A 144,179-nucleotide genomic window follows, 5' to 3' on the forward strand; every position below is an offset into this window, starting at 1 on the left:
GCTGGAAAATGTCAGCAGGTCTGGCAGCATCTGTAAGGAGAGAAAAGAACTGACGCTTCGAGCCTAACTGACCCTTTGTCAAACCTGGTGATTTTCACATTGGAGAAACATGCTTGGAGTAATTTTTTTCCAGTTGTGGACTTGTAGAGCTCCATAGCAATTTCTTACTCAGTTTCCCAAGATCCCAACTCAAAACAGGAGTTTCTGTATTGTTTCCAATCTGACACAGTTTCACAAAGGTCAGAATTTCATAAAGCTCCTCATTCAACAACATCTTACTGTTAGCCTGAGGAGATCCTCCCAATGCTTCAGGTAATTCCATCTGTGATCAGCTGCGCCACATTGATGAAGAGGATCTGGACTGGATTCCATTTCCAGACTGGAATGAACTTGCGGATATTGGGGATCCACACAACAAATAACATGGACTTCAGGTGACTTAACACACCTGTACAGTTCCTCCCACCTCCAAAAGGTTCTGCCAAGGACCGTAAGCAACTCCACAAAGCTGTGTGCAGAGTCCAGGCCATCACGGAAGCCAACCTCCCATCCAGGGACTCCATCTACACTTCGCAAAGCCACGGAAAAGCTGCCAACATCATCAAAGACCCCTCCCACCCAGCTAAAGCTGCCTTCCAACATTTTCTTCAGGCAGAAGATACAGAAGCTTGATCACACACACCAACAGGTTGAACAACAGCCTCTTCCTTACTGTTAATAAACTGCTGAATGGACCTCACTAACTTCAAATAAAACAGACCCTTCAGTCCAACTCATCCATGCCAACCAGATATTCTAAATTAATCTAGTCCCATTTGCTAGCATTTGGCCCATATCCTTCTAAACCCTTCCTATCCATCTACCTATCCAGATGCCTTTTAAATGTTGTAATTGTACCAGCCTCCACCACTTCCTCTGGCTGCTCTTTACATACACACACAACTCTCTGCATGAAAAAGTTGCCCCTTAGGTCCATTTTATATCTTTTCCCCTCTCACCTTAAACCTATACCTTCCAGTTTTGGACTCCCCCACCTCGGGGAAAAGACTTTGTTTACTTACCCTATCCTTGCCCCTCATGATTTTATAAACCTCTATAAGGTCACCCCTCAGCCTCCGACACTCCAGGGAAAATAGCCCCAGCCTGTTCAGCCTCTCCCTATAGCTCAAATCCTCCAACCTCAGTAAAGTCCTCGTAACTGTTTCCTGAACCCTTTCAAGTTTCACAACACCCTTCCCATAGCTGGGAGACCAGAATTGCAAGCAGTATTCCAACTGTGGCCGAACCAATGTCCTGTACAGCTGCAACATGACTTCCCAACTCCTTTAGTCAATACTTTGGCCAATAAAGGCAAGCATACCAAACAACTTCTTTGTGACCCTGCATACCTGCGACTCCACTTTCAAGGCACTATGAAATGTACTCCATGTATTCTCTTTGTTCAGCAACACTCCCTAGGACCTTACCATTAAGTGTATAAGTCCTGATAAGATGCCTTTCCAAAATGCAGCACCTCACATTTATCTGAATTAAACTGCAGCTGTCACTCCTCGGCCCATCTAATCAAACCCCCATTGTACTCTGAGGTAACCTTCTTCATTGCCCATGACACCTTCAATTTTGGTGTCATCTGCAAACTTATTAACCACTTCTTATGTTCAAATCCAAATCATTTATAAAAATGATAAAAAGCAGTGGACCCAGCACCGATCCTTGTGGTGCACCACTGGTCACAGACATCCAGTATGCAAACCAACCCTCCATCACCACCCTCTGCCTTCTTCCTTTGAGCTAGTTCTGTATCCTAATGGCTAGGTCTCCCTGCATTCCATGTGATCTCACCTTGCTAACCAGTCTACCATGGGTAACCTTGTTGAATACTTTACTAAGGTCCCTATAGATCACGTCCACTGTTCTGCCATCATCAATCGTCCTTGTTAGTTCTTCAAAAAACTCAATCAAGTTTGTAAGACATGATTTCCCATGCACAAAACCATGCTGACTATCCCTAATCAGTCCTTCCTTTCCAAACACATGTACATCCTGTCCATCAGGATTCCCTCCAATAACTTGCCCACCACCGATGCCAGGCTCACTGGTCTATAGTTCCCTGGCTTTTCTTTACAACTTTTCTTAAATAGTGGCACCATGTTAGCCAACCTCCAGTCATCCGGTACCTCACCTGTGGCTAATTTTGATGTTGCTTTGTACACCTCCTGTGCAGCTATAATCTTGTATGCCTCGGTCTAAGGACCGTATGATTTCTATGTTCTTGTTTACTATGATCTGTATGTACTGCTCACAAAACAAAAGTTTTCACTGTACTTAGGTACATGCAACTACAATATATCAAATCAAATCAGAAGTCCCATTATGTGACATGGACCGAACACCCCACATTTGATTTGCATTTCAGTCTGACAGAACATTTAAATACTCTGGAAATTTCACTAAAATCTGAAGAATAAAGTTAGAATTGGGCTGCTTTTTCATTTGACATTTACACAGTTACCTGTACAGTCCCTCCCATCTCCAGTGTAACCAGCCTCACACACACATTGGAAAGAGCCGGGGCTGTTAAAACAGGAGGCCGAGCTGTGACAGTCGTGGCTTCCACTTTCACATTCATTCACATCTGGGGTTAGGAATAAAGGAAGAGTTTACTGGATGATTCTCAGCTTTGTGAATCTGAAACTTTCTTCATACTCCCTTGAACCATCTAAACATTGAAGAATAACAATAATACATTCTGGACTAGGAAGGACTAAAATGATAGAGTGCCCTCTTCTGACAGACACTGGGCCTGCCTTTTGTGGGTTGTACTTTCAAAACAGCAGGTGATTACTGCGACAGAGAACTGTGTGTAGAAATGGAATGACATACAGGCTGATTAACAGGCTGAAAGGGCTATGGTGGGAATGTATCCAGCAAGGTATTGACCATCTTGTATCTGTCACAGCGATAACATCCACCCCATTTTACATCTCATTTATTCTCCATTTCAATCACACTCATTTATGGGAACCCAGAATTCCTGGTTACCAGGAAACAGAGGTCAGTAAAGTCACCCCCTCCTTCTGAGTGCAGGCTGGGTACAGTCTAACAATGTGTTCACCCTATCCAACACCTGAGAGAGTCATGTTCCTTGTTGAATCCTCAACAATAATTATGAGTGGATTGTCTCATTATGACTGGAGTTATTGTTTGTTGCTGTATGTATTAATCATTGATCCTTTGCCAATGCAAACTCCAGACCACACTCCTCGATCTCATCATTCCAGAGAGGGTCGATTGTGAAAACTCTTCCCCATGGCAGGTGTAACTAAGACCAGGGGAATAAGTTTAAGATGAGGATTTAGCATTTTAAAGGAGATCTGAGGCAAAGTGTTTTTAACCAGAGGGTAGTAAATATATGTAAATATTTATGCCTGTGAGGGTGGTGGAGGCATATACTCCTACTGTATTTAAGAAGCATTTGGGTAAGCACTTCAAACACCAGGCCATAGTAGGTTACGGATCAAGTGCAGGCATATGGGATTAGAGTAACTTGGTGTTTGTTGGTTGGCACAGAGGTGTGGAGCCATTTCTGTTTCTATGATGTATGACTATGACACTCCCTGATTTCATCCATCTCTCAGTCTGGGTTGGAATGTGACACAGCCTCCGGTTTAATATGGAAGCAGTGTATTCAGTTCATTCCCCACTGGGTTCACTGATCCCCATCACACACCTGTACAGACAGATCCATTCCAGGTGTAGCCAGTCCCACAGGAGCATCTGAAGCTTCCATCCTGCTGGATACAGGAGGCATTGGCTCCACACGGATTGCTCAGGCACACATCAATAACTACAGATTGAAATGAATGTGGGAGGTTGAGGCATGTTCACAGACCATATGAAAAATATTCCAAACTACATAAGTTTTGCCATTTCCTACACTGGGATATTTCACCAATTTCTTTCCATGCTCTTTGGGATTTGCTGAGCACTGGAAGTCATCCTGTATTCTCCAGAGATTCTGGACTAGGAAGTGATAACATCTCAATATGTCCATTTCTCACCATGGACACATATTTCGTATCCACTGATGGTTGCATGAGAGCAGAATTAGACTCAATCCTCATGGTCCCATGTAATACCAGCCTGATGTCAAAGCTGCCCCATGAAGAATGAACAATTCGAGGAGGTATCAGGGCTGGATCCGTAACTGAATCAGGGTAAATAGCTACAAGAGGGACAGTGAGAGATTAAATAACACAGAGTGGATCCAGATGGGTTTACCTACTATGGGCCAGTTCTTTTTGTAATTTTCATACAAAATGAAGGCTTGAATTTCAGATGAATGTATTGCTCTGTTCCACCACAAGGGCATGAAGATGTATGTTATGATTTGAATCCAGAATCAGTTTTGACACATTCACATATATCTCAGGGATTTGACAAACATCTTGACTATCCAACATTCTTTAACGATCATGATAAAATATATCATCCATTCAATTCAGCTGGTTCAGAGTGTTAAAATCATGTTGCATAAACCAATTACTCTAATAACCTCCTTCCAGGCTGGAAAAAGACTCCAAGAAAATATGGTACAGCAACTATCTGAAGACTAACGATAAACATTCAATAACATTTACCTGTACAGTTCCTCCCATCCCCAGTGTAGCCAGCCTCACACACACATTGGAAAGAGCCAGGGCTGTTGAAACAGGAGGCCGAGCTGTGACAGTCATGGCTTCCACTTTCACATTCATTCACATCTGAGTGTGAGGAAGAAAGGAAGAATTAATCAGAGGAGCCCCAGCATTGTGAATCTGAACCTTTCTCAAACTTCTCTTATGGAACAGACCAGGTACACTCAAAACATAATAAGGAGGTAGCCTGGATTCTAATTTATTTTTATTTCAAAGTTAAATGTGAGATACTGTGTTCTAGATGCAATTTGATTGATCAAACTACTCAAAGTTATTGAGTCATAAAGTAATAGAGATGTACAGCACACAAAGAACCCATCCATGCCAACCAGATATCCCAACCTAATCTAGTCCCATTTGCCAGCACTTGGCCATATCCTTCTTAAACCCTTCCTGTTCATATACCCATCCAGATGCCTTTTCAATGTTGTAATTGTTCCAGCTTACACCCCATCCTCTGGCAGCTCATTTCATATACACACCACCCTGTGTGAAAAAGTTGCCCCTTAGGTCCCTTTTATATTTTTACCCTCTCACCCTAAATCTATACTCTCTAGCTGTGGACTCTCCCACCCCAGGGAAAAAAACTTCACCTATTTATCCTATCCATGCCCCTCATGAATTTATAAACCTCTATGGTGTCACCCCTCAGCCTTCAACACTCCAGGGAAAATAACCCCAGCCAATTCAACCTCTCCCTTTGGCTCAAATCCTCCAACCCTGGCAACATCCTTGTAAATCTTTTCTGAACTCTTTCAAGTTTCACAACATCCTTCCGACAGGAAGGAGACCAGAATTGCACTCAATATTCCAAAAGTAGCCTAACCAGCAACCTGAAACACAATTTATTCAAACACACAGGTTAAAAATACAACAGTAGAAAGAGGAACTTGGAATAACTTAACTCTATCAGAAAACTTAACAGAATAATGGATTATTTTACTTCTAAGTAATAACTGTTCCAATATAGCAACACCCTATAAATATACCCTTGTTAAAAATGCAAATTCAGAGAAACAACGGAATCCTATCAGCCAGAAAGAGATAAATGCAGCATCTCCCCAGAGAGACAGAGAGTGTAGCAGCCAGGAGAGATTCATTGCCTTCCAACCCTGCTGAGATCTCAGCAACAACCACCCAGAGCTACACGAATATCCAGGATCTGTGACAGGTTGACCATACCCACTAAAGCTGCTTCTATTGTTCCAACTTCTATAAACAACCCCAAGGCCTCACAAACTATCTTCTTATAGACTGGGGGACAGTTGTTGAGCAGTCTTTCTCTAAAAGAAACCAGGGCAAAACACACCTCTTAACCTACAGCATTCCTTGAACCATCTGACAATTGGAGAATAACATTAATACATTCTGGACTAGGTAGGAATAAAATGATAGAGTACACTCTTCTGACAGACACGGACCCTAATTTTTGTAGGTTGTCCTTTCACATTGGCAGGTGATTACTGTTACAGAGACTAGGTGCAGAAATGGAATGACATACAGGCTGATTAACGCTCTGAGAGGGCTTTGAAGGGAAAGTATCCAGCAAGGCATGGACCATCTTGTATCTATCACAGGGATAATGTCCATCCCATTTTACACCTCAGTTATTCTCCAATGAACTCTCACCCATTTATGGGAACCCAGAATTCCTGGGTACTAGGAAATGGAGGTGAGTAAATTCCCAAAACCCCTCTTCTGAGTCCATGCTGTGTACAGTCCAACAATGTATAGACCCCATTTAGCACCTCATGCAGACAATCTATAGCATAGTCATATCCTCAGCACTAATTATCAGTACATTTTCTCATTGTGCATGAAATTATTGTCTGTTACTAAATATATCAATCATTGATTTTTGCCAATGCATACTTGAGATCACATTTCCTGATCTCCTCCATTCTCAGTCTGGTTTGGAACATGACACAGTCTCCCTCTGATATGGAAGCAGTGTGTTCAGTTCACTCCCCACTGGGTTCACTGATCCCCATCACACACCTGTACAGACAGATCCATTCCAGGTGTAGCCAGTCCCACAGGAGCATCTGAAGCTTCCGTCCTGCTGGATACAGGAGGCATTGGCTCCACACGGATTGCTCAGGCACGCGCCAATAAATGAATGTGGGTGTTTCAGATTCATTCATATTCCAGTCAAAAAAAAACTTCAAATGACATTTTTGTCTTTTTCTGGCCTGCAATATTTCCTTCATTGCTTTCTGGAATTTGCTGATCCTCCAATTTTTGACAGAAATTCAGGTCTGTGGCGTGATAACATCACACAAAATCCATTTCTACCCATGGTAAAAACATTTCATTTACACATGATGGTTGAGAACAGAATTGGACTCAAACCTCATGGTCTTATGAAATATCAGCCCGATGTCACTCACTGTCAAAACTGCCCCATGAAGAAAGAATAATTCATTGAGGTACTGGCACTGGATTTGTAACTGAGTCAGGATAAGTAACAAGAGGAAAGGCAGTGAGAAACAACAGAACACAGAGAAGGCACAGTAGATTTATAGATTTGGGTCAGTTCCAACTTTGTTATAGCATAAAGGTTTGAATTTTACATGAATTTCTTGCTCTGTTTACCCACATCAGGATGCAGAAAAGGTTACAATTTTATCCAGAATCACTTTTGACATATTCACACCTACCTCGGGGATTCGATGAACACCCTAACAGTCCAACATTCTTTAGGGATCAGTTCAGACAGTTAAAAACTTGTCACATTATCTAAGAATCTCTGAAATGATCTCCACTCCAGGCTGGAACACATACTCAGAAGATATGGATAATAGAGGATCGAAATAATAATACGACATAGAATTGAGGTGGCTTAACACACCAAGTTGTTTCAATTACCTGTACAGTTCCTCCCATCTCCAGTGTAGCCAGCCTCACACACACATTGGAAAGAGCCGGGGCTGTTGAAACAGGAGGCCAAGCTGTGACAGTCGTGGCTTCCACTTTCACATTCATTCACATCTGGGATGTGGAAAAAAAGGAAGAGTTCACTGGAGGTTTCTAGCGTTGTGGATCTGAAACTTTCTACACAAATGTTCTACAAAGATTCCAGAATAGGGAATGAGAGTATCACAGAAAGCCCATTTCTAGCCATGGTCAACACCTTTAGCTTACACAGGAGGGTTATGTGAGGGCAGAATTGGACTCTGTCCTAATGGCTCCATGTAATACCAGCCCCATGTCATTCACTGTCATAGCAGTCCCATGATGGAAGAACAATTCGATGGGTAACCAGCATAGATTTGTAACTGAGTCCGGGGAATAGCAACAGGAGGAACAGTGTGAGACAACAGGACATAAAGAGGACACAGGGGATTTTCCAACATTGCACCATTTCGGATTTCTACCTTGATATCCCATAAAGTTGAGTGCTTACATGAATCTGTTCCACTGAATCAGGATGCAGGAAAGGGTTCTGTTTTGTATCTGAAGCAGTCTTGAAATATTCACACTTATCTCAAGGACTGACAAGCATTCTGACTATCCAACATCTTTACTGATCACTAGAAAGTAAATCGTCTCTGTAACCCAGCTGGTTCAGACAATTATGCCTGTCACGTAATGTGAGAGGCTCTAAAAAGATCATTCCATTCTGGGCTTGGACAGATTCCCATAGAGTGGGGATACAAATTACAAGGAATATGTGAAGAATAAAGATGTAAGAGAGAAGTTTCATTGCCAGTTACCTGTACAGTTCCTCCCATCTCCAGTGTAACCAGCCTCACACACACATTGGAAAGAGCCGGGGCTGTTGAAACAGGAGGCCGAGCTGTGACAGTCGTGGCTTCCACTTTCACATTCATTCACATCTGGAGATTCAAAGAAAGGAAGAGATCATTGGAGGATCACAGCTTAGTGAATCTGGAACTTTCTCCATACTCCCTTGGACTGTCTGAGAATAACATTTATACATCCCGGGATTGAGAAAAAATAAAATGACAGACACACTCCCTGCCTTTTATGGAATGCACTTTTAAAACAGCAGGTGATTACTGTGAAATAGAACGGTGTGTAGAAATGGAATGACATACAGGCTGATTAAGAGTCTGAAAGGGCTGTGATGGGAATGTATCCAGCAGGGCAGTGACCGTCTTTTACCTGTCACAGTGATAATGTCCATCCATTTTACACCTCATTTATTCTGTTTCACTCACTCCCATTTATGGGAACGCAGAGGTAAGTAAATTCAACCTCCCTTCTCCTTCGAGTGCATGCTGGGTCCTGTCCAACAAAGTGTGGACACCATCCAACACCTCACACAGTCCGTCTCTATCACGGTCATATCCTCAACAATAAATATCAGTGGATTGTCTCATTGTGCACATTATTATTGTGCGTTGCTAAACTTATTGGCAAACAAATTTCAGAACACACTCCCTTGCCTCTACTTCTCCCAATCTAAATCAAAACATGAAAACGTCTCCAGTCTGATATGGAAGCAGTGTGTTCAGTTCATTCCCCACTGGGTTCACTGATCCCCATCACATACCTGTACAGACAGATCCATTCCAGGTGTAGCCAGTCCCACAGGAGCATCTGAAGCTTCCGTCCTGCTGGATACAGGAGGCATTGGCTCCACACGGATTGTTCAGGCACACGTCAATCACTGCAGATGGAAATTATGTGGATGTTTCAGATACATTCACATTCCACCCGAAAAGAATTTCAAACTATGTCATGTTTGTCTTTATAAGGCATGGAATATTTCATCTATTTCCTTCACTTGTTTCTGGAATTTGCTAATTACTGGAAATTCACCAATATTCTACAGACACTCTACACTGGGGAGCAATAAAATCACAGAAGTTCCATTTCTAGCCATGATGAATGCATTTTGTTTCTATGAGGATGGTGTGAGAGCAGTATTGGAATCTGTCCAATGGCCCCATCTAATACCAGTCCGATGGTGATCACTGTCAATTTGCACCTTGATTATTCTATAAAGGTGTGAGTTTGCCATGAATCTGTTCCACCACATCAGCATGCAGGAAAGGGTTCTGATTTGTATCCAGAAGTAGTTTTCATACATACACTCTTATCTCAAGGATTGACAAACATCCTAACTCGGAAAGAGACCTCTCAGAATTGCAGTTGGCTCAGACAGTTCAAAGCCTGTCCCATAATCCAAGAGGCTCTGACATGACCTCCATTCCAGGCTGGGATAGATTCCCAGAGTGGGGATCCAAACTACAAGACAAACCTAAAGAGTAAAGCTTCAAGTGGGAAGTTTCATTAGCATTTACCTGTACAACTCCGCCCATCCCCAGTGTAGCCAGCCTCACACACACATTGGAAAGAGCCAGGGCTGTTGAAACAGGAGGCCGAGCTGTGACAGTCGTGGCTTCCACTTTCACATTCATTCACATCTGGGGGTTAGAAACAAAGGAAAAGATTATTGGAGGATCCCTAACTTTGTCAATCTTAAACTTTACATGGTCATACATCAAACTGGAAGCTTGTACACCTTGATATGAGAGAACAATCTCCTCCTGTGACCGTAGGACAGACTGGAATAAAGTGACCTCTTCTGACTGTCAGTGGCTCTTCCCTTGTGTATGTTGGTACATTCAAATCAGTAGCATATCATTGTGTGTGTTATTCATTGTGTGGAATGACTTACAGGCTGACTAACGGTTGACAGGATATGTCAGAAATGCTCCCTATAACCATCAGCTCCTTGTGATACCATTCATCCCACTTCCTGTTCCATTTGTGCTCAGTTTGAATCACAGCCAGACCTGGAATTCTAGGATTTCTGACACTGTAAAAAAGCAGTAATTAAGTTCCTACTGCCAGTCCCCAGACCATGCTGGTTATAGTTCAGCAATTTGTTGACACCTCACCTCTAACATCTCATACCAGTGAGTCTTAATCTCAACAATATCTCAGTTTTTAAGGCAATCATAATCTGTTGCTCACCTCACTAATAATTCCCTCATTACCAAAGCACACGTTGGCAAAATGGTGGAGGCTGGTACAATTACAGGTAAAAGGTCCTTTATCTGAACATCCAAAAACCAAAAAGTTCCAAAATCTGAAGGTTTTTTTGTGAAGTTTCTTTCTCATTAAGAAGTTTGTTTGGCAAGAAAGCAGTTAACCCAAGTCAACACCCACTCGATACGTGTCAATCAGATGTGGCGTTGGGGGAAGGGTGCATGGCCAAGTACGTTCTTACTTAGAGGTCTGCGTCTTTGGTAAGATTTTTAAAAATTTCACCATTAAACAGTCAATTATTCTGAAAACCGAAAAATTCCGAATTCCGAAAAACAGCTGGTCTCGAACATTTTGGATAAATATCATCTACCTGTACAACATTTAAAAGGCATCTGAATGGGTATATGAATAGCAATGGTTTAGAGGGATATGGGCCAAAAGCTGGCAAATGGGAGTAGGTCAGATTGGGATGTCTGGTCAGCATGGACAAGTTGGACTGAAGGGTTTGTTTCCATGCTGTATGACTCTATGATCTCACCCCTCCTCCAGTCTGAACTGGATAGAATCTCCAGCCAAATATGGAAGCTGTAAGCTCAGTTCATTCCCCCATGTACAGCTAAAAATGTGCACCACTTGTAAACCTCTCCTGATATGGGGTCACTCACAAAGCGATTCTTACTCTTAACTCAATTGCTGCTGGAGATGTCACCCAAACCAAGAGATTGAGAGGCTGGAACAGACTCTCAGAGACTGAGGATATAAATGTCATGGAATATATGAAGAATAAAAATGGAAATGTGATACTTCATGGCTGCGTAGGTTATTTGTCAATTACCTTTACACGTCCTTCCATTTCCAGTGTAGCCAGTCTTACACACACATAGGAAAGAGCCAGGAGTGTTGAAACAGATGGCCGAACTGTGACAGTCGTGGCTCCCTCTTTGACATTCATTCATATCTGAGGGTTAGAAGGAAGGAAGAGCTCACTGGAATCTCTTGAGACTTTGTGGATCTTTAGTTTTCTACTGGCACATACCATGAGTTAGGCTGGAATGACATGAACCTTGAAGAAAAATATTCTGAAGCGATCTTGGATCAAGAAGGAGTGAAGAGACAGAGACTACACTTTGGACAGCCACAGTCACAGTGGATTTACGTCATAACTTTGGACTTGTATAAAAGTTTGTTATATGGGATTGTCTTGCTCAGTTTCACAACTTCCTGTTTCAGCAGAAGTTAGTGCTTTGTCCCTGCAACTTCTTTTGAGGCACTTGCACATACATCAGATATTAGACGTTCCCTCTCTGACATTTTATAATTATCACTAATTAATTCCTTCCAATGACTCTGTCTGTGAACAGTTATGACACATGAAACAGTCACTGTGAATTTAATTGGAATTTCAGTCTGACTCAACTTCCAAATATCCTGGAAGTAAAAAGAAAATCCCAAGAATAAAGCGAGAATTGAGCGGATTTATCATTGGACATCTACACCACTAGTTACCTATACAATTTCTTCCGTCTCCAATAAGTCCAGTTTCACACACACATTGGAAAGAGCCGGGGCTGTTGAAACAGGAGGCCGAGCTGTGACAGTCGTGGCTTCCACTTTCACATTCATTCACATCTGAGGGTTGGGAAGAAAGGAAGAATTCACTGGAGGTTCCCCAGCTTTATGAATTTCAAATGTTCTACAGTTACACACCCAGATTAAGGCTCAACCCAAATAGTTTGGAGTGAAAAACCTTCTACAGACACATTGGACAGTGGAACATCCTCCTCAGACAGCTGCAGCTGTGGTCTGCAATTTACTTTCTAACATTGAATTAGCAACGATGTTTAAATTGTTTGTGAATTTATTTTACATCCTCATGCAGCAGCAAAATAAAAGTGCATTTTTTGCAGAAACTGCAGAAATTTAACAGTCAATTTTTTTGCCCTGATACACACTTCACAACTTCTCACTGCTCTTCATCCAATGATGTTTCCTACTAGTGTCATCTCAACTACTCAGTTAGTTCCATTGTGGGGGAGGTGTGTCACATGGAATGAGAAGAGTGAGATTTACCTTCTAGTCTGCAAGAAGCTTACAAGGACTGGTGATGTAACCTAGGTCACACCAATTCCTCCAAAAGAGAAGAGAGGGAATTAGCTGGAGGAGGTGAGTAAAAGCTGGTGAAGGTGAAAAACGAGATAATGCTGTTGGTAAAGGCACAATGGAGCTTATTGGATTGGCTGTCCCTTGGTTTTGCCAGTCATCATGTCAATGGATCTATTCTTCCATGGCCAGCTCCCCTCTCTGTTCGATTTTGGTTACCAGCCCATCTACCATGCCCATCCTGGACCTACAAGCCAGTTGTGGACCATTTTCTCCCGTAATGAGATGAAGAGAGGCGTCGAATTTAATGGAACTAGATGCAAGAGCAATTGGTGATGATGTAAGTGCAGGTGAGGTGGTGAACTGCCCCCAGTGGTAGAGTAGGACGTGTAGAGGACAGGAAGGGTGCGTAGTTTAGGAAGATGACCTTGGTGAGAGCCCTTGATTAGACATGATGCATGCAATGCTGAGGGTTGTAGCCTATCAGCCTGGGGAGATACAGTGACAGTTTCAGAGTGAGCACTGGCCCTCTGACTGGCAGGCAGCAGAGACGATTGTGGAGAGCAATAGCTCATTGACAATCTTGCAGCCCTCAGCATCCCATTTGGTTGCACTAAGCCATGCTGCTCTCCCTGCCAGGCTGTCTCTGTCTGATCACATCCTCCTCCTGCCATTGACTGGGAAACACACTGAAGTTTCTGTTCACCAGCATCTCGAGACGGGGAAGTTGGATGGGAATAGCCAGCTGCGAAACCAGGTTTTAAAACGTTTATTGTTGTGAATATTTTGTATACAATCAGTTTTGAGGCAGACACACATTTGTGAAGATCCAAAAGAACTCGCTCTTCTCCAACATTTTATAATTTTCACCAAAAGGATCCTCATAATGAATCAGTTGAAACAGACAGGAAGACGGCATGTTCCATAGGGCAAGATACATCTGGACATGATTCCCCTTTCCATGTTGGAGCAAACTATATTGGGAATAACATTAAAAATAAAAGACCACTTGAGGAATAAAGGTGGAAATATTCTGATTTAAAGAGTGAATGGTTTGTTGTCTTGTACCTGTACAGTTCCTCCCATCTCCAGTGTAGCCAGCCTCACACACACATTGGAAAGAGCCAGGGCTGTTGAAACAGGAGGCCGAGCTGTGACAGTCATGGCTTCCACTTTCACATTCATTCACATCTGAGGGTTAGAAAGGAAGAATTCACTGGAGGTTCCCAGCTTTGTGAATCTGAAACTTTGTATAGATACACCCCCAGATGTAAGGTGGACAACGTGACTCTTGGGAGAAAAATCCGGTACAGATACTCTGGACACATTCTTGCCCCTTCATTCCATCTGTCTATTCTTCTCTTATGTCTTCTTCAATTCTTCTTTCACAACAAACATCCACATCATCAGCAAATGTTAACATGTTAGTCCCAGTCCCCTCAGTAAAGTCATGAATATAGACTGTAAATGTATCCAAATAATAATCCTTGCGCTAAGCACACATTTAAAAAAAAATAGAAGCATGAGAGGAACCAGTGTCATAGTGTTAATGCAATATCAGTTACCTGCACAGCTCCTCCCATCTCCACTGTAACCAGCCTCACAGACACATTGAAAAGAGCCGGGGCTGTTGAAACAGGAGGCCAAACTGTGACAGTCATGGCGTCCACTTTCACATTCATTCACATCTGGGGATTAGGAAGGAAGGAAGAGTTCATTGTTGGATTCCCAGCTTTGTGAATCTGAAATATTCTACTGTCACACCAGTTAACAATTGAGCCAAATGGCTCTCAGCACAAAAGGCACAATGGTGCTTAATATATTGGCTATCCCTTGGTTTCTCCAGTCACCATGTCAATAGATCTATTATTCCTTATCCAGCTCCTTTCTATGCTTCCCATCAAGTGAGGAGCTCCATTTCAGCTATTAACTAGAACACCCCACCTTTGCCTCTCTTGGACCTGTTGGCCGTATGTGGACCAGTTTCCCCAGTAATGAGCTAGAGGAAGAAGTTGAATCTGATGGAATTGGATGCAAGAGCGATTAGTGATGATGCAAGAGCAGGAGAGGTGGTAAGCTGCTCCCAGTGACAGAGTGGGATGTGCAGAGGACAGGAAGTACATGCAGACAGGGAGGATGGCCCAGGAGATAGCTCATGATTAGACACGATACATGCAAGACCGAGGGTTGTAGTCTATCAGCCTTAGGTAGATACAGTGACAGGGGTAGAATGAGCACTGGCCCTCTGACTGCCAGGTAACAGAGAGATAGTGGCGTCACTTAGCATTATGGAGAGCAACAGCTCATTGACAATCTTGCAGCCCTCAGCATCCCATTTGATTGCACTAAGCCATGCTGCTCTCCCTGCCAGGCTATCTCTGTCTGATCACATCCTCCTCCTGCCATTGACTGGGAAATACACTGACGTTTCTGTTCACCAGCATCGCTAGACGGGAAGTTGGATGGTGGAATATCCAGCTGTAAAACCAGGTATCAAACTGCTTATTGTTGTGAATATTTTGTATACAATCAGTTTTGAGGCGGACACATATTTGTGAGGATCCAAAAGAACTTTGTTCTCCAGCATTTTATAATTATCACCAAATAATAATATTTCAGTCGAAACAAACAGTGAGAAATCCTGTCCCATTGCCCACCTGGATATGATTCACGTTTGAAGTCGGATCAAACTATCTTGGGAATACACACTAAGAAAAAAGGTGGTCTGAGGAGCAAAGGTGGCAATATTTTGATTTAAAGAGTGAATGGTTTGTGTCTGTTACCTGTACAGTTCCCCCCATCTCCAGTGTAACCAGCCTCACACACACATTGGAAAGAGCCAGGGCTGTTCAAACAGGAGGCTGAGCTGTGACAGTCGTGGCTTCCACTTTCACATTCATTCACATCTATGGGTTTTATAAAAAGGAAGAATTCATTAGAGGCTCCCAAAGTTGAGTATCTGAAACTTTCTACAGATACATCCTCTGATTTAAGGTTGATCACATGACACTTGGGAGAAAAATCCGGTACAGATATTCTGGACAGGTTCTCACTCATTCACTCTGTCTGTCTATCTATTCTCCTCTTCTGTTACTTAATGTCTTCTTCAATTCTTCTTTCACAACAAAGCTCCGTATCATCAGTTAACTTCATCAAGTACCTTCATTAGGTGTTTTGAAGTGTGCCTTCTTCATTGCCAGGAGCATCCGGAATAAGGTGCATGAACTTGCAGCATGGGTTGGTACCTGGGACTTTGATGTTGTGGCCATTTCGAAGACAAGAAGGGACAGAATGGTTGTTGCACGTTCTGGGGTTTAGGTGTTCCAGTAAGATCAGGGAAGTTGGTAAAAGAGGGGGAGGTGTTGCATTGTTAATCAGGGACAGTATTACGGTGGCAGAAAGGATGTCTGATGAGGACTCATCCTTTGAGTTAGTATGGGCTGAGGTTAGAAACGGGAAAGGAGAGGTCACCCTGTTGGGAGTTTTCTGTCAGTCTCCAAATAGTTCCAGAGATATAGAGGAAAGGACAGCAAAGATGATTCTGGATAGGAGTGAGAGTAACAGGGTTGTTGTTATGGGGGACTTGAACTTTCCTAATATTGACTGGGAATATTATAGTTCGAGTAATTTAGATGGGTCAGTTTTTGTTCAAAGTTTGTCAGAAGTTTGTAGACAGGCCAACAAGGGGTGAGGCCACATTAGATTTGGTACTGGGTAATGAACCTGGCCAAGTGTTAGCTTTGGAGGTAGGTGAGCACTTTGGTTATAGTAACCACAATTCGGTTATGTTGATTTTAGCGATGGAAAGGGATAGGTATACACTGCAGGGCAAGAGTTGGGGGAAAGGCAATTCCAATGCAATTAGGCAAGATTTACGATGCATAGAATAGGGAAGGGACTGCAGGAGATGGGCATAATTGAAATGTGGGGCTTATTCAAGGACCAGCTACTGCGTATCCTTGGTAAGTACGTACCTATCAGACAGGGTGGAAGTGGTCGAGTGAGGGAGCCTAAAGTGAGGTTTACTAAAGAAGTTGAATCTCTTGTCAAAAGGAAGAAGAAAGCTTATGTAAAGGTTATGGCTCAGTTAGGGTGCTTGAGAGCTACAAGTTAGCTAGGAAGGACCAAAAGAGAGAGCTAAGAAGAGCCAGGAGGGGACATGAGAAGTCTATGGCAGGTGGAATGAAGGAAAACTCTAAAGTTTTCAATAGGTATGTCAGGAATAAAAGAATGACTAGGGTAAGATTAGGGCCAGTCAAGGGCAATAGTGGGAAGTTGTGCATGGAGCCCGAAGAGATAAGAAAGGCATTAAATGAATATTCACACAGAGAAAAGGCAATGTTGTTAAGGAGAGTATTGAGATACAGGCTATTACACTAGATGAGATAGAATTTCATAAGGAGGAGGTGTTAGCAATTGTGGAAATTGTGAAAATAGATAGATCCCCTGGGCTGGAAGGGATTTATCCTCGGATTCTCTGGGAAGCCAGGGAGGAGATTGCTGAGCCTTTAGCTTTGATCTTTATGTTGTCATTGTCTACAGGAATAGTGGCAGAAGACTGGAGGATAGCAAATGTTGTTCCCTTGTTCAAGAAGGGGAGTAAAGACAATCCTGGTAATTATAGACCAGTGAGCCTTACTTCGGTTGTGGGCAAAGTGTTGGAAAGGATTATAAGAGATAGGATTTGTAATCATCTGGAAAGGAATAATTTGATTAAGGATAGTCAATACGGTTTTGTGAAGGGTAGATCGTGCCTCACAAACCTTATCAAGTTTACTGAGAAGGTGACCAAACAGGTGGATGAGGGTAACGCAGTTGATATGGTGTATATGGTTTTCAGTAAGGCATTTGAGAAGTTTCTCCATGGTAGGCGATTGCAGTAAATATGGAGGCATGGGATTGTGGGTGATTTAGTGGTTTGGATCAGAAATTGGTTAGCTATAAGAAGATGGTGGTGTTTGATGGGAAATGTTCATCTTGGAGTTCAGTTACTAGCAGTGTACGCAAGGATCTGTTTTGGGTGTACTGCTGTTTGCCAGTTTTATAGATGACCTGGATGAGAGTGTAGAAGGATGGGTTAGTTTTGCGGATGACACTGTCAAGTTGTGGACAGTGCCAAAGGAGGTTGTAGGTTACAGAGGGATATACATAGGCTGCAGAACTGGGCTGAGAGGTGACAAATGGAGTTTAATGCGGACAAGTGTGAGGTGATTCACTTTGGAAGGAATAACAGGATTGCAGAGTACTGGGCAAATGGTAAGATTCTTGGCAGTATGGGTGAGCAGAGGGATCTCAGTGTCCATGTACATCGATTCCTGATAACTGCCACCCAGGATGATAGGGTTGTTAAGAAGGCTTATGAAGTGTTAGCTTTTGTTGGTAGAGGGATCGGGTTTCGGAGCCATGAGGTCACGTTGCAGCTGTACAAAACTCTAGTGCGGCCACACTTGGAGTATCACTTACAGTTCTGGTCAGTGCATTATCGAAAGTATGCGGAAGCACTGGAAAGGGTGCAGAGGAGATTTACCACGATGTTGCCTGGTATGGAGGGAAGGTCTTATGAGGAAAGGCTGAGGGACAGGAGACTGTTTTTGTTAGAAAGTAGAAAGCTAAGAGGTGACTTAATAGATGATCAGAGGGTTAGATAGGGTGGCTAGTGAGAGTTTTTTTCCACGGATGGCTAGCACAATGGGACATAACTTTAAATTGAGGGGTGATCGATATCGGACAGATGTCAGAGATAGGTTCATTACTCAGGGCATGAAATGCCCTGCCTGTAACAGTAGTGGACTCATCAATATGAAGGGCATTTAAATGATCAGTGGATAAACATCGGGATGATAAAGGAATAGTGTAAGTTAGATGGGCTTTAGATTGATTTCACAGGTAGGCGCAACATCAAGGGCCGAAGGGCCTGTATTGTGCTGTAATGCTCTATGTTATTCTCACTTAAATCATGAATATAGATTGTAAACAGGTTCAAATAATAATCCCTGCACTAACCAGACATCGTAAAAATGTATAAGCAGGAGAGGAAGCGGTATTGTAGTGTTTATGTCAACACCAGGTACCTGTACAATTCCTCCCATCTCCAGTGTAACCAGCCTCACACACACATTGGAAAGAGCCGGGGCTGTTGAAACAGGAGGCCGAGCTATGACAGTCGTGGCTTCCACTTTCACATTCATTCACATCTGAGGGTTAGGAAGGAAGGAAAAATTCACTGTTGGTTCCCAGCTTTGTGATTAAGGCTTGAACTAAATGGCTCTGAGTGAGAAATCTTCTAAAGAGATGGTGGACTGTGTAGTGCCATCCTCAGAGGGCTACAGCCATTGTGGGCAATTTACTTTCTAACATTGAATTAGCAATGATGTTGAAGCTTTTTGTGAATTTCTTGCTCATTTCCTGTCTTCCTTTGGCACAAACTTCATAATTTTAGGAGTCAATTTTTTGCCCTGACGCACAATTCACAACTTCTCACCATACTTTATCCAAAAATGTTTCCTAAAAGGTTCATTTCAACTACTCACTTAGTTCCATTGCACCAAATAAAGCGTATGACTTACACTCCAGTCTGCAAGAAGCTCACATCGACATAAAACATCAATCTCACTAATTCTGCCATCAGGGAAGAGAGGGAATTAGCTGGAGGAGATGAGTAAACTTGGTGAAGATGAATCATGAGATAAAGCTGGCAGTAATGGGACAGCAGCAAGGCACAACGCTGCTATTTATAATGGTGTCCCCGTGGTTTCCCCAATCACCACCTCAGTGCATATATTCTTCCCCACAGCTCCTCCCTCTGCTCCTCATTAAGAGAGGAGCTTGATTTTAGTTACCACCCATAACACCTCATCCTACACAACCTCTACTCTTTGACCAGGTTTGGACCAGTTTACCCAGGAATGAGGAACTAGATGGTGATGATGGAAGAGCAGGCGAGGTGGTGAACTGCCCCAGTGATAGAGTAGAACGTGCAGAGGACAGGAAGGGTGCATAGTTTGGGAGGATGGACTGGGTGAGAGCTTTTGACTGGACATGAGGCCTGCAATATCTAGGGTTGTAACCTATCGGCCTTGGGGAGATATAGTGACAGAGTCAGAGTAAACACTGACCCTCTAACTGCCAGGTAGCAGAGGGACAATGATGGCACATAATGTTGTGGACAGCAGCAGATCATTAACAATCTTGCAGCATTTGGCATCCCTTTTGATTGTACTAACCCATGCTGCTATCTCTGTCAGCCTGTCTCCGCCTGATCACATGACCTCTTCTTGCAGTTGACTGGGAAACATATTGAGTTTCTGACCCCCAGGGTCTCCACGTGGGAAGTTGGATCATGAAACAACCAGCTGTTGAACAAGGTTTTAAACTGCTCATTCTGGCTAATATTTTGTGTCGGTTGGGTTTTGAGACAGTCACTCAAGTGTGATGGATCAAAGAAACTGCCTGGTCCCCAACATTTTATCATTAACATTAAAGAGACCATCACAAAGAACAAACTAAAAGGCAGTGGGAAGCTATGTCTCCAAGAACAAGAAATATCTGGATATGATTTCCCAGTCCAGTCTGAATCAGAAGCTTTTGTATTTGTTTTAGCAAAGTCTATCCGTAGGAAAAATATGGAATAAAGTTGATTTCATTAATTGAGCTTTAGTATCAGCTACCTGTACAGTTCCTCCCATCTCCAGTGTATCCAGCCTCACACACACATTGGAAAGAGCCGGGGCTGTTGAAACAGGAGGCTGAGCTGTGGCAGTCGTGGCTTCCACTTTCACATTCATTCACATCTGGGGATTAGAAAGGAAGAGTTCATTGGTAGATTCCCACTTTTATAAAACTGAAACATTTGACTTTTACATGACCGGATTAAGGGTTAAATCAAATGGCTCTCAGTGAAAAATCTTCTGAAGACATGCTGGACTGCACAGGAATAAAACAGACAGAATCCCCTCCTCAGGCAGCCACAGCCATATTGTGTTATTTATTTTCCAACATTGATCTAGCAAAGTTGTTTTATTTGTTTGCGTTTTTACTGCTCAATTTCCCCTTTCCACCAAAAAAAATTGCTTTCAGAGTTAATTTGTTGCCCTGACAAACTCTTCAAAACTTCTGACTGCTTTCATCCGATAATGTTTCCTGCAAGGTTCATCTCAACGACTCAGTTCGTTCCATTGTGGGCAGGTGTGTCACATGACCAAGAGGTGTGAGATTTACATTCCAGTCTGTAAGAAGCTCACAAAGTTTGGGGATGCAACGTAGGTAACGCTAATTCCTCCATAAGAGAAGAGAAGGCAATAATTGCAGGAGATGAGTAAAAGCTGGTGGTAATCGGACAACAGCAAGGCACAATGGAGCTTAACGGATTGGCTGTCTCTTGGTTTCGCCAGTCATCATGTCAATGGATCTATTCTTCCATGGCCGGCTCCCCTCTCTGCTCAATTTTGTTTACCAACTATCACATCCTACCCTGCCTACCCTGGACCTTTAAGCCAATGTGGACCAGTTTCTCCTGTAATGAGATAAAGAGAGGGGTCCAATCTGATGGAATTAGACACATGAGCAATTGGTGATGATGCAAGAGCAGGAGAGGTGGTGAACTGCTCTCAGTGATAGAGAAGGATGTGCAGAGGACAGGAAGGTTGTGCAGATATGGAGGATGGCCTGGGTGAGAGCCCTTGATTAGACACGATACATGCGATACCAAGGGTTGTAGTCAATTAGACTGGGGAGATACAGTGACAGGGGCAGAGTGAGCACTGGCCCTCTGACTGCCAGGTAACAGAGAGATAGTGGCGTCACTTAGCATTATGGAGAGCAACAGCTCATTGACAATCTTGCAGCCCTCAGCATCCCATTTGATTGCACTAAGCCATGCTGCTCTCCCTGCCAGGCTGTCTCTGTCTGATCACATCCTCCTCCTGCCATTGACTGGGAAATACACTGAAGTTTCTGTTCACCAGCATCGCTAGACGGGAAGTTGGATGGTGGAATATCCAGCTGTAAAACCAGGTATCAAACTGCTTATAGTTGTGAATATTTTGTATACAATCAGTTTTGAGGCGGACACATATTTGTGAGGATCCAAAAGAACTTTGTTCTCCAGCATTTTATAATTATCACCAAATAATAATATTTAAGTCGAAACAAACAGTGAGAAATCCTGTCCCATTGCCCACCTGGATATGATTCACGTTTGAAGTCGGATCAAACTATCTTGGGAATACACACTAAGAAAAAAGGTGGTCTGAGGAGCAAAGGTGGCAATATTTTGATTTAAAGAGTGAATGGTTTGTGTCTGTTACCTGTACAGTTCCCCCCATCTCCAGTGTAACCAGCCTCACACACACATTGGAAAGAGCCAGGGCTGTTCAAACAGGAGGCTGAGCTGTGACAGTCGTGGCTTCCACTTTCACATTCATTCACATCTATGGGTTTTATAAAAAAGAAGAATTCATTAGAGGCTCCCAAAGTTGAGTATCTGAAACTTTCTACAGATACATCCTCTGATTTAAGGTTGATCACATGACACTTGGGAGAAAAATCCGGTACAGATTTTCTGGACAGGTTCTCACTCATTCACTCTGTCTGTCTATCTATACTCCTCTTCTGTTACTTAATGTCTTCTTCAATTCTTCTTTCACAACAAAGCTCCGTATCATCAGTTAACTTCATCAAGTACCTTCATTAGGTGTTTTGAAGTGTGCCTACTTCATTGCCAGGAGCATCCGGAATAAGGTGCATGAACTTGCAGCATGGGTTGGTACCTGGGACTTTGATGTTGTGGCCATTTCGAAGACAAGAAGGGACAGAATGGTTGTTGCACGTTCTGGGGTTTAGGTGTTCCAGTAAGATCAGGGAAGTTGGTAAAAGAGGGGGAGGTGTTGCATTGTTAATCAGGGACAGTATTACGGTGGCAGAAAGGATGTCTGATGAGGACTCATCCTTTGAGTTAGTATGGGCTGAGGTTAGAAACGGGAAAGGAGAGGTCACCCTGTTGGGAGCTTTCTGTCAGTCTCCAAATAGTTCCAGAGATATAGAGGAAAGGACAGCAAAGATGATTCTGGATAGGAGTGAGAGTAACAGGGTTGTTGTTATGGGGGACTTGAACTTTCCTAATATTGACTGGGAATATTATAGTTCGAGTAATTTAGATGGGTCAGTTTTTGTTCAAAGTTTGTCAGAAGTTTGTAGACAGGCCAACAAGGGGTGAGGCCACATTAGATTTGGTACTGGGTAATGAACCTGGCCAAGTGTTAGCTTTGGAGGTAGGTGAGCACTTTGGTTATAGTAACCACAATTCGGTTATGTTGATTTTAGCGATGGAAAGGGATAGGTATACACTGCAGGGCAAGAGTTGGGGGAAAGGCAATTCCAATGCAATTAGGCAAGATTTATGATGCATAGAATAGGGAAGGGACTGCAGGAGATGGGCATAATTGAAATGTGGGGCTTATTCAAGGACCAGCTACTGCGTATCCTTGGTAAGTACGTACCTATCAGACAGGGTGGAAGTGGTCGAGTGAGGGAGCCTAAAGTGAGGTTTACTAAAGAAGTTGAATCTCTTGTCAAAAGGAAGAAGAAAGCTTATGTAAAGGTTATGGCTCCGTTAGGGTGCTTGAGAGTTACAAGTTAGCTAGGAAGGACCAAAAGAGAGAGCTAAGAAGAGCCAGGAGGGGACATGAGAAGTCTATGGCAGGTGGAATGAAGGAAAACTCTAAAGTTTTCAATAGGTATGTCAGGAATAAAAGAATGACTAGGGTAAGATTAGGGCCAGTCAAGGGCAATAGTGGGAAGTTGTGCATGGAGCCCGAAGAGATAAGAAAGGCATTAAATGAATATTCACACAGAGAAAAGACAATGTTGTTAAGGAGAGTATTGAGATACAGGCTATTACACTAGATGAGATAGAATTTCATAAGGAGGAGGTGTTAGCAATTGTGGAAATTGTGAAAATAGATAGGTCCCCTGGGCTGGAAGGGATTTATCTTCGGATTCTCTGGGAAGCCAGGGAGGAGATTGCTGAGCCTTTAGCTTTGATCTTTATGTTGTCATTGTCTACAGGAATAGTGGCAGAAGACTGGAGGATAGCAAATGTTGTTCCCTTGTTCAAGAAGGGGAGTAGAGACAATCCTGGTAATTATAGACCAGTGAGCCTTACTTCGGTTGTGGGCAAAGTGTTGGAAAGGATTATAAGAGATAGGATTTGTAATCATCTGGAAAGGAATAATTTGATTAAGGATAGTCAATACGGCTTTGTGAAGGGTAGATCGTGCCTCACAAACCTTATCACGTTTACTGAGAAGGTGACCAAACAGGTGGATGAGGGTAACGCAGTTGATATGGTGTATATGGTTTTCAGTAAGGCATTTGAGAAGTTTCTCCATGGTAGGCGATTGCAGTAAATATGGAGGCATGGGATTGTGGGTGATTTAGTGGTTTGGATCAGAAATTGGTTAGCTATAAGAAGATGGTGGTGTTTGATGGGAAATGTTCATCTTGGAGTTCAGTTACTAGCAGTGTACGCAAGGATCTGTTTTGGGTGTACTGCTGTTTGCCAGTTTTATAGATGACCTGGATGAGAGTGTAGAAGGATGGGTTAGTTTTGCGGATGACACTGTCAAGTTGTGGACAGTGCCAAAGGAGGTTGTAGGTTACAGAGGGATATACATAGGCTGCAGAACTGGGCTGAGAGGTGACAAATGGAGTTTAATGCGGACAAGTGTGAGGTGATTCACTTTGGAAGGAATAACAGGATTGCAGAGTACTGGGCAAATGGTAAGATTCTTGGCAGTATGGGTGAGCAGAGGGATCTCAGTGTCCATGTACATCGATTCCTGATAACTGCCACCCAGGATGATAGGGTTGTTAAGAAGGCTTATGAAGTGTTAGCTTTTGTTGGTAGAGGGATCGGGTTTCGGAGCCATGAGGTCACGTTGCAGCTGTACAAAACTCTAGTGCGGCCACACTTGGAGTATCACTTACAGTTCTGGTCAGTGCATTATCGAAAGTATGCGGAAGCACTGGAAAGGGTGCAGAGGAGATTTACCACGATGTTGCCTGGTATGGAGGGAAGGTCTGATGAGGAAACGCTGAGGGACAGGAGACTGTTTTTGTTAGAAAGTAGAAGGCTAAGAGGTGACTTAATAGATGATCAGAGGGTTAGATAGGGTGGCTAGTGAGAGTCTTTTTCCTTGGATGGCTAGCACAATGGGACATACCTTTAAATTGAGGGGTGATAGATATCGGACAGATGTCAGAGATAGGTTCATTAGTCAGGGCATGATTGATTTCACAGGTAGGCGCAACATCAAGGGCCGAAGGGCCTGTATTGTGCTGTAATGCTCTATGTTATTGTCACTTAAATCATGAATATAGATTGTAAACAGGTTCAAATAATAATCCCTGCACTAACCAGACATCGTAAAACTGTATAAGCAGGAGAGGAAGCGGTATTGTAGTGTTTATGTCAACACCAGGTACCTGTACAGTTCCTCCCATCTCCTGTGTAACCAGCCTCACACACACATTGGAAAGAGCCGGGGCTGTTGAAACAGGAGACCAAGCTGTGACAGTCGTGGCTTCCACTTTCACATTCATTCACATCTGAGGGTTAGGAAGGAAGGAAAAATTCACTGTTGGTTCCCAGCTTTGTGATTAAGGCTTGAACTAAATGGCTCTGAGTGAGAAATCTTCTAAAGAGATGGTGGACTGTGTAGTGCCATCCTCAGAGGGCTACAGCCATTGTGGGCAATTTACTTTCTAACATTGAATTAGCAATGATGTTGAAGCTTTTTGTGAATTTCTTGCTCATTTCCCGTCTTTCTTTGGCACAAACTTCATAATTTTAGGAGTCAATTTTCTGCCCTGACACACAATTCACAACTTCTCACCATACTTTATCCAAAAATGTTTCCTAAAAGGTTCATTTCAACTACTCACTTAGTTCCATTGCACCAAATAAAGCGTATGACTTACACTCCAGTCTGCAAGAAGCTCACATCGACATAAAACATCAATCTCACTAATTCTGCCATCAGGGAAGAGAGGGAATTAGCTGGAGGAGATGAGTAAACTTGGTGAAGATGAATCATGAGATAAAGCTGGCAGTAATGGGACAGCAGCAAGGCACAACGCTGCTATTTATAATGGTGTCCCCGTGGTTTCCCCAATCACCACCTCAGTGCATATATTCTTCCCCACAGCTCCTCCCTCTGCTCCTCATTAAGAGAGGAGCTTGATTTTAGTTACCACTCATAACACCTCATCCTACACATCCTCTATCTTTTGACCAGGTTTGGACCAGTTTACCCAGGAATGAGGAACTAGATGGTGATGATGGAAGAGCAGGCGAGGTAGTGAACTCCCCAGTGATAGAGTAGGACGTGCAGAGGACAGGAAGGGTGCATAGTTTGGGAGGATGGACTGGGTGAGAGCTTTTGACTGGACATGATGCCCACAATATCTAGGGTTGTAGCCTATCGGCCTTGGGGGGATATAGTGACAGAGTCAGAGTTAGAGTAAACACTGACCCTCTAACTGCCAGGTAGCAGAGGGACGATGATGGCACATAATGTGGTGGACAGCAGCAGATCATTAACAATCTTGCAGCATTTGGCATCCCTTTTGATTGTACTAACCCATGCTGCTATCCCTGCCAGCCAGGCTCTGGCTGATCACATGACCTCTTCTTGCAGTTGACTGGGAAACATACTGGAGTTTCTGAACCCAGCGTCTCCAGGTGGGAAGTTGGATCATGAAATAACCAGCTGTTGAACCAGGTTTCAAATTGCTCATTGTAGTGAATATTTTGTGCTGGTGAGGCAGTCACACAAATGTGATGGCTCAAAGAAACTGCCTGGACCCCAACATTTTATCATTAACATTAAAGAGACCATCACAAGGAACAAGCTAAAAGGCAGTGGGAAGCCATGTCTCCAAGTAAAGAAACATCTGGATATGATTTCCCAGTCCAGTTTGAAACAGAAGCTTTTGTATTTGTTTCAGCAAAGTCTATCTGTCGGAAAAATATGGAATAAAGTTGATTCCATTAATTGAGCTTTAGTATCAGCTACCTGTACAGTTCCTCCCATCTCCAGTGTATCCAGCCTCACACACACATTGATAAGAGCCGGGGCTGTTGAAACAGGAGGCTGAGCTGTGACAGTCGTGGCTTCCACTTTCACATTCGTTCACATCTGTGAGATTAGAAGAAAGGAAGAGTTCATTGGTAGATTCCCACTTTTGTGAAACTGAAACATTTGACTTTCACATGACCGGATTAAGGGTTAAATCAAATGGCTCTCAGTGAAAAATCTTCTGAAGACATGCTGGACTGCACAGGAATAAAACAGACAGAATCCCCTCCTCAGGCAGCCACAGCCATATTGTGTTATTTATTTTCCAACATTGATCTGTCAAAGTTGTTTTATTTGTTTGCATTTTTACTGCTCAATTTCCCCTTTCCACCAAAAAAAAATTGCTTTCAGAGTTAATTTGTTGCCCTGACACACTCTTCAAAACTTCTGACTGCTTTCATCCGATAATGTTTCCTGCAAGGTCCATCTCAACGACTCAGTTCGTTTCATTGTGGGCAGGTGTGTCACATGACCAAGAGGTGTGAGATTTACATTCCAGTCTGTAAGAAGCTCACAAAGATTGGGGATGCAACGTAGGTAACACTAAATCCTCCATTAGAGAAGAGAGGGCAATAATTGCAGGAGATGAGTAAAAGCTGGTGGTAATGGGATAACAGCAAGGCACAATGGAGCTTAACGGATTGGCTGTCTCTTGGTTTCGCCAGTCATCATGTCAATGGATCTATTCTTCCATGGCCGGCTCCCCTCTCTGCTCAATTTTGTTTACCAACTATCACATCCTACCCTGCCCACCCTGGACCTTTAAGCCAATGTGGACCAGTTTTTCCTGTAATGAGATAAAGAGAGGGGTCCAATCTGATGGAATTAGACACATGAGCAATTGGTGATGATCCAAGAGCAGGAGAGGTGGTGAACTGCTCTCAGTGATAGAGAAGGATGTGCAGAGGACAGGATGGTTGTGCAGATATGGAGGATGGCCTGGGTGAGAGCCCTTGATTAGACACGATACATGCAACACTGAGGGTTGTAGTCAATTAGACTGGGGAGATACAGTGACAGGGGCAGAATGAGCACTGGCCCTCTGACTGCCAGGTAACAGAGAGATAGTGGCGTCACTTAGCATTGTGGAGAGCAATAGCTCATTGACAATCTTGCAGCCCTCAGCATCCCATTTGATTGCACAAAGCCATGCTGCTTTCCCTGCCAGGCTGTCTCTGTCTGATCACATCCTCCTCCTGCCATTGACTGGGAAATACACTGAAGTTTCTGTTCACCAGCATCGCTAGACGGGAAGTTGGATGGTGGAATATCCAGCTGTAAAACCAGGTATCAAACTGCTTATTGTTGTGAATATTTTGTATACAATCAGTTTTGAGGCGGACACACATTTGTGAGGATCCAGAAGAACTTTGTTCTCCAGCATTTTATAATTATCACCAAATAATAATATTTCAGTCGAAACAAACAGTGAGAAATCCTGTCCCATTGCCCACCTGGATATGATTCACGTTTGAAGTCGGATCAAACTATCTTGGGAATACACACTAAGAAAAAAAGATCGTCTAAGGAACAAAGGTGGCAATATTCTGATTTAAAGAGTGAATGGTTAGTGTCTGTTACCTGTACAGTTCCCCCCATCTCCAGTGTATCCAGCCTCACACACACATTGATAAGAGCCGGGGCTGTTGAAACAGGAGGCTGAGCTGTGACAGTCGTGGCTTCCACTTTCACATTCGTTCACATCTGTGAGATTAGAAGAAAGGAAGAGTTCATTGGTAGATTCCCACTTTTGTGAAACTGAAACATTTGACTTTCACATGACCGGATTAAGGGTTAAATCAAATGGCTCTCAGTGAAAAATCTTCTGAAGACATGCTGGACTGCACAGGAATAAAACAGACAGAATCCCCTCCTCAGGCAGCCACAGCCATATTGTGTTATTTATTTTCCAACATTGATCTGTCAAAGTTGTTTTATTTGTTTGCATTTTTACTGCTCAATTTCCCCTTTCCACCAAAAAAAAATTGCTTTCAGAGTTAATTTGTTGCCCTGACACACTCTTCAAAACTTCTGACTGCTTTCATCCGATAATGTTTCCTGCAAGGTCCATCTCAACGACTCAGTTCGTTTCATTGTGGGCAGGTGTGTCACATGACCAAGAGGTGTGAGATTTACATTCCAGTCTGTAAGAAGCTCACAAAGATTGGGGATGCAACGTAGGTAACACTAAATCCTCCATTAGAGAAGAGAGGGCAATAATTGCAGGAGATGAGTAAAAGCTGGTGGTAATGGGATAACAGCAAGGCACAATGGAGCTTAACGGATTGGCTGTCTCTTGGTTTCGCCAGTCATCATGTCAATGGATCTATTCTTCCATGGCCGGCTCCCCTCTCTGCTCAATTTTGTTTACCAACTATCACATCCTACCCTGCCCACCCTGGACCTTTAAGCCAATGTGGACCAGTTTTTCCTGTAATGAGATAAAGAGAGGGGTCCAATCTGATGGAATTAGACACATGAGCAATTGGTGATGATCCAAGAGCAGGAGAGGTGGTGAACTGCTCTCAGTGATAGAGAAGGATGTGCAGAGGACAGGATGGTTGTGCAGATATGGAGGATGGCCTGGGTGAGAGCCCTTGATTAGACACGATACATGCAACACTGAGGGTTGTAGTCAATTAGACTGGGGAGATACAGTGACAGGGGCAGAATGAGCACTGGCCCTCTGACTGCCAGGTAACAGAGAGATAGTGGCGTCACTTAGCATTGTGGAGAGCAATAGCTCATTGACAATCTTGCAGCCCTCAGCATCCCATTTGATTGCACAAAGCCATGCTGCTTTCCCTGCCAGGCTGTCTCTGTCTGATCACATCCTCCTCCTGCCATTGACTGGGAAATACACTGAAGTTTCTGTTCACCAGCATCGCTAGACGGGAAGTTGGATGGTGGAATATCCAGCTGTAAAACCAGGTATCAAACTGCTTATTGTTGTGAATATTTTGTATACAATCAGTTTTGAGGCGGACACACATTTGTGAGGATCCAGAAGAACTTTGTTCTCCAGCATTTTATAATTATCACCAAATAATAATATTTCAGTCGAAACAAACAGTGAGAAATCCTGTCCCATTGCCCACCTGGATATGATTCACGTTTGAAGTCGGATCAAACTATCTTGGGAATACACACTAAGAAAAAAAGATCGTCTAAGGAACAAAGGTGGCAATATTCTGATTTAAAGAGTGAATGGTTAGTGTCTGTTACCTGTACAGTTCCCCCCATCTCCAGTGTAACCAGCCTCACACACACATTGGAAAGAGCCGGGGCTGTTCAAACAGGAGGCTGAGCTGTGACAGTCGTGGCTTCCACTTTCACATTCATTCACATCTATGGGTTTTATAAAAAGGAAGAATTCATTAGAGGCTCCCAATGTTGAGTATCTGAAACTTTCTACAGATACATCCCCCAATTTATGGTTGATCACGTGACTTTTGGGAGAAACATCCGTTACAGATATTCTGGACAGATTCTCGCTCATTCACTCTGTCTGTCTATACTCCTTTTCTGTTACTTAATGTCTTCTTCAACTTTCTTTCACAACAAAACTTCATATCATCAGTTAACTTCATCATGCAACTTCATTAGGTGTTTTGAAGTGTGTCTACTTCATCGCCAGGAGCATCCGGAATAAGGTGCGTGAACTTGCAGCATGGGTTGGTACCTGGGACTTTGCTGTGGCCATTTCAAAGATAAGAAGGGACAGAATGTCTTTTGCATATTCTGGGGTTTAGGTGTTCCAGTAAGATCAGGGAAGATGGTAGAAGAGGGGAAGGCATGGCATTGTTAATTAAGGACAGTATTATGATGGAAAAAGGAAGATTGATGAGGACTCGTCTACTGAGGTACTATGTGCTGAGGTTAAAACAGGAAAGGGGAGGTCACCCTGTTGGGAGCTTTCTAGAGGCCTCCAATTAGTTCCAGAGATGTAGAGGATAGGATAGCAAAGAATAATTCTGGTTAGGAGCGAAATTAACAGGGTATTGTTACGGGGTCTTGAACTTTCCAAATATTGACTGGGAATACCATAGTTCAAGTACTTTAGATGGGTCAGTTTTTGTCCAACGTGTGTAGGAGGGTTTCCTGACACAGTATGTAGGCACGTCAACAAGGGGCGAGACCACATTGGATTTGGTACTGAGTAATGAACCTAGCCGCGTTAGAATTGGAGGTAGGTGAGTACTTTGGTGATAGTGACCACAATTCGGTTATGCTTACTTAGGTGATGGAAAGGGATAGGTATCTACTGCAGGGTAAGAGTAATAGCTGGGGGAAAGGCAATTACAATGCAATTAGGCAAGATTTAGGATGCATAAGGTGGGGAAGGGGATGGGCACAATTGAGACTTGAAGCTTATTCCAGGACCAGCTACTGCGTGTCCTTGATAAGTATGTACCTGTTAAGCCCAGAGCAAGTGGTCAAGTGTGGGAGCCGTGGTATACTAAAGAACTTGAATCTCTTGTAAAGAGGAAGAAGAAGACTTTAGATTAGATTAGATTAGATTACTTACAGTGTGGAAACAGGCCCTTCGGCCCAACAAGTCCACACCGACCCCGCCGAAGCGCAACCCACCCAGACCCCTACATTTACCCCTTTAACCTAACACTATGGGCAATTTAGCATGGCCAATTCACCTGACCTGCACATCTTTGGACTGTGGGAAGAAACCGGAGCACCCAGAGGAAACCCACGCAGACACGGGGAGAATGTGCAAACTCCACACAGTCAGTCACCTGAGTCGGGAATTGAACCCGGGTCTCTGGCGCTGTGAGGCAGCAGTGCTAACCACTGTGCCACCGTGCCGCCCAGTGTCAAGATGAAATGTAAAGGTTCAGTTAGGGTGCTTGAGAATTACTAGTTAGCCAGGAAGCACCTAAAGAGAGAGCTAAGAAGAGCCAGTGGGACCATGAGAAGTCTGTAGCAGGTGGGATCAACTAAAACTCTCAAGTTTTCAATAGGTATGTCAGGAGTAACAGAATGACTAGGGTAACGTTCGGGCCAGTCAAGGGCAGTAGTGGGAAGTTGTGCCTGGAGTCTGAAGAGATAGGAGAGGCACTAAATGAATATTTTTTGTCAGTATTCACACAGAAAAAAGACAATGTTGTTGAAGAGAATATTGAGAAACAGGCTATTAGACTAGATGAGATGGAGTTTCATAAGGTGGAGGTGCTAGCAATTGTGGAAATTGTGAAAATAGATCGGTCCCCTGGGCTGAATGGGGCTTATCTGAGGATTCTCTGGGAAGCCAGGGAGGAGATTGTTGAGCCTTTGGCTTTGATCTTTATGTCATCAATGTCTGCAAGAACAGTGCCAGAAGACTGGTGGATAGTAAATGTTGTTCCCTTGCTCAATAGGGGAGTAGAGACAACCCTGGAAATTATTGACCAGTGAGCTTTACTGCTGTTGTGGGCAAAGTTTTGGAAAGGATTATAAAACAGAGGGTTAATAATAATCTAGAAAGGAATAAGTTGATTAGGGATAGTCAACACGGTTTTGTGAAGGGTAGGTTGTGCCTCACAAACCTTATTGAGTTCATTGAGAAGGTGACCAAACAGGTGGATGAGGGTAAAGCAGTTGATGTGGTGTATATGGATTTCAGTAAGGCATTTATTAAGGTTCCCCATGGTAGGCTATTGCAGAAAATACGGAAGCATGGGATTGAGGGTGATTTGGCGGTTTGGATCAGCAATTGGCTAGCTGTAAGAAGATGGTGGTGTTTGATGGGAAATACTCATCCTGCTTACTAGTAAGCTACCACCAGGATCTGTTTTGGGGCCACTGCTGTTTGTTATTTTTATAAATTACCTTAATGAGGGCGTAGAAGGATAGGTTAGAAAACTTGTGGCTGACACTAGAGTCGGTGGAGTTGTGGATAGTGCCGAAGGATGTCGTAGGTTACAGAGGGACATACGTAAGCTGTAGAGTTGGGCTGAGACGTGGCAAATGGAGTTCAATGCGGAAAAGTGTGAGGTGGTTCACTCTGGAAGGAGTAACAGGCTTGGGGTACTGGGCTAATGGTAAGATTCTTGGTAGTATGGGTGAGCAGAGAGATCTCGGTGTCCATGTACATAGATCCCTGAAAGTTTCCACCCAGGTTGATATGGTTGTTAAGAAGGCGTACTACGTGTTAGCTTTTATTGGTAAAGGGATTGCTTTTTGGAGTCATGAGATCATGTTGCAGCTGTACAAAATTCTAGTGCTGCCACACGTGAAGTACTGTGTACAGTTCTGATCACCACATTATAGGAAGGATGTGGAAGCATTGGAAAGGGTGCAGAGGAGATTTACCATAATGTTGCCTGGTATGAAGGAAAGAACTTATGAGGAAAGGCTGAGAGACAGGAGACTGTTTTTGTTAGAAAGTAGAAGGCTAAAAGGTGACTTAATAGATGATCAAAGGGTTAGATAGGGTGGCTATGAGAGTCTTTTACCTCGGATGGTGATGGCTAGCACAATGGGACATAGCTTGAAATTGAGGGGTGATAGATATAGGACAGATATCAGAGATAGGTTCATTAGTCAGAGATTAGTAAGGACATGGAAGGCCCTGCCTGCAACAGTAGTGGACTCATCAACATTAAGGGCATTTAAATGATCAGTGGATAAAAATATGGATGATAATAGAATAGTGTAAGTTAGATGGGCTTTAGATTGATTTCACAGGTAGGCGCAACATCAAGGGCCAAAGGGCCTGTATTGTGCTGTCATGTTCTATGTTACTCTCAGTTAAGTCATGAGTATAGATTGTAAGTAGGTCCAAATAATAATCCTTGCACCAACCAGCTACCGTAAAAAGTATAAGCAGGAGAGAAAGCGGTATTGTAGTGTTTATGTCAACACCAAGTACCTGTACAGTTCCTCCCATCTCCAGTGTAACCAGCCTCACACACACATTGGAAAGAGCCGGGGCTGTTGAAACAGGAGGCCGAGCTGTGACAGTCGTGGCTTCCACTTTCACATTCATTCACATCTGAGGGTTAGGAAGGAAGGAAAAATTCACTGTTGGTTCCCAGCTTTGTGATTAAGGCTTGAACTAAATGGCTCTGAGTGAAAAATCTTCTAAAGAGATGGTGGACTGTGTAGTGCCATCCTCAGAGGGCTACAGCCATTGTGGGCAATTTACTTTCTAACATTGAATTAGCAATGATGTTGGAGTTTTTTTGTGAATTTCTTGCTCATTTCTCGTCTTCCTTTGGCACAAACTTCATAATTTTAGGAGTCAATTTTCTGCCCTGACACACAATTCACAACTTCTCACCATACTTTATCCAAAAATGTTTCCTAAAAGGTTCATTTCAACTACTCACTTAGTTCCATTGCACCAAATAAAGCGTATGACTTACACTCCAGTCTGCAAGAAGCTCACATCGACATAAAACATCAATCTCACTAATTCTGCCATCAGGGAAGAGAGGGAATTAGCTGGAGGAGATGAGTAAACTTGGTGAAGATGAATCATGAGATAAAGCTGGCAGTAATGGGACAGCAGCAAGGCACAACGCTGCTATTTATAATGGTGTCCCCGTGGTTTCCCCAATCACCACCTCAGTGCATATATTCATCCCCACAGCTCCTCCCTCTGCTCCTCATTAAGAGAGGAGCTCGACTTTAGTTACCACCCATGACACAACTCCACTACACATCCTCTACCTTTTGACCAGTTTTGGACCAGTTTCCCAAACAATGAGCTAAAGAGAGCGGTGGAACCTGATTGGACGAGATGCAAGAGCAATTGGTGATGATGCAAGAGCAGGCGAGGGGGTGAACTGCCCCAGTGATAGAGTAGGACGTGCAGAGGACAGGAAGGGTGCATAGTTTGGGAGGATGGACTGGGCAAGAGTCCTTGACTGAACATGATGCCCCCAATATCTAGGGTTGTTGTAGCCTATCGGCCTAAGGGGGATATAGTGACAGAGTCAGAGTCAGAGTAAGCACTGACCCTCTAACTGCCAGGTAGCAGAGGGACGATGATGGCATGTAATGTTGTGGACAGCAGCAGATCATTAACAATCTTGCAGCATTTGGCATCCCTTTTGATTGTACTAACCCATGCTGCTATCCCTGCCAGCCAGGCTCTAGCTGATCACATGACCTCTTCCTGCGGTCGACTGGGAAACATACTGACGTTTCTGAACCCAGCGTCTCCAGGTGGGAAGTTGGATCATGAAATAACCAGCTGTTGAACCAGGTTTCAAATTGCTCATTGTAGTGAATATTTTGTGCTGGTGAGGCAGTCACACAAATGTGATGGCACAAAGAAACTGCCTGGACCCCAACGTTTTATCATTAACATTAAAGAGACCATCACAAGGAACAAGCTAAAAGGCAGTGGGAAGCCATGTCTCCAAGTAAAGAAACATCTGGATATGATTTCCCAGTCCAGTCTGAAACAGAAGCTTTTGTATTTGTTTCAGTAAAGTCTATCTGTCGGAAAAATATGGAATAAAGTTGATTCCATTAATTGAGCTTTTGTATCAGTTACCTGTACAGTTCTTCCCATCTCCAGTGTATCCAGCCTCACACACACATTGGAAAGAGCCGGGGCTGTTGAAACAGGCGGCTGAGCTGTGACAGTCGTGGCTTCCACTTTCACATTCGTTCACATCTGTGAGATTAGAAGAAAGGAAGAGTTCATTGGTAGATTCCCACTTTTGTGAAACTGAAACATTTGACTTTTACATGACCGGAATAAGGGTTAAATCAAATGGCTCTCAGTGAAAAATCTTCTGAAGACATGCTGAATTGCACAGGAATAAAACAGACAGAATCCCCTCCTCAGGCAGCCACAGCCATATTGTGTTATTTATTTTCCAACATTGATCTAGCAAAGTTGTTTTATTTGTTTGCGTTTTTACTGCTCAATTTCCCCTTTCCACCAAAAAAAAATTGCTTTCAGAGTTAATTTGTTACCCTGACACACTCTTCAAAACTTCTGACTGCTTTCATCCGATAATGTTTCCTGCAAGATTCATCTCAACGACTCAGTTAGTTCCATTGTGGGCAGGTGTGTCACATGACCAAGAGGTGTATGATTTACATTCCAGTCTGTAAGAAGCTCACAAAGATTGGGGATGCAACGTCGATCACGCTAATTCCTCCATAAAAGAGAAGAGAGGGCACTAATTGCAGGAGATGAGTAAAAGCTGGTGAAGATGAATAACAAGATAGTGCTGGTGGTAATGGGAGAGCAGCAAAGCACTATGGTGCTTATTGAATTGGCTGTCCCTTGGTTTCCCCAGTCACTACGTCAATGAATCTATCCTTCTCTGGCCAGCTCCTCATCAAGGTGAGGAGCTCTATTTTAGCTACCAACTGGAACTCCGAACCCTGTCCCTCCCTGGGGCCAGTTGTGGACCATTTTCTCCAGTAATGAGCACACGTGAATTGCACATTTATGTATTGTTCAGCACTCCACCTTCCTGATTGAAGAAAAATTTCTATTTCATGTCTAGAATCGGTTTTGAGGCAGTCAGATATATGTGAGGAATCTCTCGGATCCCCCACATTTTAACGTTAAGATCGAAGGGATCCTCATCAGGAACAAGTTTAAAAAAAAGCAGTGGGAAGCTATGTCTCCTAGGATAAGCAATGTCTGGATCTGATTCCCATTCCACTCTGGAACAGAAGCTTTTCCATTTGTTATAGCAAAGTCTATCTGAAGGATAAACAACAAATAAAGTTGATTTCATTAACTGAGGTTGAGAATCAGTTACCTGTACAGTTCCTCCCATCTCCAGTGTAGCCAGCCTCACACACACATTGGAAAGAGCCGGGGCTGTTGAAACAGGAGGCCGAGCTGTGACAGTCGTGGCTTCCACTTTCACACTCATTCACATCTGGAGATTAGACGAAAGGAAGAATTATTGGAGCATCTCCAGCTCTGTGAATCTGAAACGTTCTAATATTCCACACCTGGAGTAAGAACTGAACAATATGATTCTTGGAGAATAATATTCTAAAGAGATGCACAACAGTAGAGGAGTAAAATGACAGATAGTCAGCTTCTCATGACCTAGCCTAAACCCTCCTGTGTTGACATGTTGAAATCAGCAGGATATTATTGTTGTTATTGGGAAAGAAATGAAAGAGAACATGAAATAAGGTATTTTACCTATGCTAAGCTTCAGAGTCAATTACCTGCACAGTTCCTCCCATCTCCAGTGTAACCAGCCTCACACACACATTGGAAAGAGCCGGGGCTGTTGAAACAGGAGGCCGAGCTGTGACAGTCGTGGCTTCCACTTTCACATTCATTCACATCTGAGGTTAGGAAGGAAGGGAGAGTTCATCACTGGATTGCCAGCTTTGTGAAACTGAGACGTTCGACTGCTCTACATCCAGATAAAGGATTGAACCAAATACCTCTCGGTGAATATTCTTCCAAAGAGATACTGGACAGCAGAGGCACAAATGAGGAGAAAGTGAGGACTGCAGATCAGAGTCGAAGAGTCGGTGCTGGAAAAGCACAGCCGGTCAGGCAGCATCCGAGGGACAGGAGAGTCGAAGTTTGAAGCATAAGCTCCTCATCAGGAATGAACAGCAGAGGAATGAAACAGACAGACTGATTCCTTGGACAGCCACAGTCATGTTGCATTATTTATTTTCTAACACTGAACTAGTAATGATCCTGAAGTTGTTTGTAAACTTATTGCTCAATTCTTACTTTCCTCCTCAAAAGTTTCCATTCAGAATTAATTCATTTCATACTCTCTCACTACCGTCATCCAATAATGATCCTTAAAAGGCTCATCTCAACTACTCAGTTAATTCCATTGTGGGCGGGTGGATTAAAAACGTTAAGATTTACCTTCCAGTCTGCAAGAAGCTGACAAGGACTGAGGCTGTAACGTAGGTCACACTAATTCCTCCACAAGAGAAGAGAGGGAATTAGCTGGAGGAGATGAGTAAAAGCTGGTGAAGATGAATAATGAGATAGTGCTGGTGGTAACGGGATAGCAGCAAGACACTATGGTGCTTTTTGGATTAGCTGTCCCTTCATTTCCCCAGTCACCATGTCAATCGATCTGTTCTTCCTGATAGCTCCTCTCTCTGCTCCTTATCAAGTGGGGAGCTTGACTTTTGCTACCACTGGTACACCCCATCTTGCAATTCTTTGGTTAGCTGTGGGCCATCGTCTCCCCAGTGATGAAATAAAATTTGTTTGAGTTAGTTTTATTTTGATTTATTGTTGGCACATGTACCGAGATACAGTGAAAAGTGGGTGCTCTACAGTCCAGACCAGACCATGCAATGTGATTCAGGGTAGCAGAACAGAGTGCAGAATAATGTTGCAGCACAGAAAAGGAGCAGTGATAGAGAGATCAGAATTATCATTTGGGGAGCGGGAGGCGAAGAGGTTGAATCTGATGGAATTAGATGCAAGACCAATTGGTGATGATGCAAGAGCAGGTGAGGAGGTGATGTGCTGTCAGTGTTAGAATAGGATGTGCAGAGAACAGGAAAGGTGCGTAGTTTAGGAAGATGACCTGGGTGAGAGCCCTTGATTAGACACAATAGACTACAACCCTCGGTATTGCATGTATCAGCCTGGGGAGATACAGTGGCCAGGTCAGAGTGAGCACGGGCCCTCTGACTGCCAGGTAACAGAGAGATAATGGTGGCACTTAACGTTGTGGAGAGCAACAGCTCATTGACACTCAGCATCCCATTTGATTGCACTAAACCATGCTGCTCTCCCTGCCAGATTGTCTCTGTCTGGTCACATTCTCCTCCTGCCATTGACTGTTTCTGTTCCCCGGGAAGTTGGATAATGGAATAGCCAGTTGTGACACCATGTTTTAAACTGCTTATTGTTGTGAATATTTTGTCTAGAATCAGTTTTGAGGCAGACACACATTTGAGAGGGTCCAAGCGTATTTCCAGTTCCCCAGCATTTTATAACAACCACCAGAGGAATCCTCATAATGATTCAGTTGAAACAGACAGTGAGATATCATGTTCCATCATCCAAGAAACATCTGGACGGGATTCCCATTCCAAATTGGAACAAACAATATTGTAAATACACACCATAAAAAGACATTGTGAAGAATAAAGGTGGAAATACTCTGGCTTTAAGAAAGAATGGTTAGTTTCAGTTACCTGTACAGTTCCTCCCATCTCCAGTGTAACCAGCCTCACACACACATTGGAAAGAGCCGGGGCTGTTGAAACAGGAGGCCAAGCTGTGACAGTCGTGGCTTCCACTTTCACATTCATTCACATCTGAGGGTTAGGAAGAAAGAAAAATATCATTGTTGGATTCCCATTTTTGCAAATGTCAAACTTTCTGTTGTTACACTTACACGCACACACACAAAGACACACACACATTAAGCTTGAACCAAATGGCTCTGGGTGAACAATTATTAAAGAGATGCTAAATTTTGGAAAGACCAATTAAGGCAGGACTTATACACTTAATGGTAAGGTCCTAGGGAGTGTTGCTGACAAAGAGACCTCAGAGTGTAGGTTCTTGGTTCCTTGAAAGTGGGGTCACAAGTAGTCAGGATAGTGATGAAGGCATTTGGTATTCTTGCCTTTTTTGGTCAGTGCATTGAGTATAGGAGTTGGGAGGTTATGTACAAGTCATTGGTTAAGCCACTTCTGGAATACTGCATGCAATTCTGTTCTCCCTGCTGTAAGAAGGATGTTGTGAAACTTGCAAGGGTTCAAAAAAGATTTACAAGGATGTTGCCAGAGCTGGAAGGTTTGAGCTATAGAGAGAGGCTGAATAGACGGGGGCTATTTTCCCTAGAGCATCAAAGGCTGAGTGGTGACCTTACAGAGCTTTTAAAAATCATGCAAGTCATGGGTAGGGTAAATAGACAAGGTCTCTGTAGCAAAAAAAGTTGCATTCAGAATTAATTTACTTCACATCTTCTGACTGCCCTTCATCGAATAACGATCCCTGAAATGTTCATCTCAACTACTCAGTTGGTTCTACTGCAGGCCGATATGTCACATGACCAAGTACATGAGTTACATTCCAGTCTGCAAGAAGCTCACAAAGATTGGGATGCAACATAGGTAGCACTAATTCCTCCGTAAGAGAAGAGACTGAATTGCCTGGAGGAAATGAGTAAAAGTTGGTGAAGGTGAAGAACGAGATAGTGCTGCTGGTAACAGGACAGCACAGTGGTGCTCATTGCGTTGGTTGTCCCTTCATTTCCCAATCACCACCTCAACGGATCTGTTGCTCCCGACATTACTCTCTCTGCTCCTCAAGTGAGGAGCCTGATTTTCCTACCAACCTGAATACCCCACCCTGCCCATTCTGAAACTTTCCACCAGTTGTGGGTCATTTTCTCCAGTAATGAGATAAAGTTTGTCTAGTTTAGTTTTAGTTTGATTTATTGTTGTCACATGTACCCAGATACAGTGGAAAGTGTTGTTTTACATGCTCTACAGGTAGATCATATCATACAAACTGCATCAGAGTAACAGAACAGAGCGCAGAGTGCAGAATACGGTGTTATAGCCATAGGGAAGGAGAGAGAAACCAGAATTAACATTTGAGAGGGGGAGAGGTTGAATCTAATGGAATTAGATACAAGCACAACTGGTGATGATGCAAGAGCAGATGAAGTGCTTCCACACGGAGAGGAGGACATGCAGAGGACAGGAAGGATGCTTAGTTTGGGAGGATGAGGTGTGAGAGCCTTTGATTGGACACAATGCTTGCAATACCTAGGGTTGCAGCTGATCAGCCTTGGGGAGATACAGTGACAGAGTCAGAGTGAGCACTGGCCCTCTGACTGGCAGATAGCAGAGATACTTTGGCGGCACTTAACGTTGTGGAGAGCAATAGATCATTGACAGTGGTGTAGTACTCAGCATCCCTTCTGAATGCATTAACCCATGCTCTGAGCCCGGAGAGGCTGTCACTGTCCGACAACATGCCCTCTTCCTGTGGACCAGTGGGAAACCTAGTGAAGTTTCTGTCTATCAGCACCTCCAGGTGGGTAGTTGGATTATGAACCAAGTTTTAAACTGCTTATGGCAACATCTGGGTAACTACCCCATTGTGAATTTCTAGAACAAATCCCCACCAAATGAATCGAGGATCCCAGGCAGCATAGACTAATCATATTGGAACTTCAAATGATCTGGGAAAATCCCAAGTTTATCCATGTGTCAGAAATTCTACTTATCCAGATACGTATCAGCATTCTGCATCTAAAAGGATTTGGGCCAGTGTGTTCAGCCAAATTGGGAAATCCAATTTTGAACTTATATTGGCTTTAAAGCATAACTTGTGGGTAAATTTAGTGCCCAGTTTTCCCACCTTCTGTTTGTGCAAAAGGTTTTATTTTGTCTCAAATCGGTTTTGAGGCAGTGACACAAACATGAGGGTCCAAACGCACCCACTGTTTCCCAGTATTTTATAATTATCACCAAAGGCATCCGCATAATGAATCAGTTGAAACAGACAGTGAGATATCCCATCAGCCAGGTGACATCTGAATATGATTCGCATTCCAAATTGGAACAGACTGTATTGTGAACACTGACTAAAAAAGACTTTATGAAGAACAAAGGTGGACAGAGTCTGATTTAAACAATGAATGGTTAGTGTCAGTTACCTGTACAGTTCCTCCCATCCCCAGTGTAGCCAGCCTCACACACACATTGGAAAGAGCCGGGGCTGTTAAAACAGGAGACCGAGCTGTGACAGTCATGGCTTCCACTTTCACATTCATTCACATCTGAGGTTGGGAAGGAAGGAAGAGATCATTGTTGGATTCCCAGCTTTGTGAATCTGAAATTTTCTGTTGTTACATGCACACAGATTAACGCTTGAACTAAATGGCTCTGGGTAAACAATTTTCATTAAGATGCTGAATTTTGGAAAGGCCAATTAAGGCAGGATTTATAGACTTAATGGGAAGGTCCTGGGGAGTGTTACTGAACAAAGAGACCTTGGAGTGCAGGTTCATAGTTCCTTGAAAGTAGTATCACAGGTAGATAGAATAGTGAAGGCGGCGTTTGGTATGCTTGCCTTTATTGGTCAGTGCATAGAGTACAGGAGTTGGGAGGTTATGTTACAGTTGTACAGGACATTGGTTCAGACACTTCTGGACTAATGCTTTCAATTCTGGTCTCCCTGCTATAGGAAGGATGTTGTGAAACTTGAAAGGATTCAGAAAAGATTTACAAGGATCTTGGTTTTGAGCTATAGGGAGAAGCTGAACAGGTTGGGGCTATTTTCCCCGTAGCGTCAGGGGGCTGGGGCGGGTGGGGGTCTAGACTTTATAGAGGTTTATGAAATCATGAGGAGCACAGATAAGGTCAATAAAAGGTCTGTGTGAGCAATCTTCATAATAGCTTCTGGACAATTGCAGAATAAAACAGGACGCCTTCCTCAGACAGCTACAGCCATGTTGTGTTATTTATATTCCAACATTGAACTAGCAACACTGTTTATGAATTTACTGCTCATTGCTCCCTTTCTGTCTCAGCAAAAGAAACCTTTGCATTCATTGCTGACCTGACACACACATCACACCTTCTTACTGCCCTTCATCCAATAAAGAACATGTCTCATAGACCAAGAAACATCTGAATGCGATTTCACTTCCAAGTTGGAACTGATTATATTAGGAAAACACACTAACAAAAAATCAGATAATGTGAACAATATGTGTGGAAATATTCTGATTTAAACCACGAACAGTTAGCATCAGTTACCTGTACAGCTCCTCCCATCTCCAGTGTAACCAGCCTCACACACACATTGGAAAGAGCCGGGGCTGTTGAAACAGGAGGCCGAGCTGTGACAGTCGTGGCTTCCACTTTCACATTCATTCACATCTGAGGGTTAGGAAGGAAGGAAGAGTTTATTGGCGCACCCTCAGCTTTGTGGATTTGAAACTTCCTTTTGCTACACTCCCAGATGTAGGCTTGATCCATGTAACTGTTGGAGAACAATCTTCTACAGAGACCCTGACAGGCTCTGAAGAGCAGCGAGCACACGTGCTAATATCGGGGCCACTGACTTTAATTAGGCCCAGGCTTGAACTGTACTGGAGCTCTTCCATCAATCAGAGCAACATTAATTCGTACATGAGAGAGATAAGCCAGTGAGGAACTGCTCCTCCAATCAGAGTATGCTTCTCTATGCATTTGCTGCTTGGGTGCTCATTGGTGAACCTATCAGCAACAAGCATGGGTGACAGCGACACTGTGATTGGAGGAGCTGTTTGGAAGTTGTGTGGCTGCAGTGAGTGAGCTGCTGATACAGCTGTTAGTCAGGCCTCTTGAAGTTGGTAATCACTGATCAGGCCTCATGGGGTTGCCAAGAGCTGGTCAGGCCTCATAGGGTTGCCGAGCGTGGGTCAGGCGTCATGGGATTACAAAATGCAGCATCTCAGGGGGTTGTTTAATTTTGTGCAAGCCCCTGGATTGTTGTTGGTCTGGTCAGATCCTAGGGCACCACATGTTCAAATGGGGGATTTTATAAGGGGTTAGACTTAGTTGCAAGCAGGGGGCATTGGGGAAGGTGGAGGCTGCATGGTAGCGCTAGAGAAGGGTGAGGTTCCAAGGTGATGGAGGAAAAGAAAGTGGGGGCTGAAAGGTGGCAGTGTAGAAGGATGCTGTAAGGTAGCTGCGGGCCAAGGAGGAAGCTCAATGTGCAAGAAAAAGGGTGAAAGGAGGCTGCAAAGTTGATAAAATAGCTTCAAACCTCCCAACAAGGGAAGATGCAATGATTTGGGAGCCAGGAAACTAAGATCACTGAGTTAATGAAAATGAGGCAGTGAAAATGGACATGGAATTTATATCTTAAGGCTGATTTAAACCATGAATGTTTAATGTCATTTACCTGTACAATTCCTCCCATTCCCAGTGTAGCCAGCCTCACACACACATTGGAAAGAGCCGGGGCTGTTCAAACAGGAGGCTGAGCTGTGACAGTCGTGGCTTCCACTTTCACATTCATTCACATCTGAGGGTTAGGAAGAAAGAAAGAGTTCATTGGAGAATACCAAGTTTGTGAATCTGAAACTTCTTACTGTTAGACACCCAGATGTAGTCTTGATCCATGTAACTGTTAGAGAACAATCTTCTCCAGAGACCCTGACAAGTTCTGAAGAGTGGGCAGCATATATGCTAATATTGGGCGCCACTGACTTTACCTGGGCCCAGGCTTGAACAATACTAAAATTCTGCAACCAATCAGAGCAACATCCCCTTGCACAGAAACCGACCAGGAGCTACTATCTACAGGAAAGAGGCATGGATGCTATTGTAATAATCACTGTCAACTGTCAAATGTAAATTTGGAATGGAGATCCGAAATGCAGCTCAGATATTTCTTCACTTTTATCTTGTGTGAAAAGTGGGCATCGCATCTGCACTTATTCTCCACCCCTAACTGTCTGGTTTTACACCATTTCAGAGGACACCCAAAAGTCAATCTGTCTGAAGTCACATTTAGGCCAGACTGGGTCAGGACAGCAGATTTCCCTTGCCAAAGTAAACCAAACTGTTCTTTTATTAATGACAATGTTGGCCACTAGGCTAGTTTTGAATTGGAGACTGTTTGTTAAATTCAAATTTCACTGTCTACCAAGGGGTGATGTGAACCTATGCTGCAGAATATTAGCCTGGATTTTTGGATTATTAGTCCAGTGATACTACTGTCATGCCACCTTCTCCCGTGTATGGCAGTAACTTGAAAGTTACAATGCTCCAGCTTGGTGGGAACACTCAGGAATGAAGGGCTTTTGCCCGAAATGTCAACTTTCCTGCTCCTCGGTTGCTGCCTGACCTTGCTGTGTTTTTCCAGCACCACTCTAATCTTGTATTCCAGGCAGCCAAGCTAATGCTTTAGTGACATGCGTTCAGATCCTATCATTGCAGCTAGTGGAATTGGAATTCAGTGACTAAATCTGACCCATAAAGCTAATCTCAGCAATGGCCGCCCTGGTAACTATAATTGATCATTGTAAAAATCCTCATGGTTCACTAAGGTCCTGAAAGGAAAGAAATTGCTATCATTATCCAAACTGGCTTGCAGCTAACTCCAGGTGCACATCAATGTGGTTTGTATGTAAATGCCTAGGAAATCACTCAATTAGGAATGTAAGAAAAATGCAGGCCTTGCCAGTGAATTCCATATCCCATGAAAGAATTAAAAATAAATTCTAATTGGGTGGATTCCCATGACTAGTGAGTCTAAAATCTGGGACTAAGGAAATGGGACTAGGTCAGATTAATATATCTGGTCGATACAGGACTGAAGGGTCTGTTGCTGTGCTGTACAATTCTATGACTCTAAAACTGAGATAAGGAGGAATTTCTTCGCTCTGAGAATGGTGGATATTTAGAATCTTTACCACAGAGGCCGTGGAAGCACAATCATTGAGCACACTCAAAGCTGAACCAATATATTTCTGAAAACTAGTGACATCAAGGGATGTAGGAATAGTGCAGGAAAATGCTGTTGAGATTGATGATCAACCATGATCGAATTAAACAATGGAACAGGTTTGATGGGCAGAATGGCCTCCTCTTGCTCCTTTGTACACGATGGTTTAAGGTCAAAATAAAAGAACAAAATAGTTATTTCTTATTAATTATTTGGTCCGTCAAAGTATTTAAATTACAGGGAATACAATTGAGTGGCCCAGTGGGTCAGTGGTTAGCACTGCTGCCTCACAGCGCCAGGGACCCAGATTTGATTCCCACCTTGAGTGACTGTCTGGGTGGAGTTTGCACATTTTCCCTGTGTCTGCATGGGTTTCCTCCGGGTGCTCCGGTTTTTCCCACAGTCCAAAGATGTGCAGGTCAGGTGGATTGGCCATGCTAAATTGCTGATTGTGTTAGGTGCACTAGTCAGAGGGAAATGGGTCTGGGTGGGCTACTCTTCGGAGGGTCGGTGTGGACGTGTTGGGCCAAAGGGCGTTTTTCCACACTGTAGGGAATCTAATCTAATCAAATTTTGAAGGTTTGAAACTCTTTAGAAGTTAGAGCTTGGAATATCAGAGATTCAGATGGACAATAGATCTTTGGAATACATTATCAAGATTATTCACTTGAACAAACTTATTGGGTCAAGAAGCGGTTGGGTATGTTTCTGGGGAGAGTAGGGATTGAGGAATCTGCAGGGAAGACAGCTAAATGAGCAACACAGTGGCTCAGTGGTCACCACTGCTGCCACACAGCGCCAGGGGCCCAGCTTCGATTCCAGCCTCGGGCAACTGTCTGTGTGGAGTTTATACGTTCTCCCCACATCTGCATGGGTTTCCTCCCCCACTCTAAAGATGTGCAGGTTAGGTGAATTGGCCATGCTAAAATTGCTGGTAGTGTTCTGGGCTTATGTAGGTTATGTGCATTAGTCAGGGGAAATGTAAAGTAAAAGGGTAAGTGAATAGGTCTGGGTGGGATATCCTTCAGAGGGTCGGTGTGGACTTGTTGGGCCAAATGGCCTGTTTCCACACTGTAGGGATTCTATGAAATAGGGTCAATCTATGACAAAGGAATGAACCAATGGAAGTCTGAAAGTATTCTTTTAGAAACAAAAACAGGAATTGCTGGAGAAACTCAGCTGGCCTCGCAGCATCTGTAGAGAGAAAGCAGCATTAATGTTTCTGGTCCAGAAATGAAGAAGGGTCACTGGACCCTTTTCTCCTCTTTTCTCTCCACAGATGCTGCCAGACCTGCTGAGCTTGTCAGCGATTTCTGTTTTTGTTTCTGATTTCCAGTTCTTTGTCTTGTTTCTATCTTAAAATTATTTTTTATTCTTGTTTTCAACACTCAAGGTTTCACCTGTGCAGTTTCCTCTTAAACCACTCCCTGTGTATCCCGCGATACAGGCACAGTAGTACCCAGTCCCATTCTGTGCATTGTATGGTGTCCTCACACAGGTAGCCAGTTTTCGATCACAGTTATGGGTCCCATCAGCACACTGATCCCAAAAATCCTCTGTTGGTAAAAAGAAGCTGTGATAAATTGGGGCATCATCACCAAGGAACACTATGCACGACCAATCCACATATTGAAGGCATAGTACCTGAGTGCAACAAAAACAAATCCATTCCCCCTAGAAGTTCCTCTCCTGACTGACTTGTGTGGAAATCTACATGCTTACTTATAAAAATCGGACCAAAATTAATTGCAAGAAGAAATTGTTGATAGTGTATTTGGTTACTGAAAAAGGGCATAGACATTCAGACCTTTGTGGGACAGAGTCAGTGAGAGTAGCACGGGTCAGGGAATGGGGGTCCAGTGGGGCAGGTCACAGAATAAGAACAAGAGTGGGACAGGGACAGTAAATGAAACATGGGTCAGGGAACTTATGTTCGAATGGGACAAGGTCAATGAGAGTTAAACAGAGCGGGGAATGGGGTCAATAGTGGGACAGGGTCAGTGGCTGTTGCACAGAGCGAGAAATGGAGTCAATAGTGGGACAGAGTCAATGAATGTTACACAAAACAGAGAATGGGGCCTATCATGGTACAGGATCAGTGAGTGTTACACAGAGCGGGGAATGGGGACTATCGTGGGACAGGGTCAGTGAGTGTTACACAGAGCGGGGAATGAACACTACAGTGGGAAGGGTCAGTGACTGTTACACAGAGCGGGGAATGGACACTACAGTGGGAAGGGTCAGTGACTGTTACACAGAGCGGGGAATGGACACTACAGTGGGAAGGGTCAGTGAGTGTTACACAGAGCGGGGAATGGGGACTATCGTGGGACAGGGTCAGTGAGTGTTACACAGAGCGGGAATGGACACTACAGTGGGAAGGGTCAGTGAGTGTTACACAGAGCGGGGAATGAACACTACAGTGGGAAGGGTCAGTGACTGTTACACAGAGCGGGAATGGACACTACAGTGGGAAGGGTCAGTGACTGTTACACAGAGCGGGGAATGGGGACTATCGTGGGACAGGGTCAGTGAGTGTTACACAGAGTGGGGAATGAACACTACAGTGGGAAGGGTCAGTGAGTGTTACACAGAGCGGGAATGGACACTACAGTGGGAAGGGTCAGTGAGTGTTACACAGAGCGGGGAATGGGGACTATCGTGGGACAGGGTCAGTGAGTGTTACACAGAGTGGGGAATGAACACTACAGTGGGAAGGGTCAGTGAGTGTTACACAGAGCGGGGAATGGGGACTATCGTGGGACAGGGTCAGTGAGTGTTACACAGAGTGGGGAATGAACACTACAGTGGGAAGGGTCAGTGAGTGTTACACAGAGCGGGAATGGACACTACAGTGGGAAGGGTCAGTGAGTGTTACACAGAGCGGGGAATGAACACTACAGTGGGAAGGGTCAGTGACTGTTACACAGAGCGGGAATGGACACTACAGTGGGAAGGGTCAGTGACTGTTACACAGAGCGGGGAATGGGGACTATCGTGGGACAGGGTCAGTGAGTGTTACACAGAGTGGGGAATGAACACTACAGTGGGAAGGGTCAGTGAGTGTTACACAGAGCGGGAATGGACACTACAGTGGGAAGGGTCAGTGAGTGTTACACAGAGCGGGGAATGGAGACTACAGTGGGAAGGGTCAGTGAGTGTTACACAGAGCGGGGAATGGACACTACAGTGGGAAGGGTCAGTGAGTGTTACACAGAGCGGGGAATGGAGACTACAGTGGGAAGGGTCATGAATGTTACACAGAGTGGGGGATGGGGACAATAGTGCGAAAGGGTGAGGGAGTGTTACACAGAGCGGGGAATGGAGACTACAGTGGGAAGGATCAGTGAGTGTTACACAGAGCGGGGAATGAAGACTACAGTGGGAAGGGTCATTGAGCGTTACACAGAGCGGGGAATGGAGACTACAGTGGGAAGGGTCATGAATGTTACACAGAGTGGGGGATGGAGACTACAGTGGGAAGGGTCATGAATGTTACACAGAGTGGGGGATGGGGAGAATAGTGCGAAAGGGTGAGGGAGTGTTACACAGAGCGGGGAATGGAGACTACAGTGGGAAGGGTCATTGAGTGTTACACAGAGCGGGGAATGGAGACTACAGTGGGAAGGGTCATGAATGTTACACAGAGTGGGGGATGGGGACAATAGTGCGAAAGGGTGAGGGAGTGTTACACAGAGCGGGGAATGGAGACTACAGTGGGAAGGGTCAGTGAATGTTACACAGAGCAGGGAATGGGGATTATAGTCGGACAGGATCTGAGAGTATTATGCACAGCAGGGATAAGGGGACTATCGTAGGAACGGGTCAGTGAGTTTTCCACAGAGCTGGGAATGAGAACTACAGAGGGACAAGGTCTGAGATGTTATACAGAGTGGGGTAAGGGTACTATCATGGGACAGGGTCAGTGAATGTTACACAGAGCAGGGAACGGGGACTATTGTGGGACAAGGTCAATGAGGTTTACACAGTGCAGGGAATGGGGACTGTAGTGGTTCAGGGTCAGTGAGTGTTACACAGAGCAGGGAATGGGGACTGTAATGGGACAGGGTCAGTGAGTGTTACACAGAGCAGGGAAATGGGCCTATCATGGACAGAGTCATTGAGTGTTACACAGAACGGGGAATGGGGACTATAGTGGGACAGGGACAGTGAGTGTTACACAGAGCAGGGAATGGGGACTACAATGGGACAGGGACAGTGAGTGTTACACGAGCAGGGAATGGGGACTGTAGTGGGAGAGGGTCAGTCAGTGTTACACAGAGTGGGGAATGGGGATTATAGTGGGACAGAATCAGTGAGTGTTACACAGAATGGGGATTGGGGACTATAGAGGGACAGGGTCAGTGAGTGTCACACAGAACTAGGAATGCGGACTATAGTATGACAGGGTTTGAGAGTGTTACCCAGAGCGGAGAGAGGGTACTATTGTGGTACAGGGTCGGTGAGTGTTACACAGAGCGGGCAATGGGGACTACTATGTGATAGTGTTGGTGAACGTTACACAGAACAGGGAATGGGGTCTACAGTAGATTCGGGTTGGTGAGTGTCACAAGAGTGGGGAATGGTGATGATACTGGGAAAGGGTCAGTCAGTGTTACACAGAGCGGGGAATGGGGATTATAGTGGGACAGGGTCAGTCAGTGTTACACAGAGTGGGGAATGGGGATTATAGTGGGACAGGGTCAGTCAGTGTTACACAGAGCGGGGAATGGGGATTATAGTGGGACAGGGTCAGTCAGTGTTACACAGAGCGGGGAATGGGGATTATAGTGGGACAGGGTCAGTCAGTGTTACACAGAGTGGGGAATGGGGATTATAGTGGGACAGGGTCAGTCAGTGTTACACAGAGCGGGGAATGGGGATTATAGTGGGACAGGGTCAGTCAGTGTTACACAGAGCGGGGAATGGGGATTATAGTGGGACAGGGTCAGTCAGTGTTACACAGAGCGGGGAATGGGGATTATAGTGGGACAGGGTCAGTGAGTGTTACACAGAGCGGGGAATGGGGATTATAGTGGGACAGGGTCTGTCAGTGTTACACAGAGCGGGGAATGGGGATTATAGTGGGACAGGGTCAGTCAGTGTTACACAGAGCGGGGAATGGGGATTATAGTGGGACAGGGTCAGTCAGTGTTACACAGAGTGGGGAATGGGGATTATAGTGGGACAGGGTCAGTCAGTGTTACACAGAGCGGGGAATGGGGATTATAGTGGGACAGGGTCAGTCAGTGTTACACAGAGCGGGGAATGGGGATTATAGTGGGACAGGGTCAGTCAGTGTTACACAGAGTGGGGAATGGGGATTATAGTGGGACAGGGTCAGTCAGTGTTACACAGAGTGGGGAATGGGGATTATAGTGGGACAGGGTCAGTCAGTGTTACACAGAGCGGGGAATGGGGATTATAGTGGGACAGGGTCTGTCAGTGTTACACAGAGCGGAGAATGGGGATTATAGTGGGACAGGGTCAGTGAGTGTTACACAGAGCGGGGAATGGGGATTATAGTGGGACAGGGTCAGTGAGTGTTACACAGAGCGGGGAATGGGGATTATAGTGGGACAGGGTCTGTCAGTGTTACACAAAGCGGGGAATGGGGATTATAGTGGGACAGGGTCAGTGAGTGTTAGAGTGGGAAATGGGACTATAGTGGGATCGGGTTGGTGAGTCTTACACAGAGCGGGGAATGGGATGTATAGAATGACAGGGTCAGTGAGCGATACACAGAGCTGGGAATGGGGACTAGTGGGACAGGGTCACTGATTGCTATGCAGAGTGGGGCATGGGGACTATAGTGGGACAGCATCGGTGAGTGTTACACACATTAGTGAATGGGACTATAGTGGAATACGTCTGGGAATGTAACTGTGCTCAGTGACCATGAGTTGAGTGGAATGGGGCCAGTATGTGTCACATGGCACAGAGAATGGGTACTATTGCAGCACAGGATGTACGAATGTCATTTCAGGCAGGGAGTGAGAGCTGTGTTAAACCGAGGCAGCATATACATGACATCAGGTTACAGCTCAATCGATTTATTTGAAATCACAAGCTTTCACAGCGCTCATCCTTTGCCAGGTGAGATTGGCCTGATGAAGGAGCAGCGTTCCGAAAACTTGTGATCTCAAACAATCCTGTTGGACTGTAACCTGGTATGTGTGATTTCTGACTCTGTCCACTGCAGTCCAACACCGGCACCCCACATCATATAATCAAACTGGGTCAGAGAGTGTAAATGAGACGAGAATCTGGACCATGATGGAGCTGACTCTATGAGTTTGCTGCCCTGTGGTTACCTGTGCAGTAAGCTGCACCAATCGGGGTGGGGGGAAGCTTGTATACGTAGAAAACTTGTCTTGTCCCAGGAACCTGACAGAAAGCGATTTTGAGTGGCAGTGTCTCTTTGCAGCAGTCTCCAGACAGTAGATCCGGAACGCACGCGACTCGATCCACAAGTTTGGCCTCTGCAGTGGGATGGGATCCGTTGACCCACACAGGTCTCCTGGTCCCGCAGTGTAACAGCGGAACACAACGATCTCTCAGCTTCGTTCCTGACGCGCCAGCAAAACGGATCCAGTAGGACTTTAGCTCATTGTCACTGTTAAAGGAGGAGTTCATCCTGGGTAAAATGTTGCAGGCTTCATCCTTCCTCCAGCCTTCATTTACCACACGATAGATGTGTGGAGCGCAAGGATCTGTGGCAGGAGAAAATGAACATAAGATTTAAGGTCGGGAGGTTGTAAATGCCTGAGCGTATAAATGGTTAACGGAGCAGCTTAGCGCTCTGTTCATGTAAAAAAAAACGGTCTGCTTTATATTGAAGTTTCTAAGCAGTATGTCCATTAGAATACAAATCAACAGAAGATTCAATAAAAGCCTTTAAAATGATGAAGGAGTTCAACAGGATGGAAGTGACGCTGTTTCTGTTGTAATAGGATGTACCTGTATTTTTAATGGAGTGTATCTTAAACTACTGTCCATTGTTACCCACCACGGAAAACGATGAGATGAAAAATCTCAATATTTGTTGATGGAACAAAGCAACAATCGTACGAGTCAGATGTGTCTCAAGGCTTCCCAGTCACCATGGTATATCATTCCTGATGAAGGGCTTTTGCCCAAATCATCGACTGTCCTGGTCCCCGGATGCTGCCTGACCTGCTGTGCTTTTCCAGCACCACACATTTGACCTTACCTTCAACTAAAGCACGACATATTGTTTTACCAGTCGTTGTTGTGGGATTGGTATATTGCAGTAAATTGAAGAATGCAGTGATTTCCGCTTGTGGATGAATCTAGAATAAAAAGGGTATTAATCGAAGATTACAGATCTAACAAAGAATCTGGAAGGATTTTCTTTGCACTGTTGTCGATAAAAATGGGGATTACATGAAGTGCTGGGAACAGATATCAATGATGCTTTTAAGGGAGGTTGATAAATGAAGGAGGGAGAAATGAACAAAGAGATATAGGAAGATAAATTGGGGGGGGAAGATTAATGTGCAATATAACTACCAGCATTGATCAGTTGGGCTGAACGGTCTGCTTTATATTGAAGTTTCTAAGCAGTATGTCCATTAGAATACAAATTTCAAAAGTGACATGACTTTGAACATATATTGGGCTAAGTATATCCAGTTTGATTCCTGACCTGTGCTGATTTCAGCTGAAGGTGGTACAGAGGGATTGACTGTATATGTCCTACCTTTGTTCTCATGGGCAGTCCAGGGAGAGCTCTCCCTCTCAGCCAGAGCTCTCCCTCTTTACTGTGGCTGAGTAAGCCACTTCTGCAGAGTTGTTAGCTGGCAAGGTAAAATAGCTCAAAACACACACAAAAAAAGAGCCCACAAGAAAGATTGCCTGAAAGAGGGCAGCAAGGTGAAGGCAGAGCAGAGCCTTCTAAAGAGAGTATCCACCCTGTTTGGAAGCATACTCCTTTTTAATGTATCAATCTTTTAATAACGAAGTGTTTTTAACAGGGTTGGGTTGTGTGAACTCGAATGTAATTGAACTACAGTCTGTTTCTGCATCATATTTCTGCTTGACTGCTGTTGACCTTGTTTGATAAATGTAATTTTACCAGATGTCAAGTATTCAGCACGGGCAGATCTGGTCATGTTAGCTTGGTGCCTTTATTGGAAGGAATGTGACAATAATGACCTGTGGTTAGATTGTGCTTTTAAAGTAAAATGACCCAGGCACTCCATGAGTGCCTACACAGACAAATACTGGCATTGATATCAGGGAGGCCAGATTAACAGGGTTCATTAAATGCTTGGTCAAGAAGCAGGCTTTAAGGTGTGTCCAAAATAAAAAGAGAAAGTTACATGGAATGTAGTTTTAGGAGGGAGATTGTTGGATAAGAAATCGGTGGTCAAATGAAGTGAAGGAGATAAAGAAGTCTAGGGTTTGAAGGCAGCAGAGCACTTGGATAGTTTTAGAGTGAGGAGATTACAGAGGTGATGAAGCACAAAAATCAGTGTTTGACTCCTGATAAGCACCCATCCATATGTATGTGAATGTAAAATAAGACTGGACAAGACTTGGAATACCTCCCCTGGTTCAATAATCTTGTTGGCACTCTATTAAAAGATACAAATGTGAAGAACAGTTTGTTGGATGAGTAATTCAGGGGCAGCTAACAGGCCACAGGACTGCGAGGGGTTAACATTTACTGTAAAAGAGACAGAAAGGAACTATGAGTAAACAGTATTAAATTTTGCCTTCTCAGTGATTGTTTGTGAAGATGCACAAGTCCTTTGTCTCAGTACTTTTCAGCATCATGTACTGCTGATAGCTATGTCAGTGAGTGAATTCATTGCTCCTCTTGCCCCTTCAGCAGGAAGAGCATTAATCAGAACTAGGGCAACTGCACTGCCATGCTGTTTCATTGACCCATTTTTGATTCCCCACTGGGAGTGCAGGATTCATGAGTTTGCTGATATCTAGAAATAGTGTCTTTTATTCACCAAATAATGCTCTCATCCTTACACTACCATTTGTCCAATAATTTCTTCAATAATGGCTATTAAACAGAATGGGAAAACTGACTTGTTTCACTATTCCTTGGCAGCCCTTCATTTGACGCTCACTAATGCTCCCAGTTCAATTCTAAGACAACGCAATTTGTAGTTTTAAAAATCATGGTATTCAGTGTAACGAACACTGGAATGGTGCAGCACAGAAGTGTAGGATTGAGCAAAAATCCCCATCATCAAAAATACTGGAAAAGCCCCTCATCATTTCAAAACTATTAAAAGTAAAGAGGACCGCTGGGCTGAGTTCTGGGAAAAATACACAAACACTACCTGGAACCATTGCTTAGCCAGGAATTCCAATCTAATTTCCACTCTAAGAGAACAATCAACCAAACCTAACACTCTAGATTGAAACTAACTTTGACACCCTAGTACAGACAGTGTGGGGCCTATACAGATACCGAACATACAACTTCAATCAAAGTCCATTTGCACATATTGATAGCAATCAGGAAGCCAATGACTTCAGAAGGTAATACCAGAGACACAATAGACAACACAGTTTGAGGGGAGATAATAGGGCACACTCTCTGGATAACTGCCACCCTGTTCTGACCTGAATGGAGAGCCTTTTCAAGAACAAGCTTCTGCAGAAGCCATGTCCCCGCTGGATTCCAGCCCCAATAAGCAGCTTCTGAAACAAGACCTACAGAGGTCAAACAGGAAAGCTGAATCAGCAAGCCAAACCAAGGGCATCATCACAGCTAAGGACATCAGAGGTTTGGGGTGTGGGGGTGTGGAGGGGAGCCAACCAAGCACTGTCCAAGCAAGAGCTTCCAGACACAAACCTGTTTTGAATCAAGAGAACTGACAGCAAGAAGCTATGCAACTAGACACACTGTTCTGACCTAGCAAGCAGGGAGGGGAAGGTGGGTGGTGACAGTGTATGGGACCCCAAGGGTAGGAAGCCTGATTAAAGCTTCAATTGTGTTTAATGTAATAGTGTATTTAATTACTGTCCTCTGTATAATTGATGGTGTTACATTCTGGTCTCCTTCCTATCGGAAAGATGTTGTGAAACTTGAAAGGGTTCAGAAAAGATTTACAAGGATGATGCCAGAGTTGGAGGGTTTGAGTTATAGGGAAAGGTTGAATAGGCCTGGGTTGTTTTCCCTGGAGCATCGAAGGCTGAGGGGTGACGTTATAGAGGTTTATAAAATCATGGGGGGGGGGGGTTATGGATAGAATAAATAGACAAAGTCTTTTCCCTGGGGTGGGGGATCCAGAACTAGAGGGCAAAGGTTTAGGGTGAGAGGGGAAAGATATAAAAGAGACCTAAGGGGCAACTTTTTCATGCAGAGGGTGGTATGTGTATGGAATGAGCTGCCAGAGGATGTGGTGGAGGCTGGTACAATTGCAACATTTAAGAGGCATTTGGATGGGTATATGAATAGGAAGGGTTTGAAGGGATATGGGCTGGGTGCTGGCAGGTGGGACTAGATTGGGTTGGGATATCTGGTCGGCATGGAAAATTCTGTTTCCATGCTGTACATCTCTGTGACTCACTATTTAATGCTTTTGCCTGTATTTTTTGTATTATACTTATCTTTTGAATTTTAAATAAATTTGCTCTGAAACACCTGTCCACTACCTCCTTCATTTCACATTCCCAAAATAAGGCCAGTGTCTAGAACCAGGGATCTGGGGCTGATTCGAACCACCTAAAATCAGCAAATTACTGATTGCAAACCAGAATTCTGCAGAAGGAACTCATTCAGTCATCAATTTTTATAATGGCTCTTTCCAAGGGAAGTCCAGTTATTCCCACTCTTTTGTCTATTCCTGCATTTTTAATAAAAATGTCCTTCAAATATCTACTTAATTCCATTTTCCAGCACCCTATCAGGCTGTGCATTCCAAAACCAAACTACTCAACGTATGAAGAGACTTTTTCTCATTTTATCTGTGGTCAACAGCCAAGTGTCCATATCTCAACAGTGACAAACAGCAGCAATAATGTTTTTACTTAGTGGGCGGCACGGTGGCACAGTGGTTAGCACTGCTGCCTCACAGCGCCAGAGACCCCGGGTTCAATTCCCGCCTCAGGCGACTGACTGTGTGGAGTTTGCACGTTCTCCCCGTGTCTGCGTGGGTTTCCTCCGGGTGCTCCGGTTTCCTCCCACAGTCCAAAGATGTGCAGGTCAGGTGAATTGGCCATGCTAAATTGCCCGTAGTGTTAGGTAGGGGGTAAATGTAGGGGAATGGGTGGGTTGCGCTTCGGCGGGGCGGTGAGGACTTGTTGGGCCGAAGGGCCTGTTTCCACACTGTAAGTAATCTAATCTTATTGACAGCATTAGATATTGCTCACTATGGCCATGAGTCTGAATTGAATTTTGGACATTCTGTCTCCAAAACATGAGTTATTTCCCTGAAATTTTTCAGCAATGCAAAAGAAGAAACTAAATTAGCTAATCCCCTATTCCTTGTACAAGCAGCAATGACCAAATAATCCTCTCAGGTTGTACTGTAATTGCAAAAGGAGCTTATATAGCACTCTGCTTCCTGGTGTACTTTACCTCAAAGATCTGTGATGTTTTGGGAGTGGTGTGTGTGTGGTGGGGAGTTACGTCAAACATCTCAACAAGGTGTTGGAGTTGTAACTTGCCCTGTCTTGTGTTCCAGCATTTCTAAAAATCATGTCCTCCACCTTCCAGAAAGACACAAGCAGCTGGTATAGAGGAATATTATCATCTACAAATTGCCCCACAAGTCCCATCTGATGTATGATAGAATGGCGACAGTACAGGAGGCGGCCATTCAGGTCTGGCATGTCCGCGCTGGATCTCTACAAGAGCAGTTCACCTACTGCCACTCCCATATCCTTTCCAATTGTGGCAGCACTCTATCATCATTAGGTCAAAATCCTGGAACTCCCAACCTAACAGTCATTTAGAAGGATGTTCACCACACAGACTCCAGCAGTTTGTAAAGATTGCACACCACCACCACCTTTCAAAGGCCAATGAAGGATGAATAAGAAAGGCCAGCCTTTTCAGTGAGAACTGCATATTGACAATATGTTATTTCTGGATTCCCATGTATTTGTTTTGGATACAAGTATAAGGTTCCTTGCCATTAACCTACAGCTGAAACCAACAATGAGTGAATGGCTGGCAATGATTTTCAAGGAATTAATTTAGATTGAGTCATTCTGAAAACTCCTTGAGACTAAAGGCACCACTCTGTGTTACATTAAGCCAAATGTACCACAAGCTGAGGGATTTGATTCCTGAGCTGTGCTGCATCAGCTGATTTCAGCCAGGGCAGTAGACAGACAACCAAAATTGAGGTTAGCAGGAACAGTTTCAAGCTGTGCCAACGAGGACAGTCCTGGACAAGTTAACACAGAAATTATTGGCGTTACACAGTGCTCCAGTCAGAGAGTGAAAAAGAAGGCCAGGTCAGCTCTCACCAACGGTCTAACCAAACATCCACATTTAGAATCTGACTTTTGTCCTTTTGGGTGCTGGTGGACCTGATCTAAGTTTTCAGCATTTCCTGTTAAACACTTCCATTCAATTTTCTAATTTTTAATTTCGGATTCTGAACATGGAACTCTGTACAGCTGCAACAGTCCTTTGGTTCTGCCAGTGGAACAGCAATCCAGAATTTGTGAATTCAAATTGTTCATTGTAACTTCAGCTGGTGTGAAAATGCAGCAACTGTAGTAGACATATTATACAAGGTGTGATCATATACACGACAATGAATTTAATGCTTAATTAATTTGTTTGATTTTATTGATTCAGGGACCGGTCAACTCCCTACCCATCATTACAAAGTGTCATGGATATACAACATCCACCAAGATTATTTGGATTTGGTTGGAATTGGTTTAATTCCTCCTTTGGAGGAACATAGTGTCCAAAAGTGTGCTTCCTCAACACTGCACTAAGTTGATTCTAGGTGACACTGATGTACTGTCAAACTAATAGGAGGGACTCGAACCTTTATCACTGAGGTGTGAGTGGTACAAACAGAGCCAAGCTGAAATGTTAATGAAATCTAGTTACCAGTTTTCACATTCCAGCCTCAGGGCCCTTCCTCAGCCTGTCTGGCAGCTCACTACCATAAAAACAAGGACTGCAGATGCTGGAAACCAGAGTCTAGATTAGAGTGGTGCTGGAAAAGCACGGCAGGTCAGGCAGCATCCGAGGAGCAGGAAAATTGGTGTTTCAGGCAAAAGCCCTTCATCAGGAATAGAGGCAGGGTGCCTGCAGAGTGGAGAGATAAATGAGAGTAGGGTAGGGGTGGGGAGAAAGTAGCATAGAGTACAATTGGTGAATGGGCGTGGGGATGGAGGTGATAGGTCAGAGAGGAGGGTGGGAGAAGGTAGAAAAGAGTACAATGGGTGAATGGGGGTGGGGATGGAGGCGATAGGTCAGAGAAGTACCCTCTTCTCATTCCTCTATTGCTCTGACCTAGCAGCTCACTACCATCTTCTCAAGGACAGTTACTTATACAGTCACTTACACTTCCTTTAGCTTATCATTCAGCTATTCCAAAACCCTCCTGGCCATCCTCTCATCTTCCACACTTCAGAAACTTCAGTTCATATAAACCTCTGCAAGCCCTATCTTGATCCAGTCACATATCATCCCTGTGCTCCCTGACCGACGTTGACTCCCAGTCCAGCAATTCCTAAATTTCAAAGTTCTCATCGTTATGCTCAGATTTCCACATGACTTCACCCATCTCTACGTAGCCCCCTGCAGATCTGTCCAATATCTCTGGCCTCTTGTTCACTGCTCAATTGCTTTATCCAAGCATGACCTCCACTTGTCAAGGCACCAAGCTCTGTAAATCTCTCTCCCTCTCGGTCTGTACCCAGTCTCTCCCTCCCATTCTACCTGTCCCTCTCTCTCTCTCTCTCTCAGTCTCTCTCCTTCACTCTCTTTCTTTCTCAGTCTCTGTCCCCTCCCTCTCTCTCTCCCCCCTTCTCTGTCCTCCTTTCTCTCTGTCCCTGCCCCTCCACACCCTCTCTCTGTCCCCTTCCTCTCTGTCTCCCTACCTCTGTCGCCCCTCCCTGTCCCACCTTCTCGCTTTGCACCTCCCCTCTGTGTATCTGTCACACTCCCTCTCCCTGCTCCTCCGTCTCTGTCTCTCCTATCTGGCCCCCTACCGTCTTCCTTAAAAACCACATCTCTCACTAAGCATTTTGTCCCCTGTCCTAATGTCTCCTATTTTGTTTTCATGTTTTTTTTTTGTCCAGCAACCGTCTAGGAAGCACCTTGGGATGTTAAATAATGTTATATAAATACAAATTATTGTTGCAGCCTGCAAACTGCTTTTGGGGTGAAGTTTTAAAATTATTACTTAACAATTCCAGAAAGTGACAGATAATTCTCACTTGAAGTTAGTTTCTCAAAAAAAATCTGTTGAGTGAAATTATTGTGAATGAATTGTTTATGACGTGTTAAAGGAATTACCCTCATGATAGCCAGCATTCTTGTGGTGCAGTGGTAATGTCCCTACCTCAGGACTAGAAGATCTATGTTCAAGTCTCATCTGTCCTGGAGATATATCATACAATGACTGAATAGTTTGATTAAAATGGCTAATAACTCACAAGGAGCTCAGATTGTGAAAATTGCCAATATGTTGTGGCTGTGATACATTATTAGCCCTTGTATAGACTCAGTATTGCTCTCGAGGTGTTAGTAATGAGTAATTCTATTAAACACAGCTATTTGACACAGGCTCAGAAACCCTACTCCATCAGTATCTTACCAGAAGTTACCAGAACACTGAATAAGAAGGACAGTAATGTTGGCCATTTTCTTTATTTTTTCATTTTTCTGCCTTTATATTCTATGCATTCGTTTATTTTGCTGTGTTTTAAGATGGCACCAGAGATTCACAACACTATACAACACTTTTCACTGTATTTCAATATTAACCTATTAACCAATGACATGCCATATTTTAATAACATTCATTTATGCAGTAAATTATATAAACCAAAGTCTCATCTGCTGCCATGATTCAGTGGGCATTGGCATTACTAATGGATCCATAAAAATTGATTACCTGCAGACTATATACTGTATCACTGATGGCAGGCTCTAAGATAATCTTCAGGAATGTTATCCCAAGCACACTGCCTGACTCAGTAATTGATTATAATTGTATGTCTGTTCATTATCAAAAAACTCACACATGGGGCCTTAAATGGTGAAAAGAGTACAAAATAACGATGCAATTTAATGTCGTGATAAATTGCGACTTCTCAATTTGCATCTAATAAGAGTGTCAATGCAGCCTGGACCTAGGTTTTGCCAGATGATTTCCTCCTTCAAGCTACCCCATTCAGTCAAATAGCCTTTTGCACAGAACCAGACCTTCAGTCCTACAGGTTAGTATTGATTGGTGCTTAGACTTCACTTGGGTCTCCACCATCCATATTTATTTCATCTTAACCCATCACTATATTTCTTTCTCCCTCATGAGCACATATAGCTTGCTGTTAAATATATCTGCAATTATTTCATGTGTCTGTATTTTTATCATGAGTAGAAAAGAGGGTGCTCAGATCTATTTGACTAGCACTGAGCCAGCCTCTCCTACAAAGTTACAACTAGCAAATCTTACAAGACATGAGCAGAACAATATGAGATGCTGCATTGTATAATTAAAGTTGAGAAAGGCTAAGATATCAAAATTAAACTGATGCTGCTGAGACTACAGAGCAGCCAGTATGCTGTCTGTATTCTCAGAGACTAAGCAGTTTTTTTATTTTCATTTCAGATACAAACTGAGTTTGTCTGCACATTCAAACTGACTTGCTTTTCCATAACACCTTTCACAGCTTTAGGGTGAAAATGTTTTAAAATCAGTGAAGTCCTTTCTAAAGAGGTGGCACAACCGTAATTTTAACAATTTGGCAAGGCCCCACAAACAGCGGTGAGACAAACAACAAGATAATCTGTTTCAAGTGATTTTAAGTATTGAGCAAGGCATCAGGGAGAACTCTTCCACGTAGGGGGTTAAACAGAGCCTTGACTCTGCAGCCCACCTGAAATACAACACCTCCCAAAGTGCAGCATTCCCTTGGCATTCCCTTGGCATTCCCTTGGCATTGCAATGGAGTGCCAGCATAAATTTGACATTCAAATCTCTGGATTGGGGTTTAAAATCACAACCAGAGAGACAGACAAGAAGTGCTACTACTGAGCCAGCGCTGACACCATCCTACTTCTTGGAGTTATCAAATACATAGAAATGCATATCATATGGATTGCCTTCTTACCACAAGTAGCAGTCACATCTGCCAGTATCCAATACAAGGACAGCAAACAGAGCTCAACACTTATTAACGGCCCTCTGGCCATTCGATCTCCCTCCAAACGCTGCTCGCAAAGGACTGATACTGTTTTGAATGCAGGTTTGCTTTTTTATAAATGTAACTATTTATTCCTGATTGTCACACCCTGACATTTTGATATTCGATGTGTCATTGAGAAAAAGGGTGGGCCTTGTCACTTGACGCAAACAAAAAAATTAAAATGAAATGTTAGATCACAATGACCAACAATTGAAAAAAAGTTGATGAATTTCATCTTTACTAGCAACTGAAGCAATTTTTTAAAGAATCTATTCTTTTGATGAATAGTCTTCAAACTCTCCTATTTCCACGAGTCATTAAAGGCAAGCCATCTTATGCTGAAAGTTAGGTCATTTCAGTATTCATGGTGGTCCTTGTGTTGCAAATGGTCATTCTGAAGACAATTATGGAAACCTTAATTGCATAAACAGCCATTTGACAGTCGTCAAATATCAAATTCACCATCATTTGAAAAAGGTGCATTACTATAAACTGCTTACCCAATTGTGTCATTGAGAAAAAAGATGGATCTTGTCACTAACACTTGATGTAAACAAAAAGCTGGCCCCTGCTGTGCCCACTCGTCGCTGCCGAAGCTGTCAACATGACTGAGGTCTTCACCAAGAGGTACGTAACATAAAGTAGAAGAGAAAAAAACGACAGAAGAGAGAAAAAGCAAGGTAAGAGCAATAAGGAAAGTGGACAAGACCCAGGCTCAGAAGCCCTACTCCATCGCCATCTTACTGGAAGTTACTGGAACACTTAACAAGAAGGACAGTAATGATGGACACTTCCTTTATTTATTCATGTTTATGCCTTTATATGTTATGTATTAGTTACTTCTCTGTGTTTTAAGTTGGCACCAAAGATTCGTGACATCGTACAACACGGTTCACTATATTTTGTAACAAGATACATGTGATCATTAATGAATCAAATCAAATCAAATCACCATCTCAAGATTAGATTAGATTACTTACAGTGTGGAAACAGGCCCTTCAGCCCAACAAGTCCACACTGACCCGCCGAAGTGCAACCCACACAGACCCATTCCCCTACATTTACCTCTTCACCTAACACTACGGGCAACTTAGCATGGCCAATTCACCTAACCTGCACATTTTTGGACCGTGGGAGGAAACCGGAGCACCCGGAGGAAACCCACACAGACACGGGGAGAATGTGCAAACTCCACACAGAGAGTCACCAGAGGCGGGAATTGAACCCGGGTCTCTGGCGCTGTGAGGCAGCAGTGCTAACCACTGTGCCACCGTGCCGCCCACAAACATCTCTGACTCACTATTTGGAAAGAGAGATTTCATCTGAAGTCTGTTCATAAATAAAATCTTAAACATGTGAGTTTCAGTTTCTCCAAAAATGGAGAAAAGGCAATCTTTTCAAATATATCCATCACCTTGCTACAAGAAGAGAGACTTGCATTCAGAAAGCACCTTTCACAATCTCCAAATGTTCCAAAACCCCTTACAGCAATGGATTACTTTTGCAAAGTAGTGCTGTGGATTAAATATGTTCTGTGCTTAGATTTCCAGAAGGCATTTGATAAGGTATCAAATCAAAGGTTATTGCAGAACATAAGATCTCATGGTACATATTAGAATGGATAGACGATTGGCAAGCTAGCAGGAAACTGATAGTAGACATAATTGGATCATTATTGTCATTGAAGTATAATTGAACGCTCATTGATGGCTCAGTTGATTAAAAAAAATTAGCTAAACAATCGAGATTAAAAATACACCAGCTTTAATTCCCAATCTGCGTTGAGTGAGCTATCTCAATGAAGAAGATGATAACTGGGGATGCCACAATTCATTGATGCATCCCTAAGATATGGATGGGAAATTTTGTTATTGTTCAATGTCCCCTATTGGATAGAATGGGCAATTGTGACTGGCCTGCCAGCACACGTTTCATTGGGTCACATTCAATAATGGGCGCTCAGATGCTGATTACGTTTCAGTGCAAAGCCCATGCTGTTCACCGCAAAACAGAGACAACTTTAGGAGAAGAGACTGTGAGGAACTTGGAATTCCTTTCTTCTTAAAATAAAAAGCTAAGAAAGGTTCTTAGGAAGAGAAATAGACCATCCAGCTCCTTGAGCCTGTTCATTCATTCATTAAATTGTGGCTGATCTGTACCTCAACAATAACAATACTAACAATAATGACATTGTGTTCAAGAATACTTTCACAGGACAAAAACTGAGAGCCAAGTTCCATTTATACTGAGTAGTTTTGTGTGCTACGGAGAAGGCCTGGATTTTTGTAGAGATGTTTGGGGAGCTTTAACAGGGAGACTGGGGGCTTTTTTATGGTTTATATGCACTTTAATGCAATTTTGTAACCTCCAATTATGGAGGGGTGTTAAAAGTTTAATCATTAACGAAGGTAGAGAAAACAAATTGGTGTTTAATCTGTGTGGGTGTGCTACAGTGTAACATCCCATTTTCCATTTGGGGACCCTGCAGTCTTCAGGACTCATTATTGAGTTCAATAGTTTTAGGGCCTAAACACCTTCTTCCATGTCCCTTACCCAAACTCACACCCTAGACCCTGTCATCGCTTAGACTCATGAAGATGTACAGCATGGAAACAGACCCTTCAGTCCAACTCATCCATGCCATTCTGATATCTTAAATTCATCTAGTCCCATTTGCCAGCATTTGGCCCGTATCCCTCTAACCCCTTTCTATTCATGTACCCATTCAGATGCCTTTTAAATGTTGCCACTGTACCAGCCTCCACCACTTCCTTTGGCAGCTCATTCCATACACACTACTCTCTGTGTGAAAAAGTTGCCTCTTAGGTCCCTGTTAAATCTTTAGCCTCTCACTCCCCTTAAACCTATGTCCTCTAGTTTTGGACTCCGCTAGAGGAGAAAGGATCTTGGCTATTCACCCTACCTATGCCCCTTATGATTTTATAAACTTCTATAACATCACCCCTTAGCCTGCGATGTCCAGGGAAAATAGCCCCAGCCTCTCCCTAAGGCTCAAATCCTCCAACCCAGGCAACATCCTCGTAAATCTTTTCTGCACTTTTTCAAGTTTCACATCCTTTCTGAGCAGGGAGACCAAAATGGAATGCAGTATTCCAAAAGTAGCTGAACCAATGTCCTGTATAGCCACAACATGACCTCCCAACTCCTATACTCAATGCTCTGACCAATAAAGGAAAGCATACTGAACACCTTCTTCACTAGCCTATCTTCCTGCAACTCTACTTTCAAGAAGCTATGAACCTACAATCCAATGTCTCTTTGTTCAGCAACGAACCTACAATCCAATGTCTCTTTGTTCAGCAACACTCCCCAGGACCTTACCATTAAGTATGAAAGTCCTGCCCTGATTTCCTTTCCGACATAAGGCACTTCACATTTATCTAAATTAAACTCCAGCTGCCACTTCTCAGTCCATTGACCCAACTTATCAAGATCAATGTACTCTTGAGGTAACCTTCTTGGCTGTTCACTACACCTCCAAGTTTGATGTCATCTGCAACTCCTTTTTAAGTTAAAGAGTGCAGCACCCTTCTAATCACAATTGAATTTGGCCTCATGTCCTTTCTAAAGTCAGCTTGCAGCATTGAATACAACTACCCAGTTCAAAAGCATTCCCAGCTACGAACAATCACCACTTAAACAAGTTCAGCATGGACCAAATATTTTCAGTACACAAAGCGATGAGGAATTTGCAACAGCAACAGTATGTGATAAATGGCAATTATAGGAAGGGGGGAAAGTCTCAGATACAGTCACATAGATGGGTTAACTCCAGGAAGGGTAAGAGAGATAGGCAGCTAGTGCAGGAGTCTTTTGTGAATATACCCATTTCAAACAGGTACGCTGTTTGGAAAATGTAGGGGGTGATGGATTCTCAGGGGAACGTAGCACGAACAGCCAAGTTTCTGGTATTGAGACTGGCTCTAATGCAACGAGGGGTACATCGGTTTCCAAGAGATCAATTGTGTTCGGGGATTCTGTAGTCAGAGGTACAGACAGACGTTTCTGTGGCCAGCAGAGATAAAGCAGAATGGTGTGTTGTTTCCCTGGTGCCAGGATCAAGGATGTCTCAGAGAGGGTGCAGAATGTTCTCACGGGGGAGAGGGGCCAGCAGGAGATCATTGTCCACATTGGAACCAACGATATAGGAAGGGAAAAGGTTGAGATTCTGAAGGGAGATTACAGAGAGTTAGGCAGAAATTTAAAAAGTAAGTCCTCAAGGGTAGTAATATCTGGATTACTCCCGGTGCTATGAGCTAGTGAGGGCAGGAATAGGAGGATAGAGCAGATGAATACATGGCTGAGGAGCTGGTGTATGGGAGAAGGATTCACATTTTTGGATCATTGGAATCTCTTTTGGGGTAGAAGTGACCTGTACAAGAAGGACGGATTGCACCTAAATTGGAAGGGGACTAATATACTGGCAGGGAAATTTGCTAGAACTGCTTGGGAGGATTTAAACTAGTAAGGTGGGGGATGGGACCCAGGGAGATAGTGAGGAAAGGGATCGATCTCAGACGGGTACAGTTGAGAACAGAAGTGAGTCAAACAGTCAGGGCAGGCAAGGACAAGGTAGGACTAATAAATTAAACTGCATTTATTTCAATACAAGGGGCCTAACAGGGAAGGCTGATGAACTCAGGGCATGGTTAGGAACATGGGACTGGGATATCATAGCAATTACGGAAACATGGCTCAGGGATGGGCAGGACTGTCAGCTTAATGTTACAGGATACAAATGCTACAGGAAGGATAGAAAGGGAGGCGAGAGAGGAGGGGGAGTGGCATTTTTGATAAGGGATAGCATTACAGCTGTGCTGAGGGAGGATATTTCCGGAAATACATCCACGGAAGTCATTTGGGTGGAACTGAGAAATAAGAAAGTGATGATCACCTTATTGGGATTGTATTATAGGCCCCACAATAGTCAGAGGGAAATTAAGAAACAAACTTGAAAGGAGATCTCAGCTATCTGTAAGAATAATAGAGTAGTTATGGGGGGGGATTTTAACTTTCCAAACATCGGCTGGGACTGCCATAGTTTCAAGGTTTAGATGGAGAGGAATTTCTTAAGTGTGTACAAGACAATTTTCTGATTCAGTATGTGGATGTACCTACTAGAGAAGGTGCAAAACTTGACCTACTCTTGGGAAATAAGGCAGGGCAGGTGACTGAGGTATCAGTGGGGGAGCACTTTGGGGCCAGCGACCATAATTCTACTCGTTTTAAAATAGTGATGGAAAAGGATAGACCAGATCTAAAAGTTGAAGTTCTAAATTGGAGAAAGGCCAATTTTGATGGTATTAGGCAAGAACTTTCGAAAGCTGATTGGAGGCAGATGTTCGCAGCTAAAGGGACAGCTGGAAAATGAGAAGCCTTCAGAAATGAGGTAACAAGAATCCAGAGAAAGTATATTCCTGTCAGGGTGAAAGGGAAGGCTGGTAGGTATAGGGAATGCTGGATGACTAAAGAAATTGAGGGTTTGATTAAGAAAAAGAAGGAAGCATATGTCAGGTATAGACAGGATAGATCAAGTGAATCCTTAGAAGAGTATAAAGAAAGTAGGAGTATACTTAAGAAGGAAATCAGGAGGGCAAAACGGGGACATGAGATAGCTTTGGCAAATAGAATTAAGGAGAATCCAAAGAGTTTTTACAAATATAGTAAGGACAAAAGGGTAACTAGGGAGAGAATAGGGCCCCTCAAAGATCAGCAAGGTGGCCTTTGTGTGGAGCCACAGAAAATGGGGGAGATACTAAATGAATATTTTGCATCAGTATTTACTGTGGAAAAGGATATGGAAGATATAGACTGTAGGGAAATAGATGGTGACATCTTGCAAAATGTCCATATTACAGAGGAGGAAGTGCTGGATGTCTTGAAACGGTTAAAGGTGGATAAATCCCCAGGACCTGATCAGGTGTACCTGAGAACTCTGTGGGAAGCTAGAGAAGTGATTGCTGGGCCTCTTGCTGAGATATTTGTATCATCGATAATCACAGGTGACGTGCCAGAAGACTGGAGGTTGGCAAATGTGGTGCCACTGTTTAAGAAGGGCGGTAAAGACAAGCCAGGGAACTATAGACCAGTGAGCCTGACCTCGGTGGTGGGCAAGTTGTTGGAGGGAATCCTGAGGGACAGGATGTACATGTATTTGGAAAGGCAAGGACTGATTCGGGATAGTCAACATGGCTTTGTGCGTGGGAAATCATGTCTCAAAAACTTGATTGAGTTTTTTGAAGCAGTAACAAAGAAGATTGATGAAGGCAGAGCAGTAGATGTGATCTATATGGACTTCAGTAAGGCGTTCGACAAGGTTCCCCATGGGATACTGATAAGCAAGGTTTGATCTCATGGAATACAGGGAGAACTAACCATTTGGATACAGAACTGGCTCAAAGGTAGAAGACAGAGGGTGGTGGTGGAGGGTTGTTTTTCAGACTGGAGGCCTGTGACCAGTGGAGTGCCAAAAGGATCGGTGCTGGGCCCTCTACTTTTTGTCATTTACATAAATGATTTGGATGAGAGCACAAGAGGTACAGTTAGTAAGTTTACAGATGCCACCAAAATTGGAGGTGTAGTGGACAGCGAAGAGGGTTACCTCAGATTACAACAGGATCTGGACCAGATGGGCCAATGGGCTGAGACGTGGCAGATGGAGTTTAATTCAGATAAATGCGAGGTGCTGCATTTTGGGAAAGCAAACCTTAGCAGGACTTACACACTTAATGGTAAGGTCCTAGGGAGTGTTGCTGAACAAAGAGACCTTGGATTGCAGGTTCATAGCTTCTTGAAAGTGGAGTTGCAGGTAGATAGGATAGTGAAGAAGGTGTTTGGTATGCTTTCCTTTATTGGTCAGAGTACTGAGTACAGGAGTTGGGAGGTCATGTTGCAGCTGTACAGGACATTGGTTAGGCCACTGTTGGAATATTGCATGCAAATCTGGTCTCCTTCCTATTGGAAAGATGTTGTGAAACTTGAAAGGGTTCAGAAAAGATTTACAAGGATGTTGCCAGGGTTGGAGGATCTGAGCTACAGGGAGAGGCTGAACAGGCTGGGGCTGTTTTCCCTGGAGCGTTGGAGGCTGAGGGGTGACCTTATAGAGGTTTACAAAATTATGAGGGGCATGGATAGGATAAACAGACAAAGTCTTTTCCCTGGAGTCCAGAACTAGAGGGCATAGGTTTAGGGTGAGAGGGGAAAGATGTAAAAGAGACCTAAAAGGCAACTTTTTCACGCAGAGGGTGGTACATGTATGGAATGGGCTGCCAGAGGATGTGGTGGAGGCTGGTACAATTGCAACATTTAAGAGGCATTTGGATGGGTATATGAATAGGAAGGGTTTGGAGAGATATGGGCCGGGTGTTGGCAGGTGGGACTAGTTTGGGTTGGAATATCTGGTCGGCATGGACAGATTGGACCGAAGGGTCTGTTTCCATGCTGTACATCTCTATGACTCTAAGTCTACACTACATACATCAACACAGTGGGTAACTCCAAGGAAGAAGCAACAAAACTTCGGGAAAAAAAGCAGAGAGATGAAATTGCATTTATGTGGCACCCTTACGGTTGTGGTGTGGGAATACAGTCCCTGATGTAGTATAGGGAACATAGCAACCAATTTGCACAGAGGAAGCTCCAAGAGCAAATGTAGATAACCAGGAGGTTGGAAGAACACACAGCCCAGGCAGCATGAGGAGTTGGAAAAGTCGCCGTTTCGGATATAACCCTTCTTCAAGATCAAATGTGCAACGGCCAGAGGAATGAGGAATTAAACATTGATAAAACAAACCTTTTTATCAAATTATCCCATTGTCTAATTCAGTCCCTTTTTCCGCAGCAGTGATTGTAGGAGCATTGTGTGTGTTTCTTCACAGGGAGCTCATCACTCGATCAAACACTGCAAACCCATTCCCACTCGGAATGACCTGTTGCATTTCAGTCATTGCTGCAGATTTACAGTCTATGGGCTTGTGACTTTCAGGCACAGGAAGCGGAGGATTGATTGCTTTCATTGCAGTCAAGCCATTTTCATCGAGTTATGCATCCCATTATTACCTTTCCTTTCTGCTAACCATACAATCATTCCGTTCCTTTGTCTCCTGATCTGTCATTCTCCGTTTCTGGTGCCGTTTCCACTTATCCCCTCACTCCCTTCTCTCCTACTCCTGTGAGAGTTGTTGAAATAAAAAGCAGCACTTGTTCCCACCCTGAATTGTCTTTGATTTGAGTGGCTCGCTAAATCATTGCAGGAGGCAGTTAAGAATCACATTACTGTGGGTCTGAGGTCTCACATAGATTAGACCAGGTAAGGATGCAAGATTTTCTCCTCTTAAGGAAATTAGTCAATAGGATGGATTTTTAACAACAATTGCTGCTGACTCTATGGCCAATTTAGATCCATAGAGTGAATTTAAATTTCTAAAAGCTACGCTGGTGAGACTTAAACCCATGTCACCAAAACATTAGGCCGCATGTTTAGGATAACAAATCCAGTAGCAATACCACTATAGCATCATCGCCTGCAATATGACACTTATAAACTGAATGGCGTGCTCTGGTTGCGACTGACCAAGATTCTGTGAAACTGAAGCCTAACATACTCTCTTCATATTCCTGTTCTGTTGAGAAAAAAGGTGAGCATTCATCGAGTCAGACATGTCAGAGTCGGAAACAGACACTTTGATCCAACTCGCCCATGCTGACCAGATATCCTAAATTAATCTCGCCCCATTTGCCAGCATTTGCTTCTTATCCCTCTAAACCCTTCCAATTTATGTACCCATCCAGATGCCTTTCAGATATTGTAATCATATCACACTCCACCAACTCCCATGGAAGCTTGTTCCACATGCACCACCCTCTACCTGAAAAAGTTACCCCTTAGGTCCCTTTTAATTCTTTCGCCTCTCACCTTAAACCTACACCCTCTAGATTTAGACTCCTCTAGCCTGGAAAAAGGACCTTGACTATTTACTGTATCCATGCCCCTCATGATTTTATAAACCTCTAAAAGGTCAACCCCCAGCCTCCGACACTCCAGGGAAAATAGCCCCAGCCTGTTCAGCATCTCCTTGCAACCCAAAGCCTCCAACTCTGGTAACATCCTTGTAAATAATTCTGTACCCTTCATCTTTCCTATAGCAAGGAGACCAGAACTGAATGCAGTATTCCAGATTTGGCCTAACCAATGTCCTGTACAGCCACAACATGACCTCCCAACTCCTATACTCAATGCACTGACCAATAAAGGCAAGCATACTAAACGTCTTCTTCACCATCCTGTCTACCTGTGACTCCACTTTCAAGGAACTGTGAACCTACAACCCAAGTCTCTTTGTTTGGCAACACTCCCCAGGCCCTACCATTAAGGTATAAGTCCTGCCCTGACTCCTTTAACCTTTCTGTACATGTGTGGTAGCTGTTAGTAATTTATATGGATGGATACATAAATCTCTTTATTCCTCCACTATTGCTAACATTCTCAGCATTTAGAAAACAATCCAATTCATCCTTCTCAGATGTCAGAGAGGGTGGCCTCATACATTTCCCATTGAACTTCATTTGCCATTTCTGTCTACATAATTGGTCCGTGACCCTTTATAAGTTACTGACCCTATTTACACTTCCTATGTGCCTGAGTGTCATTAATGAATTTTGATCGACAATATCCACTCTTTTAATCAAGTTGATAAATTGGATAATCATCTACCCCAGTGCAGATCCACGGGGAACACAATCCATAACATTCCACCAGTCAGTATGTGTCTTTTATCCACAATATCCATTTCTTAGAAATACAAACATTATAGAACAATTTTTAAGTACAGACAATTTGAAGTATGACTTTTCCACAGGGTCATGAATGTCTGATCCTGAAAGATTGGTGGAAGCAGTATCTTTGAATATTTGAAGGCAGAGCTGGGCAGATTCTTTTTATGGAGCTGAAAGGTTAAGACCACAAGAAATAGAAACGGGAGTAGGCCAATGAGCCCCTCCTGCTCTGAAATTCAATAGGATCCATATTCCTCACGTCCATTCGCCTGCCCTTTCCCCATTAGCCTTGATTCCTCAATTGATCAAGAATCTATCTCAGCCTTAAATATACACAAGGACTTTGCTCCCACAGGACAAGGGTGAAATTTGGATTTGGGTTTAGAATTAGTTCAGACATAATCTTATTAAACAGAAGAGCAGGGTTCAGGGTTAATTGTTGCTCTAATTTGTTTGCTCATATAATCCTCTTTGTGAGACAAACAACTGACCAAGCACATCATTTTTTGCAAGTTACACAGAGCAATGGGCTATTGGGTCCATCACTGCACATTCCATTTTGTCTACAGGATAAGGGGCCTAAACATAAATGACCAAGCTTCTGTTAAATAGCATAAAGAAGGAATTTAATGCAAATACTTTAAATAAGTTGCCATGAATATTCACAAGTGAGTATTGTGTGAATTTATCAGGCCGGTCTCTGGTGTCAGAGTTTGATCTCTAACCTCAGTGGGATAATCTAATCCCGGTGGTATGTTTCAAACACTAATTCTGGAAATATATGAATGGGGAAGGATATGATGTGGGTAGGGGCATGTGAAAAGATATAAACCATAAGACCATAAGCAATAGAAGCAGAATTAGGCCATTCAGCCCATTGAGTCTGTTCCATCACTCAATTGCGGCCGATATGTTTCTCAACACTTGTCTTCCGGCTTCTTCCCATAATCTTTGATCTTCCCACTAATAAAGAAACTATCTCTGTCTTAAATGTACTCAATGACCTCGCCTCCACAGGATTCTGTGGCAATGAGTTCCACAGATTCCCCACTCTTTGGCTGAAAAAATTCCTCCTCATCTCAGTTCTAAAGGCCATCCTTTCACTCTGAAGCTGTGCCCTCCAGTCTTAACCTCTCCTACCAGTGGAACCATTTCTTACGTTCACTCTATTTAGACCTAGCTCCAAGCAGATCCCCCTCATCCTTCTAAACTCCATTGAGTACAGACCCAGAGTCCTCAACTGCTCTTCATATGACAAGCCTTTCATCCTGGGATCAGTCTTGTAAATCTCCTCTGGACCCTCTCCAACTTCAGCACATCCTTTCTTAGATAGAGGGCCCAAAACTGCTCATAATACTCCAAATGCAGTCTGAACAGAGCCTTATACAGCTGCATTTGTACATTTCTGCTCTTATATTCTAGCCCTCTTAAACTGAATGCTACTATTGTATTTACCTTCTTAAATACCTATTGAACGTGTATGTTAACCTTCAGAGAATCCTGAACGAGAACTCGCAAGTCTATGCCTCTATTCCTCCTACCAAAGTGTATAACCTCACACTTGCCCAAATTGTATTCCATCTGCCACTTCTTACTCCACTCCTGAAGCATACCCAGTCTTTTTGGAGTCTCCCTCCTTCCTCAACACTACCTGTCTCTCCACCCACCCTTCTGTTGTCTGCAAACTTAGCAACAATGCCCTCAGTTCCTTTATCCAGATGGTTAATGCATACTGTAAACAGTTACAGTCCCAACACTGATCCCCTACAACTCCATAGTCACTAGGCTGCCAGCCTGAAAAAGACCCCTTTATCCCCACTCTGTGTCTTCTGCCAGTCAGCCAATCCTCTATCTATGCCAGTACCTTGCTCCTAACCCCATGTGCTCTTACCTTTTATGCAGCCTCCAGTGCAGCAACTTATCAAAGGTCTTCTGAAAATCCAAATAAATGGAGCCCACTGGCTCTCCTTTGTCTAACCTGCTCATTAAAACCTCAAAGAATTCTAACAAATTTGTCAGATATGGCCTCCCCTTGATGAAGCTGTGCTGACCCAGCCCTACTTTACCTTGCACCTCCAAGTACTCCACAATCTCATCCTTAATAATGGACTCTAATATATTAACCAACAACTGAAGCCAAACTAATTGGTCTGTAATGTCTTATCCTCACCTCTTTAATAGCATCTGCTGAAAATCCCCCATCGTTATGACCTTGACTTGTGCCAGTTTGTCTACCTTATTCCGAATGCTTTGTGCATTAAGATGCAAAGTTTTTAGCTTTTTTCTATTATCCAGTTTCCCTCCACAGCTATCAGAACTGGATCTTTCCCCTCCCAATCCAAGTTCCTCTACATCCTAGATGAGATATCCTTAACCCATGCACCCAATAAGCATCAAAGTCTTCACAACTCTTGATCCTGGCCACAGAGAACAGTGTCTATTTGCCTGATCATATTATTCCCAATTACAACTACATTTCTCTTTTCTTCTCCATCTTAAATGACTCCCTGTGCCACAGTGCTATGGTCAATTTGTTCATCCATCGTACAGCCCTCACTCTCACCCACACAGGGAGCAAAATTCTCAATCATCGCCTGGCACTTTGTCTCTAATTTATTTAATTTGATCTCAATATTTTCTTTTAAATCCTACTGGTCTCTTCATTTGTAATCTGTAAACATTTTTCCTGTTTACCTTCAAGCTGAACGTAACCTAGAAAAATTAGTCAAATTAGCAGCTAATACAACCAATGAATTTACAGTTTTCCCGTGATATCACTCTGCTTTGTGCTGGGTCCACAATTAGGGACTTAAATTTATCCTGTTTAAAATATATCTTATAAACTATGAGGCAAAAAAGTAAGTAAAAAGCACTTGTTTCCCTCTGCACCAAATTCCCACACTGCCTTTAAAGTCCTCAAACTATACACTCATTCGGCCTGTCTCTCACTCTGAACATAATCTTTCTTTTCTGACCATATGAAGCGGTCATTGGAATGGAAATAGTATCACATGACACAGACAGTCCAACAAATATCTCAATATCTCATTGGTGACTATCTGAATGAGAATTGGGACAACCCCCTCCCCCCGCCCCCCTTCGGTTAAAGTCATACCTGGCACATGGGAACACGGCTGTGGTGGTTGGAAGTCAGTCATCTCAGCTCCAGGACATCTCTGCAGGAGTTCCTCAGGGTAGTGTCCCATGATGATCTTTCAGTCCGACGATGAGTAGATTTACCACTGTATGGCCACATCAATGTCAAAGCTGCAGCATGTGGTGATGTCGGAAATGTGAAGGGCAATTAGAATCATAGATCATAGAATTCCTACAGTGTGGAAACAGGCCACTGGGTCCAACAATTCCACACTGACCCTTTGAAGAGTAACCCATTCCCCTACTACTCTACGTTTACCTCAGACTAATGCCCCTAACCTATATATCCCTGGACATTATGGGCAATTTAGCATGGCCAATTCACCCAACCTGCATATCTTTAGACTGTGGAAGGAAACTGGAAAACCCAAACAAACATGGGGAGAATGTGCAATCTCTACACAGACAGTTGCCTGAGGCTGGAATCGATTCTGGGTCCCTGGTGCTGTGAGGCAGCAATGTTAACCGCTGGGCCACCGTGTGGCTCCAAAATTGTAAAGGGAAAACGTTAGAGATTGGTACTGGGTAAAGACGCTCATGTAATGAGCCAATGCAGGCATGGTGGCTTGAATGGCCTCATTCTGAACCTCGACACTTTGGCTGTCTCTACGGCTCTGTCCACAAGCATCTCCGACCTGGAAGCAGTAAGTGAGCTTGGCTCTCGTTGGAAACATTTTCAGGGTGGATTACCACAATTTTTGAGGAAGTTGAATGCAGCTGGGCTTTAAATATGGCGCCCTAAGAGTGGAAGCTTGAAGTGTCACCTGAAGAAGGGAAAGAGTTCAACTTACCTCTCTCTCCTATCCTTAACAATAGCAACTTTTGAAGAGGATTTGCTTAAATACTTGAAAAGGAAATTCAAGAAAGGAAATTGAAAAGCAAACTTTACAACTTATTTCTTTATTTTTCTATTTTTGTACCTAGGTTCCAGGAATGGTGACGTCATACACTTTTCACTGTTCTCCCATATCCCTGTACTTGAGTACACATGACAATAAAACCTAAACATATTGGAAAGAGCAGGTAGAAAGTGACTCGTTAAATAATTCTTTTGAAAAGCACCACGGGTTACCTGTGGTGTGAGAGATTTTGATTGGCGTTTCATGATTTAAGCTTCATGACCGAGTGGAGATTTATAGACCAAAAGATATTTGGAACAACGGGTTTACGGCAATAGAGAAACCAGAGCCTTATCTCAATAATACTCTGTAATAAATCTAATAAATAAGTAAGTAAATAACAATTGTCTACAGTGTTTGTCTGCAAATATCAAAAGTTTATTGCAACGTAATCACAAAAAAGTATCCAAATAGCCTTCAAACATGATCAAATTAGCAAAATATTCTTCAAATGAAAAGCAGATGTAGCTTTTAACTTTCAATTACTTGTTAGCAAACTGCATGATGTCTTCATTATGTAGTAAGTATATCTTGTTTGGGAGGAACTAGTAACTGTAGAACAAGGACTGGGATTTTCCTCACCTCACCTCTAGATATTTTCTAATCAATTTGCTCAGAAATCACAGAATCACAGAATCTCTACATTGTGGAAGCAGGCTATTTGGCCCAACAAGTCCATACTGATCCTCTGAATAGTATCCCACCCAGACACATTTCTCTACCCTAGTACTCATTATTTCCCCTGACTAATGCACATAACCTATACACCCCTGAAGACTATGGGCAATTTAGCATGGCCAATTCACCTAACCCGCACATCTTTGGATTGTGGGAGGAAACCGGAGCATCCTGAGGAAACCCACACAGACACGGGGAGAATGTGCAAACTCCACACAGACTGACGCCCAAGACTGGAATCGAACCCAGGTCTCTGGCACTGTGAGGCAGCAGTGAAATCACTGAGCCACCATGCCACCCATAATGTATGTTATCACACACATTGATGCAGATGGGACTTGAACTCAAGCCTCCTAGCTCAGCGATAGGGATACTATCATGGCACTAATGGAATTTCCCTGCCTCTGTCCAGATCTGTTGCACTCTAATTGTTAGACGTTGATGTGACAATTAGTGAATAACTGCATTATCATTCTGTTGTGTGGCTAGCAGGAGGTAGAGGGCAAGATAATTGACCACAAAACTGGTTTTTGCCCATTAACTCCATAGTACCGACGTTAAGGGCTGATGTCTCGATAGATTTGCCCATTAGTTACATTATGGACTTTCAGCTTCTGATGTTCCTGTTAATTACCTTACTGGTTGCTGTCGGTTTTGGATGGAAAGTGAAGGCGCAGATGCCTGAGAATGTGGGTTAGTGTTCTTTGCAAGTGCTATACTGCAACAGGACGTGAACCAGTGAATCAGCTCGATGACACCTTTATGATACACCTTTTATGTCGAATTCTGACATTAACAGTGTAATCTTAGCATTCAAAATCACTGTATAAACCTCAAACAGCCTGACTAAAGTGGTGATATACTGCTTTGGTAACTTGACTCAGTTTGGGAGTGTACAGATCCTTTTTTATTAAGAACTCCTGGGGAAGAACTGAGTCCCTTTGTAAGGTGACACTGAGTCTAAAAGCAGCCTGGCATAGGTGAATTGAATCAATGCAAGTAGCAATTTGTAACTCCAAGAGCTGTTCAGAGGAATGACAGACCCAAGGAAGAATTGAAAGGATTACTGTAATAACATCTGGAATTCAACTTAACAAGGATTCAAGGAGCAGAGCGAGTAAGACAAAGTATTTGGAGCTTAGGAGGAACATGAAGGATAAAAGGAAGGAAGCAACATTGTCAGTAAAATGAAGCGTGTTTGCACAGTAACGATTATGTTAAAGTGTTCAAGAACAGATATGCACAACACGACAAGCTGGCCAGCGCTGGATTCATTTTGTTTTGAAGACTATGATGATAATCATCATATTTTTGACAACAGATCAAGCACCAAAGGTCATTTTCATAATTCCAACAAAGTCCAGGAGTGGGGAGATAGTTTGATGAATCAACTTGCTTCGGGATAAGAGACATTCACATTTCCAGGGCAAGATACTGTCAAGACCTGAGAGCTGCTTCAGATCAGAGCACAACAGGTTTCTCACAGGGAGAGATGGTCTTTGTTTTTAAAGTGGTGTTCAATGCTTCAAAAGATGTTCGTCTTTAGTCAGTGACCAGTGCAGGAAAGTACTGGTGCACTTGAGGTGGCAACAAAAATAAATTGGCAATTTTTCTTCATCATATTATTTCATATCACATTTTGGGCCACAGAGTTTATTCCTAAGTGCAGACAGTAGAACAAGATCCTCTCAAAGTTCAGCCTTTCTAAACCTCCTTCCTCAGTCAAAGGCCATGTGTGGTGGATGTTTGATGGATGTGAGACAATGAGATACTCTTACAGAAAAAAATAATGCATGAGGAAAGCAAGATATGGTCCTCAGAGGAAAGGAAATAATATCACCCAACGCAGAGAGATCAACAAACACCTCGATGACTCATTAGTGATGGTACTGCAAAGGTTTAGAGGATAGAAATTCGGATCCCTCTGCTTGGTCAAATATTAATTCCATGACTGAATTTTAAATACTGGATGTGGATGGATTGATCTCCTGTAAAATAAATCAAACCGGTTATTAATGAAGACAATGAATTAATGGAATGGGATACAAGGTTGTGAACCATACCCCATAATAATTATATAACACACTGGAAGAACTCTTATAAGGTGAGATGTTTCAATGTTTTAGTACAAATTTGTCCCAACACATGAAACTTGGAGTTTTTGATTTGGCTCTGTCCCGGCTCAGCTCATCACCTGCTGAAATCCAGATCCATGCCTGTGTTACCTTTAGCTTACATCAAAACCTTTCAGTTTCCACCTTCGTAAACTTAAACTCAGCCAAAACCATACTCCATATATCCTAACTTACACCAAATTCCACTCACAGTGGTGCTCAGTGACCTGCAACAGCCAGTATTTCTGCAACATCTTGATTTAAACATTTCTCATCTCAGGTTGCGCATTCCTTTACTTTTGATGCCGCTACCTCCACCACATTTCTGTAACTTCCTCCAGCCCTATAACCCTTCAAGATCTCTGCTCTCCTACAATCCCTGACCTTCACTACTCCACCCTTGGCAGCCATGCCATCAGCTGCCAAAGCTCTTCCTCCCTAAACCTCTTCCTCCCCAAACCTCTTTTCATCTTAAAGATGCATCTTTGACTAAGGTTTAGCCGCTTGCCCTAAAACCAATGTCGACTTTTTGTTAATACACTGCAGTGCCTTGGGATTGGTCAAGGCTGAAACCACTGTATAAATGGCAACCCTTGTTATTGTTGAAGATGTAATTTTTAACACCCAGCACCTCATCGCATCCTAATTGACTTTCGAGTCTGCTCAGCCTTTTGAGAAAGTTATAACCTTCTCACTCAGGCCTCCATTAAAATTGCAGTCAATCCCAAAGACATTTCGAGTGTGCACTTACCTCTCAACCCAAGTCCCAATTTAGGATTTGGGCACAACAAACTAGATTGACAGTCCATTGCAATACCGTGGGAGTGCTGCTGTGTGAGAGACGCATCCTTCAGATCAAATGTTAAAACAAAGCTGCATTTGTTTTTTTTAAGGTGTATTATAGCCGACCTCAGGACACTGGTTCAGAAAAGTAGTGCACATCAATTACTACTTCTCAGTTGTTTTGTACATTTGAAGTACAGCCCCTCTATTACATTAACTTGCACACAGCAGGTGCTCAAACGGAGCTAGAGATAAAAATCAAACAAGAATTGGATTTGATGTTTTTAGAGGAAGCATGTTGGTCAGGGTCTTTCTGCTTCTCTTCAAATAGTCCATTTGCGTTGACCAGAGAAGGTAGGCGAGTCTCACTTTGACACACAATCTCTCAGCAGTGCAACACCAAATCATAGATCCTATGATTTTCTAACTCAAAGAGTCAGGGCAGAAGGTGTAGCCCTTTGAAACACACAGATAATAAGAGGATTTGTCAATCAGGAGCCTCAAGGCTATTTCCGAAGTGTGATTCCTTCCTCACCTGCATTGCACGTCCCTGAGTCTCAATGGGAAGAGTAAAGGCCAAAATAGAACAAATGATGCACACAGCACTAAAGAGGCATAGAGCTGTTATAGGCCATGTGCCCAGCAGGACCTAGGTGGAGTGAACAGAAAGAATTAGCAGATTGCGTGTTCAAGTTACAATACGGCTAATTGTTCTCATCAAAAAGTCATGAAAGTTGATGACTTTTGAACTGGATGGCTGTTGAAGACAGATTGAAATGGCTAATTCAGGACAATTACCCGGTATCTTCAAATACTTGCCAACACCAATTGTCTTTCAAAGGGAAGCAGTAAAGTGAGTTTTACATGAACATTTTCTTTAAGCTGTTCAAAATCACCTTGGTGCAGTTCTATCAAAGGAGGGGTGTTAGACTGCACTGAGCGACACCCTTTTTCCGAGCTGGGAGTTAGTTTAAACAATTAGAAATAATAATAAAGCAGCTGACACTTTGGTAAATATGAAGTAGAATTCGAAGTGATTCCAACTGAAAACATGAGTGATTCTTTTGCTGAAATAAACTTCAGAAATCATTATGCTCTCACATCTGTTCCTCAAATGTAGGCCACCCCAGGAGACAGAAAAGTGCTCCACTCACCTGCGCTACAAATGGTGCGATCATTGCCCCAATACGAGCCATTGAGCTACAAGAACCTAACCCTAAGGAACGAATAGTTGTGGGATATACCTGGAAAACAACAAATAACAATCCATGCAGTTTTAAACAAAAAAAAGCTAAAAGAGATGCAATTTTCAAAAGCATTCCTAACCAAAACAAAATACTCTCAACCATAAAACTCAAAATGAAAATCCTCCTCAGAGGTCAGTCAGTTACAAAAACAAATATTTAACCCACTTATAACTTCAAAGATGAATAATTGTTTCATAATTCCATCATTTCATAGTTTTAAATTATTGTAATACTGGAAAATCTGCATCCCTCCCTCCACTGAGGTAAGTGGCTTGGAGTCTATTGATACTCAGTCAAGCATTCACAGTAGCTCCTGCTATCTATGTAGATCTTGGGACATGTCATCAATAGTGTCCATTGCAACTGAAGTGTCAGATGGTCTTTTTGTAAAGCTGCATTTGTTGTTTCCTTTCCATTTCAAAGTAGATTTCCTGTCAAGCAATAAAGTGTAGCAGGTGCCTACATCTTTTTCAAAGGCAAGGCCATTTTCTTCAAAGATAAAGTTTGCTGGACATTTAAAACCCAGTCCAAAGCACGACAGGAGTAAAGTTTTGTGTGCATTATGGTACTTGGATAAAGCACTCCAATGCATGCCAACACTTACACAATGCTCATCAATGTAATAATCAAACTACCTTTGCAGCACAGAGCCCTATAATCCATCATTGTGATGAAAACATACTAATTCAAGAACCAGCATCTAACTCTTGAAACTAAAAGTACAACTTTTATCGATTTCAAAACCTGTCGATTAAAGAATTCTAGGAGTGGGTGATAGTTTATTTCTGGAGAATGGGTTTGGGGATTTAGACATGATTCTTTTTTCTGTTGCTGTGAACCAGATTACCTTCAAAATAAACCATGGACCTGTCACCACCAAAACAGCATATGGCCTGAAATGCCCATAGGTGGGATTGCTGAGTGCAGGCTCAGGACCTACACCCTTACCCTAGAGCCAATAAAAGACAACAAGATGGAAACGGAGGAGGGAATCCTGGAACTCGATCCTGCCAATAATTTTAATCCCTCCCAATCTGATCCAACGTGGACAGAAGCATAAAAATCCAGGCCTTAATGTCCACTCAGCAGGGAGTCCCGAGTTATGGTGAACCTGACAACAAAACCAAAGAAGTGGAGTCAACTGGCCCAAGTAACCCAACCTAGTAATCTTAATCAGGACTCCTTGTTAGCCAGGAGTATCAGTAGTGCTCCCCCAAGTGCCCATCAAGTGTCCTTCAGCCTCCCAACTCTCGGCTCTCCTCTTAATTATGGTTTCTTTGGTGACTGATCACCTCCAGACCCCAACATCTACTGCTGCTACTGGTGACTTCTGTACTATAAAAGATTACATCAGTAAGCTTCACACAGGCAAGGAGAGATCCTACCCAGGGTGAGACACATCCCGAGTGAGTATATACTTGGAACAGCATGTGGATTCAGTTTACAGGGGAAAAGGCACTTTTTTTCTTGCTTTTGTATCTCATAGTTTGTAAGTATTGTTTTACAGGATAAATTGAAGCTTAGGTCTAGCACAAATTAGGTGAAACTATAGGAAGACCATATATTTAGCAATTGTTAATAGCTGTTAATTTGACTATCTATGATAGGTTTCTTTCGATTGAAGGTAAATCGGAAAAATGCTTACAAATTTCAAACTAAAAGACTGGTCAGAAATGTTTAAAAAACAAATTAAGAAATAGATAAATGAAATAGAGCTGCAAGGCCAGGAGATGTGTTGTAACTGCATGATATGGGAGCTGGTGAACCCCATTCTGGTTCATAATGACCACATTTGTAGCAAGTATTAGTTTCTTGAGGAACTCCAGCTCAGAGTTGATGAGCTGGAGTCTGAACTTCAAACACTGTGACACATCAGAGAGGGGGAGAGTTACCTGGGTACCGTGTTCAGGAGGAAAAAGAGCAAACTGACCATAGCACCATTGGACAGGGAGCCATTCAAGGGTGATGGGGGGAGAAATGTAGTTGGAATTGGGAGAATGTAGTCAGGGGAATGGAGACCGTTCTCTGTGGCCACGATCAAGAGCTTTGAAGGCTGTGTTAACTGTCTGGTACCTGGGTTCACGATATCTCATCCAGGCTGTAGAGGAACTTAGAGTGGGAGGGGAAAGATCTGGCTGTCATGGTCCATGTAGGTACCAAAAACATAGGTAGAAAGAGGACCTGCTGAGGGAACATGAACAGATAGGGGTTAAAATAAAAGGTAGAACTAAAGATCTCTGGATTACTACCTTAAAAATGAACCGATTGGTTCAGGATCGATGAGACTAAAGAGTTAAACACATGGCTCAAAGCTTGGTGGGAGAAAGAGATTTGAATTCATGGGACATTAGCACCAGCACTGGGGACAGAGAGAGCTATTCAATTGTGATGGGCTCCACCTGAATCATGCTGAGACCAGAGTCCTGGCGAATTGCATAACTACGGCTGGAGGTAGGGCTTTCAACTAAATAGTGGTGGGAGTGGGGGGTAGTTCATTTGCATGGAAAATGTTAAAATCCAAGGAGAAGGTAAGAATGCAGGTTAGTGACGCGGTTGATTGTTATCAGAAGGAAACAAAGAAAGGATAGCACAGGATGTGTTACTTCATATTATACAAAGGGAATCATAAAAGTGGAGGGAAATTCAATATTAGAAAAAACTTAAAGGCTTTGTATTTTAAGGCAGAAAGCATTTGGAAAAAGATCAATGAACTCATGGCGCAAATCAAAGAAAATTATTAAGATCTCACAGCCACTACGGGAACATGGTTACAAGGAGATCAAAACTGGGAATTTAACATTCAGGGATATTTGGTCTTTTGGACAGACAGGAGGGTTGGAAAGTGTGGTGATGCAGCACTATTAATAAGATGAAAGAAAGGCAGTTGCGAGAAATAATCTAAGCTTGGATGGTGTAGAGTCCATTGGAGTGGAGGCAAAAAAAACAGCAAGGGACAAAGGACCTTGGCTGGAGAAGTGCACAGACCCCCAAACAGGAACCACTTTACTGGAAAAGCTATACATCAACAAATAATAAGACCATGTAAAAAAAAGAGCAATAATCATGGGTGACTTTCATCTTCATGTTGACCAGGGTAATCAAATTGGAAAGGCTAGCTATGACAACAAATTCGTAGATTACATTAGGGATAGTTTCCGAGAGCAATATGCCATGGAGCCAAGCAAGGAGCAGGCTATTCTGGATCTGGTAATGAGGCAGATTTAATGAAGGGACCTCAAAGTAAAAAATCCCCGAGGAAGAAGTGATCATAATATTAAAGAATTTAATAACGAGTTCGAGAAACTTGGGTTGGAAACAACTGGTGTTTAACTTAAATAAACTTAGAATGAAATGAGGATAGAGTTAGGTCGAGTGAACTGGGCAGATAGATGAGCTGGAATGAGATTAAGCAAGCAGTGGCTTACATTTAAGGAGATAACTCATGACTCTCAGCAAAACTATATCCCAGAAAGGAGCAAGATTCTAAGAGAGGGATAAACCAACCATGGCTCAGCAAGGAAGTCAGGGAGAGTATTAAATTGAAAGAAAAAGTTTATTAGGAGGAAAAAGTCAGTGATAGCCCTGAAGACTGGGATAAATTCAGAATCCAGTAAAGGAGAACTAAAACAATAATTAAGACTGGGAAAAGTAAACTACAAGGGCAATCTAGGAGAAAGTGAGGACTACAGATGCTGCAGATCAGAGTTGAGAGTGTGGTGCTGGAAAAGTACTTCAACTCCCCTTCTCACTCCACCAAGGACATGCAGGTCCTAGGCTTCCTCCATCACCAAACCCTAACCACCTGACGCCTGGAGGAAGGGTGCCTCTTATTCCGTCTTGGGACCCTGCAACCATGTGGGATCAATGTGGATTCACCAGTTTCCTAATTTTTCCTCCTTCCACCTTATCCCAGTCCCAAGCCTCCAACTGAGCGCCGCACTCTTGACCTGTCCATCTTCCTTTCCACCTATCCACTCCACCCTCCTCTCCAACCTATCACCTTCTCCCCCACCCCAGTTTCATTTACCTGTTGCATTCCCAGCTACTGTTCCCCTGCCCCACCTTCTCCCATTTATCTCTCAGCCCCCCCCCTGGCCCACAAGCCTCATTCCTGATGAAGGGCTTATGCCTGAAACGTTGACTCTCCTGCTCCTCAGATGCTGCCTGACCTGCTGTGCTTTGCCAGCACCACACTCTCAACTACAAGGGCAATCTAGTGTGGAATATAAAAACTGACAACAAGAGCTTCTTTAAATACATATTAAGGAAGATAGAGCTCAAAATGGACATAGGCTCCTTAGAAAATGAGATGGTTATTGGGAACAAAGAAATGCCAGAGGAGTTAAACAGATATCTTACTTCAGTCTTAACAGTAGAAGATACTTCGAACATACCTTTAACACTAACGAACATGACGGAGAGATTAAGTATCATCACTATCACTAAAAGAAGCAGTATTAGACAAACAAATAGGGGCTAATCATAAATAAGTCCTCTCGCCCTAATGGCTTGCATCTTAGGATCCTAAAAGAGGTACCTACGAGATATTGGATGCATTGGGTGTTATTTTCCAAAAATAGTTGGATTTTGAATGAGTACCACTTCAGGGCTCAACTGCTCAGTACCTGCACCCACTTTCCCTTAAGAGTCAAGACCACCACACTGATATCTTATTCTATGCCTAACAATGGACATAGCCAATTTAGATGACTTGCCAGGTTAAATACCTCTGCTGGTACTTTTGTGGTATGGTGGTAATGACGCTACCTGTGGACCAGGAGGCCTGGGTTCAAGTCCCACCTGGTTCAGAGGTGTGTAATAACATCTTTGAATGGGTTGATTGGAAAATACCTACAAAGTTTCCTCCCACAGTTCAAAGATGTGCAAGTTAGGTGAATTGGCAATGCTGAATTGCCCATAGTGCCTGAGGATGTCCGGGTTAGGTGACTTAGCCACAGGAAATGCAGAGTTACAGAGATAGGGTAGGTAGCTGGGTCTGGGTGGGTTACTCTTCAGAGGGTCAGTGTGAACCTGTTGGGCCGAAGGGCCTGTTTCCACTCAGTAGGGATTCTATGATGATGATTCTATGAAAGTAACTGTGCATTCTCAAATTTCTGCCAGGTCCCATTATTTGCTGGTGTGTATAAGGGAGGGCTTTCGTTTTGGGAGTTGATTGGTGATTGTTCTCTTGCAAATTACAGGAGGAACATACTGCAGATGCTGAAAGTCTGAAATGAAACAGAACTTGTTGGAAATACTCAGAAGGTGTGGAGAATCAGTGGAGAAAAAAAAACATTGCAGACTGTTGATCTGTCATCAAGTACTGCTGTTTCTGTCTTACCAGATACTCTGAGTTTATTTCAGATTTTAGTCAGTCTTTCATCAGTATTGAATAGTCATTTTCAACTTGGCTTTAAAACAAAGAGTTGGTTGTAATTTAATTGGTATGAAAACAAAACAGTCATCTTATAGAGTCATATGGTTTCCTCTAGTTTCCTACAAAACTACACCTATATTAAATTCTCAACCAGGAACAAGGTGAAATGGTACTCATGCCAATCTCAAGAACCCTGTTAGACCCAGAGCAAAAGGGAGAGACTTAAAGAAGAACTTAATTAAGTTTAACACACAAACAGTTTATTAGGTTTTGCCCAGGGGTTGGGTTCAGATCATTAATCCAAAAGCTCTCTTACAGCTACCAGACTCCTGGTATTTAAATGAAGGTCAAATGCACTTAAAATATACACAAGGAGAACTATTTCCTGCCATTTAACTGGGTAGAACAACTAAAGATGGCAGGTAACTCTCACATTGCACGGACCATGATCAGGCCCAGTCATCTTGTCTTCAGTTAAACATTGCAACATTGGCCTGAGGACACGTTTGACCACTCCATTTCTCCAGCAGGATTAAGAGTTCAGGTTGTAAACCAGGGAAACTGTAAAATTTGTCTGACCTGTATTCCCTTCAATTGGCCCGTGCTACTGAGAATTCACAGTGAATTTGCTTTGACTCAGAACTACACAAAAACTAAATCATTAATCTGGTTTTAAAGAGCCAAGAATCATTTTACAAGCCAACCAAAATATTATGGGGACGTGCAACAAAATACCTCACACACAAACAATGACAGAACCATCAAGGGTACGTTCAGCAAGATTCTCCCTCTGGTTCTGTAGCTTCACTGGGCACTGGCCTCTGAATTGAGCTGACATGGCCAATCACAGATTCTCTAACCAGCCCTTTGTAGCAGCAGTACACCAGTAACAAACTCGCAAAGACCAAATTAAAACCTCAAACATGAAGTGACAATCTTCAGAGTTCAGTTCCCCCACCTCATCTTCCCCATTCAACATAGGATTTTATTTCCCTTGCTGAACTCCAGATACCAAGGTAAATTAGGAAGTACAGGTAAGATTAAGGTGACAATAGGAGTATATAGTAAAGTTTTGATAAGGGAACATATTTCAGCAACCATTTCAGGATTGTGGAACATGGAAAGACATAGATGTTCCAAACTGAGGGGAAATCATTTGGTTTCTTCTTCTCAAATGAGCAAAAAGGACTGATCACATTTACCCTCTTTGTTCATATATCCTTCACCCATGTTCATCTACTTTCCAATCTGCGCTTTCATCTCAATATCAAACCCTAGAAAATAAATTCCACTGCCTCAAAGCTCCTCATGTAAAGATATCTCTCCTGCTCTCTGCTGTAAATCTGATATTCCATATAGTTAGCAAGGGACCCTCATTCTATTCAGCTGCTGGAAATATTCTGTATCTATTGGCCCTGTCACACCTTTTCATAGTGTTAAACAGTTCAACCTTATCATCCCATAATCTGGTTTGGTAAAATGTCCAACCTTTCAGGTGTTTCTTTGTAATTTTCAGGAAGGGCAGTAACCTAATGAATATGTAGCAAACGCATCATGTCTGCCCAGACTCTTGAAGAGAGCTATCTAATTAATCCCACTTGCCCATTCTTTTGCCAAAGCCCTGCAGTTATTTTCCTTTTGGGTCTATGGCAAGGAATATGTTTGCTCCCTACAGGGAATTAAAATTCAAACACATTTTAGAATGTAGAAGGTGTTTTTTATCCTGAAGACCATTTTTAATGCTAGCCTACCAATGAACAAACATTTTGAATTCAGTTTGGGAAACTGCGGTAGCCAGATTTGAACATTCACCCTCCGGCTTGCTAATCAGGTGCTGAAATCTCCAGGTTCCCAATATCCAGTGATAGGCCTTAGATCAGATTTGGGATTATCACAATCTCTCCTCACACTTACTTCCACTAAAGTTACTCCAAGGTTGTTTCAGCATTAGGGCTAACATGGAACACTACAGAACTCAGCAGACTGCAGATTTAATTGAGCTGCAATTATCAAGGCTATTCTAATAGTGAATACAATGAAAAGGCTCCTTGGAACAGAGAAGCATTTTCCCAAAACAATTTCTTACATTTCAGAAGAGATAACAGTGTTGCCTTCCATGGCAGGGTCCAGTCCCCACTGTACTTGCAATGGGTGTTCCCTGCATCCTACCTACCTCTGCAGTGTAGATATAGATGATGGTGAAATTTGCAGACACAAGGGCTCGGAGAATAAAAAGTAAAGTGGTCAACATAGACCTAGGAAAGAAAGAAATGTTTACATTTAAATGTCATCTTTCAACTTCTCAAAAGTGATTTTTTTTAAAGCAATGAAGTTATGTAATGTGCTAATTTACACACCAGCCATGCCCCACAACCAGCAATTTGGTAATGACCAGATCATTCATTTCAGATCATGCTGGTTGGGAAACTGAAACCTCAGGACAGATACCAGAGGCAACTTTCTTGTTCACCTGGAAACAATGTCATGGAATCTTTCATGTCCAGCTGAGAGGTCCTTATCTTAACCTTCCATTTGAAATAGGGCACCTCTCAATCCTCCAATATTGCACTATTCTGCAACTCAGAAGAGTACAAACACAAAGCCAAATGCATAATTTGCTGGTTTGAAGTGGATGTAATCTGATTTATGAAGAGTACTTTGGATATTTCAGAAGATCTAATCTAACCCTTGCTGCATGGCACATGCTTAAGTATCAGAATTGGCAACTTCTCGAAAAGATGATATCTGCAAAAATGCAACATTGTAGTGTCACCCTAGATGATGCACAAAGCACTTGAGCGTGCCTTGTACTATCTCAGTTGATGATAGTGCTCACCACTGAACCATGGTTGACAATGACAAGCCAGGTAATGATTCACATCAACTAACAGCACATAAAATACCTGCAGCTGCAGAAGGATTAACGCCTTCACCTGATGACATTTGCAAAGAGAAATTCTGAACTGGGAAGGCAAAGCTGATAAAAATCACAAATTACAGGTACACAATTCGCATGGGGAGTGAAGCATGTGCCAAAAGAGTTAAGACTGCAGTTTTCCTTTTTCAGCCCAGAATACTATCCAGTTTCTTTGTGGCAAACACCACAAAAATGCTGCTAAATTGGCATCACTTCAGTAAAAACCATCTCGGGTTGCAGACTGGCATGTACACTGTTTCTGAGTGTGCACTCCCAGATGAGACTGGGTCAATGACATGCTTCCTGCCTTTCTCAAAGATCACTGGCATCCTATTAAGTGGTTCACAAGTTGGATCTCAAGTTAATAACGGGAAGGCCGTCAAACCAAAAATAACGTCACAATCACAGTTTGCAGCCTGCCGTGTACTTTTGTAAAATTTGCCACAATAGCAATTAAATAAAACAGTGAGAGTTACAAATTAACAATTCAGCCTTCAAAGAGATTTCAGTCTCCTAAAGATTAGGTTTTTAGAATACTCAGTACCAAGAACAACAAAGGGACAGACATGGTGATGAAAAGGATTCATGATGATTAGGGGTAGAGAAGGGATACACAGAAAGAAGGGGTTATGTGCAAATGATAGCTGAGTGAAAGTAAGGAATATGCATATAATAGTTGGAGAGGTTGAAGGGCAGCTATGGTGAAGCTAGAGCACAAGAGTAAATGGACCGGTGAAGGACTCGATGCAGGATAAGAGGGGCCGAAATGATAGGAATAGATGGATAACGGAGAACATGGATATGGAAAATCAGGCAAAGTGAAACAGATCTAATTAGGTGAAGGGATGAAGGAGGTCTACCTAGAAGATCCATGACACATGAAGCCATTTTGCAGCACCTTCTTTGACTGTAGAACTCAATGGATATCGTGAAAAAACTCTTTCCTGTAATAGCCAAGAGATGATGGCTGAAAACCTGTAGCCAATAGCCATCTTACCTGCTGCTGCAGATGTTAAGGAGGAGGAAAAAAATCCCAGAGGCCGCCATAGTGAGTGCCAAACTGCGACGTCTTCCCAAAGACTCAATGATAAAAGGGCTAAATGGAATAACTGAAAGATAAGAGATTAGACAATAAGATAAGGACAGGACGGTGGGTGGCGCGGTGGCTCAGTGGTTAGCTCTGCTGCCTCACAGCGCCAGAGACTCAGGTTCCAGCTTTGGGCAATCGTCTGTGTGGAGTTTGCACGTTCTCCCCGTGTCTGTGTGGGTTTCCTCCGCGTGCCCCGGTTTCCTCCCACAGTCCAAAGATGTGCAGGTTAGGTGAATTGGCTGTGTTAAATTGCCCATAGTGTTCTGGGATGTATAGGTTAGATGTATTAGTCAGGGGTAAATATAGGGTAAGGGGGTTGGGTCTGGGTTGGTTACTCTTCAGAGGGTTGGTATGGACTTGTTGGGCCGAAGGGTCTTTTTCCACACTGTAGGGATTCTAAATTCTAAAAGAGGAATAATTCAACTCAAACTGCATGTGGGATTTGTTTTCTATTTTAATTCTGTAAAAGGAAATGGACGTCATTAGCAAGGTCAACATTTGGTGTCCATCCTTAATTGCCGCTAAAACTAAATGGCTGGCATCATTGAGATCAGCCACATTGCTGTGATTCTGGACTCACACATAGGCCAGATCAGGTGACAATGGCAGATATTCCGAAAAGGTGTTAGTGTACCAGATACATTTGCACAACAATCATCTCACCATTACCATTAGACTAGTTTCCTTAACTTAATTTAAATGTCACCATCAGCTATAGCGGGATTCAAACTACAAGAGTATGAGCTTAAATCTCCAGATTACCAGGAAGAGAAATCAGAGTTAATGCTTCAGGTCCAGTGACCCTTCCTTAGAATTCATTTAACTCTGACTTCTCTCCAAAGATGCTGCCAGACCTACTGAGCTTTACCAGCGATTTTGGTTTTTGTTTCTGATTTCCAGCATCTGCCATTCTTTTGGTTTTTCTCGAGATTACTAGTTTGGGGAGTCTCATTATCCAATACGTCCTCCTTGTGATATTTATAAGCAAATAAATGGAACTCTCGATTAAAAACAACTAAAATTTGATGTTGGCTTTACGTTGTTTAATTGAGGAATTAATTGAATGCAAATTATTGTCTCTGTGAGACAGGCCTCCAGTTTCTCACCCATGTTGCCAGTCATCACGTGGACAGTATTGGTGTGAGACTATTCAAGGCTGAAGACATTATCTGTTTCAGCTGAAACCAATCACTTACTGACAAATACCTTGAACAAAAACTTTTTTTGTAAAAAAAAGAGCAATTTTCACTGTTATGGGCACGATTGAATAAAGCCAAATGTTTTGTCTGGTGTTGCGTTGATCCATTGATTACGATAAGCTGAGCATCACAAAATCCCTATAGTGTGGAACCAGGCCATTCAGCTCATTGACCCTCTGAAGAAAATCCCACCCAGACTTACGCACCTCATCCTCTCCCATAACCCTCCTTTTCCCATGCACTTTGGGCAATTTAGCAAAGCCAATCTGCCTAACCTGCATGTCTTTGGACTATGGGAGGAAACCAGAGCACACAGAGGAGAATGTGCAAACTCCACACAGACAGTCACCCTAGGCTGGAATTGAACCTGGGTCCCTGGCACTGAGATGCTGCAGTGCTAGCCACTGAATCACCATACTGCTATCAGTCTAAAACCCCTTGGGAGATTAACCTGGCAAAGGGATTTTTCTGAGAGCTATTTATGGTGCATTTGGCACCTTAGAAACGTAAGTATATTTGCCAATTTTGAGGCCTCAGGACATCAGAAGATCACTTGATAACAATGGATTATTCTCAAAGTGTAGTCACTGTTGTAATGCAGGGAGACCTGGCAGCCAATGTGAGTACAAATGGTAATTCAGTATCATTTGTGTTAAGTGTTGGTTGAGGGGCGAATGTGACCTTTAACCAGGACACAAGGCAAATTCTCTTTTTTGTAAGTGTGTCCCCGGAACCTTTTACATTCACCTTACTTTATAATGTTTCATTCAGGAGACAGCATTCTGATGGTGCAGTACTCCTTCAATACTGGGGCCTGAATGTGATCTCGATCTTCTGCTCAAGTTCCTCAAGCGTAACTTGAGACCATAGCCTTCAGCCTCAGAGGCGTGGGTGCTATCACAGTGCCAAGGCTGACATCTTAACGCACTGATGAAAGATTGCAGCCATTTCCCAACAACATATAATTCCTGCTCACAACTCCTCCGATTAAGGTCATGTTCCTGTTCCAGATTTTCTCCAAGGGAAGCTGTGTCAGTCCTCACAACCACATCCAGGAGTGTGGCACCATGAAATGAGATGGAATAGGTCTTTGTTTCTGAGAATCTCAATACAGCCTGGAATTCCCAGCAAATTTAAAACCACCAGAAAATTCCAACTGATCTTTGATCAATGGCCATCTAATTAACTCAAGTCACTATCTGCGACTTGGTCTGACTGGTGAGGTAAATTAATGTTTATGCAACTTAGTGAGTCTCTGCCATAGGAAGGATGCTGCGAAACTCGAAAGAGTTCAAAATAGATCTAAAAGGATGTTGCCAGGGTTGGAAGGTTTGAGCTATAGGGAGAGGTTGAATAGGCTGGGGAGAAAGTGAGGTCTGCAGATGCTGGAGATCAGAGCTGAAAATGTGTTGCTGGAAAAGCGCAGCAGGTCAGGCAGCATCCAGGGAACAGGAGAATCTTAGGCAGCATCCAGGGAACAGGAGAATCTCAGGCAGCATCCAGGGAACAGGAGAATAGGCTGGGGCTGTTCTTCCCGGAGCATCGGAGGCAGAGGGGTGACCTAACAGAAGTTTATACAATCATGAGGGGCATGGATAAGGTAGATAGGCAAGGTCTTTTCCCGGGGTGGGGGAGGCTAAAGCTAGAGGGCATTGGTTTAAGGTGAGAGGGGAAAGATTTAAAATGGACCTAAAGGGCAATTTTTCATGCAGAGGGTGGTGCATGTATGGAATGAGCTGCTAGAGGACGTGGTGGAGGTTGTTACAGTTACAACATTTAAAAGGCATCTGGATGGGTATATGAATAGGAAGGGTTTAGAGGGATATGGGTCAAATGCTGGCAAATTGGACTAGATTTGTCTAGTATATCTGGTCAGTATGGATGAGTTGGACTGAAGGGACTGTTTCTGTGCTGTCCATCGCTAAGACTCTATGAGTTGTTGCGCAGAGGTCATCAGCAAAAGAACATGACCAATAAAACACAGAAGGCTATGAGGCATATTGGAAAGCACAGTGATTGCAGCGTCCATAATGGCAATGCCAGCTTTACAATTGGGTGGCACTGGTTGGATGAAAATTTACCTCCATAGTTGTTTAGAAAGGGAAAGCAGTGGAAATATTTTAAACTATTTAGATGGAGAAAAGAGACGCACTGGATATTTCACTCAAGGAGCCAGCATAGGGAAAAAGAGGGTGAATGGTGTCTCTCCTGTGCTCCCATATCAATTTTAACATTGGATTATGAATGCGTGCATGCTCATATTGTATGAATTCAGTGCACTGCAGTAACCGTAAGGCTGTATGTTGAAAGGGGTGAATAAGACAAAGGCTCTGTGAGGTGAGAACACACTTGTAGTTAGGCCAATACTGTATCACAGGAATATGGCTTCTCAATCTTACCATGGTAATAACAGGGTGCGAGGAACAGCCGAGACTGTTAATGCCAACTGATGTGTCAGAAGAAAATCATTTTGGTTATTGTAACAGTAACTTCTTTATTAATTTTACACCGACAGCCACTGAAACACAAGCACCTGCAACCGGAATCTGACTCTCACTGTGTAATCAGTGTACAGTCTCGATTTGCTCAATGTTAGAGATGGTCATGAGGAACACTCTAAACTTTCTTTTAATAAAGTGCCTATGATTCTGAGCAGGAGATAAACTAAAAATATGACAACATATTTGAATGCATTTGATCAGAAAATCTCACTGAGAAACAAAGAAGGAACACACATTTACAAGGTTTCTTCACAAATCTTAGATGCCTATTTACAGCTAATATAAGATCTGCACTGCTATTACAATCACTACATAACCTAAGTCACTCATTATGTACGCAACCTTTTCTCAAACACAATCCTCAATTAAGTACGTCACTGTAATAATTCCATTCTTGTTCAATGGACTTGGTTGAATTCCAGTCATGTAACTTCCATAAACCAGTTCTTACAAATATTTTATGGTAAAAAAATTAAGATGCATATCTAGAAGGGCAAATGCATCATTTATAATTAGTTAATAGCATGGAAATTTTACTGGAAAACAGCTTTTGCTCCAATTTAAGCAATCTGTTTGACACATAAGGGAAAAAGTCCAATTCCAACCTTGTTCTCACCAGATACCAAACCGAGAGAGACACAAGTCAATAGACAATAGACAATAGGTGCAGGAGTAGGCCATTCTGCCCTTTGAGCCTGCACCACCATTCAATATGATCATGGCTGATCATCCTTAATCAGTATCATGTTCCTGCCTTATCTCCATAACCCTTGATTCCACTATCCTCGAGAGCTCTATCCAACTCTTTCTTAAATGAATCCAGAGACTGGGCCTCCACTGCCCTCTGGGGAAGAGCATTCCACATAGCCACCACTCTCTGGGTGAAGAAGTTTCTCCTCATCCCTGTCCTAAATGGTCTACCCCGTATTTTTAAGCTGTGTCCTCTGGTTTGGCACTCACCCATCAGCGGAAACATGATTCCTGCCTCCAGAGTGTCCAATCCTTTAATAATCTTATATGTCTCAATCAGATCCCCTCTCAGTCTTCTAAACTTGAGGGTATACAAGCCCAATCGCTCCAGTCTTTCAGCGTAAGGTAGTCCCGCCAAACCAGGAATTGATCTCGTGAACCTACGCTGCACTCCCTCAATAGCCAGAATGTCTTTCCTCAAATGTGGAGACCAGAACTGCACACAATACTCCAGGTGTGGTCTCACAGGGCCCTGTACAGCTGCAGAAGAACATCTTTGCTTCTATACTCAATCCCTCTTGTTATGAACTGAAAATATGTTGCTGGAAAAGTGCGGCAGGTCGGGCAGCATCCAAGGAACAGGAGAATCGACGTTTCGGGCATAAGCCCTTCTTCATTCCTGAAATTGAGTCGTTTATCACTACTCTTTGTTTCCTGTCAGCCAACCAACTTTCAATCCAAGTTAGTACTTTGCCCCCAATACCATGTGCCCTAATTTTGCTCACTAACCTCCTATGTGGGACTTTATCAAAAAAGTCCAGGTGCTTTACATCTACTGGATCTCCCTCATCCATCTTCAGAGTTACATCCTCAAAAAATTCCAGAATATTAGTCAAGTATGATTTCCCCTTCATAAATCCATGCTGACTCTGACCTATCCTGTTACTACTATCCAGATGTGTCATAATTTCATCCTTTATAATAGACTCCAGCATCTTTCCCACCACTGAGGTCAGACTAACTGGTTTATAATTTCCGGCTTTCTCTCTCCCACCTTTCTTAAAAAGTGGTACAACATTAGCCACCCTCCAATCCGCAGGAACTGATCCCGAATCTATCGAACTCTGGAAAATAATCACCAACGCATCCACGATTTCTCGAGCCACCTCCTTCAGTACCCTGGGATGTAGACCATCAGGCCCCGGGGACTTATCAACCTTCAGACCTAACAGTCTCTCCAACACCAGTTCCTGGCAAATATAAATTCCCTTCAGTTCAGGTCCTTCAACCACTGTTACCTCAGGGAGATTGCTTGTGTCTTCCCCAGTGAACACAGATCTGAAGTACCAATCCAGTTCTTCTGCCATTTCTTTGTTCCCTGTAATATATTCCCCTGTTTCTGTCTTCAAGGGCCCAATTTTAGTCTTAACCATTTTTTTGCCTTTCACATACCTAAAAAAGCTTTTACTATCCTCCTTTATATTTTTGGCCAGTTTACCTTCGTACCTCATTTTTTCTCTGCGTGTTTCCTTCTTAATTATCCTCTGTTGTTCTTTAAAAGCTTCCCAGTCTTCCGTTTTCCCATTTATCTTCGCTATGTTATACTTTTTCTCTTTTAACTTTATATGTTTCTTAACTTCCCTCGTCAGCCACGACCACCCATGCCTCCTCCTAGGATATTTCTTCCTTTTTGGAATGAACTGATCCTGCATTATACACAGAAATATCTACCATTGTTCCTCCGCTGTCATCCCTGCTAAGGTATTACCCCATTAATCTTTGGCCAGCTCCTTCCCCATAGCTCCATAGTTCCCTTTATTCAACTGAAATATTGTCACTTCCGATTGTACCCTCTCCCCCTCAAGTCATTTGGTAACAGTCAGGAAGGGAACTTAAGCTGTTTTTGTCTTTCCTTCCAAAGCAAAACTCGAAGAGAAATTGTGGTGCTGCCCGGCTGTGATCAGATTGTCCAGCTCATTCTATGGGTTGAACCTAGGATCTACTGTACTGTGCATCAAGGAATATTGGGGAATGAAGAGGATAATGGAATTAAGGCAGAAGATCAGCCATGAATATATTGTATGACAAGTCAGACCCATGGGTCAGTATCAACTACTCCTGCTCTAGCCTGTAGATATTTTTCTAATCTAATGTTCAAGCCCAATGTATTCCAAATATAAGCAAACCCTTTCTCCCAGCTATCCTTGTGCCCCTAATATACATCTAAAATGGATTGGGAATTCTCCTTAATCCTAGTTATCAGTGACATTTCATGGTCCCTTTTAGATCTCTTAATGTCTTGTCTAAGTTTTTTCCTTCTACGTTTATATTCCTTAAGGGCCTTGTCTAATTTGAGTATCTGAAACTTTACATATGCTTCCTTTCTCTTTTTGACTAAACTTCCAATTTCTCTTATCATCCAGCATTCCCAAATCTTGCTTTGCTTCCATTTCATCCTCACTGATTAAAAATACTCATTTATTCATTAAAAATCTCTATCACCTCCTTAAATTTATTTACTGTTGCAGTATCCACTACACTCTGGACAGTGTAGATACCACAGATCCACAACTGTTCGAGGGCATTCCTCCTTATCTGTGTTGTAAATTTAATTAATTAGATTCCCTACAGTACGGAAACAGGCCCATTGGACCAACAACTTCACACCAACCCTCCAAAGAGTCACGCACCCAGACCTATTTCACTCTGACTAATGCACCTAACACTTTGGGCAATTTAGCATGGCCAATTCACCTAACCTGCACATCTTTGGACTATGGGAGAAAACCAGAGCACCGAGAGGATCTCCACGCAGACACGAGGAAAATGTGCAAACTCCATGTAGCCAATGGCTGGCATCAAACCCGGGTCCCTGGCGCTGTGAGGCAGCAGTGTTAACCACTGAGCCACCGTGCCACCCCTAAAAGTCAGTTTAGAAACCACAACACTGCGATGGCTGGGAATCGAACCTGAGTCAACTGCTTGGAAGGCAGCTATGCTCACAATTATACCACCATCACCCTGCTAGCAAAAAGTGGCTCATGCTCCTTCAAGCTGGAAGTGAACCGGCGAGATAAGGATGATGGATTTGCAACACACTACAGTCATCTGCTCTACCAGCTGAGCTATCGAAGGAGAGCACAGAGATGGCCCCTCATAAACATTACTTAGGTCTTTGGATTAGCATTCCAGCAGTAATACCACTAGGCTATTGTCTCCCTCTTAAAAGTCCAGTTCTAATACAGTAAGCCATCACCTTCCTTAAATCTGCTACCCCTTAGCCTAAGACTATGACTTCTCAGTCTGGATTGCCACAGGAGAAACATTCTTTCTATGTGTACTTTGTCAATCCCCATCAGCATCTTATATATACCCCAATTAGATCTCCCCTCATTGTTCTAAACTGTAGAAAGCATAAGCCTAAACTGCTCAATGTTTCTTCATAAAACAAACTGTCTTCATAAGAGAAGCAGACGTGATGTTTCATATTTGTCTTTGAAGCTATAATCTTGGTTGTAGATATTATATGGAGAAAGTGAGGACTGCAGATGCTGGAGATCAGAGCTGAAAATGTGTTGCTGGAAAAGCGCAGCAGGTCAGGCAGCATCCAAGGAGCAGGAGAATCGACGTTTCAGGCATGAGCCCTTCTTCAGGAATGAGGAAAATGTGCCAAGCAGGCTAAGATAAAAGGTAGGGAGGAGGGACTTGGGGGAGGGGCATTGGAAATGCGATAGGTGGAAGGAGGTTAAGGTGAGGGTGATAAGGTGAGGGTGATAGGCCAGAGTGGGGTGGGGGTGGGGGTGGGAGAGGAGAGGTCAGGAAGAAGATTGCAGATTAGGAAGGTGGTGCTGAGTTCAAGGGTTGGGACTGAGACAAGATGGGGGGAGGGGAAATGAGGAAACTGGAGAAGTCTGAGTTCATCCCTAGTGGTTGGAGGGTTCCTAGGGGGAAGATGAGGCGCTCTTCCTCCGGCCGTCGTGTTGCTATGGTCTGGCGATGGAGGAGTCCAAGGACCTGCATGTACTTGGCGGAGTGGGAGGGGGAGTTGAAGTGTTGAGCCACGGAGGTGGTTGGTCCGGGTGTCCCAGAGGTGTTCTCTGAAACGTTCTGCAAGTAGGCGGCCTGTCTCCCCAATATAGACGAGGCCACATCAGGTGCCACAAATTCAGCTGCACCTCCACACACATCATTTACTGCATCCGCTGCACCCGATGTGGCCTCCTCTATATTGGGGAGACAGGCCGCCTACTTGTGGAACGTTTCAGAGAACACCTCTGGGACACCCAGACCAACCAACCCAACCACCCCGTGGCTCAACACTTCAACTCCCCCTCCCACTCCACCAAGGACATGCAGGTCCTTGAACTCCTCCATCGCCAGACCATAACAACACAACGGCTGGAGGAAGAGCACCTCATCTTCCGCCTAGGAACCCTCCAACCACAAGGGATGAACTCAGATTTCTCCAGTTTCCTCATTTCCCCTCCCCCCACCTTGTCTCAGTCCCAACCCTCGAACTCAGCACCACCTTCCTAACCTGCAATCTTCTTCCTAACCTCTCCGCCCCCACCCCCACTCCGGCCTATCACCCTCACCTCATTACCCTCACCTTAACCTTCTTCCACCTATCGCATTTCCAACGCCCCTCCCCCAAGTCCCTCCTCCCTATCTTTTATCTTAGCCTGCTTGGCACACATTCCTCATTCCTGAAGAAGGGCTCATGCCCGAAATGTCGATTCTCCTGCTCCTTGGATGCTGCCTGACCTGCTGCGTTTTTCCAGCAACACATTTTCAGCTGTAGATATTATATGGCATTGATGTTCTGTGAGTATGCTTTGTGATTAATTTCTCATCAGCCATTTTTTACAGTAACATCTTTCAGAATGCTTTTTTTTCTTGGCAGTGAAATGGTTGTCTTTTTAATCACCTCATGTCACATTCTATGTTGAAGACATTTGAATGAGAAAGGGCAATCCTTGAGCTTTGATCATTCAACCAACTCAACACAACATTCAGAGTGATAACACTTTAAGAGGATGAAATGCAACAAATTAAATGTAAGACTCAACACAACATTCAGAGTGATAACACTTTAAGAGGATGAAATGCAACAAATTAAATGTAAGAGAAAGGGTGAATGACAGTTAACATTTTAAACAGAATAATATTTCTTACACATGAATTCTCCTAAAGTGCTGATGATCATGGTCTGGTAGTCTGCAGATTCAAACACCTTACAATGGCAGGTTTCCAAAGTATTAACTACATCTGGTCCTTTGTTGGCTCCCTCACCGCCACAGACTGGATTGTTTTCCAATAGCTCTGAGCTGGTTAGAACCAGTCCATAATAAGCAAATGCTGTTCCCAACCTAGAAGAACCACAGAGGTTGATTACTTCAACAGGTACCTTCGCTCACCTGGCTCCAATTGAAGTTATTTCACCAAATTTGCTTCAGCGTTCTAGTTCAGAAAGTCTCTACGAAATATCAATCATCACAGGCCTGATTCAAGTGAGCTAGGTCTAGAAATATGGTCTCTTATGCTATTGATCCATTGCTTTCATGAACCCCTTCAGAGCCTCTTCTAATAGAGTGGCCAAAATGTCAAACTTTATTTTTGGCCCAGACTTTGTTTAAAAGGTAATTGCATCCCTTTTGATGATGCACTCTGTTATCATATCCAAATCAGCCAAAAACATGTAGTAAGGGAGGTATAGCCCAGTAATTATAAATCACCACAAATTATGGCCCATATGTAACATGAGCTTCTCAAACATGGTATCTCACCCTCAGTCTCTTCATAATTTTCATGAAGTTACTACCTTTAACTATTAATTTTTCCTAATCAAACTGACCAGAGATGTTATAACACACCTCCAGTGCAGTTGAGACTTTTAACCCAGGACTCTCAGTCCAGAGGCAGAGACAGTACCACTGCATCACAAGAAGCCACCTCAATGCTCATTGAAAGGTAACTCTAATCATTAACAACACAAACACCTTATTAAATGTGTTAATCACTGCAATCAAACACTCTGGCCCATCAATTTAAGAGTGAAAAAACTGTGACGACTCACACCAAGGGTTGGTGTTGGCTTCAAAGTGTCAAATTTAAATAATATTCCTTATTTTTTTCTTGCTGACAGTTTTTTGTTCTTCCTTCCATCTTTCATTCCCTCTATTTCACTCTTTTCCCCAATGTGACATTGAATTCACAGTCTCCCCTCTGATTCTGTCTGAATCTGTTAATCATGTTGCTTAAGGAGATATATTATCAGTTCTATTGTTCACCTCGGTCTCAGATGGCCTGTTGCCCTCATTGCACCATGATCAATTCAACCTTACAATTATGACACAGGCTAAATAATAAGCTTAAAATATTGAGATTAAGTGAGTGGGCAAAAATAAAACACAGATGAAATGTAGAGAAATGAAAGGATTTTGAGATATAAAAAAAGAAAAGCAGTACAATGCTTAAATTACAAGAAGCTGGGAAATATTGAACTTCAAGAGACTTAAGCGTTCTTGTTTGTGAGTCACTGAAGGTAAACATGTAGATACAGCAAGTAATTAAGGCGGCAAATAGTATGCTTATTGCAAAAGGACTTGAGTAAAGGTGTTACTGCAATTGAGCACTAGTAAGACCATACTGGAGCATTGCAACATACTTGCCTCAGAGGGAGTGCAATAAAGCACAAACAAATTAATTGCTGGAACAGAAGGAATGTCCTGTGAGGAAAAATTAACTAGACTGGGTGTATATTCTTTCGTGTTTAGAAGATGATTTCATTCAAACATACAAAATTTCTACAGGAAATGACAGGGAAGATACAGGAAAGGTGTTACTTTAGCTGGAGGGTCTAGAATCAAATCTCAGAATAAAGTGCAGATAATTTGGGACTGAGATGAGCAGCAATTTTTTCACTTAGAAGATACTGAACCTTTGGAATTCTCTGCTCAGAGGCCCACCAAGGTTCAATCATTCAGTATGTTCAAGGCTGAGACCAATAGATTTTTACTCTTACTACCATCACTGGAACACAAATAAGGGCAGGGAAATTGTGTTGAGGTAGAGAATCAGCCATCATCTCACTGAATGGTGAACAGGCTTAAAAATGGCCTACTACCGTTGGTATTTTTAACGATAACTAATATAACTAGAAATACATATTGCTGCGTTCCAGCAAAACACATATTATTGATAAAAACCTAGCCAAAAACAATTACCCCATTACCCCATGGGCCTTTTGTGCAGGACTGGAGTTTGAAGGATATCATGCCATTAATAGGGAGAACAGATCCAACCTCCTCAACTTCACCTCATAAGAAAATCCCTCCAAATCCAGGATTAACCCAGTGAGCCTTTTCTGGACTCCCTTCAATGCCAGTATATCTTTCCTTAAATAAGGGAACCAAAACTATTCACAGCATTCTAACTATGGTGTAACTAGTGTTTTACATAGTTATGACAAGATTTCCCTATTTTTTACTCCTATCCTCATATGTGACCCGCACAAGGGCCTTGAAATCCCTCTGTGCAGCTGCTTACTGTAGTCTTTCTCCATTTAAGTAATATTCAGCACAACTATTCTTCCTGATAAAGTGCATAACTACACATTCTCCTACATTTCATTCCATCTCCAAGTTTTGGCCCACTTTATTTATATTCCCGTGCAGACTTTGTGTCATCTTCACTACTTGCCTTTCCATCTATTTTTGTGTCATCCACAAACTTGGTTATAGTGAATTAACTTTCCTCATCCAAGACATTAAAATATATTGTTAATAATTGTGGGCCCAGCACTGATCAATGTGACACTTCGCTAGTTGTATGCTGTCCCCCTTATCCAAACTCTATCACCTCCAACACTATTGTATCCTTCAGTATTAAGTAGCCACACACTCAGTACCTTTTGAAAACATAAATACATTACCATCCACTAGTCCCACTTCATCTGTCCTGTTTGCAACTTCCTCAAATTTGTCAGGATTGATTTCCCTTCATGAGCCATGCTGAGTCTGTTTGACCATATTATGCATTTCTGAATATATTATATTATTTTTAATTGACTCTAATATTTAACCAGTAACAGATATTAATCCAACAAGCCTAAAATTGTGCTTTTTTTTGTCTCCCTCCTTTTTTTGAATAACATGTGTCCATTTTCAATTATTTGGGTCTTTTCCAGAATCTATTGATTCCTGGAAGGTTGCTACCATTGCATCCACAATCTCTGCAGCTACCTCTTTCAATATCCCAGAATCCAACTCATCAGGTCTGGTGGACTTATTGTCCTGTAGCCCCATGAGTTTCCCTAACACATTTCCCTAGTTATAGTTATCTGATTGGTTACAGGGGGGTCAGGACTGGCAGTTAAACCTCCATGGTTTTTCAACTTATCGAAAAGACAGAGAGGTGGGCAGAGGGGGTGGGGTTGCCTTGTTAGTTAAGAACAAAATTAAATCTATGGTATTGAATGACATAGCGTCAGATGATGTGGAGTCTGTGTGGGTGGAATTGAGGAACCACAAAGGCACAAAAAATATAATTGGAGTTGTGTATAGACCTCCTAACAGTGGTCAGGACCAGGGATGCAACATGTACCGGGAAATAGAGAAGGCATGTCAGAAAGGCAAGGTTACATTGATCATGGGAGACTTCAATATGCAGGTGGACTGGGTAAATAATGTTGCTAGTGGATCTAAAGAAAGGGAATTCATGGAATGTTTACAGGATGGCTTTTTGGAACAGCTTGTCATGGAGCCCGCAAGAGAGCATGCTATTCTGGACCTAGTGCTTTGCAATGAACCAGACTCTATAAAAGATCTTAAAATAAGGGAACCCTTAGGAAGTAGCGACCATAATATGGTAGAGTTCAGTCTGGAATTTGAAAGGGAGAAGGCAAAATCGGATGTAATGGTGTTACAGTTGAATAAAGGTAATTATTAGGGTATGAGAGAGGAACTGACTAAAATAGACTGGAAGCAGAGGCTAACCGGGAAGACAGTAGAGCAAAAATGGCAGGAGTTTGTAGGTATAATTGAGGACACTGTACAGAGGTTCATTCCCAAGAAAAGAAAGATTAACTGGGGAGGGACTAGACAACCTTGGCTGACAAAGGAAGTCAGGAAATGTATTAAAGAAAAAGAGAGATCCTATAAAGTGGCTAAGAACAGTGGGAAATCAGAAGATTGGGAAGGATACAAAAGCAAACAGAGAACAACAAAGAGTGTAATAAGAAATGAGAGGATCAAATATGAAGGTAGGCTAGCCAGTAATATTAGAAATAATAGTAAAAGTTTCTTTCAGTACATAAGAAACAAACGACAGGCAAAAGTAGACATTGGGCCACTTCAAACTGATGCAGGAAGCCTAGTGATGGGAGATAAGGAAATAGCAGGAGAACTTAACAAGTACTTTGCGTCAGTTTTCACAGTGGAAGACATGAGTAATATCCCAAAACTTAAAGGGTGTCACGGGGCTGAGTTGAGTATGGTTGCCATTACGAAAGAGATAGTGCTAGAAAAGTTAGAAAGTCTTAAAATTGATAAATCTCCTGGCCCCGATGGGATACACCCTAGAGTTCTGAGAGAGGTGGCTGAGGAAATAGCAGAGGCATTGGTTGAGATCTTTCAAGAGTCACTGGAGTCAGGAAAGGTCCCGGATGATTGGAAGATGGCTGTTGTAACCCCCTTGTTCAAGAAAGGATCAAGGCAAAAGATGGAAAATTATAGGCCAATCAGCTTAACCTCGGTTGTTGGTAAAATTCTAGAATCCATCATTAAGGATGAGGTTTCTAAATTCTTGGAAGAGCAGAGTCTGATTAGAACAAGTCAACATGGATTTAGTAAAGGTAGGTCATCCCTGACAAACCTGTTGGAATTTTTTGAAGAGGTAACAAGTAGGTTAGACCAGGGAAACCCAGTAGATGTGGTCTATCTAGACTTTCAAAAGGCCTTTGATAAGGTGCCACACGGGAGGCTGCTGAGCAAGGTGAGGGCCCATGGTGTTCGAGGTGAGCTGCTGGGATGGATTGAGGATTGGCTGTAGAACAGAAGGCAGAGAGTTGGGATAAAAGGTTCTTTTTCAGAATGGCAGCCGGTGACGAGCGGTGTCCCGCAGGGTTCGGTGCTGGGGCCACAGCTGTTCGCATTATATATTAATGATTTGGATGAGGGAACCGGGGGCATTCTAGCGAAGTTTGCCAATGATACGAAGTTAGGTGGACAGGCAGGTAGTACTGAGGAAGTGGGGAGGCTACAGAAGGATCTAGACAGGTTGGGAGAGTGGTCCAGGAAATGGCTGATGGAATTTAACGTGAGCAAGTGCGAGGTCTTGCACTTTGGCAAAAAGAATAAAAGCATAGACTACTTTCTAAATGGTGAGAAAATTAATAAAGCCAAAGCACAAAGGGATCTGGGAGTGCTAGTCGAGGATTCTGTAAAGGTAAACATGCAGGTTGAGTCCGTGATTAAGAAAGCGAATGCAATGTTGTCTCTTATCTCAAGAGGGTTGGAATATAAAAGCAGAGATGTACTACTAAGACTTTATAAAGCTCTGGTTAGGCCCCATTTGGAGTACTGTGTCCAGTTTTGGTCCCCACACCTCAGGAAGGACATACTGGCACTGGAACGTGTCCAGTGGAGATTCACATGGATGATCCCTGGAATGACAGGTCTAACATATGAGGAACGGCTGAGGATACTGGGATTGTATTCGTTGGAGTTTAGAAGATTAAGGGGAGACTTAATAGAGACGTACAAAATAATACATGGCTTGGAAAAGGTGGATGCTAGGAAATTGTTTCCGTTAGACGAGGAGACTAGGACCCGTGGACACAGCCTTAGAATTAGAGGGGGTCATTTCAGAACAGAAATGCGGAGACATTTCTTCAGCCAGAGAGTGGTGGGCCTGTGGAATTCATTGCCACGGAGTGCAGTGGAAGCCGGGACGCTAAATGTCTTCAAGGCCGAGATTGATAGATTCTTGTTGTCTAGAGGAATTAAGGGCTACGGGGAGAACGCTGGTAAGTGGAGCTGAAATGCGCATCAGCCATGATTGAATGGCGGAGTGGACTTGATGGGCCGAATGGCCTTACTTCCACTCCTATGTCTTATGGTCTTATGGTCTTATGATTTACTTCGTCACTACCAAACCCTCTAGTTTGTCCCTTGATTATCTAAGAACTTTGGAACGCAACTGTCTGCAACTCTGAAGATTGATGCATAGCATTAATTCAACTCCTCCGCCATTTTCTGCTTCCCAAATATAATTTTCCCAGATAAGTTCTCGAAGAAGGCCATGCTCAGGTTGGCCCCTCTCTCTTCCTTTTATGTATTTAAATAAGGTCTTACTATCCTGTTAACTGAAGGGAGAAACTCAGTAAAGTTGATGTTGGTGATAATAAGCACTACAACTCAAACTTCTCAGTATGATGGTGGTGATTACAGCTTCAGTAAGGTCCATCAGTGATTTGGAAAGGTTCCTTTAGGTAGGGAGTTCCATCAGGTTGGGAGTTCCATCATAGGGAGCTGAACCTTGACCGTCTGACATTCTCTGCATCAGCCCATAAACTCATGATCAAATCTATAGTTCAATCATAGCAGGACAAGAGCCCAAGTCATTTCACCTTCTCAAATACATGAGAATGAAAAATAGTTAATGGCATTTCCCATTAGGCTGAAGGATCAGCGCAATTGCTAATTCTACCAAGGGGCCCAGTGTTTCTAAGTTTTGTTGGCAGCCTATGCTGAATGAGGAAATCTTAGATATACATCGGAATAGATTGCAACCTAAAGCCAATGAAGTGTATTGTGGCAGAAGGAGCCATAGAATCAGACGTGAGTGGATAAGGAGGAATCACCATGGTGGAAGGCAATGGCTGAAATGAACGCTTGGCAGAGAGGCAACAAAACAATGCAACCTTCTCAATGTGGCTGAAAAGCAAATCTGATTGTCAAGGCGGCTGTGAGCATTCATTTGCTCGGTGCTGAACTATACTCAGATGTACTGATTAGGATCGTGTGGGTTGAAGCCTGGAGATGTTAAGGTCATTTCACAGTACCCCTCAACAGCAGAATGGAACAAGTCTGCAAAGTTACAATCTGAGGGAGTTGGGCTGAATGCAATACACCAAGGGGCCTAGAGCAGAGGGGGAAGAGCTAAAGAAACAGCCTGAGGTGCACAGGACAGACAGGAAGAGGCTAATGGAACAGACGGAGGATCACAGGTCAAAGGGGAGGGGGTTAATGCAACAGACTGAAGGGCACAGGACAGAGGGGAATGGGTTAATGGAACTGAGGGACACAGGTAAGAGGGGAAGGGCTAATGGAACAAACTGAGTGGCACAGGTCAGAGGGAAAAGGGCAAATGGAGCAGACTAAAGAGCACAGGACAGAGGGGAATGGGTTAATGGAACTGAGGGGCACAGAATTGGACAATAATTCCCAGTGGCAGCAGACAGAAACATTTTTTTGTCAAATTAACCTCGAACAGAGAGCCCAATTTTGAAGGCGTAAGAGAAGCAGCACCAAGGAAGTTGTTGGCAGTCACAGGACCCATTCCCACCACTGGGGATGTAACTGGGTGAGCCCCTCTCATCACTTCCACCAATTGCCTGACCACTGGATAATCACATTCGGCTGAAGCTTTGCCACTCACTCAAGAATCCCACCGACTTTTGGGTTCATCAGAGGGACCTGAAGTCTCCTGGACTAAATTCTTTCCAATTTTACAGTTGAATCTATGTTTTAGGCAATACTTGCTTATTATGTAAAGGAAACTGGGAAATCAAGTGAAAGGTCAGGTGAATGTCAGAGATGGGGGAAGTTCAAAGATCCAATACTGACTACACGGAGTCACAACTAATGAATGGTCATTGCCAGAGTGAGGTAGGGGAAGAATATCAGATATTTTTCAGTGGAACCTGTAGCTCCAAGATTCAGGAGCAGAGAGAGAATGTTAACTTGAAAAACTTGCCATCAGGCTTTTAAAAAAATAGGAAAATTAGGACTGGAAGGAGAAAAAAAAAACATAATGTGCTAGTTGAAGAGTATTAACAGGTTTGTTTAAATATGTAGATACAGTTTATAGGTAGACAGCGTTTACCAGATGAACCAGGACTGCAGGGTTGTGCGTCTGAATTCTGTACCCAACAAGTCGGACATTCTTCCCCTGATTGACTGCAGACAAAAAAAAAGTAATTAAGTCAGTAATTTGGCAAAGTCATTGGTTATCTTAGTAACGTTCAGCCTATCAGCATGATAATTCATTTTTGCGCACGCTCATTTGAAATAGCTTTCTCCACAGCTGGGATCTAATCATGTTGCTTTTATTTTCTCAGTAACCAGGCAGCTTATGCCTCTACTGTACTGAATGAAATCTTGGGCCTGTCAGAGGTCCACTATTAGCATTCTGCTGCCACGTCATATACCAGGAGCAACTCTCCCTTGCCGTCAGTTGCTGCTCAAACTCTCCCATCTTGAGTCACCATCTATTGTAGAGGCATAGAGATGTACAGCACAGAAACAGACCTTTCGGTCCAACTCATCCATGCTGATCTGATATCCTAAATTAATGTAATCCCTTTTGCCAGCACTTGGCCCATATGCCTCTAAACCCTTCCTATTCATGTACCCATCCAGATGCCTTTTAAATGTTGCAATTATACCAGCCTCCACCACTTCCTATGGCAGCTCATTCCAAACACACACCACCCTCTGCATGAAAACATTGCCTCTTAGGTCCCTTCTAAATCTTGCCCCCTCACCTTAAATCTATGCCTTCTATTTTTGTACTTCTCTACCCTGGGAAAAAGACCTTAGCTATTCATCCTAACTATGACCGTCATGATTTTGTAAACTTCTATAAAAGTGCCCCTCAGCCTCTGATGCTTGAGGGAAAACAGCCCCAGCCTATTCAGTAGCTTAAATCCTGCATCTCTGGCAATCTTAATTTTAGTTTACTTCTTTTCTCCTACCACTGTGAAAGCTTTTGAGAAATTCTGGCATGTTAAAGATGCCAAATTAAAACCATTAAGTTGTTGTCATTGCAATTACTCTGGCTAATACCCCTCCTTTAAGCAACAACACTAAAACATGATGAACAGATAAGCAACTGATTCCTTCACAAAATATTTCATTGAGTGCAAAACAGCTGTACTCTAACTGTATCACAAATATTTGCTTCCTTCTGACCCATCCAGTGTCAGCTTTTGCAGACAGACCCATCTTCTGAACAGCAGAAATCCATTCTTCATGCGTGGATTTTAAGAACATCAGTTACATTAGGCTTCAGCTCACGGCAATGAAATTAAACATAGACTTTCCTCCTCCCCACACCCCCAAGTCAGCTAGAGAAGGTATGGCCAACTTAGCTTTAATCAAAATCTTTTCACTAAATTGCTAAATGTAAACCTTGCTAATTCCTCAGAAACCCAGATAGAAGGAAATTCTGTTAGAAAACGATATTTATAAAGACTGCAGTCAATAATGCAGTAACTGTAACTGATGTTTATTAGCAGCTTTAGGAATTGAGTATACAACAAAACTAAATCCCAAGAAAAATATCCCACCCAGTGTTGGCACCTGCTAACTTTAACTCAAATATAGAAATTAAATCATTGAAGCCAGCTATGTGGAACATAATAATGTCAGCTCTTTGTTAGAACAATCTAAGAATATCCAAATTTACCTTTTGATCTTGTGGAAATATATTAATTGCTTTCCTTTTATATACAAATTTGATAATTTATGATGTCCCACTTCTAATCCATTGACTTCTTGGCTGAAACATGCCAAGTTTATTTGGACCACAAACTATATTTTTTGCCTGAACTTTATCTTTTTCAAACCTTATTTCTGAACCTTACTATTTTGTAGTTACTTTGCAGTTGTACCTCCAATACTTACAATTGTATTTCTAATTGTTCTCTTTTTTTATTTACCAAAGAATAATGAAACATTGTGACTTTCCTTTTAAGATTGGAAATCTGCTAGCTTTTGGTGCATTTTAAAAAGGATTCCCCCTTAAAGATCTGATTTTAACATGTAATTCTGGTGATTTATCAATGCAGCCTTCTTTATCTATTAGGAATTTACTTGTCATGAAAATGAATGTATTTTTTCTGGACTTACCGTTTCAGAGTCCAGCAAAGAGCCCTGAGGGAGGCAGGATCGATTCATTCTTGCTATGTAAGTCAGGGTTTTGGTGGCAAACTGAGATTTCCCCACAGAGACATTGTATCGGGCTGATTCTGGAATACACTGGGAAAAGAGAAAGATGATGGGATTTCAGCATAACGGATATGCAACAATGGGTAGCCCCCTGGTAGAACAAGTCACGTGTTGATGGAATGATGTGTAGATGCTGGATTAATGGGTTTTTGGATGGACAACTAGAGAGAGGACAATGAATGTGACAATCAATGGATGAACTATGAGATAAATTTGGGCAGCAAACTATTATGAAGCTTGCAATGTATACAGGTATTTCTTTAGCCAACAAAACATTAGATTAAGGTTTTAGCAACTCTGAAGGGGGAGCAAGCCATTTGAGAAATTTTTGGTGACAATCTCTTATGAGGCGGGAAATAGAAAACATGCCAAGAAATGTTACTACTGAGAGCCAAGGTAGGAGATGAGATTATCGGTTATCAATTAAGGTCATTGTGAGATAATTTTGACAGAAACAGAAACACAAAGGCAGCAGTGAAGCAGTTGTGGATGTAGCTGGCATGGAAATGCCAAATCAGGAGAGGACTCCTTTGTAACAGAAGTTAATACAGGCGCATCCAAATAATGTTAGTAAATCTCTGTTCACTACCAGGTCACTGCAGATTAATTCCCACTCAAAATCACATCATAATGTTTCGTGAAGGTTTACACAAAAATTTACCATCTGTTGGGCAACCGCGAGAATGTTTTGAACAGAACACCTTGTATTTGCTTGCAGCAGTTTTGTTAAAAAGCAACTGAACACACCTAAAATATAAAGTATGTTTTAATCAGCTCACTTCTCTCCCTTCTACTGTTACAACTGGTTATCTTATTACATTTCCAACTGAAACATCAAAGCAATTCCACACCCAGGCTGCAAACACACTCATTCTTTGTTGTCTAAACTGGGGCATAATTAGATTAGATTCCCTACAGTGTGGAAACTGGCCCTTCGGCCCAACAAGTCCACACCGACCCTCCAAAGAGTAACCCACCCTCTGACTGATGTACCTAATACTATGGGTAATTTAGCACGGCCAATTCACCTGACCTGAACATCTTTGGACAGTGGGAGGAAACTGGAGCACCCGGAGGAAACACATGCAGACATGGGGAGAATGTGCAAACTCCACACAGACAGTTACCTCTTGGATTTATTTGGTGAATTCCAGCTGTTTCTATAATGACTTGAAATTTCTGTGAAGTTTCAGATAATTCACTGGTTATTCCCTTTCGATGTCAACGGTGAATTACTCATAGAATCTTTATGATGTGAAAGCAGGCCTATCGAATCCACACTGACCTTCCAAAAAGCCCACCCCTTACCCTATCCCAGTCACACTGCATTCCCCGTGGCTAATCCACCCGGCCAGCACAGCCCTGGGCACAATGGGAAATTTAGTACGGCCAATCCACCTAACGTGCACATCTTTGGGAGGAAACCAGAGCACCCGGAGGAAACCCACACAGACATGGGGAGAATGCACAAGCTCAACACAGACTTTTGCCTGAGGGTGGAATTAAACCCAGGTCCCTGGCACTGTGAGGCAACAGTGCTAACCACTGAGCCAGTGTGCAACCCAGTGGTTTGCAGTCGGTTACATTTTCCAGTACATCCAAGTGCTGAGGAACTCTCCAATCAATGTTCTTCATGGAGACTCAAGCAAAATAAAACAAGCCATAATTTAAATTCCCGAAAAGGATTGTGGTTCTTCCAATTGCACTGCTGCTATAAGTACTGAGACCAGGACACCACTCACTTGCTTGATCACTGGTCTTTGTCGTGATAAGTAGTTGACACAACAATGATAAGAGTGGAATGTTATTGGACTCAACAACCTTGAGCTGAAAATGTGTTGCTGGAAAAGCGCAGCAGGTCAGGCAGCATCGAAGGGGAGGAAGAGAGCTTCTTCAAGGAAGGCATCCTTGCAAGAGGATTCGCAGTAGGTTAAAATCTTCTAGAAGAAAGTGAGGACTGCAGATGCTGGAGATCAGAGTTGAAAATGTGTTGCTGGAAAAGCGCAGCAGGTCAGGCAGCATCCAAGAGCTCTGATTTCCAGCATCTGCAGTCCTCACTTCCTCCTAGAAGATTTTAACCTATTTCGAATCCTCTTGCAAGGATGCCTTCCTTGAAGAAGCTCTCTTCCTCTCACTTGGATGCTGCCTGACCTGCTGTGCTTTTCCAGCAACACATTTTTAGCTCTGATCTCCAGCATCTGCAGTCCTCACTTTCTCAACAACCTTGGACTGATTGTCCCATTTTAACTGTTACCCTTGCTGGCAAATGTACATTAACAGGCTGAAAAATTGGGCATAGTTGCTGTACATTCTTCAGTCAAAAGCCCAGTCAACACTCTCTGTTCCTGTAGTATGAGATAAGTGAGGACATTGTGTGATGAATAGTCAAGTGAATGAAGTTATAGTCCAAGCTGTGCTCCTTGGATCCCAAGAAACAGCGCTATTATGGAGTTTATTACTTGCATGCCTATTGGCCAACTTCAGAACAGGCTAAACTTCAACTACGCTGTGATTCGGGACTCTCTTTGGCTTCCTACCTGCTGTTTCTGCTAATGTAGGTGATTAAACTCAATTGTACACAGTGGGTGGGGATTCTTTCACGACCATCTTCAGGTAAAAAAGATCTACTTGGCCCTCACTTATGTGGTCCACAAAAATCAGAACAAATGCAAACTGGTTAATTGCTCCCTTATTGAGAGAAAGTGAGGGCTGCAGATGCTGGAGATCAGAGCTGAAAATGTGTTGCTGGAAAAGCGCAGCAGGTCAGGCAGCATCCAAGGAACAGGAGAATCGACGTTTCGGTTATGCCCGAAACGTCGATTCTCCTGTTCCTTGGATGCTGCCTGACCTGCTGCGCTTTTCCAGCAACACATTTTCAGCTCAATTGCTCCCTTATTCTCAATCATCAGCAAAGTGATGGTGGGTGTTGTCAACAGTGCTATCAAGTGTCACTTGTTTAGCTCACTGATGTTTAATTTGGATTCAATGAGTATTACTCAGCTCCTGACCTGATTACTGGTGAATTCCAAAGGTGAGGCTAAACTCTGACACGAAACCCTGGTTTGCTCAAGCTGTGGCTTGAATTCAATCAGAAAAAACAAGAGAGCTCTCTACAGGTTGAAGTCCTATCTAGCAGAATGGGAGATGGTTGTTGTTGCTGGGCAATTGTCTTAGCCCAGGCCATTATTGCTAGAGTTTCCCAGGAATGTGTCCTGGGACCAACGTTTTTGGGTTTTTAAACGTGGGTTTCTCAGGCAAGAATACATAAAAGAGGTGTGGCTGACAGCCCAAATACCAATTAGAAGACTGAAACATCTGAAAGATGAAAAGACTGAAAAATGAACCTTTGCTTCATTTACAGTTTAAACTGTTTGTTTTTAAGGATTTCACAATGTTCACATGTACAACATTAAGTGGTTTCAAGTGCCTGGTGGTATCAGTTATTGAAACTTGAAAGGGCCTGGATGATTGACACTTTTACTGTTCTATACTGAATGGAATTTTTTTTAATTGTGAAAATATATGAATGAATCAATTTTTTTCAATGTCTTTTTAATAAATACAACTGTCGCTATAATGTACAATGGGTGAACAAATATTGAAATGCCATAACTTGTCACGGGGTCAGGACTGGCAGTTAAACCTCCATGGTTTTTCAACTTATCGAAAAGACAGAGAGGTGGGCAGAGGGGGTGGGGTTGCCTTGTTAGTTAAGAACAAAATTAAATCTATGGTATTGAATGACATAGCGTCGGATGATGTGGAGTCTGTGTGGGTGGAATTGAGGAACCACAAAGGCAAAAAAAACATAATTGGAGTTGTGTATAGACCTCCTAACAGTGGTCAGGACCAGGGACGCAACATGTACCGGGAAATAGAGAAGGCATGTCAGAAAGGCAAGGTTACATTGATCATGGGAGACTTCAATATGCAGGTGGACTGGGTAAATAATGTTGTTAGTGGATCTAAAGAAAGGGAATTCATGGAATGCTTACAGGATGGCTTTTTGGAACAGCTTGTCATGGAGCCCACAAGAGAGCAGGCTATTCTGGACCTAGTGCTTTGCAATGAACCAGACTCTATAAAAGATCTTAAAGTAAGGGAACCCTTAGGAAGTAGCGACCATAATATGATAGAGTTCAGTCTGGAGTTTGAAAGGGAGAAGGCAAAATCGGATGTAATGGTGTTACAGTTGAATAAAGGTAATTATGAGGGCATGAGAGAGGAACTGACTAAAATAGACTGGAAGCAGAGGCTAACCGGGAAGACAGTAGAGCAAAAAATGGCAGGAGTTTGTAGGTATAATTGAGGACACTGTACAGAGGTTCATTCCCAAGAAAAGAAAGATTAACCGGGGAGGGATTAGACAACCTTGGCTGACAAAGGAAGTCAGGAAATGTATTAAAGAAAAAGAGAGATCCTATAAAGTGGCTAAGAACAGTGGGAAATCAGAAGATTGGGAAGGATACAAAAGCAAACAGAGGATAACAAAGAGTGTAATAAGAAAGGAGAGGATCAAATATGAAGGTAGGCTAGCCAGTAATATTAGAAATAATAGTAAAAGTTTCTTTCAGTACATAAGAAACAAACGACAGGCAAAAGTAGACATTGGGCCACTTCAAACTGATGCAGGAAGCCTAGTGATGGGAGATAAGGAAATAGCAGGAGAACTTAACAAGTACTTTGCGTCAGTCTTCACAGTGGAAGACATGAGTAATATCCCAAAAATTAAAGGGTGTCACGGGGCTGAGTTGAGTATGGTTGCCATTACGAAAGAGATAGTGCTAGAAAAGTTAGAAAGTCTTAAAATTCTTAAAAGTCTTAAAAGTCTTAAAAGTCTTATAAATCTCCTGGCCCCGATGGGATACACCCTAGAGTTCTGAGAGAGGTGGCTGAGGAAATAGCAGAGGCATTGGTTGAGATCTTTCAAGAGTCACTGGAGTCAGGAAAGGTCCCGGATGATTGGAAGATGGCTGTTGTAACCCCCTTGTTCAAGAAAGGATCAAGGCAAAAGATGGAAAATTATAGGCCAATCAGCTTAACCTCGGTTGTTGGTAAAATTCTAGAATCCATCATTAAGGATGAGGTTTCTAAATTCTTGGAAGAGCAGAGTCTGATTAGAACAAGTCAACATGGATTTAGTAAAGGGAGGTCATGCCTGACAAACCTGTTGGAATTTTTTGAAGAGGTAACAAGTAGGTTAGACCAGGGAAACCCAGTGGATGTGGTCTATCTAGACTTTCAAAAGGCCTTTGATAAGGTGCCACACGGGAGGCTGCTGAGCAAGGTGAGGGCGCATGGTGTTCGAGGTGAGCTGCTGGGATGGATTGAGGATTGGCTGTCTAACAGAAGGCAGAGAGTTGGGATAAAAGGTTCTTTTTCAGAATGGCAGCCGGTGACGAGCGGTGTCCTGCAGGGTTCGGTGCTGGGGCCACAGCTGTTCGCATTATATATTAACGATTTGGATGAGGGAACCGGGGGCATTCTAGCGAAGTTTGCCGATGATACGAAGTTAGGTGGACAGGCAGGTAGTACTGAGGAAGTGGGGAGGCTGCAGAAGGATCTTGACAGGTTGGGAGAGTGGTCCAGGAAATGGCTGATGGAATTTAACGTGAGCAAGTGCGAGGTCTTGCACTTTGGCAAAAAGAATAAAAGCATAGACTACTTTCTAAATGGTGAGAAAATTAATAAAGCCAAAGCACAAAGGGATCTGGGAGTGCTAGTCCAGGATTCTCTAAAGGTAAACATGCAGGTTGAGTCCGTGATTAAGAAAGCGAATGCAATGTTGTCTCTTATCTCAAGAGGGTTGGAATATAAAAGCAGAGATGTACTACTAAGACTTTATAAAGCTCTGGTTAGACCCCATTTGGAGTACTGTGTCCAGTTTTGGTCCCCACACCTCAGGAAGGACATACTGGCACTGGAACGTGTCCAGCGGAGATTCACATGGATGATCCCTGGAATGACAGGTCTAACATATGAGGAACGGCTGAGGATACTGGGATTGTATTCGTTGGAGTTTAGAAGATTAAGGGGAGACTTAATAGAGACGTACAAAATAATACATGGCTTGGAAAAGGTGGATGCTAGGAAATTGTTTCAGTTAAACGAGGAGACTAGGACCCGTGGACACAGCCTTAGAATTAGAGGGGGTCATTTCAGAACAGAAATGCGGAGGCATTTCTTCAGCCAGAGAGTGGTGGGCCTGTGGAATTCATTGCCACGGAGTGCAGTGGAAGCCAGGACGCTAAATGTCTTCAAGGCCGAGATTGATAGATTCTTGTTGTCTCGAGGAATTAAGGGCTACGGGGAGAACGCTGGTAAGTGGAGCTGAAATGCGCATCAGCCATGATTGAATGGCGGAGTGGACTTGATGGGCCGAATGGCCTTACTTCCACTCCTATGTCTTATGGTCTTATGATGGGACTCAGGAGGTATTTAGGTGAAGAATGTAAAGTGTGAGAGGGAAGAACATAAGGAACAGGAGCAGGAGTAGGCCATCCAGCCCATCGCAACTGCTCTGCCATCAGCTCCACTTACCCACCCGCTCAGCATAACCCTTAATTCCTGCACTGTTCAAAAATCGATCTATCTTTGCCTTAAAAAACATTCAATAAGGAAGCCTCAACTGCTTCATTGGGTGGAGAATTTCACAGATTCATAACCCTTTGGGTGAAGAAGTTCCTCCTCAACTGAGTCCTGAGAGAGGAGAGAGGATGTGAGTGTGAGACCTGCGGGTCCTTGATCTTGTTTTCACACCTGGCTCTCCACAGCCAGTTGCCCCAATAGCTCTTTCTGTATATTTTCCAAGGTGGCCTGACCCAACTTCAGGTCGGTAAGCCCCACCCCGTGGCAATAAAGAACTCTCCTCTGGAGCCAGTATTTCCCAATGCTGATGTGCAAAGCCAGTACTTCTCCTAGCTCCCATTGCCCACGTTGTGGATATAAATGCAATCCTATTTCTCAGAGATGGCACACCTGACCATGCAGTATCACTCCTTCTGCATTGGGGGAGATGATCATATGCTGTGTGTTTAAGTTTCTCATCAGATCCTTCTAATTCTGAGGCTGTCACTAACACATAAACACAAGGGGGCTAGAATAGAAAGAATCATTAGAAACAAGGCAAGATAATCAATGTGCAAGTTTGAATAGAAGAATGGGCGGGGAGAATAAACAGTAAAATTGAACTGAGAGAGGAAGGAGGATGTCAGACTCCATGTACACCTGTAGTCTCTACATGAGCAGAACCTTCAGTAGCTCCACTTGTTTCCTATTGTCAACTTAAAATGTATGGATCAAACATTTGTTAACACTATGGCCTCTCAGAAAGGAGGGATTGCTTTGTCTCACCTTAAATACCACCAACAGAATGATACTTGGTATGGTGGAGATACGCACAAGCCAACGCCAGCCCAAAGTCGGGATAATTAGGTATGCCAGCAGGATCTCTATTATGGAGCCCAATAGCCAGAAGAGCTACAAAAAAAATGGAGAGATTAAAGTAATAATAGCGATTTTAAAAAAAATGAATGGCCTGGTTCCTCCCCTCACAGGCCAAGTGACATTTATATATTAGACCATAAAAAGCATCTCATCTGGGTGCATAACAATGTGATATGTCAACTGCTCCTCCTAAGACCACAAGACATTGAGAGAGTTGTGGACACAGGCCAGTCTATCACACAAACCAGCCTTCGATCCATTGACTCCATCTACACGTCCCGTTGTCTTAGGAAAGCAACCAACATAATTAAAGTTAAAAATCGCACAACACCAGATTATAGTCCAACAGGATTATTTGGAAGCACTAGCTTTCGGAGCACTGCTCCTTCATCAGGTGAACTTTAACAATTGGTTCATGTCGGCCCAGATAATGTATTTAAGGTGTGAGGTGCCCTGTGTGAGACTGTGTGCGCCAATTGTTAAAGTTCACTTGAGAATGTAACTTTAAAAAAGTTCTGCAATTTACATATGAAAGAACTGAAACCAACATGGTCATTCTAAAAGATGAGAGACTTAACAAACAATCCAGGTTTTCTTCAATATATAATTTCAGTTACATCACACTGTAAACATTTGCAATAAATTCTGTGTCTTACAATCTTATACTCCACAACCACCTGATGAAGGAGCAGTGCTCCGAAAGCTAGTGCTTCCAATTAAACCTGTTGGACTATAATCTGGTGTTGTGTGATTTTTAACTTTGTCCACCCCAGTCCAAAACCAATTCCTCCAACTAACTAAAGACCCTTCCACCCTGGTTATACTCTCTTCCATCCTCTTCCGTCGGGCAGAAGATATAAAAGTTTGAATACACTTATAAACAGATTCAAGAACAGCTTCTTCCCCACTGTTATCAGATTTTTGAATGGACCTGTCAAATGTTAATTCTGATCTCTCTCTCTCTCTCTCTTCACCTTCTCTGTGTCTGTAACGCTGTATTCTGCACTCTGTTCTGCTACCCTGATGTACTTTGTATGGTATGGTCTGCTTGTAGAACACACAAAACAACACTTTTCACTGTATGTTTTTACATGTGACAACATTAAATCAGATGTTGGATTGTTATACAGAACTGAGAAAGGCACAAAAACTTTAAGACAGCTAGAAGACATTACAACATTTCATACAGTAGCATAAGAGATATATATCTTACTCTCTGTTCAGAGAGCAGGAAGTAGTCAGTTAGAGTGTTTGACTGCTTCACAGCCCGTCAATTAAGCACTTAATGTAACAGTAATCTGCGCAAACATATAGTCCAGGCAGTATATGCAAGTCTGAGATGTCACAGTTAGCTATTTATAAATTTCCAGATATTCTGTCTCCACAAGAAGCCAAGTCTCTGTGGGTGAACATATAGGAAACCACACCAGGTCCCGGTGGCAGCAAGTGAAGCTGACGACAGTAAGTAAGAATGAGAAGTTGGTCACAGCAAGTTGGTATCAACAGCTGAAAGGTGAGAATTGCAGAGGCAACTGTCAGAAATGTTCTTTTCCTAAGATCTGAAGTCACAGCTGAAGGTCACATTTCACATCCAAAGCTGAAGGCTACAGCTATACTAAAGCAGACAACCAGAACAGAGGAGCAGTTGTGAATACACTGTCATTCTCTTGAAAACAATAAGAGGCTACAAATGTGTCTGATTTAAAGCCATGGCAGATTAGAAGATGCCCAAGACCGTTCTGATTCGGATGAACAGTTCCTGCTTAGAAGAAACCATTCTTACTGTTGTTATGGCTTACCTCTTAAGTCACCAGTTGCTTCCAACATTTTGTCATCCTTAGAAATGGTGTGAGAACAGAAAAAAAGGCATGCATGACATCACTCCAATTCACTTGTTGCATAAATGCCACACTTTGGTGCAACACAATCATTTCTTTTGGAGGAACAAAATATAAAAAGAAAGCAACAAACTCTAAATCAGCAACCAGGAGAGAAAGAAAAACGAGAGAAGAGAAAAAGAAAGAAACATTACATTGCAATACAGATTCTTTTGTGTCCTGGCAGTTGTTGCTGTGTTCTTCCAGCCCACTTCTTGCCTACCTTAAAAAGAGTACAAAGCTGCATTGTAAGGATACAGAGTAAGCATGTGAACATGGATTGGCACTCCAGTGACATTCTTTTCAAATTTCAGTTCTTCACTTCAGAGATCAACAAATATCTGTTAAAGATAAACAGTCAAATGTGTCCTCACTTTAGGAACTGAAGGATTGCAATGAATAAAATATTGATATTGTGAGGGATAACTGCAAAGATCCAGACATAATCTTTCCATTTTTAGAAGACTGGCTTTAAGTCCGAGTCAACATCAGTCAACATAAAAATATTAACTGATGTGTATGCCAATGCTGATGCAAAGGTTTAGAATGTGAGTTTACTGAAGCTAACTGAGCTGTATGACTTACTAAACTAGCTATTGGCCACAACGTACCAAATATTCCCAAAAAGAACTCAGCATTAATGTATGGAACTTGTAAGTTCAAAGCAGTGATAGTAGGACAGCATTTTCTGCAAGTGCTTGACTCTAACAACAATTGTAGCCATCAAGAGGATTACCAAATCTTGTATCAATGTGAATTGTCTCAGCAACCAAAAGAGTGCCCGGCCTTTCATGACACATCCAAGCTACATTACTGCGTTAAAATGTACATTAAGTTCAAGGGCTCAGAGATACCCAAAGTACAATGCAATTCTTTACAGCAGCATGTGAAAGTGGCCAATTAAGGACATTGTCAAAAAAGTTTTCAGATTCCTAACCATAGTCCGTAGGCATGTAATGAGGTAACTGCATTGTTATAACTTACAAATGCTAGTCCATTCGTACAGGTGGTCAATTTGCCATACTTGTCAGAACAGTAGAAGCCATTACCTCTATCCATGTGATATATCTCAAAAAGAATGAACCATAGGCTAAGGCTGACATTGGTGCAAGTGCAAATACCATCCCATTATGCACTTTGCATGAGACATATTCAGGAAACTGTCACAAGGCAACCCACAAACAATTAATTGTTTACTATGGGTGTGACATCCATTGCATGGGCATTATCCATCTTAAATATCAATATCGAAATGGATACCTGAAACCTTTTACCAGCATGCATAGATTAATGCATCATCACAATCCTCAAGGTAACCAATACGTCAATTTCAACACCTCAGATTCCAGACTGCAACATCAAGTCGCTTTAGGGCCCAACTAACCTTTACCTCAACCAGTTTGATTCCAATGACAACTTTAAAGATATTTCAATGTTACATCTTAAAGATGATGGCCAGCCCAGTATTTACCCTTGTCACAAATGCAGCATTCACGTTTAGGATAAGCTCAAATTGGAACTGGATTCCATGGTTCAAACAATATCAGTTGCAAGGTTGAGTATCGCACTGGCTGGTGTAATTCTACGACTTATGTTTCCAAGAAAGCTGGCATTCTACAATTATATTTAGATCTGAAGGCAACAGAACATTGCACTCAAAAGATGCTCACACAAGATTCATATCCTGGGGAAGCTTATTCCCAAGCTTTCATGTGGCAAACATTTTTCCAAGCTCCGAACCAAGAATTGATATTGGTCCATATTTCTTGCCCTAGGCCTCACAAGAGTTGACAACTTTCAGAACACCTTTCAGTAGGTCCTGGTTTCTCAGATTACCATTTGGATTATCATCAACTTCAACATATGTTATCAAGACACAGGTCATTAGATTAGATTAGATTAGATTAGATTACAGTGTGGAAACAGGCCCTTCGGCCTAACAAGTCCACACCAACCCGCAACCCACCCCTACCTCTACATTTACCCCTTACCTAACACTACGGGCAATTTAGCATGGCCAATTCACCTGACCTGCACATCTTTGGACTGAGGGAGGAAACCGGAGCACCCGGAGGAAACCCACGCAGACACGGGGAGAACGTGCAAACTCCACACAGTCAGTCACCTGAGGCGGGAATTGAACCCGGGTCGCTGGTGCTGTGAGGCAGCAGTGCTAGCCACTGTGCCACCGTGCCGCCCACAGATAAAGAAGGATGAGAGGTTTATGTGAACCACAGAGAATTTGCCAGATGATCCCTGTATCTCAGAAGACACAGCAGTTCTCGTCCAAACTAAACACGAGAATGATACAAAACTCCATCAACTCTTGACAGTAACAAGGAAGCATGGTCTCTGTTCAACGGCCAAAAATGTCAAACTAACATGAGCTAAATCAATTTCTTCCGACCAAAATACTTTTCAAATGATAAGAGACACGGTTTTGTCAAAACAGAAGATGTAGAAAAGATGCCTAAACCACAAGATAAAGTTGACTTAGAAAGATGTCTTGGTTTTTCAACATTTTTTAATTTCGGTATACTCTAAATTTTGTGAGCGAAGAATCTGGAGATTTTCTTTCCAAAGGTATACCAGATACCTGCCAGATAATTTTCATCCCCTCAAAAAAATATTTTCTCCCAGGTGTATTCTTCATTGTTATGGTCCCTCCAAACTTCACCATGTTGGAATAAGGTGCATTCTAGAATAGTTTTGGAGCACTTCTGTTAAAGGATGACAAACCTATTACATTTGATTCTAAACTCATGTGAACTGCTCCAACATAGAAAGGGAAACTCTCATTCCAGGTTTCAGAATATAAAGGTTCTATAAGCACCTATTCAGCAAGCTTTTCACTGTTCATGCTGACAACAAACTGTTGGAAATGATTAGCAGAAAACCTCTGACAAGTGTACCTCCATGGCTACTACATCCATGGGAGTTGGTTTAGCTCAGTTGGCTGGATTGTTGGTTTGAGGAGAAAGTGAGGTCTGCAGATGCTGGAGATCAAAGTTGAAACTTTATTGCTGGAACAGCACAGCAGGTCAGGCAGCATCCAGGGAACAGGAGATTCGACGTTTCGGGCACAGGCCCTTCTTCAGGAATGAGCAGAGAGTGTTCAGCAGGAGAAGATAAAAGGTAGGGAGGAGGGACTTGGAGGAGGGGCGTTGGAAATGTGATAGGTGGAAAGAGGTCAAGGTGAGGGTGATAGGTCGGAGTAGGATGGAGGCGGAGAGGTCAAGAAGAAGACTGCAGGTCAGGAAGGCGGTGCCGGGCTGGAGGGATCCGGCTGAGACAAGGTGGGGGGAGGGGGGATGAAGAAACTGGTGAAGTCCAAGTTCATCCCCTGCGGTTGGAGGGTTCCCAGTCGGAAGATAAGACGCTCCTCCTCCGACCGTCGGGTTGTTGTGGTTTGGCGGTGGATGAGTCCAATGACCTGCATATCCTCGGTGGAGTGGGAGGGGGAGTTGAAATGCTGTGCTACAGGTTGGTTGGGTTGGTTCGTCCGGGTGGCCCAGAGGTGCTCTCTGAATCGCTCCGCAAGTAGGCGGCCTGTCTCCCCAATATAGAGGAGGCCACACCGGCTGCAGCGGATGCAGTAGATGATGTGGGTGGAGGTGCAGGTGAATCTGTGGCGGATATGGAAGTTTCCTTTGGGGCCTTGGAGAGAAGTGAGGGGGGTGGTGTGGGCGCAAGTGTTGCACCTCCTGCGGTTGCAAGGGAAGGTGCCGGGAGTGGAGGTTGGGTTGGTGGGGGGTGTGGATCTGACAAGGGAGTCGCGGAGGGAGTGGTCTCTACGGAAAGCTGATAGGGGAGGGGAGGGAAATATATCCTTGGTGCTGGGGTCTGTTTGGAGGTGGCGGAAGTGACGGCGGATGATGCGCTGTACATGGAGATTGGTGGGGTGGTAGGTGAGGACCAGTGGGGTTCTGTCCTGGTGGCGGTTGGAGGGGCGGGGCTCAAGGGCGGAGGAGCGGGAAGTGGAGGAGAGCAGTGTGATGCCAACAGCATGAGCTCAATTCCCATCACTGGTGTGAGGTTACCATGATAGATTCTTCTTCTCAACCTCTTCCCTCGCCGGGTGGCCCTCAGGGTAAATCACCACCAGTCACTTCTCTCTAATGAGAGAAGCCCCTATGGTGACACAACACAATGAAGATCCATAGGTATGATTTCAAATCAAACATTCATCATTCCCAATGCTCTTAGCTGAACTTTCAAATCCTGCTGAGAGCAAAGATATTTCTCTATGCCTACAAATAGATGCTGTCAAACCAGGATTTGAAGATATTGTTCACACCAATCCCATTCATTTTGGTGATGGTCAAGCTTGGCAGATAAAACAAGCCATGCCTGATGATATCCAACTGAAACAGCTCAAAGGGATCATTGGTGGCTGGCATGAATACATTCAACAGGTCCCTGAATAAGCACATTTTATCTGCTTATTCAGAGATGAACTGGGACTTTCTTGGAATAGAATTTTCAAAAGTCAACAATTTGTCAATTTCAAAACTCAAAGGATTGCGGAGTGATTACTCTACAAGTTCTACACTGAGACTAGATTAATCATAAACACATAGGTCACACAGGTTTGGAAAGAAATCCAGGAATCACTGGAATCTATTAGCCAAGCATTGACAAAAACACCAATCAACTAAATGAGCCAATGCAATACATATCAATTCAATCAACGATTGAGAACATCTCACCTTCCACACAAGATTCTTTCAGTCACACTGCAAGATCACAACAGATATTTTCCATGTCCAAGGATACATTTACATTCTAATACCTGACTGTTTCACCAAATTCCCTTTTAAGAGACAAATCAAAATTGTTCACACATTAACTACCATATTCTATATGTTTGATGTTCTCCAACAAGTTGTGTCCTATAACTATCTGCAATACTCTAATATACCCTTCCAAACCATATGTAGGCACTTTAACGGCCAAAAGTGTCAAACCTCAAATCAGTCGACTGTATTAGACATGATTGTTTCAAAATGGGAGATGTGGTAAGAATGCCACAAGACAAAGGTGACTTCAAAAGGTTTCTTCAACTTTTTGGCATTCAGTACATAATCTCTTCTCCTCACTATCCGCACTCTATTGGTCTCACAAAATGCCATGTCTTTATGATAAAGTTCATGAACATAAAATGCCAAGCTACTCGCGAAGATTTTCGGAAAGCCATTTTAAATCCACATGCTATTCCGTGAGACAATGGTTTTCTCTCACTGGTCGCTCTAAATCTTGGAAGACAAATCCACTCAGTCTTTCCCTCAAACAATCCACTAGCTGATCACATGTACACAATGTATTGTTAGAAAGAAGGGACAGAATGGTACAATGATCAATGAGCATGAACTTGAACCAGAACAAAGTATCAGAGTGCAAGATCTTCATGTGAATATATGGGTCCATGAAAGACAGTATGATGTTCTATCCCAGCTCAGGTCATACACACTGATGCAAACAATGGTCAGAATTTACAATGAAAAAGACAATACATCTGAGGTGTATATGACAAACCATCAGTCATACAGCCAATGACTCCAATGTTGAATGTATCCCACAAGGCAGCAGCCATATATTTATAACACATGATACAAATCCAACCACAATTAGCAATGGCACACCACTCAATAAAACTGTAAACAAAATCAGAAATTGCTGGAAAAATTCAGCAGAGCTGGCAGCATCTGTGGAGAGAAAACAGTCAACATATTGAGACCAGTGACTCCTTTTGGAATGGAGTTCTATGTATAAAACATAATTAATACTTAAGTAACCATATAACCCAATGGTAGTGTCCCTGCCTTTGAGCCAAAAGGTCCAGGTTTAAGTCTCACCTGCCTTGGAGGTGTGGCATGACATATCTGGGAGGTTGATTAGGGGTAGCTATAACATGTGTGCACAGTAATCTGAGGTGTTGTATTGTTGTGAATAATTAGTTGTTAATAAACTTCTGGGAATCTGCCTCAATACAAACCAGGCTCACTATGTCACGTGTCCGGTGAGTCACATCACGTGATAGTCAGGCAGATTGTGGAGAGTGTGGAAGTAGAGTTAACATTTTGATTGAAGCTTCGGCATCTGGCATGGAGAAAGAGGCTAAATAACCCTTCAATCAGATTGAGTAAAACAAAAAGAGAGAGAAAGTTATAACTACTGGTAAAAGTAGTGTACAGGGTGTATAAAATACACAGAGAGGAGGATAGAATATAAGAGTCGAATGGACAGGTTATGTAACATTGCACAGAGAAAAGGTTAGAATACTGTGCTAAAGCATAACATTTTAAAATAACACCAATCCAACACAGATATTGAGAACAACAGAAGTTGTTCATGGTGAAAAATGCTCAAGATTTAGAAGAATGATATACACCAGCCAGTTTGTGAAGAACATTAAAAAGATGAGGAGAGAAAAACAGGTCCACAAGGAAAATAGATAAAAGGCTACCTCTTGACATGATTCTGTTTAAGACAAATGTGTTGATGATTCATTGAAATTCTGAATTTCCTTGCTGTTTCAGTAAAGATAATGTAAAGGCTAAAGTAAACCACAAACAATAAGCAAACAACTCATTCCAATCATCCTCTTCTACTAACAGTATTGTCCTCAGCCCATCCTTAGGGTCGTGCTTTAGACGTATATTAACACAGCACAGATATTATAGTTCCAAGGGGTCTTTTTCTATGTTGTAAACCACTACAGTTCTATGGGGGCAATTTTTGACTCACTTGTACCCTGTTTGTACTGAAAGAAAGGACTAATAATCAAAATAAAATTAAATGTTGTGTCATTACACTGACTTACTACAATATTGAAATCTGTACTACTTGTTCATTTTGGGCAAATCTGAACCCTGGTGACCAGACCCTCGATCAGAAACAGGAGGAGGCTTCATGTGTATCAGGCCTCAGGGTGGGAGGATTAATTCCCTGTTCTGGCCAATATGACAGCTCTAGGTTCCTCATAATTTGTTTGGGGCTCTCGTAGCACAGGGGACCCAAGTTGAAGTCCCAGCTGCTCTAATGGTGTATCATAACATCTCTAAGCAGGTTATTAAAAAAATAACTCTATAACAAACGAGAAGTGGTTATTAAATGATTACATTTTGTCCCACTGCTGCTCACCAGTTTTATTTATTTAGTGAATACAAATTCCCGGTGCTAAGCAATATCAGCCTCATTTGCTGAGTTTGAAGTGAAATTTTTACCACTTTTGTTTGGGTGGGACAGGGGGCAAGATAGTCCTTGGGAACATGCAGCATTGCTTACGTCCCTCTGCATGTGCTTAACGGCTTTTACTGAGGGTCCAGCAGTGGTAACACATAGGTCCCGCCTTGTCATGAAGCTGTTTTGTAAGGACCACTCTCAGTGTGGGAGTTCAAAGCCTACCTTGCGAATGATAGGGATCTTCATAAGAAGCTTACTATTGACCTCCTGAAGGATGGCTGCTGTTAGATTCTAAGCAGGGAAGGTTGCTTCATTTGGAGCACCAATGTGGAAATGGGCAATAGGTGAGTTTTACGAGTGATGATGGAGTGGGTAAGCGAGGTGCCCCATGCATAACTTCATCATCAATTGATTGACACTCCAGACTTATAAGTGGCCGCTGCCAGTCATAATTAAAGAAACCAATGGATAAATCAAAGTGGTGCTTTCACAGGAGTCTTCTTTTCCCTCCTGTTGTTTGCAGCTTTCATGACCACGCACATCACCTCACACACAATTGATGCTGTATCTCTGTGTCCATGGTGCTGCTCCTTAGGGATTGAAATGTGAAAGGCACTGTTTTTTTTAAGCCTCAGCCCTTGTGCAAATCTCACGTCCAGATCGGCAGGTTACCAACTATGACACCTGCCTCCGCCTGGCAACTTGCTGATCACAGGTTAACAGTTGGTCTGCCATGACAATCCACCAGATCCCACACTGACCACTCCATATAGTAACTACCCACCTGATCTCAATGTCCACCTCATCTCTACCCACACCATATATCGAGCTCATTGATCCATTCGTGAGGCGGTCTTGATCAGAACTGGGAGAAAGTGAGGACTGCAGATGCTGGAGATCAGAGTTGAAAATGTGTTGCTGGAAAAGCGCAGCAGGTCAGGCAGCATCCATGGAGCAGGAGAATCGATGTTTCGGGCATGAGCCCTTCTTCAGGAATAAGGGCTCATGCCCGAAATGTCGATTCTCCTGCTCCTTGGATGCTGCCTGACCTGCTGCCCTTGATCAGAACTGGGCATTGGGGTTAATCTGGTTTTTGAGTATTTGTGTGGAACTTACACAAGATTAGCTGCCCATTAAATCTCCCTTTTGATCACCCACAGGCCTAATTTAACCATTTCCTTTTTGAAGGATTGAAGAAAGTATCACTTCAGACAAGAGACACAAGTGACCATTTAGGCTATCATTCAACTTTAGGCTGAGAAACAAAACCTCTCCTGTACCAAGGCATCAACGGTTGAAGTCTGACCACTTCCTTAGCTTTTCCGAGCGCTCACACTTTCTCACCTGTCCCAGAGGCAAAATACGACCTCGATATTTGGACGGCATGAACTCAGTCATGATAATAAATCTGCACAGAAGGAAATAAAATTGATGTCACTATTTCAAACCATCATAGAATGTTGCAGCACAGAAGGAGGTGATTCAGTCCCTTGTAACTGTGTAGGTTGATGATACACCAGGAACAACAGAACAGAGTCAAATATAAGTAACACAGAGACAACAGAGAACAACATAATCCCTATTCAACAACATACAATCTACACTTCATCAGGAACAACTAACACAGTTAATGAAAGTCCTTATCCAAACATGAAGAATTGAACAAGTTCTCTTGAGTGTGAAAATATTGAATCACCTGTAAAATATAATTTTCTTTCTTTGTTGTTTCATGGGATCCAGATGTTGCCTGCATTTGTTTTCCATCCCTAGTTGCCCTTAAACTAGACCCTTTCAGAGGGCGGTTAAGAGTCAATCACATTGCTGTGGGTCTGGTGTCACATATTGGTCAGATCAGGTAAGGATGACAGATTCCCTTCCCGAGGGGACATTAGTGAACCAGGTGGGTTTTACCACTTTCGGCAATAGTTGTCATGGTCACCATCATGGAAAGGAGCTTGGCATTCCAGATGTACTAATGTAGTATAACTTCCACCAACTTGGATGGTGGATTGGCATGGCACTTTTATCTGACATCATGGCCGATGGTACAAATCTAATCAATTAAAAAAATGATAAATTGTGAGCTGATTCTTACACCCTTTTGGCTCAGTGCAAATTGTGTTGCGTTTGTTACAGGGATTCTCGCTGCAAGGCCCAGCAAAGTTACTTGCTGCATCTTCCCAAACTCGTTTCATTAACTACCTACCCCAGCTCCATGGTGTCCCTCACATTTAACTCTAGCCCTATCATACTGAATGGAGTTTCCACAATAAGTTGCCATTCATGGGGGATATCTGCCAAAAGACCAGCATCCAACGTTCTCTTTATGCTACGCAGCAACCCAAATGGTTCATGTTGACACCGCAGAGATCCATGCAGAAAAAACATAGTGAGTGTAGTGGGATTCCTCGCGACTGCACCATGGTTGAAAGGTTACTGTGCAAGTGGACAGGTGTTGGCAATGTGGGTTTGGTCCTCAGCAGCAACATAATGGCACTGTAGCTACAAAGGCACATTGTCCATGGCACATAGCAGGCATGGCTGACACTCTCTCATCCTGGTCATTGCTCAACCACCAGGCCACATGCTTTACCTGTCCATAGCTATAAATTATCGGAACACCCTCACTAAGACTCTCCTACTCTGTTCCCAAAGCCCAATGGTCACCTGCAGCTTGTCATTGTCCAGTTAGGGAATGAATATCACCGGCAGAGAAGCAATGGGACAATTCAAACACGTGCTTTCACTAAGAGCCAACGAAAGGAAATATGGCTCCATCTTGCCCCCACCAAATGCTGACAGCTTGTCCTTGACAGTCCGTGGTACTCTGCTGCATCCAGGTGCCACCTGCTGGAACTGGGTGTCAGTGCAGGTCTGCCTCCCTTGTCAGGCCTGATGCAGCTGAGCTCTGTCAATACACCAGCTCAGCATCCTCATCCTTCTCCTCAGATGCCTCCTCCCGTTCCTGTTCCCCTAGCTCCTCAGCATCTAACACACTGCCTCGTTGACTGCTCCAAACGGGTGCAGCACATCATACCAGCATGATATAGCCCCCACTCCCCACTGCCCATTTCCATGTCCCCTTTTCCCTCAGCTGTACCCCAGCAGCCCATTGTCACCCATCCCCCACTTGTGCAGCGCCTCCACATTGAATTTCACCCCCAACTGCCCCCTGAACCCCAACATTATACCTTCATGTTGCCCACCCTGCTCCTCTCCATGCCGCCTATGTAGGCCGTGGTGATGTTCAGTTCCAATAACAGTTCCTCCTCCTTGTAAAAGAATAGAAAGAAAAGTGCCGTGCTGAACTTCACTTTTGATTGTGCTGCATGGCTGAGACTCCTGTAAGATTCTGTCCTGTGTTTCCAATGATCAACTGAAGAATAGAAGTTCAGACCACACTCCTGCAGCATGACCCTGGCACTGTGACCAATTCAGCTAGCACTATCAGTCCCGTACTCACCCATATAACATGAATGCTCAGGTCAGTATTGAAGCAGGGTATGTTTGTTGCCAAAGCAACTGCAGGGGGCGCTCTCACTACACATACAGTTGCTGCGTCTGTAATGTCAATGCATCCCAGCAGGAACTTTGTAATAAGTTGTAGGGGAATTTGTTCATTGTGATAAACTGCATTGCAAAAGGCATTCAGGCAACTGATCCATGAAGGAGGAAGTGAGGACTGAGAATGCTGGAGTCCATTTTTAAAACAAAGTGCTGTCAGTGGTGAAATTGTAGGAACGATAAAGTTTGGCTGCAGGGGGAGTTGCATCATTCGTACCCCAAGGTCAGCAAGGGACAGTGAGGGCTCAACAAGGGGACAGGAGTGCAGGGGCTGGGGGAAGTGTGTGGAGAACTGGGAGGTGAGGAGACTGGAGAATAAAGCAAAGGACAGGCAGCTACCATGGGTGCATAATTTCTGGTTCTGTTGGCAGTGCAGTGTGAGCGCAGAGCGAAGGTATCCAAAGCAGCAACTAAAATAAACAAAACTGCATGCATCATAACTAACTTTATTTAAACGACTGCATCCAAACTATACTCCCACCCCATTTATTGGATTATATGGTTTTACTTACAAGTAAAAGGTATTTGGGCCATAACAAGTCGTCAGTTATTATGTCTGAGATAGATTATATTTATACAGTTAAAAATCACACACAACACCAGATTATAATCCAACAGGTTTAATTGGAAGCACACTAGCTTTCGGAGCGACGCTCCTTCATCAGGTGATAGTGGATCACCTGATGAAGGAGCGTCGCTCCGAAAGCTAGTGCTTCCAATTAAACCTGTTGGACTATAACCTGGTGTTGTGTGATTTTTAACTTTGTACACCCCAGTGTAACACCGGCATCTCCAAATTATATTTATACAGTATCTTTCATGATCTCAAGATGTCTCCAAACACTCATCGACCAATGGAGTGTTTTTTTTAAAATGTGGTTGCTGCTGTGATGTAGGAGACATGGCAGTGAATTTGCCCACAGGAAACTCCCACAAGTAGCAATGTAGCACTGACCAGATTATCTGCTTTTGTGATGTTTACCAAGGAATAAATATTCGCCTGGAAACCCAGAAAAGCTCCTCTGCGCTCCGAAAGAATGTTATTAAGTTTTTATAGACCCCCAATTCAGGCAGCGGTTTAACATTTTGTCGGAAAAGGCAATGCTTCAGACGGGGCAGCGCTCCCTGCTTGAGCTGGAGTGTCAGGGCGTGCTCCTCTTGACCCAGAGGTAACAAAGCGAATAACTGAGTTGCAGCAGAATCCATGGGCAGAGTTCCACAGAAGCTTTAGATGTCAGCTTTGGATCCTTGGAGTTGCTAACACCCTCAGTCATGACAGCAACAGGCCCTCCTGCCTGACCAAGTGGGCAGATAGCTTCAGCCGAGGGGTTACAAACAAAACTGGGTCCAATGTCATAAAAGGACCATTGATCTCCTGAGACCTGCAGGCAGAGTTAATAGCAAGCTGTACTTGATGTAATTTGGCCTGCATGAAGGCATGAAGCAATGAAAGTGTGTGGTTTGGACAGGTCATGCTTTGTCTTAATGGCTCCAGTACCAGATGGAACATGAGATGGAGTGTGTGTCTGCATGCATGCGTGTGTGTGTGTGACACCCCGTCCATGCTGTGAAAGTTGTACCAGTTTTAGCACAGAGCGTGTCTGTTGGGAGTTATCAGGGAGTTGCCATGAGACAGCACGCTCATAAAGGCATTAGGTGGCCATTGAATTGGTACTGAAGCCTTTTGAAAGACAGGTGGCAGTGTCTCAAGTCTACATGTTCACCCCTGCAGCGGGAGAGCTGCTCAATCTGGTCAGGGAGCAGAGTGGACTCTCCAGTACAGAGAGCGAGGGCAGAGTGTTAAAACCACACACTGACCAACCCAATGTCAAGAAGGATGCACAAGCAAAGCTGGACTGTGATTTGACCTAAATTAGTTGTGTTCTTCACTGCAGGTCTTCACATTCAGAAAGAGCATCAACTGCAGCAAAGCAGCTCTCCGTCTCTAAGGGTGGTGACAGAGAAGATTCAGGGATACACCAGCACATCTTCACTCTCACCCCCTCCCCAACAACACAGAGAACTCTCCCACCACAACTAGCTTCAGGGTCACAAACTGAGAGCACATCACAGTAAATGTTGGAGGATGCAACAGCTGAGGTCTTTAACATCTAAAGAACCATTGGAGACCTTATCCAAACTGAACCCTGTGCTCACAATGTAACTCTTAGAATGACTAAAAGACAACTTCTTGCAATTCACTGGTTGCATGGTCACCATTAGGCTAGTCTTTTTTGTTCTTCCATTATTTTTTAAATGAATTCAAATTTCACTGTCTGTCACGGTGGGATTCCAACACATGTCCCCAGAACATTAACCTGGGGATTCTGCATTACTAGCTTAGCAACATTACCACTGCCTCCTTCCAATTGATGTAAAAACCCATTTGGTTCATTAACGTAATTGGGAAAGGAAATTTGCCGACCTTACCTAGACTGATGTACATGTGACTCCAGACCCACCACAATGTGGTTAACTCACTTTGGGTAATCGGCATTCGGCAATAAGTGCTTTCCTAGTTAACAGCATTCACTTCCCACAATGGAGTAAATTAAAAAGTGCAGCAGAGGCTACCATGCTCTAGAATAGGCCTTCTCAATCCTGAAGAAGGGCTAATGCCCGAAACGTCGATTCTCCTGTTCCCTAGATGCTGCCTGACCTGCTGTGCTTTTCCAGCAACACATTTCCATCTCTTCTCAATCACACCAGAGTTAACCTAGAGTTGAGCAAGATGACGCAAGACATTGTCCAACAAGATAGGAAGCCATAGGTGAGGTGCTGGTGAATAAATGCAACTGTTTCTGCCTAAAATAGCACTCAAGCTGGTGTTTGCAACTTTGAAATTGTGCAAATGATTAACATTCATCACATATTGCCAATATGAGTGACAGGCTACTCTAAATTTGAATGTGAAGTGTGTCCCTTCAGCGGTCATGAATTGTATCACCTCCTCTAGGTAGTGCAAGGGGCATGAATGTGCAAACTTTAATCTGATTGATAAAAAACAAAAGGAGCTTCCTCATTCCAGGTTAAATCGAGGCCAATAGTTTCTTAGTCAGGGTCTGAGGACCCTATTATATGAAGCCTCCTCCACTGCCCTGTTATATTTGACCTTCACTCATGAATTGCAGTGTCAAAAATACTGCATCCATGGCACCACATTGAACATGTGCCAGTCACACTCTCAATGAGCATGCTCCACTCATGAGCCATAAAATTATCTGCTGTAGTGAGGATAGGGCACATTAGTTTTCCTTGGGAGTGCTGAATAAGGCCGAGACAGAGATGGCACATTGATCACCACTTCTACAAACCAAGCCTCATGAAGTAAAGATGGGGCAACCTGCTCGTGCGCTGGTGCTGATGTCACGATGCATGCAACATGTTAACAACATCCACAGCAGATGCACAGCTCCAGGCTATTACAGCTGCCAAGAGGCAGCTTTTTGGCATTTTGAGTCATCAAAATTTTTTAAATATATATTTAAGTTGGAGGCATCCAGATTTAAGAAACACACTACCATATTCCTTTAGCAGGCCTCAAAGTTCCCTGAACTATGCCAAACTCCCTCCAGACTCAACGACCCTAAAGAGAATTGATCCAAAGTCGAATGGAACACCGACCGACTCCCACAGCCTACTACAAACCGACCGACTCCCACAGCCTATTACAAACCGACCGACTCCCACAGCTACCTGGACTACACCTCCTCCCATCCGGCCCCCTGCAAAAACGCCATCCCATTCTCCCAATTCCTTCGACTCCGCCGCATCTGCTCCCAGGAGGACCAGTTCCAAAAACGCACATCCCAGATGGCCTCCTTCTTCAAGGACCGCAATTTCCCCCCCGACGTGATCGACGATGCCTTCCACCGCATCTCTTCCACTTCCCGATCCTCCGCCCTTGAACCCCGCCACTCCAACCGCCACCAGGACAGAACCCCACTGGTCCTCACCTACCACCCCACTAACCTCCATGTACAGCGCATCATCCGCCGTCATTTCCGTCACCTCCAAACGGACCCCACCACCAAGGATATATTTCCCTCCCCTCCCCTATCAGCATTCCGTAAAGACCACTCCCTCCGTGACTCCCTCGTCAGATCCACACCCCCCACCAACCCAACCTCCACTCCCGGCACCTTCCCCTGCAACCGCAGGAGGTGCAAGACTTGCGCCCACACCTCCCCTCTCACCTCCCTCCAAGGCCCCAAAGGAAACTTCCATATCCGCCACAGATTCACCTGTACCTCCACACATATCATCTATTGCATCCTCTGTACCCGATGTGGCCTCCTCTATATTGGGGAGACAGGCCGCCTACTTGCGGAGCGTTTCAGAGAACACCTCTGGGACACCCGGACCAACCAACCCAACCACCCTGTAGCTCAACATTTCAATTCCCCCTCCCACTCCACCAAGGATATGCAGGTCTTTGGACTCCTCCATCGTCAGACCACAGCGAAACGACGGTTGGAGGAAGAACGCCTCATCTTCCCGCTAGGAACCCTCCAACCACAAGGGATGAACTCGGATTTCACCAGTTTCGTCATTTCCCCTCCCCCCAGCCTGTCTCAGTCAAATCCATCAAATTCAGCACCGCCTCCCTAACCTGCAATCTTCTTCCCGACCTCTCCGCCCCCACCCCAATCTGTCCTATCACCCTCACCTTGACCTTTTTCCACCTATCACATTTCCGACGCCCCTCCTCCAAGTCCCTCCTCTCTATCTTTTATCTTAGCCTGCTGGACAAACTTTCCTCATTCCTGAAGAAGGGCTAATGCCCGAAACGTCGATTCTCCTGTTCCCTAGAATGCTGCCTGACCTGCTGCGCTTCTCCAGCAACACATTTCCATCACCTCATCAGAAGGCATGCAAACATTAAGAAGAATCCTAAACTCTACTGGAGGCACATAAATGGTGAAGGAGTGGGAACGGTAAGAGATAAGAAAAGCAGAGTTACACATAGAGGCAAGGTATATGGATGATGTAATAAATGACTAATTTTCTTTTGTCTTTCCCAAGGAAGTTGATGTTGCCCAAGCCATGGTGATAAAGGAGGACATTTAGTCACTAAATTGTGAAGAAGAAAATATTCAGTAAGCTGTCAATACTTAAAGTTGACAGAGCACTGGATCCAAATGAGATGAATCTAGAGACCGAAGGGAGGGAGGAGGAAATTGCGGACACACGGACCATAGTTTTTCAGTTTTGTTAGACTCAGGATGCTGACATCAACTGAGAAATTATGCCCTTGTTTAAGATGTGTGTCAGGAGAACTTCAGTAATTCAGTAGTGTCAGGGAAACTTCTAGAAACAATAATTTGTTTTAGAATTAATTGTCGCATGGAATAATACAGGTTAGTTAAATCTATCTAAATGGCTGGAATGTTTTGAAGAGATAACAGAGAGGGTTAATGAGGGCAAAGCTGGTGTTGCAGTGTGCATAGTTTGCCAAAAAGTGTTTGATACAGTGTCACACCACAAACGTGTGAGCAGAGTCAGAGCTCAGGTAATAAAAGGCACAGGAGCAGTGTGGATACAAAGCTGACTGAGGAATAGGGTGCAGATGCTTTGTGGATAGTTTTTGAGGCTGGAGAAAGATTTACTGCAGAGCTCCCCGAGGGTTGGACCTTGGGACTCTTGCTTGTCCTGACATATATTAATGAGTGATCATGGTGTGGGATGGACGGGGGGGGGGGGGGGGGGGGGGACAATTTCCAATTTTGTGAATGATATAAAATGTGGAATAATTGTCAACTTTGAGGAGGACAGAGACACGTAGGTGGAGTGGGGGAATAGGTGACAGATAAAGTTTAATGTGAAGAAGTGTGAGATAATAGTGCAACAAGGATACTATTCTAAAGAGTATGCATGTGCATTAAGTCAGTGAAGGTGGTAGGATAGGCAGAGAGAGCAATTAATAAAGCATATACTGTAATATCCGAGGCTTTATTCACAGGGGCACAGAGTTAGGCCTCAGCTGGTGCATTGTATACAGTTCTGGATGTCACATTTCAGCAAGCATGTTGGATTGAATGCAGGAAAAGGTTTCCAGGAATGGTTCCAAAGATGAAAAATTCAATTATGAGTATAAGTTGGAGAGAAGACAGCAATGAGAGGAAATAGAAGGCTTCAAAATTACGGTGGGTCTGAACGGTAATGGATGGGGAGAAACTGTTCCCACTTGTAAAATGATCAAGAATGAAATGGGTATAGATTGAAAGTAATTTACAAAAGAAGCAAATGAGAAGTGAGACAATGTTTTCACTCAGCAAGTAGTTAGGATATGGAAAGCACCGCCTGGGAATGCGGTGGAGACAGGTTCCGTTGAGGCATAGAAACAATTTACAGGTTGTTGGGATAAAGGCAGAAAAAAGGCGTTAAGTCATCATGGTCATTCAGAGAGCTGGTAAAGACAGAATTAACCAAATGACTATCGCCTGCACATTAACAATCTGTGATTATATGAAGGCAACTCAATTTTTATTTCCAATTTCTTCAATACTAGTCCCAGCTGAAATTTAAATCCCTTCCCAGAACATTGTTTCTCTCTCCACAGTTTCTGCTGGGCCTGCTCCACATTTCCAGCATCAACAGTATTTTGCTTTGATATAATAGCTGTCTATTCTTGCCTTAGTGTTGTGAAACCCATCTAATCCTCTATGATTGTGAAGTGGATAGTCTTTCTAAACATTGAGTACAGTTTGAGAGAAAAAGATTTAAATTTATTGCACACTTTTTCACAAATGTCTCAAAGTGCTTCACAGGGTGGATAAAGAATTGAATTGGAAAAAGCACAACAGGTCAAGCAGCATCAAAGGAGAAAGGGAGTCAATGTTTCAGGTCAGAATCTTTAATCAGGAATTCCTTTAGTTTTGAAGTGCTGAAATGTTGGATAAAACAGCACAAACAGCAATGCGATAATGACCAAATAACCTGTTTTATGATGATCACTGGTGTGCAATTATGAATCAGAATATCAGATGTAATCGCCCTCTACTCTTCCTCAAAATAGTGTCAGAGAGCTTTCCTATCCACTCCTAGAGAGCAGATAGGACCTCAAATAAACATCTCATTTAGAAGATGTACTCACTGTGTACTACTCTGACGTGCCAGCTGAGATGTCCACACTCCCTCTGCAGACCATGAGCCCTCAGCCTTCTGACTCAGAGGAAAAACCAAGGAACACAGGAAGTAGGAATAGGCCATTTGGTCCCTGGGACCTCTCTGCCATTCAACTAGATCATGGCTGATCTTCAACCTCAAAGCCATTTTCCTGCACTAGCCACGTATCACTTGACATTTCTAATACATAGAGAAAGAAATACTGCTATTAACTGATTACCTGCAGTTTTGTATATTCAACTATGCTTCTGAAACATTGCGCCTGTAGTAAATACTGGAAGAGCATTGTACACAATAGCAAACACTGCAGATGGCAAATCAAATCCTTGATTTATCCTGCCCTTTTCATCCAAGAACACTTGCTTTTGATGATGCTGTTTTGGATCTAACAAGAATTTTAGATAATCCAACAAATAACTCACTGGAAACACTGAACCATGTAATGTCCAGCTAAGGCTGAAGAACAATAGGAAGTTGGAAAAGGTAACACTACAAATGGTCAGGGTGAGGAAAAGTTGGATGATTGATGCATCAATTGAGGGATGGCAGTATTGGTAATCCCACAGCAACGTGGTTGACTCAATGCATTTATGATAGATAATAAATGCTGGATGACCAGCAATACCTGCCAAACCCTAATGAACAATTTCCAGAATTTTGATACAGAGACAGAGAAGAACAAGTTCACAAGTTGTGTGGACAAGTTGAGTGAGTGGGTAAATGCATGGTAGATGAAGTACAATGGCGATAAATGTGAGGCTATCCAAATTAGCGGCAAGAAACAGGAAGGCAGCTTATTATCTGAGTGGTTATAAATTGAGGGAGGGGAATGTGCAACAAAAGCTGGGTGTCTGCATACACCAGTCACTGAAGATAAGCATTCAGGCACAGCAGGCTGTAAAGAAGGCAAATGATACATTAGTCTTCATTGCAAAAGGATCCAAGTACTGGAGCAGGGATGCCTTACACAATTATACAGGGTTGTGGAGCATTGTGTGCAGTTCTGGTCTCCCTATCTGAGGAAAGATGTTCTGATTATTGAGGAAGTACAATGTCTGATTCCTTGGATGGCAAGACTGATATATGAAGAAAGACTGGATCTGGTAGGACTATATTCACTGGAATTTAGAAAAATTAGGTTGGGGGTTGGAAGGTGGGGGTGGGGGTGGGGAGGGGGGCGGGGGAGTGGTTAAGAAATTTCATAGTGACCCATTAAATTCTAATATGCCCAGACAGACTAAATGCTGAGTGGATGTTTCCAGGGGTCATAGTTTGAAGATACAGGGTAGGATGTTTTGGACTGAAGTGAGAGATTTCATCATCCAGGGATTAGATTAGATTAGATTAGATTACTTACAGTGTGGAAACAGGCCCTTCAGCCCAACAAGTCCACACCGACCCGCTGAAGCGCAACCCACCCAGATCCATTCCCCTACATTTACCCCTGCCCCTAACACTACGGGCAATTTAGCATGGCCAATTCACCTGACCTGCACATCTTTGGACTGTGGGAGGAAACCGGAGCACCCGGAGGAAACCCACGCAGACACGGGGAGAATGTGCAAACTCCACACAGTCAGTCGCCTGAGGCAGGAATTGAACCCAGGTCTCTGGCGCTCTGAGGCAGCAGTGCTAACCACTGTGCCACCGTGCTGGGTGTGGTGAGCCTGTTGTAATTCTGTGAGTGGTTGAGGCCAAACGTTCGATGTTTTCAAGAAGGAGTTAGATATAACTCCTAGCGCTAAAGGGATGATAGGAGATGGGGAGAAATTAGAAACAAGGTATGGAGTTGGATGATCAGCACGGTGGCACAGTGGTTAGCACTGTTGCCTCACAGCGCCAGAGACCCGGGTTCAATTCCCGCCTCAGGTGACTGTCTGTGTGGAGTTTGCACATTCTCCCCGTGTCTGCTTGGGTTTCCTCCGGGTGCTCCGGTTTCCTCCCACAGTCCAAAAATGTGCAGGTTAGGTGAATTGGCCATGCTAAATTGCCTGTAGTGTTAGGTGAAGGGGTAAATGTAGGGGAATGGGTCTGGGTGGGTTGCTCTTCGGAGGATCAGTGTAGACTTGTTGGGCCGAAGGGCCTATTTCTACACTGTAAGTAATCTAATCTAATCTAGTTTGAATGGCAGAGCAAGCTGGAAGGGCCGAATGGCCTACTCCTGCTCCTATTTTGTACATTCTATATTCTATGACAACAACACGTTTCTTACCCTTGTGAATGACCAGCCACTCCACATCCAACCATGGAACGGAGGAAGACAAACCAGCCATAGGTGTGTGCAAATGAAGTCAAGCCTGAGTAATAGGAACTCCAGACAGTGACAAGCAGAAGAATCTGGAACAGAAGGCAAAGTCAGAAACACAGATTCCATATTGACTAATTTCCCAAAACCTGGAGTGTTACTCACATTGGGTACCTTGCCCATAAATATTAAAAAAAAAAGCTTTGTATCTTTTTTGCCCAAAGCTAACATGCATTTACCTGAAAGCAGGTGTTACAGTCTGCGTGTACATTCCAGGATACGCTTGGTAACACATTATTAAAGTTTTGGATTCTTGGATGTTTGCCAAAAATATTTGGAGAAAAGCAAGAGAGCAGATTTCAAAACATTTATGACATTTGTTTTTCTATAACAAGGAAGGGGAAAATGAAAGAAATATGTAGGCCAGACCGGGGAAGGACAGCAGATTGTTTTCACCTGAAGGACCCTAGGGATTCAATTGAGTCTTTACAACAATTCGATAACTTTATAGGCAGTTCTCTCTCATCAAAAAAAAGTTATTTGTTGACTGAACTCAAACTGTGAAACTGCTATAGATCTATGAACTTGCATTCTCTAGATGACTAGTCTAGGTCTACAGAATGGTTACCCTAGTAGAATGGTTACCTCACCCATATACACAGAAAAGCTTTGTGCGTAGAATACATTATCAACACTGCAGTAATAAACTAGTTAGCTACCATTCTCTAAAAATTCAATGAATAATTAACCTCCACCTGCAAACTGAAATGATATCTGCATTCATTTCACCCACAAGTCCTAACCTCTCTTTGTTTCACAAATGATGAAGTACAAGATATAAAAGCAGGGGATGAGATTTGGGTATTTGTGATTGCTTATCATTCAACAAGATTAACACTGACCTTCTACCACAACTCCACCTTCTCGAATCCATTAATCCCCTCAGTACTCAAGAATGCATCAACCTCTCCCTTGCGTATACTCAACAAGGTAAAGAATTCCAAAGATTCACACCATTCACCAACAACCACCCGTCACCCCTTCAAACATTGCACCTTGAAGCAAATAAATCCCATACTGGGTAATGAGACCAAGACTGTACACAATCTCTATGCAATTGTAACACAGTCTTCTTGTTTTTACATTTCAACTCTCTTGTCATAAAAGCAAACAGATCATTTCCTTCAGCCCACTTGAAACATTTATTGTGTTACTTTCCCTGCAGGTGCTGCCAAAGCTTCTCCAGCACTTTTCATTGCATTTCAGTAGTCCCGCATCTGCAATATTTCATTTATATCAATTTTATTGAACAAGGTGAGGAAGCTAATAATAAGGTAATGAGGTTCACGAGAAAATTAAGTAGTGTGTGTGAAATGTAATCAGTTATGGTCTCAACTTCCTGTTGATTTCACAAAAACAAAATGAGTTCCATCAGCCCACAAAACTTTTCTGGAAGTGAGTAACTAATTACTAGCCAGTAAAGTAAGGAGAATATGAAATTCAGACACCAGTATTCTATTTGGCATTTGCGACATTCAAAAATTAAAGAATTCACAAAGCACAAAGATAAATTTTGGTGCACCTTATGAGAAAATGTGTTTCAAGCTTCTCTCTCTGCTCCTCCAGTGTCTTTAATAATCATGTTGTTTATCTGATATGCAGTAATGGATGAGCAGAAATTTTCTCCAATTAAATATTGGGAAGTCTGAAGCCAATGCCTTTATGCCCCTGCCATAATCTCCAGTCCCTAACCACCCTCTCCTTGTCATTGGTGCAAGGTTGAACTAGACTGTCCGCCACCTCAATGGTAGACATGACTCCAAGATGAGCTTCCAACTGCATGCTCACACCATCACTAAGATAACCCATTCCCAATGCTATAACATTACCCATCTCTGCTGCTACCTCATCTCTCTTGCTGCTGAAAGCCTCGTTCATACCTTTGGCACCTACTGACTTGACTATTCTTGCATCGCACATTCTACCCTTGGCAACCTTGAGGACATCCAATACTCTGCTACCCTACTTTTCACTCAATGCCATTTACCCATCATCACATTGCTTTCTAACCCAAACTGGCCTCTGGTTAAACAAAACCTCAATTTTAAAATCCCTATCCTTGTTTTCAAATCCCTCCATCATCTGGCCCCTCACCATCTCTGGAACTTTCTACAGCCCTTTAACCCTCCAAGAAATGTGCACATCTCTAATTCCGGTCTCTTGAACACCACCAGTTTCAATCATACTTCTACTGGCATGGCTGTAGGCTAACTCTTCAGCTACTTAGGCTCGAAACTCTAGAACTCCTTCCCTAAACTTCTTCATATCTCTACTTTGTTTTTACCTATGGAGACACAGCTGAAAATTACAACGAAGATTTTAGTCATCTCACATGACCCAGTGTTCCTTTCAGCTTTTATACCACCTGGATGCAACGTCATTCTGTTACGTTAACTTTTTAAACTTGTTTAAGGAATCATTTTTTACTCACCTTCCAACGTCCATACCTGTCGGCCAGGTAACCCCAAATCCAACTGCATGACATGAAGCCCAGAAACACCATCTGAAACCATTTTATTAAAGGCACAAATTAGGCAGAGCTTGGCCTTAATTTCATTCAGGTCATACTGACTTATTACAACTTCTCAAAGAAGAGAGAGCCCCCATCAGAGTGCATTTTGGTCATGTCCACCCCACTAACCCCTCAACTTCCTATTTCAAAGATCAAAAATGTCCTTTCAGAAAGCAATCATCACATTTATCCTTTGACAGTTGATCATACTCATCCAACCATAGCATATTAAACTACTCTGAAACTCTTAACAAATCAGCAGCTGTAGCTGACAAAAGAGATGAGACTATAACATAAAACTAAAAGAGGGATCTCATTTTAGTTGATTGCAGAACCCTGGCAGGTTAAAATCTACAACATCAGCTCGATTAAGAATTGAGTAGCACAGTTGGCAATGAAATTCAATGCTTTGAGATAACCTCCCCTGTTATATTTTCTTGGAGACATATCATGACTCCAGTGAATAATTCATCTGTCCCACTCTTACAAGAAAATTAGAAACATAGAATCACTACAATGTGGAAACAGGCCATTTGGCCCAACAAGTCCACACCGACCCTCCAAAGAGTAACCTACACAGATCCATTCCCCTACCCTACATTTACCCCTGACTAATGCCCCTAACCTACACTTCCCTGAACACAATGGGCAATTTACCATGGTCAATCCACCTAACCTGTACATCGTGGGAGGAAACCCACGCGGACAAGGGGAGAATGTGCAAACTCCACACAGACAGTTGCCCAAGGCTGGAATCAAACCCGGGTCACTAGCGCTGTGAGGCAGCAGTTTCATAGGTGTTGATTTTTGTCTAATTGTTTGTTATGCACCTTGTGTTGTTGATGCAGTGTTCTATAAATGATTTATTATTGTATTATTACTTGGACAACACAGAGAATTGGGAAAATCCAATAAACTGAAAGATGTGAAAATAGGCAAAGACAGACAAAAATTACAATAATAACTGGAAAAATGATTTTTATTCAATCATGTGACATGGGTGTCACTGGCTAGGTCAGCATTTGCTGCCCAAGGGTAGTTGCCTTGAGAAGGTGGAGGTGAGTGGTCTTCCTGAACTCCTATAATCCATTTTTGGGAAGATACCCCACAGTATTGTAGGGAAGAGAGTTCCAGGAGTTTGACCCAGTGACACTGAAGGAATGGGATATATTTTTAAGTCAGAATGGTGAGTGGCTTGGAGAGGAACTTGCAAGTGGTGGTCTTCCTATTGTGGCTGCTCTTGTCCTTCTAGAGGAAGTGGTTGTAGGTTTGGAAGGTGCTGTCTGAGGATCTTTGGTAAATTTTTGCAGTACATCTTGTAGATAATACACACTGCTGCTACTGAGTGCCAGTGATAGAGGGAGTGGATGTTTTGGGGGTGTGGTTCCAATCAAGTGGGTTGCTTTGTCCTGGATGGTGTGGAGCTTCTCAAGTGTTGTTGGAGCTGCACCCATCCAGGCAAGTGGAGAACATTCATAACACTTCTGACTTGTCCATTGTAAGTGGGGGACAGCCTTTGGAGAGTCAGGAGGTGAGTTACTCACTGCAGTATTCCTCTGACCTGCTCTTGTAACCACAGAAAAAAAATCCAGTTCTGTTTCTGTTTAGTGGTAATTATCAGAACGTTGACAGTGGGAGTTTCAGTGATGAGGATGCCATTGAATATCAAGGGATAAATCTTGGATTGACTTTTACTGGAGGTGGTCATTGGCTGCCATTTGTGTGGTGTGAATCCTATTTGCCACTTGTCAGCCTAAACCTGGATATTGTGCAGATCTTGTTGCACTTGAACATGGACTGCCTCAGTAGCTGAGGAGTTGCAAATAGTGCTGAACATTGCACAGTGAACATCGCCACATCTGATCTTATGATGGAGGGAAGGTCATTGATGAAGCAGCTGAAGTTAGTTAAACCTAGGTCACTACCGTGAGGAACTCATGCAGAAGTATCTTGGAGCTAAAATAACTGGCTTCCAATAACCGCAACCATCATCCTATGTGCCAGGTATGATTCTAACCAGGGGAGCATTTGCCCACTGATACCAATTCATTCCAGTTTTGCTAAGGTTCCTTGGTGCCACACTTGGTTGAATGCAGCCTTTAATATCAAACGCTGTCACTCTCACCTTCCCTCTGGAATTCAGCTCTTTAGTCCATGTTTGAACCAAGGCTGTAATGAGGTCAGAAGGTGATTGGCCCGGGTGGAACACAAACTGGGTGTCACTGAGCAGGTTATTGCTGAACGGGTGCTGCTTGATAGCACTATTGATGACCCCTTCTATCACTTTCCTGATGATCGAGAGTAGACAGATGGGGTGGTACTTGGCTGGGTTGCATTTGACCTTCGTTTTGTGTACTGGACAGATCTGGGCAATTTTTCACAATGTCAGATAGATGCTATTGTGGTCCCTGCAGTGGAACAGCTTGGCTAGTTGTTGGGAAGTTTTGGAACACAAGTCTTCAGCACTATTGCTGCAATTTTATCAAGGGCCTACAGACTTTGCAGTATCATGAGGAAAGTGAGGACTGCAGATGCTAGAGAGTCATGGTTGAAAAAGTGCAGTGCTGGAAAAGCACAGCAGGTCAGGCAGCATTCGAGGAGCAGGAGAATTGACGTTTTGGGCATAAGCCCTTTATTAGAAATGTGTTGAAGGACTTATGCCCAAAACATCGACTCTCCTGCTCCTTGAATGCTGCCTGACCTGCTGTGCTTTTCCAACATCACACTTTTTGATGGGGTACTGGGCTAATGGTCGGATACTTGGTAGTGTGGATGAGCAGAGGGATCTTGGTGTCCATGTACACAGATCTTTGAAA

The 144,179-nt window shown here is 43.1% G+C and overlaps 3 protein-coding genes and 1 long non-coding RNA gene across 8 annotated transcripts in view; all 4 read right to left on the minus strand.

Moving 5' to 3' along the window:
- Positions 1-3,995: 3,995 nt before the first annotated feature.
- Positions 3,996-26,558, minus strand: LOC148146805 (uncharacterized). The gene is made up of 14 exons (XM_087996935.1): positions 26,402-26,558; positions 22,067-22,189; positions 20,429-20,551; positions 15,545-15,667; positions 14,327-14,449; positions 13,830-13,952; positions 12,168-12,290; positions 11,497-11,619; positions 9,971-10,093; positions 9,217-9,333; positions 8,414-8,536; positions 7,566-7,688; positions 4,641-4,763; positions 3,996-4,225 (listed from the first exon to the last, which is right to left on the minus strand). Exons 1-14 carry the CDS (start codon positions 26,556-26,558, stop codon positions 3,996-3,998), a joined length of 1,857 nt encoding a protein of 618 aa, XP_087853061.1.
- A 1,929-nt stretch (positions 26,559-28,487) lies between these two features.
- LOC148146806 (uncharacterized) lies at positions 28,488-36,756 on the minus strand. The gene is made up of 4 exons (XR_015760355.1): positions 36,631-36,756; positions 35,400-35,522; positions 30,125-30,247; positions 28,488-28,603 (listed from the first exon to the last, which is right to left on the minus strand). It is a non-coding gene; the product is annotated as an uncharacterized LOC148146806 (long non-coding RNA).
- A 5,843-nt stretch (positions 36,757-42,599) lies between these two features.
- Positions 42,600-61,678, minus strand: LOC148146807 (oncoprotein-induced transcript 3 protein-like). The gene is made up of 5 exons (XM_087996936.1): positions 61,593-61,678; positions 51,602-52,000; positions 46,688-46,843; positions 43,740-43,862; positions 42,600-42,730 (listed from the first exon to the last, which is right to left on the minus strand). Exons 1-5 carry the CDS (start codon positions 61,672-61,674, stop codon positions 42,600-42,602), a joined length of 891 nt encoding a protein of 296 aa, XP_087853062.1. The 5' UTR covers positions 61,675-61,678.
- Positions 61,679-75,879: 14,201 nt separating this feature from the next.
- Positions 75,880-144,179, minus strand: part of svopl (SVOP-like) — a 166,469-nt gene continuing 98,169 nt past the window's right edge. For 3 of the 5 annotated variants that reach the window (XM_043708975.2, XM_043708979.2, XM_043708980.2), the window contains exons 5-16: positions 141,283-141,354; positions 138,759-138,883; positions 127,199-127,262; positions 116,700-116,825; positions 109,248-109,376; positions 107,221-107,294; positions 99,289-99,482; positions 89,631-89,742; positions 87,890-87,971; positions 80,247-80,336; positions 79,628-79,741; positions 75,880-78,183 (exon numbers count right to left, since the gene is read on the minus strand). In XM_043708975.2, coding sequence (XP_043564910.1) covers positions 78,154-78,183; positions 79,628-79,741; positions 80,247-80,336; positions 87,890-87,971; positions 89,631-89,742; positions 99,289-99,482; positions 107,221-107,294; positions 109,248-109,376; positions 116,700-116,825; positions 127,199-127,262; positions 138,759-138,883; positions 141,283-141,354 — 1,212 coding nt within the window. In that variant the 3' untranslated portion in view covers positions 75,880-78,153. The remainder of the gene's footprint in view (positions 78,184-79,627; positions 79,742-80,246; positions 80,337-87,889; positions 87,972-89,630; positions 89,743-99,288; positions 99,483-107,220; positions 107,295-109,247; positions 109,377-116,699; positions 116,826-127,198; positions 127,263-138,758; positions 138,884-141,282; positions 141,355-144,179) is intronic. The other 2 variants (XM_087997505.1, XM_087997504.1) reach the window with 2 other exon arrangements.

This window comes from Chiloscyllium plagiosum, unplaced genomic scaffold (assembly GCF_037043375.1).
Source record: "Chiloscyllium plagiosum isolate Xiang-an unplaced genomic scaffold, Cpla_swu_hap1 HiC_scaffold_19, whole genome shotgun sequence".
Lineage (NCBI taxonomy): Eukaryota > Metazoa > Chordata > Chondrichthyes > Orectolobiformes > Hemiscylliidae > Chiloscyllium > Chiloscyllium plagiosum.

What these genes read in the sequence shown, in the direction of transcription:
- LOC148146805 (XM_087996935.1), bottom strand. Translation starts at nt 26,558, where the DNA reads ATGAGCAATTTGAAACCTGGTTCAACAGCTGGTTATTTCATGATCCAA. An exon ending in AAATGGAAGGACGTGTAAAG is followed by an intron (nt 10,094 to 11,496) that starts GTAATTGACAAA and finishes TCTAACCCCCAG; the next exon opens with ATGTGAATGAATGTGAAAGT. An exon ending in GAATGGATCTGTCTGTACAG is followed by an intron (nt 8,537 to 9,216) that starts GTATGTGATGGG and finishes TTGAATCTCCAG; the next exon opens with ATGTGAATGAATGTGAAAGT.
- LOC148146807 (XM_087996936.1), bottom strand. Translation starts at nt 61,674, where the DNA reads ATGGCCAGAGGGCCGTTAATAAGTGTTGAGCTCTGTTTGCTGTCCTTG. An exon ending in AGATGTGACTGCTACTTGTG is followed by an intron (nt 52,001 to 61,592) that starts GTAAGAAGGCAA and finishes CTCCTGCCACAG; the next exon opens with ATCCTTGCGCTCCACACATC. An exon ending in TTTAAGAGGAAACTGCACAG is followed by an intron (nt 43,863 to 46,687) that starts GTGAAACCTTGA and finishes CCTAACCCTCAG; the next exon opens with ATGTGAATGAATGTGAAAGT.